This window comes from Phyllobates terribilis, unplaced genomic scaffold (genome assembly GCF_046119375.1).
Source record: "Phyllobates terribilis strain yellow unplaced genomic scaffold, ASM4611937v1 Scaffold_5__5_contigs__length_657084704, whole genome shotgun sequence".
In the NCBI taxonomy this organism is placed as follows: Eukaryota; Metazoa; Chordata; class Amphibia; order Anura; family Dendrobatidae; genus Phyllobates; species Phyllobates terribilis.
In genome coordinates this window covers 513,320,913-513,465,091 of record NW_027362765.1, presented here as the reverse complement: position 1 = coordinate 513,465,091, position 144,179 = coordinate 513,320,913, and the positions used below count along the sequence as shown (strand labels likewise).

General features: G+C 43.9%; 1 protein-coding gene across 1 annotated transcript; it reads left to right on the top strand.

Annotated features, from left to right (window-relative positions):
* Positions 1-38,824: 38,824 nt before the first annotated feature.
* MICU1 (mitochondrial calcium uptake 1) lies at positions 38,825-129,028 on the top strand. Its single transcript, XM_073681692.1, has 5 exons — positions 38,825-39,026; positions 64,179-64,340; positions 96,256-96,433; positions 115,325-115,487; positions 128,949-129,028. The coding sequence occupies exons 2-5, from the start codon at positions 64,180-64,182 to the stop codon at positions 129,026-129,028; spliced, it is 582 nt and encodes a 193-aa protein (XP_073537793.1). The 5' UTR covers positions 38,825-39,026; position 64,179.
* Positions 129,029-144,179: the final 15,151 nt, after the last annotated feature.

Here is a 144,179-nt window from a genome sequence, read left to right as displayed (position 1 = left end):
GGGAACAGCATGGGGAAGACCCCTGGAAACATTTCTGACTCCTAGGTCACAGCTATCAACAACGTTGTCAAAGGTATTAAGCTGACTTTTACAGACTCACAATAAAACATGCAAAAACAAAACCAAAATGGATTTTCCTGGGAAATATGTTAAGGAACATCCTTTCCAGGATAATGACTTGTATAATAAGGCAAAATAAAATCTACAAAAACAAAAATGTTCCTACACACATTGGGCTATGTTCACACGTAGCGTTTTTGATGCGTTTTTGCACTTTTGCATTGCTTTCAACCAAGACAAATGCCTTCACTGGGAAATGTAATTTTAACATTTTACAACCTTATCTGACCATGTGGTGCATGAAACATCAGACACATCCGGTTTCATTTATGAAGGAGGGATTGTGAAAGTCACAAACACTATTTTTAAAGCCTTACTATTCTTAAAGGGCCAGCAGTCGGCTATGCTTTGCTGTTCCCATCATTAACGAGTGGGTCTGCTATACTGTTATTGCGTATGCAGTGACTGCAAAGGCTGCCAAAAATTTGGACGCACCCCAATACCCCTTTGAAGAGACATAAAGGATCGTCTCAGTAAAAAAAGTTTCATTTATAAAGCAATGGGTCTTCTATAGTGGTAATGCCCATGCTGTGACTGCATGGGTTGTCAAAATTTGGGAAAAACCTTACTAACAATTTAAAGACACATAGAGCTGGGCCACAGTAATGACATGTTCCCATTAGAAAGGAGAGGGTCTGCTATCCAGTTATAGAGTATGCAGTGAGTCCAACAGCTGCCAAAATTTAGGAAAAACCCTACTAAATTTAAACACACATAGAGCTGGGCTACAGTAACGAGTTCGACATGTTCCCATTAAAAAGGAGTGGGTCTCCCATACTGTTTGCCTATGGAGTGAATGCAACGGCTGCCAAAAATGTTGAGAAACTCCAGTGTCCCTTGCAAGAGACGTAGAGGTCAGAGGTCATTATTAGGAAGTAGGTCTCCCATACTGTTTGCCTATGCAGTGAATGCAACGGCTGCCAAAAATTTGGAGGCACTCCAATGCCCCTTGCAAGAGATGTAGATATGGTGATATGGTAGATATGGTGGTGATATGGAGGAGGATGTTGAGGATGAGGAGAAGGAGGAGGACAAGAGCAAATAGACAAAATCAGGAAGCATATACCCATGTCTGGGTGTGAAGACAGAGGTGCATGAGAATAGAGTTAGACCCCCCCCCCCCAAAAAAAAAAACAACAACTGTATTTGAGTTTGTTACGCTGCTATCATTCGGTGTTGTTAAGAAGTCTGGCCCAATCCAGCCCTTGTTCATTTTTATAAGAGTCAGCCTGTCAACATTTTCAGTTGACAGGCGGATGCTCCTATCAGTTATAATTACACAGGCGGCACTAAAACCCACTCTGACAAAACGCTAACGGCAGGGCAGGCCAGGACCTCCTAGGCGTAGAGAGCCAGTTCAAGTCATGTGTCCAGCTTGGATACCCAATAATTATAAGGCACAGAAGAATCACGGAGGACGTTGGTACTGTTGGCAAGGTACTCCCTCACCATCTTCCGAAACTTTTCCCTCCTTGGGAGAGTACCCCGCGTCTCAGGGCCTGTGCGATGGGAGGGTCTGAGAAAACTGTCCCAGAACTTTGACAGTGTTCCCCTGCATTTATGGCTCTCCCTGTACTCCTTGGTTGTCCAACGAACTGTGACCTCTGCTGCCAGCGTTCTCAGATGGGAATTTTTTCAATAATTCCGCAACAAGGGCCTTCTCATACTTCCCCATTTTATTAGGCCTGTCCTGCGCAGGCGAAAGAGGCAAAGTTCTCCTTGTAGCGTGGGTCTAGAAGCGTCACCAACCAGTATTGACTATCACCCAAAATTTGGACAATTCGAGGGTCACGGAAAAGGCAGCGTAACATAAACTAAGCCATGTGTGCCAGACAGCAAAGAGGCAAGACTTCCGTGTCCTCACCAAGAGGAAAACTGACCATGCTCTCCTCCTCCTCCTCCCTGTCCTTAGGCCATCCACGCTGAACAGATGGTATGACAGTTGTGCAGGTAGTACCGTCTATAGTGCATGAAACTAGCTCCTGTCCTTCCTCCTCTTCCTCATTGTCACCCAATCCACGATGGGATGAGATGAGGCTGGGCTGTGCGGAATCACCCTGTATAGTTCCTTACTCCAACTCATTGTGCTTCACCTGCAATGCATCCTCTGTAACATCCCTGGCGGTGTGCTGGCATGGTTTACCACCTCCCACCATACAAGACCGCCATTTTACCTATCAATCCAGGCTGCACACTTTGCTCCAGTACCTGCTGTGTCTCTTGTCTGATTGCTTGGGGCGGCGGCACGGTTACTGCCTGATTCTTATAGTTACTGTGTGCGCACTCCTAATGCCTCCCCAGCCTATTTCTGTGAGTCACTGGATACTTAAACCCCCTCCACCCAGCAGGGGGTGCCTGAGCAACACTTTTCTTCGGTGTGTTCCTTGCATCTGAGTTGCCAGGTCCTGTCCTGTATCTTGTCTGTTCCGCCCCTGGGGGCTGTATACCCAGGCCTGGTACCTGTATCTGTGACTTCTAGTCTGTCTCCGCCACCCTGGGGGCTGAGTTCCCAGGCTCGTTCCTGGTATCTTGTTTCTGGTTCAGTTCCTGTCTGAACTGTGTCCTAGCCCGTTACCTGTTTGTCTCTATGTCCGAACATTCCTTTTTCCTGCAGTGTCTGAACCTGCGCCTAACTCCAGCTCGTTGTCTCTGAACTTCTGTTTGTGAGTTTTGTGTACACTCGCTACTTCATTGTAAGTACCTTGTGTGTATCTGGTTCTGCTTGTTCACTGCTTCTGCGGTTTTGCTCTGCTCTGCTTGTTCACCGCACCTGCGGTTTCGCTCTGCTTGTTCACCGCACCTGCGGTTTCGCTCTACTCTTCTTGTTCACCGCACCTGCCGTTTCGCTCTGCTCTGCTTGTTCACCGCACCTGCGGTTTTGCTTTGCTCTGCTTGTCCACCGCACCTGCGGTTTCGCTCCGCCCTGCTTGTCCACCGCACCGGCAGTTTCGCTCTGCTCTGCTTGTTCACCGCACCTGCGGTTTTGCTCTGCTCTGCTTGTGCACCGCACCTGCGGGTTTTGCTCTGCTCTGCTTGTTTACCACACCTGCGGGTTTTGCTCTGCTCTGCTTGTCTACCGCATCTTCGGGTTTTGCTCTACTCTGCTTGTTTACCACACCTGCAGGGTTTTGCTCTGCTCTGCTTGTCTACCGCACCTGCGGGTTTTGCTCTGCTCTGCTTGTCTACCGCATCTTCGGGTTTTGCTCTGCTTGTCTACCGCACCTGCGGGTTTTGCTCTGCTCTGCTTGTCTACCGCACCTGAGGGTTTTCCTCTTTTCTGCTTGTCTACCGCACCTGCGGGTTTTGCTCTGCTCTGCTTTTCTACCGCACCTGCGGGTTTTGCTCTGCTCTGCTTGTCTACCGCATCTGCGGGTTTTGCTCTGCTCTGCTTGTCTACCGCACCTGCGGCTCCGTTCCTGTTTCCCAGTCTGTACTGGTCCCTATCCTGCCTGCGTTCCTATCTGCGAATACCCGCCTGTCTGCATGCCAGTCGTGCCTGCCAGTGCCCACCTGTCTGCATGCCAGTCGTGCCTGCCAGTGCCCACCTGTCTGCATACCAGCTGTGCCTGCCAATGCCCACCTGTCTGCATACCAGCCGTGCCTGCCAGTACCCACCTGTCTATATGCCAGTCTAACCTGCCTGTTCCTGCATTCCCTGGTGCGGGTCAACAGCTGTAACCGGGGTCTGACCTGGAGTAGCACCTGGTCCCTCTGCTCGGTTCCTCCCTGGTTCACGGAGTCGACTGAGCTGCCGTGCGACCTTGGTCGGACCGGGTTGATACTTAGTCACGCCCCTCCAGGCACTCCTCCTCGGTCCATGGTCCAGTGGGATCACTAACCACGCTCACGCCAGTCAGTCCGGGCGCGAGCGTAACATCCTCTTTAATTGTGAGCAGAGAGCGTTACAGAAGACAGAGAAGCGGGATGGTGATGCTAATTATGGCATCATCGAAGCTCACCATCTTGGTGGAGTCCTCAAAGTTTTGGAGGATGGTACAGATGTCTGACATCCATGTGCACTCCTGAGGTCTTATGTGTGGAGTCTGAACTGAATACCGACGGCCTTGTTGATGCTGGTAGTCAACAACTACCCTCTTCTGCTCACAAATCCTTCCCAACATCTGCAATGTAGAGTTCCAATGTGTGGGGACATTGTATGCCAGTCGGTGAGCTGGAAGCTGCAAAAGCTGCTGAAGCACGGCAAGAGCAATGGAAGCTGTAGCTGACTTTCTAAAATGGGCACACATGTGGCGTACTTTTTAACAAGCAGATCGGACAGATCCGGGTAGATTTTGAGAAACTGCTGAACCACGAGGTTAAGCACATGGGCCAGGCATGGTACGATGGCTGAGGCAGTGCTGCAGTGCTTTCAGCTTGCGACTGATGTGGAGGAAGATAAGGAGGAGGGAGGAGCTGTAGAATGTGGGGGAAACCCTGATTGTCCCAGGGCCCGCAATCTTCGGCATCGGGAGGACGTGTTCAGGCACAAGGTCCGACTGGGTCCTGGCTTCCACTATATTAACCCAGTGTGCTGTCAGTGAGATGTACTGTCCCTGCCCACAAGCATTTGTCCATGTGTCCGTGGTTTGGTGGACTTTCCCAGTAACTGTGTTGTTGAGGGCACGTCTAATATTGTGGGACACGTGCTCGTGTAATGGGGGGGGGACGGTACCCGGGGAGAAATAGTGGTGGCTGGGGACCGAGTTCCGAGGGACGGCCGCAATTATCAGGTTGTGGAAAGCTTCCATCTCCACAAGCCTGAAAGTCAACATTTCGAGCGCAAGCAGTCGTGAAATGTGTGAATTTAGTTCTGTGGCCTGTGGGGCGTTGTCTGCGTACTTGCGCTTGCGTTCCAAGGACTGGGGTAAGGACAACTGAACGCTGCACTGGGACAAGGACGTGGACGTGCTTGCTGATGGTGCTAGCTGAGAGTGTGCAATGACACATGCAGGGCGGGAGGCATCTCGCCATGTACAGGGGATTGGCATGCACGCACAACAGCGGAAAAAGCAGTGGTGTAACCCACAGACACTGTTTCTGAACCCTGGGGTTTGGCCCACCTAGTTGTGTGCTTTGCTGCCATGTGCCTGATCATGCTGGTGGTGGTCAGGCTGCTAGTTTTGCTACCCTTGCTGATGCTGGCCTGGCAGGTGGTGCAAATGGCCTTTTTGGGGTTATCTGCAGAGTCTTTAAAAAACAGACTCAGGAAGACCTAACAATGGTACTGGCAACTTCCGTCGTGTTGGTGTTACGGGGAATGCTTTCCCACCTTGTGTCTTCGGCCACCACACTGCTTCTTCCTGCCTGTTGTGGTGCTACAACTCCCTCCCCCTGTGTGCTGCTATCTTCGCAAGGCATATCCCCCTGCCAGGTTGGGTCAGTTACTAAATCATCCACCACCTCGTCTTCCACTTCCGCTCCCTGGTCCTCGTCCTGACTTTCTGGCAATTGTGTCTCATCATCATCATCATCATCATCCACCTCTTGCGACAGTAATTGCACTTTCCCACCGTTGCCTTCATGTGACCATGGGTGCTCCACTATTTGCGCATCGCTACACATGTTCTCCTCTTTACTCGCTTGAAGCTGGCCGGGCGAGAGGCCCAAATCTACAAATGGAAAAGTGAACAGCTCTTCAGAGTGTCCAAGTGTGGGATCAATTGTCTCCGGGCACTCATCACGCATGCACCATCACATCCACTTCCCTGTCCCTTGCCACGCACCTTGCCCATTTTAAATGGAGGACAATATTTTCCACGTTCCCGAGAAATGACTGATTTTAGAACGCAGTTATATGTGATACGTCACAGAGAACCATGGTTTTAAATAGCAGACCTGTAATTTACTAATACTATTCTTCACAGACACCTAGTGTGAATAGCTTGACTGACACACTGCAACAGAATGGAAAAAGAGGCCAATATTTTCCACGTTCAGTTAAAATTTCTGGATTTTTAAAGCTGAAATATGGAACAGAACTGGCTGTATTCTGCAGTGCTAACAAGCAAATGGAGCAGAAAAATGGTGTACTCTGGCTTGCTTTTTAAGCAAATAAAAAAGGATCAAGATAAAAAAAAAAATTTCCCTGACCCCAGATATCTTCTGCTATGTCCACAAATATCTGTAATTATTGAAGCAGCAGACAGGACATTCAATGAACCCTCTTGCGCTATATGCACTGCAGTCTGTCACATACCCTTCCTGCCTGACTAACTGATTATGTGCAGCTGGATTAGTCCTCAGAAGGACTGTTAGTTCAGATGTATGTATAATATTATATTATATATATACCTATATATACCTATACTAACTCTAAACAAGGAAATCGCAGCACCTCTCCCTACTCCGGGGTAGACTGTGACGAGCATAACGGCACCAGGTCTTATATAGACCTGATGACGCTGTGCAGCCAACCAATCACTATAATGCCACAACCAACATGGCTATGGCATTACAGTGCATGGCAGGGAGGGGACCCGAGTTCCCGCCCGAGCAACCCGGAAATACTCGCTGAGCTTGTGGAGCACCGTGATGCTCGGGCGAGTACCGAGCACGTTCGCTCATCACTAGCCTTTGCACTTGTCTAGCTGTTATATTGGTATTATTCCTCTCACACAGACTGCTCCAGATATTCTCGGTATTTGCAACATACCTGTTAAATTGCTAAGTCACAATCAGAAATGTTTCCCATAATAAAGATGGTGATTACGGTATATAGATTGTAACCTTCGAGCAGGGCCCTCACTCCTCCTGCAACTGTTGAAATGTATTACATTGTATTGTTTTTATTGTCTCTACATGTCCCTACTTAATTGTAAAGTGCTGTAATATTATTATTATATTATTGATTGTATGTGAGGTATGCCTATCACGCATGTGCGAAGTCTTCACAGAACTCTGGACATTCCTATTGGCTGCTTGGTTATGACAGACCTGTTAGGTTTTCTTTAAAAGCCCTCCTACTCTGCACTCATTATCTGTATTAATTGCACCTCTTTTAACTTGTTACCTGTATAAAACACACCTGTCCATACACTCAATCAATCACACTTCAGCCTCTCCACCATAGCCAAGACCAAAGACCTGTCTAAGGACACCAGGGACAAAATTTTACACCTGCACAAGGCTGGGATGGGCTACAGGACAATAGGCAAGCAGCTTGGTGAGAAGGCAATAACTATTGGCACAATTATTAGAAGATGGAAGAAACACAAGATGACTGTCAATCTTCCTCAGTCTGGGGCTCCATGAAAGATCTTGCCTCGTGGGAGAAGAATGATTCTGAGAAAGGTCAGGAATCAGCCCAGAACTACAGGGGAGGACCTGGTCAATGACCTGCAGAGAGCTTGGACCACAGTCTCAACATTACCGTTAGTAACACACTACGCCGTCATGCATTAAAATCCTGCAGGGCACACAAGGACCCCCTGCTCATGCCAGCACATGTCCAGGACCGTTTGAAGTTTGCCATTGACCATCTCAATGATCCAGAGGAGGCATGGGAGAAGGTCATGTGATTAGATGAGGTAGAACTTTTTGGTATCCACCCAACTCGCCGTGTTTGGAGGAAGAAGAAGGATGAGTACAACCCCAAGAACGCCGTCCCAACCGTTAAGCATGGTGGGGGAAACATAATGCTTTGGGGGTGATTTTCTGCAAAGGGGACACGACCACCGCACCGTATTGAAGGGAGGATGGATGGGGTCATATATCGCCAACAACCACCTTCCCACAGTAAGCGCATTGAAGATGGTTCGTGGCTGCGTCTTCCAGCATGATGATGACCTGAACTACAGCCAGGGCAACTAAGGAGTGGCTCCATAAGAAGCATTTCAAGGTCTTGAAGTGGCCAAGCCTGTCTCCAGACCTGAACTTAATAGAAAATCTTTGGAGATAGCTGAAATTCAATGTTGCCCAGCAACAGCCACGAAACCTGAAAGATCTGGAGAAGATCTGAATGGAGGAGTGGGCCAAAATCTCTACTGCAGAGTGTGCAAACTTGGTCAAGAACTACAGGAAACGTCTTACCTCTGTAATAACAAACAAAGGTTTCTGTACCAAATATTAAGTTATGTTTTTCTAGTGTATCAAATATGTATTTCATGCAATAAAATGAAAATTAATTATGTAAAAATCATACAATGTGATTTTCTGGATTTTTTTTTAAGATTCTCTCTCTCACGGTTGAAGTGTACCTACGATAAAAAATACAGACCTCTCCATTCTTTGTAGGTGGCAAATGTTCAAAATTGGCATTGTATCAAATACCTATTTTCCCCAATGTATGTATGTATGTATGTATCTATCTATCTATCTATCTATCTATCCCATCTATTATACTATTTGGAGGGCTATGTGGGGGAAATTATACAGTTTGCAGTAATATGTGGGGTCCAGTATACTATTTGCAGGCTAAGCGGGGGTCATTATACTATTTGGAGGGCTATCTGGGGTGCCACTAATCTGCTTGCATGGCTACGTGTGGGCCATTGTACAGTTTCCATGGCTATGTGGGGGGCCACTGTTTGCAGGGGTATGTAGGGGGGCATTATACAGTTTGCAGGGTTATAGTTTACAGGGCTATGTGCGGGCTTTGGAGGGCTGTGTGGGGGGCCAATTATACTATTTGGAGTGCTATGTAGGAGCCATTATACTGTTTGGAGGGCTATGTGGGGGCCAATATCCTATTTGGAGGGCTATGTGAAAGCCATTATTCTGTTTGAAGGGTTAATTATGGGTCATTATACTGTTTGGAGGGCTAATGGGGTCCATTATACTGTGTACAGGCCATTATACAATGTGGAGGGTTGTGTTGGGGGGCTATCATACTGTATATGGTTGTGTAGGGCCCATCTGTATGTGTGTGTGTGTATGTAGCATATGTGCTATGCAGATGGACCCAGGAAGACTGGCACCAAACCAGCAAAGGCGCAGCCACAGATGCACTTGGCTATAGCTGCCCTGCTAGGCGAGCCCTTGAGGGCCGGGAATACTCTTCACTCAGCTCTCATAAAATGGAAGGGGGACTTTGGCAGAGCCCTTCCCAGGCTCACTGTTGCCGGACAGCTGGCATCTGGTGACACGGCTGGTGCATAGTCAAGAACCAGGTGAGTACCTGTGCAAGAACCCCAGGAAGTGAAACCAGAAGAGAAAATGAGAAAACCCCTGAAAAATAGCAGAACTAATGCTAGCACCACTCACCAAGCACATAGGGAAATGCAATAAATAGCAAAGGACTGAGCAGGGAGCAGGATTATATAGTCCACCTAATGATCAGGTGTTGAGTACCTCCCAATCATCCCAAGAAAGCCACTCCCTGCTAGCTTGAACAGCAGACCGGACAACATCCCACCATTGCGTCCTCATACATCCCACAACACCAGAACACAGCGCTCCACAAGAATGGGACATTTTGCCTACATTGGTAGTTACCCCACCTCCAGAGTCAGGACAATGGCGGTGTTTGCGACCTGAGTAGCGTAGCACAGGACCTGCTCCATTCCCAGGTGGGAGCACAGAATCACGATAAGTAACATCATCATACATACTGTGTGGAGGGATGTAAGGCCTGTTATACTGTATAGAGGACCATTATACTGTAAGTAGTGCTGTGTTGGGACCATAATACTGTATTGGGGGTGTTATAGCAGAAGATGAGGTCCCTCAAGTTTAAAGGCCCCATCTATGCTATATAAGTGTGACAGTTACTTTAGGTCAAAACAACAGTTAAATGTTCCTTCCTTGTATCAATAGAGACTAACATGTCCTTGCTAGTCATCAGAATGTATCCGATTAAATGTGTCTAATTAAATGTGTCCGATTAAATGTTTCAACACAAGCATAGACATCCCGAGAACAGAAACCAGTCTTTGTGTGCTAAATTGTATAATCGGACCATATATGGTAAATCCGTTTCCTGCCTTCAGGGTGTATATAAACCCTATGCTTTGTAATAAAGTTAGAGCTTGTTTGACACATACATCCTGTCCTGTGTCTCATTCTCTCCGATATCGTAATCCAAGGATAGAAGACCCAGAAAGCAGTGACATCAGCTGGCGCCCGAACAGGGACCTGAGTTAGTCTACCCAGGGGTGCTCGACCGGTCCGAGACGTGGGACGAGTGAAGCTCTCTGTTGGTGATATATACAGCACTGAGGTAAGAATAACTGTTATATTCTACCTAAATTATATCACTACATAGAAGAGACTCCCTCACCCCCGAGCGGTCGGCTCCCAGGTAATTCACAGATTGTTGTCTGGTTCAGGTCCCTTTGAACCAGTAGAATCCGCTCAGATAAATTGTCAGTCCTGCCTTCTATCCTTAAGAAAAACTTAAGAATGACAGCATGGATCCAATCATTGTGTTGTGGGTGTGTCTCGGGATCGGTGTTTTTGGTCTGTTTTTCCGGCTGGCGTATAAGTCCTGGAAGGCTAGTAGTGGTGTGGTTCAGAAACCTTTGTGGCCCATTGTCTAAGTGACTGAGGAGTCTACTCTAAGTGAGGAGAACCGAAAGAATGGGGAACCAAAATGCCAAAGAAGGCATTACTGCCAAAGACTTAGTAGTACGCAGAGAAGGGAAACAGGCACTGATTGGAATTGACAAAATATTGTGTAAAGCGGGAATGAATGAAAATGGAGAGATGAACGGAGAGAAATGGAAATCCTTCTTTAACTCCTATCATGGATGGCTGAAAGATAAGGGTCTGTTGAAGACAGTGGATGTATGGATGAATGCATGCGCTCATTTTGAAGGAAAGATTGAAGAACTAGGAGACGGATGTTACAGACTGACAAAAACCGGAATGACAGATTTTTCTCCCTATCTGCCCCCGACGTCACCCCCACCCCAGTACCAGAATTTCCAGGAACCCAATTGCTGGGTTTGCCCCAGATGTGGACAGCAGAACCCCTTGACTGTAGATATCTGTGTGACATGCGGAGGACCGAGACCCCGCCCAGCTAGTCTATTCCCAATGAGAACGGTAGTTGTGCCAGGAGCACCGGGAGCAGTAGCAGCAGCAGCAGCGGGGGGGGGGGGGGGGTGGGGGGGGGTGGGGGGACGCAGTTGTTCCAGGTCAAGAAGCCCGTACAATGTTAATGTATAGACCATGGAGTCCCTCAGAACAATTGGCGTTGATTTCCCAGTTGCCAGATCCGTCCCAGTTCCCGATGGGTTTTGCCAGAATGATAAGAACCATACAGGATACGTATAATGCAACTAGGTTGGATTTACAAGGGGTAATTAAGGGAAAATTGGCAGATGAAGCCCGCTATGATAGGTTAATAGATGAGACAAAAAAACAGTATGCCAATAGGACCGGACCCGTAGATGCAGAATCTAATGATGCAGCAGCCGGAGTCCTATTCGCAGCAGCGTTGGTAAAGGCATGTAAAGACAGACAGGCAGAGAGGCAGGTTACACTAGAAGACCGGGTTCAAGGTAAGGAAGAAGACCCCAAAGATTACTTTTGGGCATTAAGGAGAACTTGGTCAGAAATGGGATTTATTCCCGAAAATAAGACTAGTGAGAGGGTATTAGCAAGTGCTTTCATGAATGGACTAAAGAAGGAGATTGCAGAGAAGGTAAAAGCAAGTAGACCAGACTGGAGATCAGTGAAAGCAGAGGATTTGGCTAGAATAGCCCAGGGGGCACAGCATGACATAGCGCAGGCAAAGAGATCTGCCAGAGTACACATAGTAGAGACTACCCCTAGAAACAACAGAGAAAAAGGACGGACTGCAGGAGGGGGACAGAAACTGTGTTACGGATGTAAAAAGCCAGGACATTTTAGAAAGGACTGTAGGACCGACCCGTATCCAAATGCTCAGAGTACGGGTCCTCCAGCCGACCAAACAACACCCCCATAGGATAAGGGTAGCTTGCACATGAACCCCCTCATCTCCTTACCCCCCACTCCCAGTTGTATAGTGCAGGTGAACCTACCAGGGGGACATGAAATAGATTTCCAAGTAGATACGTGGGCCGACAATTCAGTAATTACGCAAGGTGTTTGGCCATACACTGACACTGATTTTTCACATCATGTCATTGCCACCCCCTTCAATTCCCCGTCTGTCCTGCTCCCTGTCACCAAGAGAATTCCCCTGCAAATTCAAGGAGCTACTGTACATAGCCAGCTCATGGTATCGCCCCGAGGCCAATGTAATCTTTTGGGAAATGATGTGTTGTCCCAATTACAAGCACATATTGAATATCATCCCGATGGCACTGTCACCATGACCCCAGGTTTATTGCAGGAATAGAAGAGAAAAATGAGTTTCCCCCGATATTGGAGCATGCTGTGCCACATGACTTTTGGGCCTCAGACAAAACAAATGTCGGTAGGTTAAGAGTTCAACCAGTAATGGTGAAATTAAAACCAGGAGCAATCTTACCTCATCAGAGGCAGTATCCCCTTAGCTCGGCTCAGGAGAATGCCATAGCCCAGCAAGTCCAAAAATTACTACACAGGGGAGTCCTAGTCAAAACCCAGTCCCCTTGCAACACTCCCCTGTTCCCAGTAAAGAAAAATAGCGTGCCATGACAACCAGCCGCAAATAGAATGGTCCATGACCTTCGGTTGGTTAACAAAGCCACAGAACTTCTAACACCAGTTGTGCCCAACCCGCATACTCTTCTGTCACAGATACCTTCCAACTCTCTTTGCTTTTCAGTGGTCGATTTGGCAAATGCATTTTTCAGTGTACCATTACATCCTGTCTGCCAGTACCTGTTTGCTTTCACGTTCCAGGGCAGTCAATATACATGGACAGTGTTGCCACAGGGTGCCCAGAACTCCCCCACCATGTACACTGCAAGTCTGCAGGAAATACTGGAAGGATGGTCTGAACCACATATCGTTGTTTTGCAATATGTCGATGACCTGCTCATTTGTGCCCCCTCCAGGAAACAATGTCATAATGCAACTATATCGCTTATGTTGTTTCTCTATCACGCTGGCTGCAAGGCTTCGAAAGATAAGCTTCAGTTTTGTTAATCTTCAGTCACCTTTTTGGGACATTGCATTACACCAGGAGCCCGTCATTTAACAAATGCACGCAAACAAGCAGTACAGACATTCACCGTTCCTAACAATGTTGCAGCCCTCAGAACTTTTCTTGGACTTGTTTCCTATTGCAGACAGTGGATTCATGCCGTCTGTTTTAATGCAGCCCCTCTATGACTGTCTTACCCCAACACCTTTTGTACTAACACCAGAGGCAATAGACTGTTTTTATTCTCTTAAAAAACGTATTTTGGCCGCTTCAGCTTTGGGTACCCCTAATTATGAGCTCCCATTTACTCTGTACCTTCATGAACAAGCTGGACATGCAGCAGGAGTTTTAACTCAAACACACGGTGATAATCAAAGACCTGTTGCCTACTTTAGTGGCAGATTAGATGCGGTAGCCAGAGGTGCACCATCCTGCGTACGTGCTCTGCATGCTGTTGGACTATTACTCCATAAATCCGCAGACATTGTTCTTGACCACCCGCTCACCGTTCTAACACCTCATGATGTCTACACTATATTGAACCAAGTGCAACCCGCTCACCTCTCAGCAGCACGTCATCTCAGGTTACAATGTGCACTGTTAATGCCTCCCAATGTTTCTTTACAGAGGTGTACTACTTTGAACCCAGCAACTTTGTTACCTCTCTCAGATCTAAATGAGGGGTCAGGTACTGTGCTATTTAAGGAAGATCCAAGAGAGGAAGTTCCTCATGACTGTGTACAAATGATGGCACAAGAAGCGGCAGGTTTACCTACTGTATTTGAACATGAATTAGCAAATGCAGATTTTGAATTTTTTGTAGATGGATCCCGTCATCAGGACGATTCGGGTACTTTCCATACTGGATATGCTGTTGTCTCCCTCAATGCAGTAATCAAGGCAGAACCAATGCTCCCACACCAATCGGCTCAAGAGGCCGAACTTAGGGTCCTAACCGAGGCCTGTAAACTAGCAGAAGGTAGTATTGTTAACATTTACACGGATTCTAGGTACGCATTCGGTATAGCGCATGATTTTGGTCCCATATGGAAGTCAAGAGGTTTCCTGACGGCAGCAGGACACCCCATAAAGAATGCTGATGCGGTCCAGCAGTTATTTGATGCACTACAACTACCCAAAAAAGTAGCTGTCATAAAGGTAAGAGCACATACCAGACGCACCGACCAGGTGAGTAGAGTAAACGCGATGGCAGATGCAGCAGCAAAAACAGCAGCCTGTAAGCCGCAACAAGGGCCAACAGTATGTCAGTTAAGTGCCCCAAAAAACCCCTTTGTGTCGGAGGACATCTTATCCCAAATGCAGGCTCAGGCTCAAAAGGAGGAGGTTGATAAGTGGTTAAAGGAAGGTGCATGCCTGAATGAAGCAAATGGGGTATGGGAGAAAGGGACACGACGATGCTTTCCAAGGGCACTGTACCCAGCGGCTGCTCAGATGCTACATGGGCCGACACACCAATCTAAAACGGCTGTGATGAATGTGATGCAGAAATATTGGGTGGCACCAGGATTCTCCACCTGTATTGAACGACTGATAAAAGGGTGCATAATATGTGCTACACATAATCAGGGTAGAGTAGTTAAAACACCACCCAAACACACCCCCCGGCCCCTCTATCCATTCCAGAGACTGCAAATTGATTATATTCAGCTGCCGAAGTCAGGATCATGGGAATATGTGTTGGTCTGCATTGATTTGTTCTCAGGATGGCCAGAGGCTTTCCCGATTGCCAAAGCCATGGCTGCGGCAACCGCAAAGAAACTGCTTGCGGAGGTGGTCTGCAGGTATGGGGTACCAGAGGTAATTGAGAGTGACAGAGGTACACACTTCACAGGTGAAATAAGGAATGAAGTCATGTCAGCTCTAGGAATTCAACAAGCATTCCACACCCCATATCACCCGCAAAGTAGTGGTAAAGTGAAAAGACTGAATGGGACATTGAAATTAAAAATTCAGAAAGCCATGGCTGAGACAGGAAAACCATGGCCGGATTGTTTACCGTTTGCTCTGTTTTCAGTAAGATATGCGCCCAATAAAAAGACTGGACTCTCTCCATATGAGATATTGTTTGGCAACGTACCCAGCCTAGGGTGTTTCTATCCGCAAGCATTAGAAGTGAACAACCATGTGCTAAGTTCCTACGTGAGGGCCTTACACAAAAAGATTAAGCAAATACATGATAATGTCTTCAGTTCTCTTCCAGATCCAGATCAAGACTCTAGCAGCCATACGCTGCAACCTAGAGACTGGGTGGTTATAAAAAGACACGTGAGGAAAAGCCTAGATCCACGGTTTGACGGACCCTTTCAAGTTCTGCTGACCACAAGCACAGCCGTTAAGCTAAAGGGAAAAGAGGCCTGGATCCACGCGTCTCATTGCAAAAAGATACTAGGAGAACCAGCGGACAAAGAATGAAGACATTGTTTATACTTACCTGCATCTTTGCGACCACAGGTGCATGGACTACGTTAGGCACCACAGATGGAGGTGACAATAGATTCATTAAACACCATCTTTCTCTAATCAATGGACTAAAGGAGCAAAACCAGACTATTGCTAATTGTTGGATATGTACACATGCCCCTGTAACATCCACTAGCATACCCTTTCTCGCTATTCCAGTCTCATGGGAAGAGATAAACTTTTGGGTGAACTGTTCAGATACTTGGGCCTATAATGCCACACAGAGATTGTGGGATACCACTTTTGGGATTCCCGTAGTAGGGTGGACAAAATTTCCCTGGTGGCAAGGGAACCTGACGGGTCAAATAATTCCCAGGTTGTATATAGCATTTAAAGGAGGGGAGTGGGTACCTCGTAACAAAACAAAAATTACTGATCTAGGGAAAATACCTGAACAAGGATTAAAAATAAGTTTTAATGCCACTTCAGGAAGCAGTGATGCCTTTAAACCTTCCCTGTTGGAAAGATATCTACACACTTCTAATTGGGTGAATAATGTCTATTTTAAAAACGGAACAAAGGATACCTGTACCAACGTACCTGGCAATCTACAGTGTCATGAAAGCTCAAGTTATCAGAAAGGTGCACCTACGTGTGGCAATCCTGATGCTGGCTATTGTTCCCCTATAGGTCAAGTGCCTGGGTGGTGTATGATGTCAAATGTTTCTAAGTTTGTTGATTTAGTTCACCGTTTAATACTGCAACATTCAGCATTATGGAATCTCCCCTCATCCATGTATTGGGTATGTGGAGACAAGGCTTTCAAGTGGCTCCCAGTAGGAGTAACAGGAACTTGTACTTTAGCCAGATTGACACCCGCAACTTACATTGTTACTCCAGACCAGCTAGATCCTTTGTCTATCCCAAAACATACACTGCATAAGAGATCAGCAGACAATAAAGAAAGACCAAGTGGGAGACCCCATATAGTTCAAACGGGAGGGGTAAACAAATTTTTCAGTGCATTGTTTATATACCCTATGTTGACACAAATGTGGGATAAATTAGTAGAAGCTACGGACTATCTTGATGACCAGATTTGGGATATTTTAGAAATAGTTAACGGATCTCTTGCAGTACAGAATCAATTGATTATTGTCACGAACCAACATACCCTTGTACTAGATTATTTAACAGCAGCACAAGGAGTAATGTGCCAGATAATAGGGCCCGCATGCTGCCATTATATAGACAATTCTAGTGTATTGACGCTGAAACATAAGTTAGAAGACGTGGTAAAATTAAGGAGACTTTATGATGAGGCCAACCTCAAGAATCAGGATTCCTGGTGGGCAAACACATTTTCCTTTCTAAATCCCGTTAATTGGTTTAAAGGTATCGGTGGGTGGTTGGCTGGTATAGTGCAAGCTATTTTTCAGGTTTTGCTAATGTGTCTTGCAGTTTATTTGGTTTTTAAGTTTTTTCTAATGTGTATTCAGCGTTGTACTAAAAGAAAATATAGAAATTCATATTGATAAATGAAGGAACAAAAGGACGGAATGTTATAGCAGAAGATGAGGTCCCTCAAGTTTAAAGGCCCCATCTATGCTATATAAGTGTGACAGTTACTTTAGGTCAAAACAACAGTTAAATGTTCCTTCCTTGTATCAATAGAGACTAACGTGTCCTTGCTAGTCATCAGAATGTATCCGATTAAATGTGTCTAATTAAATGTGTCCGATTAAATGTTTCAACACAAGCATAGACATCACGAGAACAGAAACCAGTCTTTGTGTGCTAAATTGTATAATCGGACCATATATGGTAAATCCGTTTCCTGCCTTCAGGGTGTATATAAACCCTATGCTTTGTAATAAAGTTAGAGCTTGTTTGACACATACATCCTGTCCTGTGTCTCATTCTCTCCGATATCGTAATCCAAGGATAGAAGACCCAGAAAGCAGTGACGTCAGGGGCACTGTGGGGTTATCATACTTTGAGGAGTTGGGGTAATGTAGGGTCATCAAACTGTGCGTATAGATAGTACCGTGTAGGAATTTACTGTGGTGGTAGCATACTGTGTTTGGGGACACTTTTGTTATCATCATACTTTAAGGGGGCCATAAAGGGGTATCTTAATATGTGGGACGACTAAGGAGCTTCAATAGAAGGCAAATTACTTTGTAAGGACTACAAAGTTGTGAGATATGCTCTTCTGTGATCCCATAAAATGGGAATGGCAGGGTTGTTAAATTAAAAAGAGCTATGGATTTTGAAGGGGATCCATTTAAAATCCTCAAAGGAAACTCCATTTGAACATACCCCAACACTGACGAAACATAATATTTTAAGCATGAATATTTACAGTATGAGACATCTTCTGCTGATACATAGACACTGTCATGGAACACTACAGAGTATGTCCTGCAGGAGCACAAAGGATGTGGCCCATTAATATTGGTATTAGTATTCACTGCAGGATTATCCCTCCATCTATCACAAAACGCAGAGGAATTAAATGGTGTGTGCGTACATGGCATACATGCTTGTACTGCTCTAAAATAATAAAAATAAGCTTTACTTACCTGTAGAAATCCAGACAATTCTGCCCTGCTTCTCTACTACTCACTAAGGTGTCTATTTACAGGGCAGCCATTGTGGCAATCCATCTTCAACACATGGCCACTGGCATCAGTGGTCATGACAATGCAGACACTAGAAGACCACTGAGGCCAATGATTGACTTCAATGATCACGTGTTGTAGATGGGATGTCACTGTGCTGCATCTTTGTAAAGAAAGGCCAGCCTCTAAGACAATTTGCTTGGTAAAAGATAACTTGTTTAACAAAAGGTGGGTCCAGAAGTAAACATATGTATATTAACGAGCTGCATCCTCCTTGAGGCAGGTATCCAACATTTAGTGGAAACTAATTTACAGGACTCCACCAAGAACCATGGAGATTGGTCATCCATCAAACGCGGTCCAAATATGTACCATATTGTACAGACTGATCTTCTGACTCGAACTCATCAGCATAATACATGCCTGTGAAGCCGTTGAGTTTGGGTCAGAAGGCCTGAGGTCAGTCTTTATGTCGCAGTCAATACTCATGTCAGTTTCACAGACATACAGTACAGACCAAAAGTTTGGACACACCTTCTCCTTTAAAAATTTTTCTGTATTTTAATGACTATGAAAATTGTACATTCACACTGAAGGCATCAAACTATGAATTAACACATGTGGAATTATATACATAATAAAAAAGTGTGAAATAACTGAAAATATTTCTTAAATTCTAGGTTCTTCAAAGTAGCCACCATTTGCTTTGATGACTACTTTGCACACTCTTGGCATTCTCTTGATGAGCTTCAAGAGGTAGTCACCGGAAATGGTCTTTCAACAATCTTGAAGGAGTTCCCAGAGATGTTTAGCACTTGTTGGCCCTTTTGCCTTCACTCTGCGGTCCAGCTCACCCCAAACCATCTCGATTGGGTTCAGGTCTGGAGACTGTGGAGGCCAGGACATCTGGCGTAGCTCCCCATCACTCACTTTCTTGGTCAAATAGCCCTTACACAGCCTGGAGGTGTGTTTGGGGTCATTGTCCTGTTGAAAAATAAATGATGGTCCAACTTAACGCAAACCGGATGGAATAGCATGCCGCTGCAAGATGCTGTGGTAGCCATGCTGGTTCAGTATGCCTTCAATTTTGAATAAATTCCCAATAGTGTCACCAGAAAAGCACTCCCACACCATCACACCTCCTCCTCCATGCTTCACGGTGGGAACCAGGCATGAAGAGTTCATCCGTTCACCTTTTCTGCGCCGCACAAAGACACGGTGATTGGAACCAAAGATCTCAAATTTGGACTCATTAGACCAAAGCACAGATTTCCACTGGTCTAATGTCCATTCCTTGTGTTCTTTAGCCCAAACAAGTCTCTTCTGCTTGTTGCCTGTCCTTAGAAGTGGTTTCCTAGCAGCTATTTTACCATGAAGGCCTGCTGCACAAAGTCTCCTCTTAACAGTTGTTGTAGAGATGTGTCTGCTGCTAGAACTCTGTGTGGCATTGACCTGGTCTTTAATCTGAGCTGCTGTTAACCTGCGATTTCTGAGGCTGGTGACTCGGATAAACTTATCCTCAGAAGCAGAGGTGACTCTTGGTCTTCCTTTCCAGGGGCGGTCCTCATGTGAGCCAGTTTCTTTGTAGCGCTTGATGGTTTTTGCAACTGCACTTGGGGACACTTTCAAAGTTTGCCCAATTTTTAGGACTGACTGACCTTCATTTCTTAAAGTAATGATGGCCACTCGTTTTTCTTTACTTAGCTGCTTTTTTCTTGCCATAATACAAATTCTAACAGTCTATTCAGTAGGACTATCAGCTGGTTTTCCACCTGACTTCTGCACAACACAACTGATGGTCCCAACCCCATTCATAAGGCAAGAAATCCCACTTATTAAACCTGATAGGGCACACCTGTGAAGTGAAAACCATTTCCGGTGACTACCTCTTGAAGCTCATCAAGAGAATGCCAAGAGTGTGCAAAGCAGTCATCAAAGCAAAAGGTGGCTACTTTGAAGAACCTAGAATATAAGACATATTTTCAATTGTTTCACACTTTTTTGTAAAGTATATAATTCCACATGTGTTAATTCATAGTTTTGATGCCTTCAGTGTAAATGAACAATTTTCAAAGTCAGAAAAATCTTTAAATGAGAAGGTGTGTCCAAACTTTTGGTCTGTACTGTATGAATTCTGCTTTAGACAAAACGGTGATAGGCTTCCTGGTCACAATACTAATATACTGCAGGAGGCAGATAGGCTCCCCCTACGAAAAAGCCGATAGAGTTCAGGGGAAAAATACTGATGATGAACAACAACTCACATACTAACTATTTACAATGAATTGGCTGCTTAGTATTATAAATGCACTCTGATAGGGTTTGTGTAGGCCTCCAGTCACACAGATACGTGTAATGCAGTATGCTGGATTACAGCCTATTCATGTCGCCATGCAATTAGATCAGATGGGCTGTCCAGCCCTAGTTAAGTGCGCCCCACAGAAACAAACATCTTATATCTCCCACCAACATTACATTATAGGGCTGCAGCCTGCAAAGATGAAAAAATACATGAGGTGTTAGTTGATATCTTGACTAAAATAGGCAAACTCGCAACCCATGTCAATGGCTCTCATTTTCTTGAGAGTCCCTACACTAAACTTAAAATTTGGGATTTGATGAATTTTTCAGTGAGTTACATAATAAAATATCTAAGATCATACTAAAACATTATTCTCAGTCCTATAGATCCATAGACTAAAATTCTGGTTTTGTAACTCTGATAAAGTATGTCAGTTGTGGACCAACTTCAAAATCCACATCAATAACAGCTTCAAATACTCTTTGATGTGTATTTTGAAGTGGATTCGCTTGAAAATCCAAGTAAAAAAAACTGTGTGAACACACCCTAAGTGCCTCTACAGAATTGACCTTTAATTTTTTTACCAGTAGATTGTATAAAAGTATTGATAGACGCTTGCTCAAATCTAAACGTCTACTTAACACAGAAAAGTATTCTTTATTTTACATGTACATACATTATGCTGAATACTTGTAACGGGTCTGGGAGGCGGAACCTCTGAGCAACTTATACAAGGGGGCGGTCCTTGTAAGGAAGCGGGTGGCGACCAGGGAAGACAGGCAGGTAGTCACAGCAGGTGACCGGGACAGTCTCTGGATAAACGGGCAGGAGGTCACGGCAAGTGACCGGGACAGTCTCTGGGTAAACGGGCAGGAGGTCACAGCCAGTGACCGGGGCAGTCTCTGGGTGAACGGGCAGGAGGTCACGGCAAGTGACCGGGACAGTCTCTGGGTAAACGGGCAGGAGGTCACGGCAAGTGACCGGGACAGTCTCTGGGTAAAGGGTAGGTACGACCTGTGACGGCTGAGCCTCCAGGTAGGCTAGCAGGCAGATGGCAGATGTGTGCTCCCAGGTGAGCAGGCGAGAGTCTCTGGATAAGCAGGTGGTCACAGCATGTGACGGCGGAGCCTCCAGGTAGGCTAACAGGCAGGTAGCAGATGAGCGCTCCCAGGTGAGCGGGCAAGAGTCTCTGGACTGGCAGGTGGTCACAGCACGTGACGGCGGAGCCTCCAGGTAGGCTAACAGGCAGGTAGCAGATGAGCGCTCCCAGGTGAGCGGGCAAGAGTCTCTGGACTGGCAGGTGGTCACAGCACGTGACGGCGGAGCCTCCAGGTAGGCTAGCAGACAGGTAGCAGATGAGCGCTCCCAGGTGAGCGAGCAAGAGTCTCTGGACTGGCAGGTGGTCACAGCACGTGACGGCGGAGCCTCCAGGTAGGCTAGCAGACAGGTAGCAGGTGAGCGCTCCCAGGTGAGCGGGCAAGCTGGTCCATAGACAGACTGACAGGTGTCGGAAGGCAGACCGTCGGACCTCAGGCTAGCAAGCAGGTAAGCGGATAACAGGGAGGAATCAGACAGCAAACTGGCAGGAAACTGGCAGGTAACTGGAAACGGGAGGAGAGGGCTGAAGCTGAGTAGTGAACAGTGCAACAACATTGCTCGGGCACCTCCATTTTGGAGGAGGTGCCTTAAATATGGTGAAGTCCTCCGGCCATTGGCCGGGGACTCCTTAGGACGGCGCGCGCGGCCCCTTTAAGAGGGGGGGAGCGCGCGCGCCCTACGCACCGTTGCCGGGAAGGAGCGCGCGCTGCCAGCAGAGCGGGAGGAGGACGCCGGGCTCGGAGCGGAGAGGTGAGGGGGACAGCGTCCCTGCCTAGCAGGAGGCAGGGATGCCGACGCTACAGTACCCCCCCTTTAGGCCCCCCTTTTTTAGGCCAGACAGAAATTTAGCAAGGATGAGAGGGGCATGGATGTTCTCCCGGGGCTCCCACGTTCTCTCCTCAGGACCAAACCCCCTCCAATCTACTAGAAAAAAGGTCTTTCCTCTTACCCTTTTTGTGGCCAGAATGTTCTCTACCTCAAACTCGTTTTCAGCGGAAACCGGAGCAGGAGGCGCACCTGTAGACTTGGAAAAAGAATTAAGTACCACAGGTTTGAGGAGAGATACATGGAAGGAGTTAGGGATCCGCAAGTTGGCCGGGAGTTTCAATTTATAGGCCACCGGGTTGATCTGACTGATGATCTCCAGAGGACCGATGAACCGAGGCCCTAACTTATAGGAAGGAATCTTGAGCCGGACATACTTGGACGAGAGCCAGACCTTATCCCCTGGACGGAATTGAGGAGGATCCAGACGTTTTTTGTCAGCATGTCTTTTCATACGCTCGGACGACTGAAGGAGTGCGGACCGGGTACTCTCCCACATGGAGGAAAATTTGTTAACAAATAATCCGCACCCGGATTGTCCACCGAGGTGGAGACGGGAAATGGGATTCAAGGATGCTGACCGAAGACTACAAAAAACGGGGATTTGGAGGAAGATTCGCTCTCGTGATTGTTGTAAGAGAATTCGGCCCATGGCAGGAGATCCACCCAGTCAGAATGGTGGACATTAACGAAGTGCCGGAGGTAACTGGTCAGGATCTGATTGATCCGCTCCACTTGACCATTAGACTGTGGATGGTAAGCGGAGAAGTCCAGGGTGATGTCTAGCAATTTACAAGTGGCTCTCCAGAAACGTGAGGTGAACTGTACCCCACGATCCGACACGATGTGGAGGGGCAGGCCATGAAGACGGAAGATGTGGCGGATAAAGTCTTTAGCCAGCTCGGGTGCAGACGGGAGGTCTGGCAGGGGAATAAAGTGAGCCATCTTGGAAAAGCGGTCAGCGACCACCCAAATGACCGTACAACCGGCAGAGACGGGGAGATCAGTTATGAAATCCATAGCTATATGCTGCCAGGGGGCAGCAGGTACAGGAAGCGGAAGGAGGCGACCGGCTGGCAGGTGTCTCGGGACTTTGTTGCGGGCGCAGGACACACAGGCAGAAACAAAGTCTATTACGTCCTTGTGCAGGGTAGGCCACCAGTAGTGCCGGGTAATAAGCTGGAGGGACTTTTTCTGACCAGCGTGGCCAGCTAGTTTAGACGAATGACCCCAGTGTAGGATCCTCTCCCGATCAGGTACCGATACGAACGTCTTACCGGGAGGGAGACGATTTAGACTCACGGGAGCCACCTGCATTACTCTGGCGGGATCGATGATATGTTTAGGTTCTTCCTCGAGGTCAGACACCAGAAAGGATCGGGACAAGGCGTCCGCTTTGATGTTTTTGTCAGCCGGGCGAAAATGAAGAACAAAATCAAAGCGAGCAAAAAACAAGGACCACCGGGCTTGGCGCGGGTTAAGTCTCTGGGCATGCTGGAGGTAAGCCAAGTTCTTGTGGTCAGTGTAAATTATTACCGGGTGAAGAGCCCCCTCGAGTAGGTAACGCCACTCCTCCAATGCCAGCTTGATGGCCAATAACTCTCGGTCTCCTATGGAATAGTTGCGCTCAGAAGAGGAGAAGAGTTTGGAGAAGAAGCCACAAGTTACCATTCTCCCGGAAGACGATTTTTGGGTAAGTACCGCACCGTCTCCAGAGGAGGAGGCGTCAACTTCCAGGAAGAACTGCTTGTTGCCGTCCGGGCGATGCAGCACCGGGGCGGAAGAGAAGGCCTGTTTTAAAGAAAGAAAGGCCTCCTCTGCTTCGGGCGGCCACTCTCTGGGATTAGTGCCCTTACGGGTGAGCGCGGAAATTGGGGCAGTCCGTGAAGAGTAGTGCGGTATGAAGAGGCGGTAGTAGTTGGCGAAGCCCAGGAACCGCTGAATAGCCTTCAACCCCTCCGGTCGAGGCCATTTCTCGATGGCAGACAGTTTCTCTGGATCCATTCGGAGGCCGGTCTGAGAAATAATGTAGCCCAAAAACGGAAGCGAGGTCTGCTCAAAGAGGCACTTCTCATATTTAGCGAAGAGGTGATTCTGCCTGAGCCTGAGCAGGACCTGACGAACATCCCTCCGGTGAGTCTGGAGATCCGGAGAGAAGACCAAGATGTCGTCCAGGTACACCACTACGCAGGAGTAGAGAAGGTCCCGGAAGATGTCATTGACCAACTCTTGAAAGACGGCAGGAGCGTTACAGAGACCAAAGGGCATTACCAGATATTCATAGTGGCCGTCCCGGGTGTTGAATGCCGTCTTCCATTCATCCCCCTGACGGATACAGACCAGGTTGTACGCCCCACGGAGGTCCAGTTTGGTGAAGATTCTAGCCCCCCTCAGATGATCAAATAATTCCGGAATGAGCGGAAGGGGGTACTTATTCTTCACCGTGATCTGGTTAAGGCCTCTATAGTCTATACAGGGACGGAGAGAGCCGTCCTTCTTTTTAACGAAAAAGAAGCCTGCTCCCGCCGGGGAGGTAGATTTCCGGATGAATCCCCGGGCCAGATTCTCCTCAATATATTTGGACATCGACCGGGTTTCAGCAGCGGACAATGGGTAAATACGCCCACGGGGAGGCGTAGTACCGGGTAACAGGTCAATAGGACAGTCGTATGGCCTATGAGGGGGTAATGTCTCTGCCTCCTTTTTATTAAAGACATCAGCAAATGACCAATAAGGAATCGGAAGTCCAGGTAGATTAGTTGGGGTAGGAGAAGGACGGACGGGATGAACGGGAACCAAACAAGTCTTATGGCAGTCCTGTCCCCAACGAAGGACTTCTCCGGTCTTCCAGTCAAGCACGGGTGCATGTTTCTGGAGTCAAGGTAGGCCTAGTAAGAGGGCGTGAGAGAGTCCAGGCAGAACATGAAAAGAGATGCTCTCAGAATGCAGCATTCCCACCTGCAGAGTAATGGATTCGGTGATGAGTTGGATGGGACGTGGTAAGAGGCCCCCATCCACGGCAGCGACAGATAAGGGTACAGCCAGAGGTTTGGTGGGAATGCGGTGTTTTTCTACCAGGGACTGTGAAATAAGATTCCCGGCTGCTCCAGAGTCAAGTTGGGCTAGTTCAAAATAACGGTTCTCCCCGCAGATAATTGAGACTGACAGCAGCAGAGATGGAGAGGATTTATTCTTGTCTAGGTCGACCTCTCTGAGCGAACCTAGACACAGGCGTTTCCCGACCTCTCCGGGCAGGTACGGATCCGGTGCTTCTTGCTGCCACAGTAGAAGCAGCTCCCCTCGGCACGGCGTAAGTCCTGACGGGTTTTGACCATCTTGGTCTGGTCGACCTGCATAGGCTCAGGAGAGTGTACCTGGGGAGAAACGGAGGGAGTGACGGGTTTCTGGAAGGTAGGAGCTAGACGTGGAAACCTCTCATGGGTGACCTCTTTGGCACGCTCCTGGAACCATAGGTCAATCCGGGTGGCAAGAGTTATTAAGTCATCGAGAGTGGTAGGAATGTCCCGACCGGCGAGTTCATCTTTAATACGGCCGGACAGACCCTCCCAGAAGACAGACACCAGAGCGTCGTTATCCCAGGCCAGCTCCGAGGCAAGGGTACGGAACCATATGGCATATTGGCCCACGGTGAGACTTCCCTGATGGAGGCGTAGCAGAGACGATGCGGATGAGGTCTTCCGTCCGGGTTCGTCGAAGACTTTCCGGAAAGCCGTGAGAAAGGCAGGCAAGTCGGACACCAGGGGGTCTCCTCTTTCCCATAGAGGATTTAGCCAAGCCAGTGCCTCCCCCGTGAGATGGGACATGGTGAAGGCTACTTTGGCCCGGTCGGAGTTAAACTGGTGGGACAGGAGTTCAAAGTGCAGGGTGCACTGGTTTATGAAGCCCCGAGCCTGAGCGGAGTCGCCTCCGAAGCGAGGAGGTGCAGAAAGCCGGGGTCCGGAGCAGGATACCATGGTATTGGTGGGCAGCGGAGCTGCCGGGTTGCGAGTCATGACACTAGCGGTGGTTGCTGGTGGAGCAGTCAGAGTGTCCAGGCGAGAATTGACATTCCGCAGGTGACCCAGGATGGACTCCTGTTGGGACCTCTGACGGGACAGTTCATGACAAAGGTCCGAGAGCGAGGGAGCTTGGGTGCCACCGGGTTCCATGGCCCGAGCAAGCTGTAACGGGTCTGGGAGGCGGAACCTCTGAGCAACTTATACAAGGGGGCGGTCCTTGTAAGGAAGCGGGTGGCGACCAGGGAAGACAGGCAGGTAGTCACAGCAGGTGACCGGGACAGTCTCTGGGTAAACGGGCAGGAGGTCACGGCAAGTGACCGGGACAGTCTCTGGGTAAACGGGCAGGAGGTCACAGCCAGTGACCGGGGCAGTCTCTGGGTGAACGGGCAGGAGGTCACGGCAAGTGACCGGGACAGTCTCTGGGTAAACGGGCAGGAGGTCACGGCAAGTGACCGGGACAGTCTCTGGGTAAAGGGTAGGTACGACCTGTGACGGCTGAGCCTCCAGGTAGGCTAGCAGGCAGATGGCAGATGTGTGCTCCCAGGTGAGCAGGTGAGAGTCTCTGGATAAGTAGGTGGTCACAGCATGTGACGGCGGAGCCTCCAGGTAGGCTAACAGGCAGGTAGCAGATGAGCGCTCCCAGGTGAGCGGGCAAGAGTCTCTGGACTGGCAGGTGGTCACAGCACGTGACGGCGGAGCCTCCAGGTAGGCTAACAGGCAGGTAGCAGATGAGCGCTCCCAGGTGAGCGGGCAAGAGTCTCTGGACTGGCAGGTGGTCACAGCACGTGACGGCGGAGCCTCCAGGTAGGCTAGCAGACAGGTAGCAGGTGAGCGCTCCCAGGTGAGCGGGCAAGCTGGTCCATAGACAGACTGACAGGTTTCGGAAGGCAGACCGTCGGACCTCAGGCTAGCAAGCAGGTAAGCGGATAACAGGCAGGAATCAGATAGCAAACTGGCAGGAAACTGGCAGGTAACTGGCAGGTAACTGGAAACGGGACCTGAGGGCTGAAGCAGAGTAGTGAACAGTGCAACAACATTGCTCGGGCACCTCCATTTTGGAGGAGGTGCCATATATATGGTGAAGTCCTACGGCCATTGGCCGGGGACTCCTTAGGACGGCGCGCGCGGCCCCTTTAAGAGGGGGGGAGCGCGCGCGCCCTAAGCACCGTGGCCGGGAAGGAGCGCGCGCTGCCAGCAGAGCGGGAGGAGGACGCCGGGCTCGGAGCGGAGAGGTGAGGGGAACAGCGTCCCTGCCTAGCAGGAGGCAGGGACGCCGACGCTACAATACTGAATACAAAGTGATTTCAGTTTATATTTTGTAACTAAATATATTACGTTCCAATAAACCTTCTTGTTCTATTGAATAGAAAAGTAATTGACAAGCGGGGTGTAGAATGCCACATTGATTGCAACGCTAACCTCGTCACTGTGTACCTTCCGATGTAACAGCAGCAAGTAGCAATTGCCATATAAATAGTTAGAAATTGCAATGTTATTGTTGACTATCAATTGTTACCATCTTGCAACAGTTTATTTGATAAATTCATCTGTAGAATGTAAAGCACACAAGTGATTTGATAACAGCACGACTCGGAGTACTGGCGCACATTACAGATGGGTGACATGATTGCTCCTTTAAATTGATAAGAATGTACTGTATGATAAATAGCATAGTACACATTAAATGAATGCTAAACAAGACTGGTTATACCAATCCAGAGTGAGAACAGGACGAATCAGACAGTCAAGGTTGTTTAGATTAGAATCACATGCCATAGCTGAGTAAGATATACATCAATGTCATAAACCCTACCCCGTTTATACAGGGACTGCAGCTAGGTTTGCAATATAAATGTATGGTCTTATAGCAGCACCAGCTCTTGGACTGGGAAAGAAAAATGTAAGAAAACCATGCAGGGTCTAGAATGCTGCAGTTTCAGAAAACCATGATGTGCGAGTGTCTTTTGCTGTGGCCACTGCAGTGCTATAGCGCTTCGGCATTGTGCCACTCGATAACATTTCTAGTTTATTGTTGGCCTACATCCTGTGGTTATTTTACATTCTGGTCAGATTGTCAGACGTTATTGCAGAGTAGCAGCTATTTAAAATGTTATTGATGACAACCAATGTTTTACTCATGAATATGGATGATGATTTGTCTTTTTATTAGCATCAGTGTATGGTAACAGCATGTTGCACAACCTTCACTGATTTAGTAATAGTCCTAAGATGACGACATGTTTCTCATCGTCTGCACTGTTCTTCTAAGATGCCGACCCATTATTGCCTTAACCCCTTTACCCCCAAAGGCTGTTTGCACCTTAATGACCAGACCAATTTTTACAATTTTGACCACTGTCACTTTATGAGGTAATAACTCTGGAACGCTACAACAGATCCCCCTGATTCTGAGATTTTTTTTCGTGACATATTGTACTTCATGATAGTGGTAAAATTTTGTCTATATGACTTGCGTTTATTTGCGAAAAAAAATGGAAATTTGGCGAAAAATTAGAAAATTTTGCAATTTTCAAATTTTTAATTCTTATGCCCTTAAATCTGAGAGATATGTCACACAAAATAGTTAATAAATAACATTTCTCACTTGTCTACTTTACATCAGCACAATTTTTTAAACACTTTTTTTTTGTTAGGAAGTTATAAGTGTTAAAAGTTGATCAGCAATTTCTAATTTTTCCCCCAAAAATTACAAAAACTTTTTTTTGAGGGACCACATCACATTTTAAGTAACTTTGAGGGGTCGATATGACAGGAAATACCTCAAAGTGACACCATTCTAAAAACTGCACCCCTCCTGGTGCTCAAGACCACATTCAAAAAGTTTATTAACCCTTCAGATGCTTCATATGAATTTTTTGAATGTGGAAGAAAAAAATGACCATTTAACTTTTTTTCACAAAAATGTTACTTTAGACCCAATTTTTTTTATTTTTACAAGGGTTCAAGGAAAAATGAACCCCAAAATTTGTTGTGCAATTTCTCCTGAGCATGCAGATACCCCATATGTGGAGGAAAACCACTGTTTGGGCGCACTGCAGGCCTCGGAAGGGAAGGAGAGCCATTTGAGTTTTTGAATGCAGACTTTGCTGGAATAATTAACGGATGTGCCCTTGATGTAGCTAAACAGTGGAGACCCCCACAAGTGAACCAATTTTGGAAACTAGACCCCTCAGGGAACTTATCTAGATGTGTGGTCAGCACCTTGAACCCACAGGTACTTCACAGAATTTTACTACCTTTGATCTGAGAAAATGAAAAAAAAAATTTTTTCCCACAAATATGTTGTTTTAGCCCCCAATTTTTTCATTTTCACAAGGATAGCAGGAGAAAATGGACCTCAAAATTTGTTGTGCAATTTCTCCTGAGTACGCAGATACCCCATATGTGGTGGTCGAAAACTACTTTTGAGGCACATGGGAAAGTTCAGAAGGGAAGGAGTGTCATAGTGGAGTTAATATTTTGCTGGACTGGTTTGACGGTGCCATGTCACATTGGCAGAGCCTCTAAGGTACCAGAACAGCAGAATCCCCCCATAAAAGACCCCATTTTACAAACTATACCTCTCAATGAATTCATTAAGGGGTGCAGTGAGCATGTTGACACCACATGTGCCTCTAAGAATTTTACAACATTGAGTGGTGAAGAAAGAATAATTACATTTTTACCACCAAATTTTGTTTTAGCCCCAGATTTTACATTTTTAACTGGGAAATGGGTAAAAATTACACCAAAATTGAATGTAGAAATGCACCATATGTGGCTGTGCAGTACTGCTTAGCCACACGGCAAGACTCCAGGGGAAATGAGCGCTATTTGCCTCCTGGAGTGCTTATTTTCCTAGAATAGTTTGCGGACTCCATATACAGAGACCCTAAATACTAGAAGTGCAGAATGCCCCCTCAAGTGACCCCACTTTGGAAATGATACCCCTTTGCATGATGCGACCATTCAGCCTGACATGCAGCAGTGTCACTGAGCTGCGTGCGTTAGCGCAGATCAGTGACTCGCAATGATGGGAATAAGATGAGAGGAGTACAGAGCCAATGAACTCCGTTCACTTCAGTGACATCACTGCGAGCGTGAGAAAATTCTCATGCTCACGGTGCCGTGAAAAATGTGAGCGGAGTTCATAGTGAATGAACTCCGTTCACCTCAATGACGTCAGCGCGAGCGCCGTGAGAACTTTCCCATGGTGCTAGCGCTAACATCAGTGAGGTGAACGGAGTTCATTCGCTATGAACTCCGCTCACCTTTTTCCCGTCACCCCGAGGCACTTATGTTGTGCAAGCACGTGCAGCTCAGTGTCTCTGCTGGATGGCAGTCTGAATGCTCGCATCATGCAAACATTCAGCCTGCCATCTAGATGTAGCAGAGCTAGACATGTCAAGGGAAAAATGGAATATCTACTCGTCGGACAGGTGAGGAATATGGTGGTTTATTATTTTTGTTTTTTTTAACAGGGGACATTGGCTTCAGTGGATTATCTTCAGGTGTGTATAAGTTTGCTTTTTTATTTTTCCTTTTTCCTAAATAAAGTGGCAAAAGAGGGACGGGGAGTGTTTTTTTCAATAAAGCAGTCTGTGTCATTATTTCAAATAAAGGACTTTATTCTGGGTGTATTTTTTTAAACATTTTGACTATGGGGTTAGTAATGGGGGCATCTTATAGACGCCTCTCCGTTACTAACCCCTGGGCTTGATGTCAGCTGCCAATACAAAGCTGACATTAACCCAGACCCTATTACCTCACTTGCCACCGCACCAGAGCAAGTGGGAAGAGCGGAGGCTAAGCACCAGATTAAGTGCATTTTATGGATGCACCATTTCTGGGGTGGCTGAGAGCTGATGTTTTTAGTCTAGGAGGTGGCCAATATCCATGGCCCCTTCCTAGCCTATTAATATCAGCCCGCAGCTGTCTGCCTAGCCTTTGCTGGTTGTTAAAATATGGGGGACCCAATGTAATTTTTCTTTGGGGTTCCCCATTTTAATAACCAGTAAAGGCTAAGTATACAGCTGTGAGCTGATATTAATAGCCTGTGAAGCTCCATGTGTATTACTCCCTTGCTCAGGCTATAAACATCATCTCCAGCTGTCCGCTTTCCCTCTGCTGGTTACTAAAATTTTGTAGGACCCCACACCATTTTTTTCTGATATTTAGTTATTTATTTATTACTAAAATACATGTACAGTAAGCTACAAACGCAAAGCACTGATTATATATCTCACTCACATATTTCTATCTATGTTTAGAAGAATATTTCCTTCGAAAACTATCTTTAAATGACATAGAAAATTACTCTATAAAAAAGCTAATGTTAAAATCACATTGTATTCGCATGCTGTTCGGATGCTAGGTGAGAAAAATCACTTTGTACTTGCAAGACACTCGTCCGACTTTTCAGAAACAATATCAGACGTTTCTTTTTCATGGTTATGGGTACGGGTATTGCATCCAGCCAGCATTTAAAGGGGCTATCTGGAACTTTTTTTCTATAGGGCTAAGCACTTATCGGCAGGTAGTTGCTAACTACCTGCCTGTTCTGCTGTGCTATGATCTCTACTGGCTCCAAGCTGTCACAGACTGCTCCTGTCGATGATTCTCCTGGTTCCTGTGATGTCACATGGATAGAGCAGCTCCATCTTTTCAGCTCTGTCTCTATCGATGGAGCGCCACTACGGACAGCCAGCTGTCAATCTACATGACTTCGCCGGTAATGTTCTGTAGACGGGAGCAGAGCGGAAGTGAAAGAGCTGCTCCGTCGATGGGATGTCACAGGAAGCAGAAGAATTGCAGTCAGGAGTGGTACATAACTGTTCTGAATCAGAAAAGATTGTTGTATGGCAGAAAAGGTAGATAATTAGTGACTATCTACTGATAAGTGCCCCATATGAAAAAAAAAACAGGATAGCACATTTAAAGGGAATCTGTCATTAGGTTTTTACTACCCCATATGAGAGCGGCATGATGTAGGGGAAGAGATCTTGGTTACAGCAAAGTAGTTTCTGGGCTGCTTGCTGTAGTTTTGATAAAATCAGTTTTATCTGCTGCAGATCTACCAGTTCTCTGATTGCTGAGCTCTATATGACCCTGTCCACAACACTGATTGGCAGCTTTCTGTGTACACTGTGCATAGGCAGAAAGCCGCCAATCAGTGGTGGGGAATGTTTACTGAGCTCATGAATATGGAGGGCAATTTACTAGTTCTCTAGTGATAATAACCACCTGTGCAACTTGTTTCAACCTATCAATGTGATTTTTAAGTGCTTTTATTATGCATATATAGTAAAACAAAAAATATATAAAGTTAAAGGGGCTGTAGAGAATCATAAAATGTCAATAACTTGATTTTCAAATGTAACTTAATAAAACTTTCATACAGTTTAATTATGAATACCAGTCTGTTACGATTTCTGTGCTGTCCTGAGGGACAAGATGCTTAACTAAGCCAGCCCCCTTTAATATGACACCAGCAGCCATGATGGTGAAGGAGACTGACTTAGCTGTTGGGCTAAGTGATACAGATATTGGTCTAAGTCATTCATACATGTAAGGGACACAGATACGGAGAGGAATGAACGCAGAACTGGAGCTTTCCTTACACTGGGACCAGCAAATAAATTGTGGCAATAGAGCAGTATTCATAATTAATCTTTAATAAATTATATTTTCAAATCAAAGAAAACTTTCCATGTCACAGGACAACCCCTTTAACATGTAGTCTATAGCTCAAAGTAAATATTAAAAATCAAAATCCACCCAATCCCCACAAAAAAAAACAACAGTGAAATTGCATTGATTTTTCAGGGAATCATATGTGCCCTAAAAATTGTGGTACTAAAAAATACAACTTGAAAAAAAAAGTGGGAACATAATTGGTGTTCATTGTACAACGTATCCGGCAAGACCACATGGCTTCCCTTTGAAAGAGAAACCATGCAGCAGATGTGAACAGAGCCTAACACAATGGAGAAATGTTTCCACTTATTGTCATGCTTCATTTCCTGCACCATTGCAATAGTTCCTTCTAAGATATACCCATGTCTACTTGTTATTTGTTCTGTCGATGAATCTTCAGTTCACTGTGTGAGCTGATCCATGCATTTTCCTCTACTGGATTTCTTAGGATATTAGTTTGACGGCAAGACTTCCAGTGAAATCGCTTCAAGGAAAAGACCGGCCGATACGCAGGCGCCTTAAAGACTTTCCCTAAGCCTTTATGCACACAGAGTTTTTGAAGAAGGCCCTATCACAAAATGTTCGAAAATTAGTTGAAAAAACACTGGAAAGACTCTACTATTGATTTCTATTGTAAAATCGCTAAGTTGTTCATTTCTAACTTTTTAGCGTTTTTTTTAATGATTCGTGTTTTGAAAAATGCCTGGTGGATAATTTTTTTTTTTTTAATGTCACTTCTTTGAAGCGTCTCCTGATGGAATCTGCTCCAAACTCGGCACTGATCAATCTGAAAGTTGTTCGTAGTATGTCAGGTAAAAAAAAAATTGTCCTAAAAACGATAAAAAAAAGAACTCTTTAAAACCACTTTTGGAAAAGAAAACTTCTCCAAAAATTCCCCAAAGTCTGACCATTTCCTGATGTGGTATCCACTAGTGATGAGCGAGTACGTTCTGTTAACCCTTTCGGCGAGCATGCTCGGGTGCTCGCCGAGTATCTTCAGCGTGCTCGGGTGTTTGACAACTTTAATACATGTGAGGAATGCCTAAGAAACAGACATTCCTCACATGTATTAAAGCTGTCAAACAGTCGCAAATCAAGAGCACAGAGTGACTAAAACATAACACGCGAGCAAGCTGAAGATACTCGGAAAACACCTGAGCATGCTCGTAAATCTCGAGTAACGAGCATGCTCGCTCATCACTAGTATTCACTAGAAATTTTGTCATTTTTGACTACCCAAAAAAACTATGTGCTCATAACATTTTACTGCAACTTTTCAGCTGTAACTGACGTAGATCTGTATGTGTATGAGCCCTAATTATTGGGGCTAAACCCATTTTTCTTTCATTGACCTCCAGGAGGCTTGTGTGTGCAGCACAAAAAACTAACATTTTTGCCCGAGATCATGTCTTCATTCGCTGCCACCCTACATGTACAACTAGATGCCAGGGCTCCATCTGAGAATGTAGCATCATGGTGTCACAACTTTCCAGAAGTGCTAGCTCATAGGAGATTCTGGTGAAACTCCAAAAATTTCCCAACTAATCAAGAATGTTTTAGTATTTTTTAACAGGAACCTCCAAAGAGAATTGGCAAATATTGCTAATCTATATGTTGCCACCTGAAAAATGCTATAATGTGGTTCACGAGCCATACAGATTGTCTCCCAGGAAGTTGTGCCTAGCAATGTTAAGCCTGGGTTGCAGAGGGAGACAGGGCTTGTGGAGTCTAAGTCCAGGATTCGCCACACTGAGCATGTCCGTGACCTGGCAGATCATGATTGGTGGTTTGGCAACCGCCTGATCCGGTGACCTGGCACCGTCTGATTGGTCCACAGGTGGCGTCACCAATGGCGCGTCGGTGGGCAGGGCTTAGTCTTTAAAAGGCCCGCCCACAAACATGGCGGCGCGCTCGGATCTTTGAGCATGATGCTGTTGTGTGGACGACTGTGTTCCACGTGTATTTTCGTCAGGCAGGTCTAGTGAAAGTAGGCAGGTAGCTTTGCCTTGCAGTCTGGCTCTGTCAGAGGGGGTCGCCTTACACCCCGAGCAGCCTGCAGACGTCCTACTCCCTGTAGACACCTGTGGACCACATGGAGAAATACTCCTCTGTCCGGTAGCACGCCGGCAGAGGGCACGTACCCATCGGCGTGAGTCACACACGCATCTTAGTGCCAACTCCTACTGCGTAGCGCCTGTATCGAAGACAGGGCTACTGCTTTTCCCCCGGTCGCACGTTTTCCTGCGGTTCTTGGAGATTGTGTGAACCGCTGAAACCCGCTCCGTGTGCTTTAACACGGAGTGGTTTATCAGTTAAGTAGGTGCTATCCCGGACGCTCTTCTCCCGTGCAGTTAACGGAGATAGAGCGAACCGCTATACCCATTCCTGTGTGCAGAAACACGGAAGGGTTTAACATTTAAGTTTGTCGCTTTCCTTTCCACCCGGGAAGTGTTCGGCAGCAGTCCACCAGTCTGCATTGCGGACCCCGGGGTCGGTTGCGTTCCTCCTAACAGGCACCTGCACTTAGATGACAAGCCGGAAGCACTTCAGCCCCAGCAGCTTAGGGATGTGCTCCCTACAAACACTGCATTCTGGATCTATGTGACGTTGCCAGTCAGCATTTCCATTATGGTTCTGAGTGTGATGCTGCTCACTTTTTACAGTGTGGCAGATGGCAGATTACATTTTTCAAATGCAGTAGCATCACACTCATCAGAAGTGTCCGAAAATGCCGGATGATGACGTCACATATATCCAATATGCCTGCTTGTCCTCTAAGTGCAGGTGCAGTACAGTGTCTCTTCTTGGAAGGAGAATTAATGGTTGGTGGTATTCTTGGCTGTGACGAGCAATGAGCTCCAGAGTGAAACCTTAAGCCACGGCTCCACTATCAGTATTTGGTCAGTGTGACGATACAGCCTATAATCTTAATAAACCAGACGTTTAGATTTTTTAATCCAAGAGAAATACACTATAATCTTTGTGTTGACTTGTAAATGTATGTGTATTTATGTGCCTGGTCAAGAAGAACAGACCAGTATTTGTATAACCCTGATTGTTGTTTCCTTTTGATTCTGGAACAATGAATGTTTGCTAATTATGTTGACTAACCTTTGTGGACCCTGTAGTTTATTGATTCACAAGACAAACTAAGCAAATTCATTGAATGCTGGAAAAATGAGACATGAGGCTGTCCTTTCCCCCCAACCTGTGGATGTATACTTAAAAAGGACATGTGCTTCTGTAGCAGGGGAGACTTAAAACAGAGAATTAAGGAGACGCAAGAGGACAGACAGACTCTCTGAGACCATCAGCTTGGAAGCATGGATTTAACCAAAGAGACACAGATTTGGATTCTACATGATTCTAGTCTAAGGGTATATAGCCCTGACTGGAAAGATGTGGATCTGATCCATTGACCATCAGAGAGCCCATGGATACATTTGGGGAGACCAGGTTGGGATGATGAAGTCACCTGGCCCCATGGCTATGTTGTTTGGGATTGCCAGGAGGGACTGTCTGGTCGCCTGGAACCCATGGAGACATTTGGAAAAGCCAGATTTGGACCAGCCGGTCATCTGGTCCCATGGAAACTCTCGGAGAGGCGAGGGTGGGACCCTCGGGTCTCCTGGCCTTTTATCTCGATGGACTGCTACCTTTCTAAGCTTGCCGCCTTCTCTTTGTGGGGACCCACCAAAATGTGGGGACCACAGCTTGAGGCAGTTGGCCTGGAGGTCCCAAAGTTGCAGCTGTTCTATCCCAGGTGGGAGGAGCGGAAGGGTGAGATTGTGTAATGTTGTACCACCTTGGGTATTTTGCTGGTGGTACAGACTGTTCTATCTGTTTATTGTTCACTTTGTGGTTCAATAAAGTATAGCCACACTGTTTTACTCTCACAGTGTTGTCTGAGTAGTATTACGCCCACAGAAGACCTGTGTCACTGTCTTCAAAGTCAGTATTTTTTCTCAGGAGTGGGAGCCAAAACTAGTGGGTGATCAATAGAGAATTGGTGACTTGTTTCTATTATACCTTTTCTCTGATTGTTCCTCACCTGGTTTTGTCTCCCACTCCTGAGAAAAAATACTGACCGAATGCTGATAGTGCGGCTGTGGCCTTACTTTGCAACAAGCACAAGAGTGGCTATGCTACTTTGCATGGGCGCAACTTAAAAATATAAATAACAAAATGAGGGGGATACCAATAATTTGTTGGGTACTAAAGGTGACAAAACATTTTTATAGACTCAAACATCGAGCTGGTGGGTGGTGGTCCAGCCCAAAATTTTATCTGGTCCCCTGCCTAAAAAAGGTCCATTACACAACCCTCACCTACAAACAGGCGTTTCCTGGCAGGACTGGGGCAGCCCTGGACATGAATCTTAGTTAGACTACACTCACACACGTGTGACACGTCCTAGTGCTGTTCCTTGTTTCCTTGGATAGCACACTGACCCATATACACACGTAAGTTTTAAAAACAGTTCCATGTGTTCGGTCCGGGAGACTCAGAGCGAGTCCTATTCTCACCAGTTTTACAGATCCTACTCGGCCATTAGAGTCTATGGGGATGGGCATGTCCAGACGACCGTAGTTTCGATCTGAGTGCAGTCCATGAAAACATCAGATCACACACGGACCAGTGTTATTCTATGGGGATATGCAAGTCGGATTTTTCCCTTGGACTGAGTCGCAGCATCCATGATGTGCCTCCGTAATTGGATGGTACTCGCTCATTCACATCTATGGGTCTGGGGAAAACATCAGATCACTCTCCCATGACATCAAAGCGTGGTGCGATTTTCACAGCCAGACTGAATGGAGAAACCATTTTTTTTTTAAAAATTTCTCCACATCCGAGAAAATCGGATCACAATGTGATCACACCCTGATGAGAGTGCGAGCAGCATAATCGGACAGGTATTCTCAGATGGAGAAGGTCTCGTCGTCTGCACCTGCCCCATCAGTGAGACTCCGAGGAAACAGACGTCAGTGTCCATCCGAGGTTCATCCCTTGGTAACTGATACATTGCTGGGAGCCAATACAATTACTTCACAGTGTATCTGCTTCAGGGGAAAAAGAGAATATGAGAGAAAAAACTGATGCAAAAGATGAAGACCCCTGAGAAAAAATATCATCCGTCTCTGGAATGGTAAGACAATGGTCACACGTTCAGTATTTTACCTCAGTATCTGTGAGCCAAAACCAGGAGTGGGTGATAAATACAGAAGTGGTGATGTGTTTCTATTATACTTTTCCTCTGATTGTCCCACTCCTGATTTTGGCTTACAAATACTGAGGTAAAATACTGACCATATACTGAACGTGTGAATGCGGCCTGACACTCACTGAAGTGTGACTCTAGTCTATGTGCCCTCGGCCTGATTTCCCATTGACAACCACAGGATGCGATTTCTGGACGTCTTTCTCAGTACAGACTCTACGATAAAATTTGCCAAAAATTCTGTGTGAAGTGGAACAAGCCTGTGACATCATCATGGCTGGGAAATACATGCAGGGCTCTCCAAAATAAATGTCGGCCAAACCTAAGCTGTCAGTGACAGGAGGTGGTTAGCAGCCCGTGCCCTAATGTGCCCTGCCGCCTCCATGCACAGACCTGCAGCCTCTATCGCTGCCCGCACACCGCTCTCATTATCAGCCAGTGAACACACTTTTCGCTGACGCTTTTGTTAGGTTTTAATAAAGTTTTTACTCTTAGCGTGAAGCATTGTGGGAGCTGTAGTCCGCTTCTCTTCCTGTCTGTGCGGCTCCTAGGTGCAGAGGTTGCGCTGTGTTGCAGGCAGTGTCTCCTGCTGCTGTGGGGGAACCGAGGATTGTTTGCGTAGTACCCGGAGCAATATTCGTGCTACACAGGAAGCAGGAGCAGCAGCCAGAGAGGGGCGCCACTGGTCGACTACAGGGGCCAGGTGGGTAGTTAGGAGCAGTGGACCGGGGAGGGGTGACAGCTCGCCTGTGCACTCTCCACTGACTGCTTGTCCATGATGTGACATTGCTGACAACTTGTACTGTAGTGAGCAGTTCTCAGGGTCTAGGACTCATTGGTAACTTTGCCTGCGGTGTCTCTTCAGTCCTCAGCAAACTCCCCAGTGTGAGGAGCCCTTGTGTCCTGGCGTGTGGCCCCTGCAGGGACATGTTGGGGGCCAGAGGTGCTCCACAGCCGAGAACGTAGATTTATGTTGTGGTGTAAACACTTTTTCACTTCGGCGTCCATGGTATTTTTGTAAAGTGGAGCATGAGCGAAGTTTTTTTTCCCTATTTTCTCCGTCATTTGTCACATTCACAACGCTCCGAGCACAGACCATCAATGGGGGTCTCCTGGGCCAAACATGACCACGTCACAGGCATACTGGAGTCCTTTGTGTCTGGGGCAGGAGACCCCCTTGGACAGTCCGTGCAGCTCAGTCCATACTGGCAGCGTGGCACACGGATGTATGAATGCGGCATTCGTTTACTATAGGGAGTAAAATCTGAAAGTGTGTAAATTCCATGTTTTTACAAGTCCCAAAAAACGTGTTTGGGAATTGTAGTAAAAAAAAATCCTCTGTTAAAGCTGCCATTTACCTCCGGACCATGCGCTTATTAACACAACTGCTGACATCTTTCTTTTAAGCGGATGACGGACTAGTTTTCAGCCACATTGCAGCTCTTGCACTTGAGCTGAAGGTTTATGGGACAATGTCAGTGATGACCTCTTGTAATACGTCATCACTGTCCGGTCAGTGGGGTCTGACACGCAGCTTCCTTATCGATCAGCTGGATGTAACAGCCGGCCACTTCCGCTCCATCACTCCCAGGTTCTGCAGATGGGTTCCTACTTATTTGACATGGAGTTGATCACCAATATACTACTTGTGGACAACGCCTTCCTACATCATGGTGGATGCAGATGCCGTGCTCGCTTGATCACCTGATGCAGATTGGCTGTGATTGACAGTCACTCTCCAGCACTAATGGTGGGAATGAAAGAAATCTCCAATCCCAGCTGTTTAACTCTTTCTGCATATGATATAGTATATGCTTTAGCAGAAACTAGGAGCGTGAAGAAATGTTAAACATATTTAAATACATTTTTACTATTGAAAGGTCTCTCCCAGAATAGGAAATAATCCCCTGTCCACAAGATAAGCAATAATTTACTGATTCTTGGGACTCTCAGTGATCACTTCCCAAGAATGGAACTCTCCAATCATCAGATCCCAGAACCATGTCTTGAAGAGAGAGGAGATTCAGATGCATAAAGTTGTCATGTTTTGGAAATAGCTCTTTAACCACTTTACCCATCCCATCCCATCCCATCCCATCCCATGCCATTCCCCAAGGCTGTTTCCACTTTAATGACCAAGTCAATTTTTACAAATCTGTCCACTGTCACTTTACGATTTAATAACTTTGGAACGCTTCAACGGATCCCACTGATTCTGAAATTTTTTTTGTGACATATTGTACTTCATGTTAGTGATAAAATTTCTTTGATCTGATTTGTGTTTATTTGTGAAAAAAATGAAAATTTGGCAAAAACTTTGAACATTTTGCAATTTTCAAACTTTGAATTAAATCAGAGAGCTATGTCACAAAAAATAGTTAATAACATTTCTCACATGTCTACTTTACATCAGCACAAATTTGGAAACATTTTTTTTTGCTAGGAAGTTATAAGGGTTAAAAGTTGATCAGCAATTTCTAATTTTTCCAACAAAATTTACAAAACCATATTTTTAGGGACCACATCACATTGGAAGTGACTTTGAGGGGCCTATGATAGAAAATACCCAAAAGTGACACCATTCTACAAACTGCACCCCTCAAGGTGTTCAAAACCACAATCAGGAAGTTTATTAACCCTTCAGGTGCTTCATGGGTATTTTTGGAATGTGAAAGAAAAAATTAACGTTTAACTTTTTTTCACAAAAATGTTACTTTAGACCCAAATTTTTTTTATTTTCGCAAGGGTACCTGGAAAAAATTAGATCCCAAAATTTGTTGTGCAATTTCTCTTGAGCATGCAGATACCCTATATGTGGGGAAAAATCACTGTTTGGGAGCACCCCATTTTGGAAACAAGACCCCTCAATGAATTTATCTAGGCATGCCATGAGCATGTTAACATCATGTGTGCCTCACAGAGTTTTATACCATTGGACGGTAAAGAAAGAATAATTACATTTTTACCACCAAAATTTTGTTTTAGCCCGAGATTTTACATTTTCACACTGGGAAATGGGTACAAATTGCACCAAAATATATCACACAATTTTTGCTGAATGTAGAAATTCCCCATAAGTGGCTGTACAGTACTGCTTAGCCACACTGCGAGACTAGGAAGGGACCGAGTGCTATTTGTCTCTTAAAGCGCAGATCTTTCTAGAATAGCTTGCGGACTCCATATACAGAGCCACTAAGTGCTAGAACAGCAGAATCCCCCCCTCAAGTGACCCCATTTTGGAAATTATACCACTTTGGGAATTTATCAACAAGTGTGGTGAGAATTTTAACTACATGGGTGTTTTCCAGAAACAAGCAGCAGTGGATGCGGCTGAGTGAAAATTGCAAACTGAAGTTTTAGTGACCAGTACGTTGTGCCCAGCTCGTGCTTCTGGAGACATGCACCTGTAAATTAGGTGGGCTCTCATCGCTAGAGAAATGCCAAACATGTGGACGCTAACTGCGGTTTATGCACACTGGCGCTCAGAAGGCAGGGGACATCTGGATTTGTGAGCACAGAATTTGCTGAATATCTTTTGGGGGGGCAAGGGCTTTTTCGCTTTTCCAGAACCTTTGTTCTACCAGTATGCACTCCTAAAAAGTCGGATCACAGGCCAGACTGCGTCCACGGTGCCTCCACCTGCCTCATTATAGGGAACCTTCCGCCGGGAGTTCCGTCTGAATCATATATGTCAGAGATTTACACGGAAACCCCGGTGTAAGCGCAAAGCGCATGATAAATGTGAGCCGAACCTTACTGCGATCTTTGGGAGGCCGAATGAACAAATCAACAGCAGGCGAAAAATTGGTTTGATTTATTTTTAAAACCGTTCCTCATGTGGTATAAGTGATTAGATTACTTTATTCTTCAGGTCAGTGCGATTAGAGCGATACCAGATTTATATCGGGTTTTTATGTTTAACTGCAAATTGCCTCTTCAGAGAAAAAGAGGACTTGAACTCTATAGCGCCACCTATTGGAAGCAGCAATCCTACAAGTCACAATCAACCCTTTAACAAGTCGTGCAATATGACTTGGGATAAAAGCCAAATCAGAAACTCAATTTGCAGACAGTGTTTTGGGCTGTTGGCCCTCATCTGTGCAAAGTATGAGAACTGATTTGGCTAGATGAGAGGCTCTGGACTGAGGTCTAAGGGGTAGCGTTTTTCCTTGTGGAGAATGACATACCGGCTCTGGCATGTCAAGGTAAGGAGGCTTATTCACTGTGCAATGCTCCTCTGGGAAATTTAATATGCAAATTGCCTCTTCAGAGGAAAAGAGGACTTGAACTTTATTGTGCCACCTATTGGAAGCTGCAATCCTACAAGTCACAATCAACCCTTTAAAGGGAATCTGTCACCCCCCTGGGACTTTACAGACCGCTACTATGGGCATACAGGTGCTAGAAATGTGAAGCTATACTTAACTGTATGGCCCATATTAGCGGTTTGGTTGCTGTGTAATAGCTTTATTATTAAATTTCTGCTGAGCTTCGCGTCCCCCGGACGTCAAGAGATGCCCGCCTACTAGTCCTATTTCCATACTCACCCCACCTCCCCTGCACAGGGCCCTGTGAGGTGCAGTTCCCGGCCGGATCCTGCGCCTGCGCTGTTTCCTCTGTAAGGACGGCGCTCTTCTCCCTGCCGTCAGTGTAGTGTTGTGCAGCAGGGAACTTGTGCGCAGGCGCTGGCAAGGCAGTGTGACTCACCGGCGCCTGCGCACAAGTTCCCTGCTGCACAACACTACACTGACGGCAGGGAGAAGAGCGCCGTCCGTACAGAGGAAACGGCGCAGGATCCGGCCGGGAACTGCACCTCACAGGGCCCTGTGCAGGGGAGGTGGGGTGAGTAAATAGGGCTAGTAGGCGGGCATCTCTTGACGTCCGGGGGACGCGAAGCTCAGCAGAAATGTAATAAAAAGGCTATTACACAGCAACCAAACCGCTAATATGGGCTATACAGGTAAGTATAGCTTCACATTTCTAGCACCTGTATGCCCATAGTAGCGGTCTGTAAAGTCCCAGGGGGTGACAGATTCCCTTTAACGAGTTATGTTTAACTGCTGTCACACACTAATAGACGCTGTTTTTGCCCAAAACTTTTTTTTTTGCATCGCCATATTTTGAGAGCTATACTTTTTCCATATTTCTGCTGACAGTCATGTGAGGTCTTGTTTTGTTTTTTGATCGCTTTCTATTCCGATTTTTGGGAGGCAGAATAAACAAAACCAAAAATTCAAGAATTGTTTTTTTTTTTTTTTTTAATGCTGTCCTGCATATGGTAAAATTGATAAGGCCGCGTTATTCTTTGGGTCAGTACGATTACAGCGATACCACATTTATATGTTTTTTTTAATTTTTTTTAATGTTTTGACGCTTTTAAACATCGCTTTATTCTGAGAGTTATAACTTTTTTTATTCTGCTAAAAGAGCTGTATGGCGGCTTAATTTTTGTGGGACAAGGTGACATTTTCAGCGGTGCCATTTTATTTACATTTTTTTTTTTTTATCGCGTTTTATTCCACTTTTTGTTCGGTGTTTATGATAAAGCATCATTTTTTTTTTAGCCTCCCTTTTTTTTTTTTTTTTTTTTTTTAAAATATGGTTTTTACTAAAGGGGTTAACTAATGGGACAGTTGTATAGGTCGGGTCATTCCGGATTAAGCGATTCTAAATATGTGTACTTTTTATTGTTTTTCTTTCATAATATTATTTATTTATGGGTACAATATATATATATATATATATATATATATATATATATATATATATATATATATATATAATATTTTTTAATTTATTTATTTTTTTTAACTTTGTCCCACTTTGTGACTTTCACTTTGTGCAGTCTGATCGCAGTTACAAGGCATAACAATGCAGGATCACTGCTATGTCTTGTAGCTGTCAGCCCTGCAGACACAAGTTAGTTAAATCATGCACTGCGCATGGGGTCAGCATTGGGCCCGCTTCTTTTTAACATATTTATTAATGACCTTGTAGGGGGCATACAGAGTAGTATTTCAATATTTGCAGATGACACTAAACTCTGCAGGGTAATTAATACAGAGGAGGACAATTTTATATTACAGGAGGACCTATTTAAACTAGAAGCTTGGGCTGATAAATGGCAAATGAGTTTTAATGGGGATAAATGTAAGGTAATGCACTTGGGCAGAGGAAATAAAATGTATAATTATATGCTTAATTATAAAACACTGGGCAAAACTGTAACTGAAAAAGACCTGGGTGTATTGGTGAACGACAAGCTCACGTTTAGTGGCCAGTGTCAGGCAGCTGCTGCAAAGGCAAATAAAATAATGGGATGCATTAAAAGAGGCATAGATGCTCATGAGGAGAACAGAATTTTACCTCTATACAAGTCATTAGTGCGACCACACTTAGAATACGGTGTACAGTTCTGGTCTCCGGTGTATAAGAGAGACATAGCTGAACTAGAGAGGGTGCAGAGAAGAGCGACCAAGGTTATTAGAGGACTGGGGGGTCTGCAATACCAAGACAGGTTATTTCACTTGGGGTTATTTACTGTGGAAAAACGAAGGCTGAGGGGTGATCTTATTACTATGTACAAGTATATGAGGGGACAGTACAAAGACCTTTCTACTGATCTTTTTACTCTGAGGCCTGAGACGGGGACAAGGGGGCATCTTCTACGTCTGTAGGAAAGAAGGTTTAATCATAATCACAGATGGGGATTCTTTACTGTAAGAGCAGTGAGACTGTGGAACTCTCTGCCGCATGATGTTGTAATGAGTGATTCACTACTAAAATTTAAGAAGGGCATGGATGCCTTTCTTGATAAGTATAATATTACAGGTTATATACACTAGATTCCTTGATAGGGCGTTGATCCAGGGAACTAGTCTGATTGTCGTATGGAGTCAGGAAGGAGTTCATAGACACCAAACATGTATAGGTTCTTTTATATTTAAGTGGTGAAAAAAAATTCCAAAATTTGGTAAAAAAAATAAATAAAAAAATAGCGCCATTTTCTAAGACCCGTAGCGTCTCCATTTTTCGTGATCTGGGGCTGACATTTTTATTGATAACATTTGGGGTAGATCCGATGTTTTGATCGCCCGTTATTGCATTTTATTGCAATTTTGCGGCGACCAAAAAACGTAATTCTGGTGTTTAGAATTTTTTTCTCGTTACGCCGTTTACCGATCGGATTAATTCTTTTTTTATATTGATAGATCGGGCGATACCAAATATGTGTATGTGGGGTTTTTATTATTTTATTTTGAATGGGGCAAAAGGGGGGTGATTTAAACTTTTATTTTTTTTTATATTTTTAAAAACTTTTTTGTTTTACTTTTTGCATGCTTCTATAGTCTCCATAGGAGACTAGAAGCAGCAACTATCCGATCGCCTCTGCTACATACAGGGGACGAGCAGGTCCCCTGCATGCAGCAGAAATGGTCCTGTGCTATGAGCGCCGACCACTAGGTGGCGCTCATAGCGACAAGATCATGACAACCACAGGCGTCTGCTGCAGACCCTGGGTTGTCATGCCCACCCATCGGCGACCCGCGATCACGTGACGGGGTCGCCGGTGGGCGGGGCTTATGACGCGCTACCCGGAAGCGCGCGTTAAATGCTGCTGTCAAAGATTGACAGCGGCATTTAACATGTTAACAGCCGCGGGTGGATCGCGATTCCACCTGCGGCTGTTGCGGGCACATGTCAGCTGTAAGAATCAGCTGACATGTGCTCCGTTCAGTGAGGGCTCAGCGCAGCAGCCCTCACTGAACGGGCGGTACGCAAATATGCGTACTAATACGTCCCCGGTAATTAAGGGGTTAAAATCCCAAGGCGTACTAATAGGTACCTGCGCCCTGGGCTTTAAGAGCCAGGTACGTATTAGTACGCCTTGTTGATTTCGCCTGTGCACAGGCTGTGTGGGCGCGATCGCCGCCGGATGTCAGCTGATTATCATAGCTGACACCCGGTGCTATGTGCTGGGAGGGGTCCCGCACCGCTCCCGGCACATTAACCCCCGCAATGATGCGATCGAAATCGATAGCAGCATTGCGGGGGCAAGGAGAGATGATCGTGATACTCTCTTCTCCTGCTGGTGTCCAACAATGTCTGTCGCGGCTTCCCGGATGTTGCCATGGTGACCCGATGTCGTCATGACAACATCCGGGTCACCAGACAGCAGGAAGATACTTTGGTCATGCGCAGTGATCTGTACAGCTGTCACGTGCCCGCAGCAGCTTCGGGTGGAATCGCGATCCACCCGCAGCTGTTAACTAGTTAAATGCCGCTGTCGATCTCTGACAGCGGCATTTAAGAGCGCACCGCTGGAAGCGCGTCACTGACCCCCGCCAATCGGTGACCTCGTCACATGATCGCGGGTCGCCGATCGGTCGGCATGACAACCCGGGGTCTTCAGCAGACCCCTGTTGTTGTCATGTCCAGATTGCTATGGACACCACCCATTGGTCAGCGCTCATAGCAAGTGAACAAATCTGCTACATACAGGTGATCTGATCATCGCCTGTATGTAGCATAGGGGATCAGACAACTGCAGCTTCTAGTCTCCGATGGAGACTATTAAAGCATGCAGAAAGTGTAAAAAAAAATGTTTTTTAAAATATTAAAGAAATAAAAGTTTAAATCACCCCCCTTTCGCCCCATTCAAAATAAAACAATAAAAAGAACACACATATACATATTTAGTATCGCCGCCTTCAGAATCACCCGAGCTATCAATATAAAAAAGCATTAATCCGATCGGTAAACGGTGTAATGAGAAAAAAATTCCAAAATCCAGAATTTTTTTTTTGTCTCCGCAACATTGCAATAAAATGCAATAACGGGAGATCAAAACATCGGATCTACACCAAAATGGTATCAATAAAAACGTCAGCTCGGCGCCAAAAAGATAAGCCCTAACCCGGCCCCAGATCACGAAAAATGGAAACACTACGGGTCTCGGAAAATGGCGCCATTTTTTTAAAGCAAACTTTGAATTTTTTTTTCACCACTTAAATAAAAAATAACCTATACATGTTTGGTGTCTACGTACTCGTAATGACCTGGAAAATAATAATGGAAGGTCAGTTTTAGCATTCAGTGAACATGGTAAAAAAAAACTGTGGAATTGCACTTTTTCTGCAATTTCACTGCACTTGGAATTTTTTTCCCATTTTCCAGTACGTGATATGGTAAAACCAATGATGTCGTTCAAAAGTACAACTCGTCCCGCAAAAAATAAGCCCTCACACAGCCATATTGACCGAAAAATAAAAAACTTCTGGCTCTGGGAAGAAGGGGAGCAAAAAGCAAAAAACGGAAAATGCCCTGGTCATTAAGGGGTTAATAGAAATCTCACACCTTGTACTTCTTTTTTACGCTGCGTAAACTCAGCTGCGGTGCATATTTCCAAGCCACATCATGTAAATTTCTCTTGCGGGAACTCTGTCTTCTGTGCGGAATTTTTCCATAGACTTACATTAGATGCGGAAAATCTTGAGTTAAAAATACCCACATGCATTCTAAGTGCTTTTATGTAGGTATTTTTAGCCTGGTTTAAATTAATAATTTTTTAAAATTTCTTTATGTGGTGTCCCCCCCTATTTTTGGTAACCAGCCAAGTTAAGGAAGACAGCTGTGGGTTTTTATTATCAGGCTGGGAAGGTTCCTGGTTATTGGGCCCTTCTCAGCCTCCAAATACAAACTTGCAGCCACCCTGGAATTGGCGCATCACATTAGATGCACCTATTCTGGCGCTTTGTCTCTTTCTTCCTGATTGCTCTGGTGCGGTGGCACTCGGGGTAATGGTAGTCAAAAATCACAGCTGCAGTCAAGCCCTGGGGTTAGTAATGGAGAGGTGTCTTATCAGACACTCCCATTACTGACCTGGTAATAAAACAAAAACACAAGCACAGAAAAAAATACTTTATTTGAATAAAGACTCCCCAACACTATCACTTGTTCACCAATTTATTGAAAAAAAAAATCCTATTCAGGTCTGCTGTAATCCATAGAATCCGTTGTAGTCCAGAAATGGATACCTAAAAAAACATAAGACAGAAATAAACATAAAAGACAGTCCTTCGTTCACCAACTTGTTACCAAAAATGTTCCCACGAAGGTCCGACGTAGTCCACGTTCTACGAATCTTGCTCTGGTGTCTGTGAATAGCAGTAAAGTTCCTGCTATTCACAGGCGCCGGGTAGTGATGTCAACTCTCATCATAGCGACTATGATGAGTGTTGACATCAGTAGCCGGTGCCTGTGAATAGCAGGAACTTTACTGCTATTCACAGTCTCCGAAGCAAGATTATTGGAACGTGGTCTACGTTGGATCTTTGTGGGAACATTTTTAAAAATGATTTTTTTTTTACAAATTTGTGAATGAGGGAGTATCTCTTGTGTCCCTACTAGTGATGAGCGAGTATGTTCTATTAACCCTTTCGCCGAGTATGCTCGGGCCGAGCTCCGAATATTTACAGCTGCTCGGTGATATGTTTGAATCGCTCCCGTGTGCAGGATTTGCAACTGTTTGGCAGCTTTATTACATGTGAGGAATGTGTAAGAAATAGACATTCCTCACATGTAGTAAAACTGTCAACCAGTTGCAAATCATGCACAGGGAGCGATTCATACATATCACCGATCAGCTATAGATACTCGGTGCTCTCCCGAGCATACTCGGCGAAAGGGTTAACAGAACATACTCGCTCATCACTAGTCCCTACATTGATATTGACTCTGAGAGCAACATAAAAACCTACTGACAGATTCCCTTTAAGCAGTCAAAACTTTGGCATATCAACTGCACAGTCGTGCTGATGAGATGACCTCTCCAATAAGCTCAGATGTCCCATTTTAAGGAAACCTGACAGATGACACATGCCTGGGCCTCATCTATCTGACTAGCCTCCTGTTGGGCTCAGTCCCTGGTGACTATAAAATTATGTTTTTTTCTCTGAAACGCCGCAGCCTTTCAGAATTGAACATATATAGCCAAGATCATACAGCCAGTGCCTGATGCATGTTGTCCATGGCTCGGGCAGCATGTATCAGCTGTCAGGTTCCCTTTTAAAGTATCTATAAGCAGTAACAGCAATGTTCTGAGTGCATTCATTTTTTTTTTATTCCTTTTACATAACTGCTGCTCTTTTGGAGAACCTGAAGCTTATCTGCATGTGTTAGCTGTTCCCCATTGGCTTTTTGCATTTCTTAACCGCTATTAGAGCGATGACTTTGGGATATTGCACTCTCAAGCGTGTCTTGTTGAGCTTGCTGTGAAAAGCAGTTCTCATTAAAATGCTGAAGTATCACTATTATAAACTGTCCTAGACCATAGTGTGCATAGGTGCCAACAGTAAAGCATATTATCTCTGCTGTACGAAGTCTGATAACTCCAAGTCTCATCCTTCACAGAGCCACTCCACTTAACTTATCCATTAGGGAAATCCCTCAAAACCTCCATTAACCTTTACAGCAAGAACAACCTTTCAAGAAGATGTCTTACCTGCTGTGAATGACAATATCTCAGGCTGCCTAAGCGAAGAGTAGCTGTTCTCAAATGTTTCCATGCAGTGCTTTTTTTGTTTTTTAAAATAATATATATTCTCTTTTCCCATAAATGTTATGACTGTATAGGGCTGGGTTAAAGGAATGTTAGGAAGCGACATAGCAAATTCATGCTGAAGAAGAATTCCAGCAATGATGAAAACATTGGATACGAGACCTCTGATATCACTAGATAGAAGTGCAATGCACTTGGTGCTAGTGATGAGGCAAGCACAAAAGCTTTTTGGGCTCGAATCACCAAGGTGTTTTAGGTAGAATTTGGGTATAAAACACCTTTTAATGTGGCAGCATTTTTGTGGAAATTGGAGTTGCACAATAATTTTCTGATTTTTTTTTGGGGGCATTTTTATGCCAGTTTAGCAAAATTGGACAAAGCTTGGATGGGGAGTGCCGAATCTCGCCTGGCCAATTCATATAAACTTGTCACTTGAAGGGGCTGTCCCACAAACAAAGTACATTTTAATCAATGGATCTTAGAAGAAGAATAATAATAATAATTATTTTCACAATTGGATGTGTGTTCCGTGCTGGAACATGGTCTGATCATACCACATCTCCTGGGCAGGGGAGGAAGAAAAAGAAAGTATATAGACATTACAGCTCCAGATCACAGCTGCTGGTTTCTGTTAGGAAAAACATTTCCCGGCCGGTTTAAAAACTTGTTTAACCTCACAGAAAGAATCAGCTGAGATCCCCTGCCGTCCCGTCTGTATCCTCTTTTCCTTCCCCCCCTGCCCAGGAGCTGAGGTATGATCAGACCATGTCCCTGCACGGTCATTACACAGTACACAGCAGGGACACATTTATAAGATTATCTCAGCACAGGAACATATTTTTTAAATACGTCCAATTTTGAAACTTATTCTAAGATGTATGAATTAAAATGAGTTGTCCCACAAACAAAGTACATGTAAGTGGCGTAAATTACACTGAAAATGTATGCCAATCCCTGACTGACGTAACATTCCTGTCAGAGGCGCATGGCAGTTGTAAGATGTGCCTAATTCATTAAGAGGCAGGCACCACTTAACTAATTAGATGCATTTTACTCCCTCTGGTACCTGGCTTGTAAAACTCCTGTTTTAATGAATCGGGCCCTTTGAGTTTGTTTACATCTGCTTTAACGGAATCTATTAGGATTAGTGATGAGCGAGTATGCTCGCCACTGCTTGTTACTCGATCGACCATCGGCGTCCTCGATCGAGTTTCGTAGGTGCTGAAGTGCTATGCTCGAGTCCCCGCCCTCCGTGTTTTACGGCTGGTAGACAGCCAATAAACAATCGGGGATTGTCTGCCATACATGGTAATTCCATAGCCATGTTGGCTACTGCCATTACGGTGATTGGCCTGCTGCATTCACGTCACCGGGTCTTGTACTCGATCTAGTATTTAGAGTACCCAAGCACCCCGATGCTCAATCAAGTATCGAGCAGTGGTAAGCACACTCGCTCATTACTAACCAGGATCAGTCCTCCTAAGCCATTTCCATGGGCATGTAAATCATAGAAAGCTGAATAAAATTATACCTTCATATCCGAGATCCGATGTCTTATTCCAGAGAAATCCACATTTTCCTTATATTAAAATGAGCTGTTAAAATCTACTGTAGCAACCAAAAGTTTTGCATTTTTTTTAAGTAGTGATTACTTCTGTCTGGTTGTTGTGATGCCATTTTCCTGGTGATGAATTGAAAGTGCATGAAGTTGTCATCATGCAAGACTTTAATTTTAACCAAAATGCTTTTGAATATAGGTATGGTCAATTAATTAAAGAAAACTGACTGCCAAAAAGTTTTGCATATACTATTTATTGATCTCAACATAGAGAGTAATTCTTTGTTTACAATGAGATAACTTAGTATTTTGTAGCATAACCTCTTGCTTTAATTACTGCACCACACCGACGGGACATTGAATCCACTAGGGTATTCAAGACCTCTTGAGGGATCTTGCTCCATTCCATTTGCAAATCTGCAAACAATCCATCTTTATTGCTATGGGTACAGGCCCCAACTCATCGCCCTGACTCATCCCAAAGGTGCTGTATAGGGTGTAAATCAGGTGATCAGCTTGGCCATTGCAACAGGTGAACATTTTTCTTTGCGAACTAATTTTTGACTAAATAGGATGTGTTAAAGGATCATTGTCTTATCACCTGCCTACTTTGGTTTTACCATGTGGTAGCATTTTATTTTCCAGTATATCCTTGTACATGGTAGCATTCATATTTCCATCAATTCTATGCAGAGGGCCAATGGCAGATGCAGATGCAGAAAAGCAGCCCCAAACCATGACATTGCCACCACCATGTTTCACTGTAGGTGTTTGGTACCTTACATCTTTACATTTTCCAATTGGGTGGAATATATAGTGCTTGCCATCACTACCAAACAGATTGAACTTGGATTCATCTGACCACAACACCTTAGACCATATGTGTCAAATGCTGGCCCTTGGGCCAAATCTGGCCTGCAGGGTGATTATATTTGCCCGCGACACAAGAACCACAACCGATATGTGGGGCCATTCTGTATGGAGGACTATGTGGGGCCCATTATACTGTATACTGGTTGGCCCAAAACTTTGTCCAAGTTTTTCATTTTGGCCCTCTGTGTGTTTGAGTTTGACATCCCTGCCTCAGAGCAAGCTGTGTTCTTTGGCAAAATCAAGTTGGACCTTCCAAATCTTTGTAGAGATGAAAGGCTTCTTGACTGGAACTCGTGCATTCAACCCTACTGCTCTTAGCTTTCACACCACAGTTTGGCAACTCACTTTGACCTCTTATTCTTCATTCATTTCATGCAAAATCTCTACAGCACTTTTATGGACATGAAATAGTGACTTTTTCTTAATAATGTGATCAACTCTGGAGGAAGTTTTCCGTGGTTGTCCACTTCTAGATTTGTCAGCTGTTCCATAACCTTCTTTTTCTTTTTTTAATATACGTGACACTTCACTCTGAGAACAGGTGAATTTGGCTTTCCCCTGACTTCACTCTCAGAATAATAAGCTTCCTGACATCTGGTGATAAATTGGGCTTTGCCTTTGCCATATTTTAACACGCACACGAATAACATTTTGTGCAAAATTCTACTACTTATGACAAAATATGCAAAACGTTTGGCCCAGCAAATGTTGAAAACTAACATATAAAGGGATAAAACAATGTAAAACACAATTTTCTTCCTTATAGCTGAAAACTAGTGATGAGCGAGTATGCCTTATTAACCCTCGCCGAGTATTTTGGCGTGTTCGGCTTTTAATTCATTGCCGCATGCGTCTGCAAATGTCACGGCTGTTAGACAGCTGTGACACATGCAGAGATAGCCTGGGGAACAGGCGCGGCGACAATGAATGAAATGCCGAACACCTGAGCTTTCTCGCCAAAAAGGGTTAATGAGGCATACTCAATCATCACTACTGACAACCATTTGCTTCCGGTTTACTAAAATCACCAGGAAATGGCATCACAACAACCAGACAGAAGTAATCACACTTTAAAAAAAAACAAAAAAAAAACTTTTGGTCACTACTGTATGCGTCGGACGCAGATCTGCATGATAATCTGTCTCCAGGGCTTATTTTAAATAAAAGGGCGTGTTACCAGTGTTAGACATGTAATGGCTGACAGTCTGCTCTCCTGATCTCACTGCAGAGCTGTGTGTGATTACAACTAGCACAGTATAGCACAGCTAAACAGTCTCATTACAAACACATTTTGCAGCTGCACCTCGCCTCCACTGCTTTCAACTCGGCCACATAGCAGTGCATGACTACAATTAGATTTTCTTTAGCTTTCTTCGTTCTCACACAGCCAGTGGTGGGGATGCAGTACAGCAGAGCTGACAGCTCTGAGCGCAGAACTACAACTGTAGATGAGTTTGTAATGAGAGAAAGTTCTGCTGTACTGCTCCTCTATCCACACTGACTGCCTCTGGGATGGACTCTGGAAGTGTTAGATGAAATCAGGCACAACACTCCATCAGAGCTGACTGTACTGTGAGAGGAGTGCTACAGCTGCAGATGTGTTTGTAATAAGACAAATATCAGTTCTGATTGTGATTATAACGGTCAGGCATTACACATCACACTGGTAACACCCCCTTTTATTTATAATAATCTCTGGGGGTAGATTCTCTTAAAGATCAGTTTCCGACCCATAAATCTTACCAGCTCATTTACATATAAGAAAAACATGGATTTCTCTGGAAAAAGACATGGGATCAGATATCAAGTGGTTATTTTATTCAGCTTTCTATAATCTACACCACATTTCAAATTATGCAAATGCTATTTTTCACTAATTTTCCAAAATGGTCGATGCAAATGAATCAGTATAATGGTTTAATCATCAACCGTTAGAGTATAAATCACATTTTATTGGACAAATCTCCCAATGATAATAGTAATTTTTCAAAACCCAAAAAAAACCTGAAAATCCACTGTTCCAAATTATTCTGCACAACAGAGTTTCCAAACATTTTATAGGTTGTAATGAACTGAAAATGGTCAGTTGTTGAATTTGCAGCATTAAGAGGTCACATTTACTGAGATCAAAAGCTTTTTCATTCAAAACATCTTAACAGGCCAAGTTACATGGTAACATGGGACCCGTTCTCTGATATCACCTTCACAATTCTTTCATCCATTGAACTTGTGAGTTTTTGAATGCTTTCCTCATGAATTTCTTTGCATTATGTCAGAAAAGACTTTCATAGCTGCTGTTCTCACGTGAACTGCCTCCCACCCTCAGATCTTTTGCTTGGGGACACTCCAAAGGTTCCCAATAGGGTTGAGGTCAGGGGAGGATGGTGGCAACCCCACAAGTTTCTCTCATTTTATGCCCATAGCAGCCAATGACTCAGAGGTATTAACTGGGTCTCCTAGAACTCCTCATCTCTTGCACCCACCCTACACCCAGTGATCCAATGATCACTAGGTCCAGGGGATGAAGCACTGAGCTAATCTGTATCCACAATCGCTGGTTCAGTTCTGTGTATACAGTGGTCGGGAAAGCAAACCTGATAATAAATCATGTCTGCTTTCTCTGTGGGGGAGTCTGACAGTGTGTGGCTTTGGCTTTCAAATACTGAATGTGTGAACATGGCCTTGTAGATCGATCAACCCATAAGAATAGGATGTGGCACTACTGGACCTATTGGGAGGAGTAACCGGTCCTGTGACTAGTGATGGAAGTACCTGTACTGCTTTCATGACTAGGGTTTGCCGTACAGCTATATTTTTTATCATTGATTGTTACGATAAATGCACAATGTAAATATATAAATATGTGACAAAATGATCAGTGGGGGTGTCTGGTGTCTGACCTCATGGGTCCTTAGGGTTTATGACCTATCCCAAGGATAGGGTATTAATATAATAGTAGTGAACATCCCCTTCAAGGCCCACAAAATGTCCCGAACAAGAATTTAGAAAATGTATACTATGCTTATCAGTTTACTAGAACAGCTAACACCCCAAATATTGATTCTTGCTGTTAAAGAGTGGAAGCAGTTGATGTGAATCTATTGGTATGTCCCATTCCATTGGCCGCAACAGTGGTCTGTGGACGTTGGACGGGAGCAGGAAAACCACCTGTTACCTGCCTTCATCCCGTCTCTTAGTTCGATTAGCCGGCCTGGTGCGACGTCACGTGTGTCATTCCACATCGATGACGTCACGTGTGTCATTCCACATCGATGACGTCACGTGTGTCATTCCACATCGATGACGTCACGTGTGTCATTCCACATCGATGACGTCACGTGTGTCATTCCACATCGATGACGTCACGTGCGTCATTCCACATCGATGACGTCACGTGCGTCATTCCACATCGATGACGTCACGTGCGTCATTCCACATCGATGACGTCACGTGCGTCATTCCACATTGATGACGTCACGTGCGTCATTCCACATTGATGACGTCACGTGCGTCATTCCACATCGATGACGTCACGTGCGTCATTCCACATCGATGACGTCACGTGCGTCATTCCACATCGATGACGTCACGTGCGTCATTCCACATCGATGACGTCACGTAAGAGGCGCTCCTCCCGCTTTCGTGCAGGGGCCACATGGGTGCAGCAGTCAATAAAATGGGACATGAGAATAGTTTCGCACCAACTCAAAGACTAGAATTTCAAAATCCTTTATTTTTTTGGGATGGTGAGGGGCTTCTTTCATTGTTATTTTACATTAGCAATAATAAAACAATGTTTTCAGCCACATCCTGTTTACTGTCTGTTACTAATGTATTATTTACTTTATGTAGATAAGATCATAAAATGCCCATAAATAAGAAATTAGGAAATTATTATTCAGTGAAGTATTAGATTTCCTAGCGATATATAAGACTGCCACTACATATACACTTAGGTTTTGTATCTTTAATAATGAATGATAATTTACATGCTTTTAACAAAGAAACAAGTGACAGTTAAAGGGGTCAATCACTTTGTTTTTATTTTAATAAATGTGTTGGGTACATGAGGACATGAACGTGTGGCACTAATATATCGGTATAACAGGACCTCCTCGTACACTTGTTAGTGCCGCTTTCTGCACAGTTCTCTCCTCACAATGACCATGACTCCTGATGGAGGAGCATGTGACCAGACCTGTCCAATGGGCCTTCTCCAATTGTAAATCTGATTTCCTATGTAAGGTGTTTTTCAATTGTAGGAGATCTGATCACATGCAGTCATTCTGAGAACAGGAGTCTGTGAGGCAGACGGGTGACGCTTCACAAAGGAGAACATGTATTACGCTGACGGCCATTCATCTAGAATGCTGTTATGTAATGCTACAGTGGATGGGCAGCTGTTATAGGGAGACTCTGAAAGGGATTGTCTGTGGCAAAATCACACTTGGTAGTCATCCGGCCTGTATTTGGATCATCTAGCCCGTATTGTTCTGATTTTGTTCAGTCAAAGCCAAATGCCTTCTAAGGGCCTGATGCTTCTCTTCTGCGCGGCTGCATGTAATATTTCTGGCACCTATATGGCATTCTTTCCCCTGTTTACTAAAATGGAGAAGAAGGCATCCGGTAAGCATTAGGCCATGTTCACACGTAGAGGAAATACTGCCTTTTTTCCCATTGCGTTTTTGGTGCAGAAAATCTGCTTTTTTTTTTTTTTAGCAGTCCATACAGAGTAGATGTACGGTAATTTCATGAACACTCATTCACACTGTGCGACGCTGTTGAACAGTGCGTTGTTTTTCTCTATAGCCTTCTCTTAGGAAACTGAAAAAACACACTTGTGTTCAGTGCAGAATCAGAGCTTTTCTGTGCTAAAAATGCATTGAAAACGCTGCTTCAAATCTGCACCAAAAATACAATAAATAAAGTGAAAAACGCGGAAAATAAAATGCAACACAAAGACTATAATTAGAAAAATGAATGCAGTTTTTTCTGTGTGGGTAAAAAGGCAGCAAAAAATAAATAAATTTTTGCACGGCTGTAGGCTATGTTGGTAAATTGATGTTTTTGCAGCATTTTTTGCTTAGCTTTTTTATGCAAGTTAAATCAAATTAAAATCCTATGCACGGACTTGTTTCATTTTTTCTTCCTGACTGAATTGGAAAACTGTAGTTTTTTTAAAAAAATCTGCAGCATGTCAATACTTTCCGTATTTTTACAGCATTTCTGCAGCGTTTTCTTGCAAATAGAAAGCAATGAGAATGTGAAAAAAATCTGCAAAAAAGGCAACGGCATTTTTCGTTGCATTTTTGGTGAATAAAGCTGACTTTATTAAACATGTGCTGTAGACAAAGCCCCCACAAAAAGCTGCAAAAAAATAAAAATGCAGCGTTTTTATTGCCAAGAGAGCAGTAGGTTTTGGCTTCAGAGAAAAAAAAAATGCAGTAAAAACGCCGAGTATGAACATAGCCTTACTTTATCTAACTTTTACTTTAGGAATTTTTCTACTTCTTTTGCACAACCAGTTTCAGAGCTGCATGCATGAAAGGTTACCTGTTACCACTTATGTCATGTCTTTTCTGATTATTCTGCCATGTAACATTCCTTTGTTGTTCCTCTTGGAAATAAATTAATATGTTGACACCTGACAATATGTTGACATTCTCTTATTTTTCCAGGTGAAAACAATTGTCTATTTATTCATAAGTTTCTAGGAGGAAAAACATAGGAACAGACCGGGTTAGAAGAAAAGATGTTTCAGAATGGCGAATACAAATAATTCCTAAAACAGACAAGTCTGGGGACCTGACCTGTCATCTCTAATGCATGCTCTGTGGTGTGGTAATGCATAGAGTTGTGTATTAACCCGATATACATATTATTACTCTACTCCATCGTACGAGTGCAGAGAGGTGATGGCTCCTTAACATGTCCTTCATTATAGTGGATCAGTGAACTTCAGATCCCTCATAAATGCGCTGTAGTTATCAGATGCCGTGGATCATATTGATGGGAAATGAGCCTGTTGTATGTAAAGATATCAAAGCATTCCTGTTACACACTCCTATTTTCTGCTCCGCTTTTGGCTTTGCTGTGGTCTTTACTGCATTGCAGAAATTGCTACCAACTAGCAGCTGCCAGCAAATAAATCTGCCAGCGTATTAAATTACTGGATGAGACTGAAAAGGAGATTCCAGGCGGGCGAGAATGACATTGACAAGTAAAGGGAGAGCTCTGGATGCGTTAATAAAAACAGAACGTCTACGGGTAAAAGAATGGGGGAATGTAGACACGGAAACCGCTGCAGCTTTCATATAAATCATAACCCTGAACGCTGCATTATCCATCGTACAGGAAATTTTAGCATTGAAATCACATACTGTGCACTGTATGGTCCTGTTTGTCAATTAACCTCCCTTTATTGTTTATATGACTAAAAAAATACTTGGGATTAATTTATATAACAATTCTATCAGTACAGATAGGAGGAGTGGATTTATCATGTAAACTGAATGATGCAGTATATAAAATGCCTAAATACAGCATGATATGATAAGGACATAAATCCTACAACCAAACAACCATAGATTTCACGGTTTTGTTGCCCTTATTACATCACCTGCTTCTGCGGATCCCTGTACTAAATCCATGTGATCACATTGACCTTTATACAGAAATATAAAATGTCCTGATTTTCTATTCAGAACAACAACGTATGGCCACATCAAGTCTGTTAGAAAGGGAACTTTTTGCGGGGTGAATTTAGGGCTTGAGGATAAGGTTAGTCCAGGTAGGGCAACTGTTCTTTAAAGCGCACCTGTCAGCAGGATTGTGCTCAATAAACTACATACACTGTCAGGTGGGCGACATTATACTGATAAAGATGATACCTTGGTTGATGAAATCCGTCCTATGGTTCTTGTGTTATCTTTAATTTCAGTTTGTAGATAATGATATGCTTGTGCTTCGGGGCGGCCTGTGGGGGGCGCTCTATCTTGTGCTCTGCTTACATATTCATCTGTATGCTCTTAAGACAGATCACTATGCCTTCACTGACCTGCCTCCTATTTTACATAATGAATCTAGTAGTGCGGGGCAAGGTAAAATAGGAGGAGGTCAGTGAAGGCACAGTGATCTGTCTTAAGAGCATACAGATGAATATGTAAGCAGAGCACAAGATAGAGCGCCCCCCACAGGCCGCCTTGAAGCACAAGCATTTCATTATCTCCAAACTGAAAGTAAAGATTACACAAGAACCACAGGACGAATTTCATCAACCATGGTATCATATTAGTCAGTGTAATGTCGCCCACCTGACAGTGTATGTAGTTCACTGAGCACAATCCTGCTGACAGGTGCGCTTTAAGGGGTCAAAATTGTAACTATATCTTAGCAATTGTTCCCCAACAAGGGGATACATTGCTGATGTAGTACTGCATCCCTTTCATTGTTTGGGCGCACTGGACAGCGACTGTGCGGTTTGGGTGCATTGGACGGCCGCGGTGTTGAGAACAACGCTAAATATCATAGAAAGGTGTAGAAACACTTGGGACAATATAACTTCCTGCATATAGGGCTGTATAATGACAGAACGGTCAGAGCGCCCTCGCTGACCGTCCGTCCACTGATGGACTATGTAGCAATGAAAGAAGGGGGGCCTGGTCCAGTGGAACTTGTTTTCTTTTATATTGTGTGGACTGCTGCCTGCTGTGGTGTATTGGTTACCTAGAAAGGGTAGCGCACCATAATGGAGTTAGGCAAGTAGTGGAGGCAATGTGATTCTCTGGACAATGTTCTGCTGGTAAACTATGGATTCTGGCCATCATGTGCATGTTATTTTAAGTTAGATTATTTGCATGGTTTAAGCATGACCGAGTTCAACCTGATCAGGCATCTGTGGGATTGGAAAAGAAGTCAGAACTTTTTCTGTCCCTCCACAATGTACAGGACTGCAGTGTCAGGATCCAACCCAAGAAGTGCCGCAGCAGCATACAGTCATGGCCAAAAGTTTTGAGAATGACACCAAAATTATATTTTCACATGATCTGCTGGCCTCTGGTTTTTATTAGTATTTGTCTGATGTTTATATCACATACAGAAATATAATTGCAATCATATTATGAGTACCAATAGGTTATATTGACAGTTAGAATGAGTTAATGCAGCAAGTCAATATTTGCAGTGTTGCCCCTTCTTCTTCAAGACCTCTGTAATTCTCCCTGGCATGCTCTCAATCAACTTTTGGACCAAATCCTGACTGATAGCAGTCCATTCTTGCATAATCAATGCTTGCATTTTGCCAGAATTTGTTGGTTTTTGTTTGTCCACCCGTCTCTTGATGATTGACCACAAGTTCTCAATGGGATTAAGATCTGGGGAGTTTCCAGGCCATGGACCCAAAATCTCTGTTTTGTTCCATGAGCCATTTTCTTATCACCTTTGCTTTATGGCAAGGTGCTCCATCATGCTGGAAAAGGCATTGTTGGGCGCCAAACTGCTCTTGGACGGTTGGGAGAAGTTGCTCTTGGAGGACATTCTGGTACCATTCTTTATTCATGGCTGTGTTTTTAGGCAAGACTGTGAGTGAGCCGATTCCCTTGGCTGAGAAGCAACCCCACACATGAATGGTTTCAGGATGCTTTACAGTTGGCATGAGACAAGACTGGTGGTAGCGCTCACCTCTTCTTCTCTTCTAATAAGCTGTTTTCCAGATGTCCCAAACAATCGAAAAGGGGATTCATCAGAGAAAATGACTTTGCCCCAGTCCTCAGCAGTCCACTCCCTGTACCTTTTGCAGAATATCAGTCGGTCCCTGATGTTTTTTCTGGAGAGAAGTGGCTTCTTTGCTGCCCTCCTTGAAACCAGCCCTTGCTCAAAGAGTCTCCGCCTCACAGTGCGTGCAGTAGCACTCACACCAGCCTGCTGCCATTCCTGAGCAAGCTCGGCACTGCTGGTAGTCCGATCCTGCAGCTGAAACAGTTTTAAGATACGGTCCTGGCGCTTGCTGGTCTTTCTTGGGCGCCCTGGAGCCTTTTTGACAACAATGGAAGCTCTCTCCTTGAAGTTCTTGATGATGCGATAGATTGTTGACTGAGGTGCAATCTTTGTAGCTGCGATACTCTTCCCTGTTAGGCCATTTTTGTGCTGTGCAATGATGGCTGCACGTGTTTCTTTAGAGATAACCATGGTTAACTGAAGAGAAACAATGATACCAAGAACCAGCCTCCTTTTAAAGTGTCCAGTGATGTCATTCTTACTTAATCATGAGTGATTGATCGCCAGCCCTGTCCTCATCAACACCCACACCTGTGTTAATGGATCAATCACTAAAACGATGTTAGCTGCTCCTTTTAAGGCAGGACTGCAATGATGTTGAAATGTGTTTTGGGGGTTAAAGTTCATTTTCTGGGCAAATATTGACTTTGCAAGTACAGTAATTGCTGTTAAGCTGATCACTCTTTGACATTCAGGAGTATATGCAAATTGCCATTACAAAAAATGAAGCAGTAAACTTTGGAAAAATTACTATTTGTCTCATTCTCAATACTTTTGGCCATGACTGTATATGTAGAGAAGATCATCACACTCCAGTAGAAAGTGAGATTAGCCATATAGACTCTTTACTTTTCAAACACATTGAGGACTGCGGTGATTATAAACCTTTTCTCTTTTGCATATTCCGCTCTATCTGACAGGCAGCAACGCTCATTTCCCTGCTAGACTGCAGAAGCTCTAAGCCTGCAACGTACATTTTACAATGGCTGAAGTTTAAGGCTGCGTGCCCACTATGCATTTTTCAAGCGTTTCTGCCGCAAAATTTCCGCAGCGAAAACGCTTGGTAATACGTGCCCCATGGTCCCCAATGATAATCCTCATGTGCTGTGCACATGCTGCGGAAATTTCCGCTGCGGATTATCATTGCGGAACAATCCGCAGCATGTCAATTAATTTTGCGGACACGCAGCGTAATCGCCGCCATTGACTTGCATTGGACCGCGTGACATCCGCATCACTGCATCTGCACATGTGGATATCACACGGTTCAATGTGTGGATGGTACCCAGGTCTGGAGAAGAGGAGACTCTCCTCCGGACCCGGGTACCGTAGTACCTGTAAAAAAAAGAATTTAAAATCAAAAATAAAGATTATACTTACCTTCCGATGTCCCCCGGCCTCCTCAGCGATGCGTGCGATGTGTTGGGTGGCTCGCGGTGGTGTGAAGGACCTGCCATGACGTCATTGAGTCATGTGACAGGTCACGTGACTGCTGATGTCGGCGGTTGTGTGACCTGCCACATGACTCAATGACGTCATCGCAGGTCCTTCACACTACTGCGAGACGCCGGGGAGACCGAACGGAGCGGAGAAGGAGACCGGGGGCCATCAGAAGGTAAGTATAATCTTTATTTTTTATTTTTTACCATTCTTATTCTTTTTTTTTAACTATTACTTGGTCACACTATATAAATCCATGCCTGTTGCATGGATTTATATAGTGTGAACAAGTTGTCAAGCACTTTTCCAAATGATGCTAAAATCGCTTGGAAAAGCGCTTGATAACCCGCATGCAAAAATGCAAGTGAAGAACGCTTCACATCCGCATGTCCCTGGCAGGAAAAACGCATGTACAATCCGCATGTACAATCCGCATGCGTTTTTCCTGCCAGGGAAAGGCGTAAAAAATATGCAGCATTTCTGCATCGTGGGCACATAGCCTAGAGCCTTGTACCTTAACATATATTTGGCTGAGACATACCAGTGTATGTGTGTGTGTATATACAGTACAGACCAAAAGTTTGGACACACCTTCTCATTCAAAGATTTTTCTGTATTTTCTTGACTATGAAAATTGTACATTCTCACTGAAGGCATCAAAACTATGAATTAACACATGTGGAATTATATACTTAACAAAAAAGTGTGAAACAACTGAAAATATGTCTTATATTCTAGGTTCATCAAAGTAGCCACCTTTTGCTTTGATGACTGCTTTGCACACTCTTGGCATTCTCTTGATGAGCTTCAAGAGGTAGTCACCGGAAATGGTCTTCCAACAATCTTGAAGGAGTTCCCAGAGATGCTTAGCACTTGTTGGCCCTTTTGCCTTCACTCTGCGGTCCAGCTCACCCCAAACCATCTCGATTGGGTTCAGGTCTGGTGATTGTGGAGGCCAGGTCATCTGGCGTAGCACCCCATCACTCTCCTTCTTGGTCAAATAGCCCTTACACAGCCTGGAGGTGTGTTTGGGGTCATTGTCCTGTTGAAAAATAAATGATGGTCCAACTAAACGCAAACCGGATGGAATAGCATGCCGCTGCAAGATGCTGTGGTAGCCATGCTGGTTCAGTATGCCTTCAATTTTGAATAAATCCCCAACAGTGTCACCAGCAAAGCAACCCCACACCATCACACCTCCTCCATGCTTCACGGTGGGAACCAGGCATATACCTCTTGAAGCTCATCAAGAGAATGCCAAGAGTGTGCAAAGCCGTCATCAAAGCAAAAGGTGGCTACTTTGAAGAACCTAGAATATAAGACATATTTTCAGTTGTTTCACACTTTTTTGTTAAGTATATAATTCCACATGTGTTAATTCATAGCTTTGATGCCTTCAGTGTGAATGTACAATTTTCATAGTCATGAAAATACAGAAAAATCTTTAAGAGAAGGTGTGTCCAAACTTTTGGTCTGTACTGTAATATATATATATATATATATATATATATATATATATATATATATAATTTCAAAATAAAGGCAGATGCTTAGTATTAATAAACGTATGAATTTGGTTAAAAGGTTCTATAACTTGTTACTTTTCCTGTGTTAATTCATAATGAAAATGTTTCTTTTTGTTTTAATAGGATGTTTCGTCTTCGATTCTTGCCTGCGGTGGCAGGATTGGCAACTGTGTCCCGTCGATACCACGGAGTAGCTAATCCAGTGCACAGCAGACGGAGATTAATGCTTGCTGCTTTTGTGGGAGCAACTGCAGTATCTGCCAGTGCCGGATTACTCTGGAAGAGGTGAGAGGATGCTTAAATATTTTGTCCTTATTGCTATGTGTCTGTCTTTTTATCTGGAATCTTCATTTGATATCAGAAATCATTGCCAGTAATCCAAATGCTCTGGCATTTTTGTTAATCAGACTTGAAAAATTTGCTGAACTTGTATTTTTGTTAATAATTTTGACCTACGTGGAAAGTTATGAAACTTTGCAAATCACTTTTATTAGGGTATTTTGACTTCATTCTTGTAGAAAATAATTAGATTTCAGTGGCAATAACCCCTGCTTTTTGCCAGTGTTTATACTTGCGTTTAGCTGCATTGGTGTAATGCTCAAAAAAATAAAGGAAACACTTAAACAACTGAATATAACTCCAAGTAAATCAAACTTCTGTGAAATCAAACTGTCCACTTAGGAAGCAACACTGATTGACAATCAATTTCACATGCAAATGGATGGAAATAGATGGAAATTATTGGCAATTATCAAGACACCCTCAATAATGGAGTGGTTCTGCAGGTGGGGACCACAGACCACATCTCAGTATCAATGCTTTCTGGCTGATGTTTTGGTCACTTTTGAATCTTGGTTGTGCTTTCACACTCGTGGTAACATGAGACGGACTCTACAACCCACAGAAGTTGCTCAGGTAGTGCAGCTCATCCAGGATGGCACATCAATGCGAGCTGTGGCAAGAAGGTTTGCTGTGTCTGTCAGCGTAGTGTCCAGAGGCTGGAGGCTTTACCAGGAGACAGGCCAGTACACCAGGAGACGTGGAGGGGGCCATAGGAGGGCAACAACCCAGCAGCAAGACGGCTACCTCCGCCTTTGTGCAAGGAGGAACAGGAGGAGCACTGCCAGAGCCCTGCAAAATTACCTCCAGCAGGCCACAAATGTGCATGTGTCTGAACAAACGGTTAGAAACCGACTCCATGAGGGTGGTATGAGGGCCCGACATCCACATATGTGGGTTGTGCTCACAGCCCAACACCGTGCAGGACGCTTGGCATTTGCCACAGAACAAGAGGATTGGCAAAGTCGCCACTGGCGCCCTGTGCTCTTCACAGATGAAAGCAGGTTCACACTGAGCACATGTGACAGACGTGACAGAGTCTGGAGACGCTGTGGAGGGCGATCTGCTGCCTGCAACATCTTTCAGCATGAGTGGTTTGGCAGTGGGTCAGTAATGGTGTGGGGTAGCATTTCTTTGGAGGGCCGCACAGCCCTCCATGTGCTCGCCAGAGGTAGCCTGGATGCTATTAGGTACCGAGATGAGATCCTCAGACCCCTTGTGATACCATATGCTGATGCGGTTGGCCCTGGGTTCCTCCTAATGCAGGACAATGCCAGACCTCATGTGGCTGGAGTGTGTCAGCAGTTCCTGTAAGATGAAGGCATTGAAGCTATGGACTGGCCCGCCCGTTCCCCAGACCTGAATCCGATTGAGCACATCTGGTCATCATGTCTCGCTCCATCCACCAACGTCACGTTGTACCACAGACTGTCCAGGAGTTGGCGGATGCTTTAGTCTAGGTCTGGGAGGAGATCCCACAGGAGACCATCCCCAACCTCATCAGGAGCATGCCCAGGCGTTGTAGGGAGGTCATACAGGCACGTGGAGGTCACACACAATACTGAGCCTCATTGTGACTTGTTTTAAGGACATTACATCAAAGTTGGATCAGCCTGTAGTGTGTTTTTCCACTTTAATTTTGGGGGTGACTCCAAATCCAGGCCTCCATTGGTTAATAAATTTGATTTCCATTGATGATTTTTGTGTGATTTTGTTGTCAGCACATTCAACTTTGTACAGAACAAAGTATTCAATGAGAATATTTCATTCATTCAGATCTAGGATGTGTTATTTGTGTTCCCTTTATTTTTTTGAGCAGTGTATATATAAACTATATATTATATATAAACAACTATTATGCAAGGGGATTAGTAACAAGAGTAATAATAAACAGCAACGTGTAATAACAATAAGAAATATCTTTCAGTGAATAACAGTAAAGTCCTTTGCAAAAGTGTGATGCACCCAGTCGTGGGAGTCACCACGTGAGCTCTCTTTATGTGGCCCTAGCGGGGGTCACCGGTTTTCTTCCCGCTTGGCCGCAAGTCTCTTCCAGATAACGTCTATCAGATCCCATTTAGCCTCGCACGCACCAACCTGCCCCCTCCCAACTTTCCTCAGTACCGTAGGTGAGAGTTGGAAGTGGCGGCCCTGTTCACTTGCACAGTTCCTCTGCGATTGCTAGCGCGTCTCTCCTGTCGCAGTCCTCTCAGCTCTTCTCGGCTTGACCGTCGACGGTAGTCTCATGCTTGCGGTAAGGGGATCCAGACCTCCGCTCTTGACAGGCGGCGTCAGGACCCTGGAACTTACTCAGTGTGGGTCGCAGGTCCTGACTCTGACCAAATTGCGCAGGGCTCAGAGTGCTTCAGTAAGGGGTCCGGGGCTTCTCAGGCAGTGTCCGGCTTTGGTGGACGCCGGCCTCTGGCTGAGGCCTGTCGCGCTGTACTCAGCGGTCCCTCTGGAGCATGTCTGCTCCACTCTGCAGCCTGGCGCCAAATCTCTCTGTGTCTTGGCGCGCTGGACTTCTACATCCAGGAAATGCCTGCTGGAGGACATCCGATCAGGTCCTGCATCTGAATTTGTTCCCCCTTCAACTCTTCAAGCATAACTTGGTTCCGCTTTGTTTCGCCTGTCCAGCAGATGGCAATCTTTCCTTATTTCTGGCACATCCTGCAAGAATCCTCCTGCTGGTTCGTTTCTCTGTACTACATTGGTATCAGAATGTTCTCAGAGTACAGATGGCAGTGAGAGGGTCCTTCAAGAGCACGACCTTTTGTGCTCAGTGAAGGAAATATATATCGTGCTGATCACACATTACACCTGCTGTGCCAAAGTGATCAACTACAGGAGAATGCTTCACCCCTCCCTTCTTATGTAAGAAGATGTGCACCAAATGTATATTTTGCATAAACACTAGAGATGCCAGTGGTGCTGATTAGTAAGAAGAGGCTGCTCACACTGCTATCTGATCTAATACTTGAGATACCAGGGATGCTGCGGTAAGTTGAGGTTGCTCACATTGCTGTCCACCCTGTCTCATCTAATACTGGAGGTACCCCGGGGGCTGAGATAAGAAGAGCTTGCTCACACTGCTGTCCACCCTGTGGTGTTAAAAAAATAAAATGAGCCAAGTCTTTATCTATGTGGCATTTCCCCCTTTGCCAGGAGGGGGGCACATTTTCAGCACTAGTCTATGAACGTGGCAGATATTTTCTGCAGCATGTGCATCAGATATGAAGAAAATCTAATGTGCAACATAGTTAGGTTTTGTTTACACACAGTTTTTTTCTGAATTGAAAACTGCAACTGAAGTTACACGCAAAAACGTACATTTAAAAAAAAAAAAAAAAAAAATGCTTGCATAAAGTAATGCGTGAAAAAAAGGAATGTGTGAATAAGCATTGTTATAAGTAGAGCAGATTTGCTTTTTTTTTTTTTTTCTAAACCACAAACCAGAAGACTGCTAGAAATTTTGTCTGTATGATTAGGAGAGCGAACCGATGGCTTTTGTTGTTTTTTTTGTGTTTATACACTTTGTTATTTTTGTAAACCCCTTTAGGCTCAGTATGACATTGGAATTTATCAAAGTATGGTAACGAGTATATAGAAAGTTGTCAGGTTCACATTGCAGACCTACTCAGACCCTGAGACATGGGGGGAACTTATTTTTCAGTGTCGCTCAAAAATAAAAGCAGCACTGATCTCTCTCCTCCCACCCACACATTCAGCTGTGTGTGACTCCTATCAACCTCCAATCTGCCCCCTGGTGGTGGCAGCACACGCCTACACTATTACTACCCTCACAACTTCAAAATAGATCCGTTCCAAGAAACTGGAACATCCCAGCCTTAGGCCTCATTCAGACGTCTGTGTTGCATGTACCTGTTCTGTCTGGGTTTTTTCACGTATAGAACACATACCCATTAAAATCAATGCTGCTATTCACATTTCTATAGTTTTTTTTCACAGACTGTTTGTGCAAAAATCAGAGACGTCAGTTTTTTTTTTTTTTTTTTTTTAGATGTATTGTCATTTTTCATCCGTACAAGTCTATGGACCTGTGAAAAACTCGTACAGCCCACGGATGTCTCCAGTATACAGTCAATGTGCTGTCCGAGATTAACATTGCAGTATAGGAGAAGCTTTGTCATTTATTTATCTATATCTGAAAAACACTAATGATAAAAACTGACAAATGTATGTGCACTGATGACACAGAGATGGTTAAAAACTGACACTGATCCAAAACACTGATGACATATTGTTTTACGTGAATAACCCTGATGTCTGAATGAGGCCTTATGCCTTGTACATGTGTTCTCTGTTGTTTTTATTACAGATGGCACTTGTACTTGTATTAGTCTAGCGGGTAGTTCACATGTCCAGGTTTTTTTTTTCCTTTTTCACAGACCAAGTGCTGTGTGCAAAATTGCTGAAACTTATCCGATATTGATCCAGAATGCAAGTCCGTTGGTCAGTGAAAAAATTAGGCCTCATTTAGATGCCATTCTTGTCAGACTGATAGGAGAAGATGGAGAAACTTTTTTTTTTTTTATTATTATTATTTATGTATGCCTTTACCCTATAATCCTTTACACTGGTTATTAAATATTGTACTTCTTTCTACACTGGTTACGTTGGACACACGTAATATACTTTGGTTAACAACTGTTAACAACTTATAAGTTAAGAACTTATAGAGCATCAAATGAATATGGACAACTCGTTTAAATGGAAAATAAACCTATAGATTCAAAAAAGAAGGCAAACACATAAAAACAATAGAACTAAAATTGGTTTGACACTTGAATTCCACCCCATCTATTGGAAAACCTGGTGGCTGACCAGGTTCCTTTATCAAACATTACAAGGACGTCTAAGGCGATTGTCCCCGATCTTTCCTGCCACATTCTATGCAAAGAAATCGTAGAAGCCAAACGTGGAATACAGGAAACAACTGACACAAGAGGTTGGAGGCCCCTGCTGACTACTTCTTGAGATGCCACAGTCATTATTGGCCTTGACAACTCTAGGGATAAGCTGACAGGATCAGATTTATTTCTGGTCCGACTGCTGCCTGTGGGTGGCGGCTATGTAAAAAAGTCATAACCCTTTAGGATGTGACCAATGACGGACATATCTCACTTGGCATTTAAAGGGTTATTCCAACTTTTCTCATTTCCATATGGGGATGCGAGCAGTGCCGGTGACTTCACTTCTACAGATACCTGCTGAGACGAGTGTGATGAGCAGTTATTGTACACCTTCTGTATTCCTATGAATAGGACAAGAGCACAATACCGGCCAGTGCTGCACGTGTCCCAGAAGTTATCTGTAGATGTAACATCTCCAGTGCTGCTCACTTCTGTGTCAGAATAATCCTTTAAGACTGACCTAAAATTGCGAATCTTGGAATAAAGTTAGATACACTTTTTTAAAGGATTTTTCCTACTCCACTCCCTTTTGTATAGAGAGGTGAGTGGTATCGGTCATGTCTACAGACACCTGCTGATGGCTCACGTGATGGCAGGTGTTCTCATGGCTTGTCACTTATCTCCTGATATTGAAATGGAGCCTAAGTAATACATTAGTGTTCAAAATAATAGTGTGTTCAAAAACATGACTTAAGCACAAAATCTTTATACTAGTTTTTATTTCCATGCATTGGGAACGTTGCACACTGTTTTCTAATTCAAAACATGAAGAGAAATGTATATAATTTTTAACTACTTTACAGCAAATAACAAAAAATGAACATTGGGCTGTTCTAAAAAATAGCAGTGTCTGCATTTGTCTTACAAACTCACAATATGTATTCTCTTTATTTTGAGGATTTAACATTCTTGTGAATCACTAACCTAATATGCTTCACATCTATGTTGCATAGAGTCAACCAACTTCTGGCACCTGTAAACTGTTATTCCAGGTCAGGATGCTTTGACTACATCCCACAATTTTTGGCATTTGTTGGCTTTGCCTCAGAAATGGCATTTTTGATGTCACCCCACAAGTGTTCTATCGGATAAAGGTCTGGGGATTGGGCTGTCCACTCCATAACCTCAAGTTTGTTGGACTGGAACCAAGATTTTGCTTGATTACTGGTGTGTTTAGGGTCATTGACTTGTTGAAACTTTCATTTCAAGGGCATATCCTCTTCAGTGTAAGGCAACATGACCTCTTCAAGTATTTTAATATATGCCAAGTGGTCCATGATCCCTAGCATGCGGTAAATAGGTCCGGCACCATAGTAAGAGAAACATGCCAATATCATGATGCTTGCACCACCATGCTTCGTTGTCTTCATAGTGTACTGTGGCTTGAATGCCGAGTTTGGGGGTCGTCTGATGAACTGTCTATGGCCCTTAAACCCAAAAAGAACAATTTTACTTTCATCAGTCCTCAAAATGTTTCTCCATTTCTCTTTAGGCCAGTTGATGTGTTCTTTGGCAAGTTGTATCCGCTTCAGTACATGTATTTTTTTTTTTTAACAGTGGGACTTTGCGGGACTTCTTGCTAAGAGATTTGCTTCACACAGGTGTCTTCTAACTGTCACAGTACTCACAGGTAACGAGACTGTCTTTGATCATCCTGGAGATGATCATTGGCTGAGCCTTTGCCATTCTGGCTATTCTTCGATCCATTCGAATGATAGTCTTCCGTTTTCTTCCACATCTCTCTGGTTTTGCTTTCCATTTTAAAGCATTGGGGATCATTTTAGCTGAACAGCCTATCATTGTCTGCACTTCTTTTATACTTTTTACCCTCTCCAATCAACTTTTAATCAAAGTATTCTGTTCTTCTGAACAATGTCTCGAACGACCCATATTATTCAGGCTTTCAAGGAGAAATGCATGTGCAACATGAGCTGGCTTCACCCTTATATAAGTGCCACCTAATTCACACCTGTTTCTTCACAGAATGATTGAAGTTACTAATTGAACTCCACACTGCTATTATTTTGAAAACACCTGTGACTATACCACTTAAAATCTTAATTAGCCAGATGATTAGATTTGTTAATCCAAGAGAAATACTTTATTGTGTTTAATTAGAGATTGCTGGCTGTGTTTTATTAATGTTCTGCTTGCTCGTCAGTTTATGTACACTAATTTAACTTGTAAAGTGTCCAGCATTCCACTAATCTCATTAATATCTCAGGAGCCTCTAACCATTGTTCAAAAATCACCTAGGCCAATTATGTAAGTGTTGAAAGAAGATCTGGCGGAGCCTTCACCACAGGGAGTCTCATATGTAGACCCAAGTGATGCTGTCGATCTGAGAAAGATACCTCCGCTAATGCACACTTAGTTTTGAGGGGGGGAGTGATAGCAGTTCTGCGATTCAGGGGGCTGAGCCCAGAGAAGCGGAAGGGACATGTGTTTTTGCAGCTGTCACACTTGAAATAGAGATTAGAAAAATACTTTACAAGGAGAATGAGAGACATCCTTCAGGACAGCAGATGGATTGCATGGCATTACCCAAAGAGACACAGATTTGTATTCTAAATGATTCTAGTCTAAGGGTATTGGTCCTGACTGGAAAAATACAGATCTGTTCTATTTGACCATTAGAGAGACCATGGATACATTTTGGGGAGACCAGGAGAGGATGAAGAAGTTACCTGGCCCCAAGGATATGTTGTTTGGGGTTGCCAGGAGGGACCCACCGGTTGCCGGCAACCCATGGAGACGTTCGGAGAAGCCAGATTGGGACCCGCCGGTCATCTCGCCCCATGGAAACTCTAGGAGAGGTTAGGTTGGGACCCTCAAGTCTCCTGGTCGTGTATCTCGATGGACTGCTAGCTTCCTAAGCTTGCTGCTACCTCCTCTCTGTGGGGGCCCGCCAGAAACGGCGGGGCCACTCATTGATGTAGTCGGCCCTGGAATCTCCAAAGTCGCAGCTGTTCTATAACAGGCGGGCGGAGAAGGAAGGGTGAGACTGTGTAATGTTGCACCATCTTGGGTATTTGCTGGGACGGTTCTATATGTTTTTTGTCAACTTTGTGGTTCAATAAAGTATTACCATGCTGTTTTACCCTCACGCTGTGTTGACTGAGTAGTGTTACACCAACGGAAGACCCCAATTCTTCATAACACCCCCTTTCAATTAATTATTTGAATACACAGACTCAAAAACATGCAACTGGTAATTTGTTTGACATGTAATATAATTTATACTAAAAACAGTTTTTAATCTGGTTAGTCAAATTGGACTGCTTTTATTTTTAAGTCTACTGTAAATATTAATGTTAAATGACCATTTTTATTTATACTAAAAAATCTTACTGGAGAAGTTTGTTAAAGAGGTCAGGTGTGGGGAACAATGGGGAGCCATAAATGTGCATACAGGTATCAGGACTAGTGGAGCAGGCAGCCTGGAAGTGGCCATTCAGTGCTGAGGAAGACTGCGGGGAGCAAGGTAGGAGGAGGTGGAGGCCGCTGCACCAGGTCATAAACAAGGAGGAGGCAGCAGCAGTGATGTTTGCTACAGACTTATTGCTGCTTCTTCTCCTCTACTTTGTCCTGACCATGGTTGTCTGCTATACCCAGTGTAAATGTGCAGTGCTAGCAGTTAGCCGTGAGCCATTGGTTGGGTAGCCATGGCCTAAGGCATTCTTGATGCAATGCCATTGTGCTACACAGGAGATTTGCTTTAAGTTGTTCCTTAATGTTTTGAGTTTTATCAGGTTGTGTGCATCCATAATATTTAATGGTCTGTCTTCCGGATAGACACTCAAAATATCAGATCAGTGGAGGTTTGATCCCAGCAACCACGGTGGTCAGCTGTCAGAAGCGGTGTGGGCTGCACTGCTTTCTACGTTATCGGGCACAGCTCCATACCTCTGGTAGTGTCTGACCCTGGTATTGCAGATTAGTCATATTCAGTTGAAGGGGAATAATTTGCAATCAGCTACAATAACAGTCACTACCAAAAGTATGGAGTTGCAACTGGTTAACAATGAAATGGTATAGGGGTGCCAATAAGTAGTCAGACCCCTATCCATTTGATATTGATGGCCTATCCCAGGAATGCAGTCTTTGTCCCAAAGAACCCCTGTAATTAAAGATGGGTCTTCATTTACTTAAATGTTGTAAGTTTATAGGTTTAGTAAAAGTCTTTATCCATGAGCTTATGAAGGTCACATTAATGCTTGCACAGGTTCCACTGTGTTTTGTTTAGAAAGTTGTGGAAAGGTCTCATTATTAGATGTACTACGAAGACTATTTACTCTATTGTTGGGCATTTTGGCAGCTCAGAGGGTAGCTTTCCAGCGCTGGTGTCCACATCTGACCAAAGACCACCTCGGCATGGCATTTGTATGTTCTCCCCGTGTTTGCGTGGGTTTCTTCCTGCTCCTCTGGTTTCCTCCCACACTTCATAGACATACTGATTGAGAATTTAGATTGTCATCACTCACATTCTCTGTTAAAGTGTAGGCCTATTTTGAGTGTTTCTCAACTCCAGACCTCAAGGCCACTCAACAGGTCATAACTAGTGTTGAGCATTCCGATACTGAAATATCGGGTATCGGCCGATATTCGCGGTATCGGAATTCCGATACTTAATTCCGATACTTTTACAATATCGAATACCGGAATCGGAAGTTCCCATAATGCCTGCGCTCTGCAGTGTCTCTGAAGGATGACAAGCTGGATGGCAGCGCTCAGCTGCGATCCAGCCTGTCATCAGAATGCCATCCCAGCGTGAGAGAATTCTCCTGATTGTTTAAAAGCCGGCGGGCAGTAAAAAGCCGCCGGCTTTTAAACAATCACACAGCCCCATACTGCTTCCCCGCAGCCTCCCACCCCGATCCTCCGCTCCCCCCATCCTGATCGTAAGTTAGGACCGGGCGGGGAGCACAGCACCAAGGAGCGGGGAGCGAAGGACCCGGGTGGGGAAGCCGGCAGTGAAAAGACTTCACCGCCGGCTTTCCCGTTCTGTGCTGCGCTTTCCCGCCAGTTATTTCAAATGAACAGCTGAGGTATCAGGTGATGCCGATCAGCTGTTCATTTGAAGTAGCGGCGGTGCCCTCAGAGGGTTCATGTGAGTTCATGCTTGACTGCATTGCATGAACTCACATGAACTTTCCCACGGCCACACAGGTCAGCCTCACCTCCCAGACCATCAGACCCATCATGATTGGTGTGTGCGCGGTGTCTGTGCGATGTCTGCGAGTGTGTACGGGGTGTCTGTGCGATGTCTGCAGGTGTGTGCGGGTGTGCGCGGTGTCAGTGCGATGTCTGCGGGTGTGTGCGTGCAGGCAGACATAGGCTGATGTGACACTACTACTCCCATCGGCCTATGTCTGTCCCCCGTCCACTCGTGCCAGCAGGATCAGCTCGATGGGAGCAGTAGTTCCCATCAGCCTGATCCTGCTATTTAAACTGCCCCATATGTTATTTTTGCCCCTATACATCTTTTATTCTTTTAGGCCCCCATATATATTTGTTTTTGGTCCCCAATAAATTTTAAATACATGTCATTGGTGGCCAGTGGCTACCTAAAATAAATTAGTTTATACATTACCTGTCCCCGCCGATCGCCACCTAAAATAAAGTAAAAAATAAAAAACTACACCTATACTCACCTAGACACCTAATTCCCCGAAGCCATCGATCTCCTGCAATAAAATATAAAATAATAAACCACAACCTTATCCTTACCCCTCCGTAGTAGTCCACGAGTGTCCCACGATGATCTCCAGTTTAGAGCAGCCACATAGAATGTGACCGCTCTGAACGTCAATTTTTTTTTTAAATTATTTCAGGAAATTCATGAAATAATTAAAAAAAAAATTATGTGGGGCTTCGCCCTATATTTGTGTCCAGCCAGGTACAGCAGACAGGAACGGGCTGCCCCCAACCACCAGCTGCCTATTTGTACCTGGCCGGACACAACAATATAGGGAAGCCCTTTTTTTCTTAATTATTTCATGAATTTCATGAAATAATTAAAAAAAAAAAATTACGTTGGGGTTCGCCCTATTTTTGTGTCCAGCCAGGTACAACTAGGCAGCTGGGGGCTGGAACCCCCCCCCCCCCGCTGCAAATTGCAGTCCGCAGCCATCCCGGAAAATGGCGCGCTCATAGATGCGCCATCTTCTGGCGCTGTACCCAACTCATCCAGGGCCCTGGGACGGTGGCTCACTGGGTAATAAAGGGGTTAGGGCCAGCTTGGCATTATCAGCTGGCCCTAAGCCCGAAATTCATGGGGTCACGCCAATATTAGACATGACCGCCATGAATTTCTAGTAAGGTATTTAAAAAAAAAACACAACACCCAGAATTAATTCCTTTAATTGAAATAAACACACAATTCTTTATTGTTCTAAATTAAACCATACTTACCATCACGCCCATTCCAGCTGAAGCCAACGATCTCCTGCATTAAAAGAAAAATAATAAAGCAACATCATCCTTACCTTTCCATGGTTCCCAGGACAGCTTCAGCTCTGCTACATCGAGATGACAGGCTGGACCGCAGCAGAAAGCTGCCATCCAGCCCGTCATCCTGCAGACACTGAGAAGCGCAGGCATGCTTGCGCTCCTCAGTGTCAGGCTGTGACGGCATCCAGATGAGCCGACAATGAACTCAGCTCACCTCATGCACGTCACTGACAGCGTGGGAGAATTCTCCTGCGCATGCGGTGAGCGTGAGACTCGGCTCATCGGGATGCCGTCACAGCCTGACACTGAGGAGCACAAGCATGCCTGCGCTTCTCAGTGTCTGCCGCATGGCAAGCTGGATGGCAGCGTTCTGCTGCGATCCAGCCTGTCATGTGAATGTAGCAGAGCTGGAGCCGTCCTGGGAACCATGGAAAGGTAAGGATGATGTTGCTTTATTATTTTTCTTTTATTGCAGGAGATCGTTGGCTTCAGTTGGAATGGGCGTGATGGTAAGTATGGTTTAATTTAGAACAATAAAGAATTGTGTGTTTATTTCAATTAAAGGACTTTATTCTGGGTGTTTGTGTTTTTTTTTAACTTTGACTATGGGGTTAGTAATGGGGGTGTCTTATAGACGCCTCTCCATTACTAACCTGGGCTTGATGTCAGCTGGCATTATAAGCTGACATCAACCCCAGCCCTATTACCCCACTGCCACCGCTACAGGGCAGTGGGAAGAGCGAGGCTAAGTGCCAGAATTGGCGCATCCTATGCATGCGCCATTTCTATGGGCGGCTGACGGCTGGTGTTTCTAGCCTGGGAGGGGGCCAATATTCATGGCACCCTTCCTGGGCTATTAATATCAGCCCCCAGCTGTCTGCCTAGCCTTTGCTAGCTATTAAAATAGGGGGGACCCCACGTCATTTTTTGGGGGGGGGGTCCCTCATTTTAATAGCTAGTAAAGGCTAGGTATTCAGCTGGGGGCTGATATTAGTAGCCTGGGAAGCTCCGTGGGTATTACCCCCTTCCCAGGTTTCAAACATCTGCCCCAGCCGTCTGCTTAACCTCCGCTAGAGACTAAAATTACGAGGAACCCCACGCCAATTTTTTTTTTTAATAAATCCTTTATTTTAAGACTAAATGAAAAGTATAGTAATCAACACTATCACTGTACTTCTTATATATGTGACTGACATGTTTCTATGTATCTAATCTATGTGTGATGCTCTATTCTTTCTGTTATAAATTGTCAGGTACCGCTGCTGAATTGCCAGCCGGCTTTTTTAAAGAGACGGTGCATGAAAACACTAATATTTTTTAAAATAAATCCTTTACACTAAATGACAAGTACAGTAAGCAACACTGTCACTGTACTTCTTATATATGTGACTGACATGTTTCTATCTATCTAATCTATGTGTGAAGCTCTATTCTTTCTGTTATAAATTGTCGGGTACCGGTGTATGCCGCTGCTGAATTGCCGGCTTTTCATGTTTCACTGTGAGCACTGTTCCCATCGATTTGGGCAACCACCTCCCCCAATACATTCTACATTATTGTTAGTTGTTTTCCTTCAGGTAGAATTAACCTACAAGGAAAGAAAGGGTTTATTTTCATTCCGATATTTATGTCCCATTGACTTGCATTGGTTTCCGGTATCTGAATCGGCGATATCCGATACCCAAAAAGTATCGGCCCGATCCAATCCGATCCGATATTTCCTGATATCGGAAGGTATCACTCAACACTAGTCATAACTTAAGGATTTCCTATAGAGATATTTCTGATGCCTTGCAAATTATTCCATCACCTGTGCAATTCTTAAGAAATCCTGAAAACATGATGTGTTATGGGGCCTTGGAGTTGAATCACGAGGCTAAATAAGCAGTAAAAATCAGTTATAATGATAAATAACTGAGAAGTCAGATACATACTTAGCACTTTTAAAACATGATTTATTGCTTTGCAAAGTTTTTTTTCCAGCTCTATAAAAGGTTAAGTTGTGACGTGCACAGGGATTTGCACAAAATGAGTACAACCAGCTTTGCAAGTCACTACTCTAATGATATTTTGAGGACTTGTTTGGCATGTGGATCTACTTATTTAGTCAATGACCTATGAACCAGTGTCTCCAAAAATTCTCATTTTCTAATTAAGGGATCACCTTTAGTTTGATGCTAAATGCGCTCCCATCAATAGCACAGTCATTATTCTCAACACTGGCCTTTGTTAATTATTCATGAGAGCTTTTGACATTAGCTTGATGACCATCCGGCAGATCTATGAAATCTGTTTTGGCCACCTTTCCAGCTGGTTACAGAGGTTCAATAGTTTAATTACATTAATAGAGAGTGTTCTGCCTATGTTATATAACGCCAAGATGGAAACGTCAACATTTGTATGTTCATCCAGTCAATGAAGCTGACAGGTATAGACTAAATTACAGTGTGGATGAGAATATTTACATGCTGCAAGGTCAATTCCCAATATTCTTGAATATATAAGTACCAGTAGTTGCACTGTCTGGTCTGAAGATCTATTATAGGATGCTACATCAGTACAATATGTAATGACCAAAAGGGGGAGAAGAAAGCAATTTAATATCGATGTGCACACCTGTGTATAATATGAAATATATTTTATTGAAAACTAAAAGATCAATACTCCATAAAAACAATTCTCATTTAAAAGAAAAAAAACCACAACACTGACTTTTCAGCATAAGTATGGATGTACAAGATCAATAAAAATAATAGATATATCCCATACACAGATATGGGTGACAATATATTCAAGACTATACAGTACAGACCAAAAGTTTGGACACACCTTCTCATTTAAAGATTTTTCTGTATTTTCAGGACTATGAAAATTGTACATTCACACTGAAGGCATCAAAACTATGAATTAACACATGTGGAATTATATACTTAACAAAAAAGTGTGAAACAACTGAAAATATGTCTTATATTCTAGGTTCTTCAAAGTAGCCACCTTTTGCTTTCATGACTGCTTTGCACACTCTGCTTTGAAGGCAAAAGGGACAACAAGTGCTACGCATCTCTGGGAACTCCTTCAAGATTGTTGGAAGACCATTTCCGGTGACTACCTCTTGAAGCTCATCAAGAGAATGCCAAGAGTGTGCAAAGCAGTCATCAAAGCAAAAGGTGGCTACTTTGAAGAACCTAGAATATAAGACATATTTTCAGTTGTTTCACACTTTTTTGTTAAGTATATAATTCCATATGTGTTAATTCATAGTTTTGATGCCTTCAGTGTGAATGTACAATTTTCATAGTCATGAAAATACAGAAAAATCTTTAAATGAGAAGGTGTGTCCAAACTATTAGTCTGTGCTGTGTGTGTGTGTGTGTGTGTGTATATATATATATATATATATATATATATATATATATATATATATATATATATATATATATATATATATATATATATATATATATATATATATATATATATATATATATATACAGTGCTTACAAGTAGTATTCAACCCCCTGCAGATTTAGCTGGTTGACACATGCGGAATTAACTTGGCATTGTGACATTTGTACTGTAGATCAGCCTGGAAGTGGGAAATGCACTGCAGCAACTTTTTTTTTTTTTTTTTTTTTTTTTTAAAAAAACGTTAAAAGTTAATTCAGAGTGTCATTTATTATTCAACCCCTCAAACCACAAGAATTCTGTTTGGTCCCCCTAAAGTATTAAGAAGTAGTTCAGGCACCAAGAATAATGAGCTTCACATGTGTGGATTAAAGATCTCTTTTGCCAGCCTTTTCTGACTATTTAAGACCCTCCCCAAACTTGTGAACAGCACTCAGACATGGTCAACATGGGAAAGACAAAGGAGCATTCCAAGGCCATCAGAGACAAGATCGTGGAGGGTCACAAGGCTGGCAAGGGGTACAAAACCCTTTCCAAGGAGTTGGGCCTACCTGTCTCCACTGTTGGGAGCATCATCCGTAAGTGGAAGGCTTATGGAACTACTGTTAGCCTTCCACGGCCTGGACAGCCTTTGAAAGTGTCCTCCCGTGCCGAGGCCAGGCTTGTCCGAAGAGTCAAGGCTAACCCAAGGACAACAAGGAAGGAGCTCCGGGAAGATCTCATGGCAGTGGGGACATTGGTTTCAGTCAATACCATAAGTAACGTACTCCACCGCAATGGTCTCCGTTCCAGACGAGCCCGTAAGGTACCTTTACTTTCAAAGCGTCATGTCAAGGCTCATCTACAGTTTGCTCATGATCACTTGGAGGACTCTGAGACAGACTGGTTCAAGGTTCTATGGTCTGATGAGACCAAGATCGAGATCTTTGGTGCCAACCACACACGTGACGTTTGGAGACTGGATGGCACTGCATACGACCCCAAGAATACCATCCCTACAGTCAAGCATGGTGGTGGCAGCATCATGCTGTGGGGCTGTTTCTCTGCCAAGGGGCCTGGCCATGTGGTCCGCATCCATGGGAAGATGGATAGCACGGCCTACCTGGAGATTTTGGCCAAGAACCTCCGCTCCTCCATCAAGGATCTTAAGATGGGTCGTAATTTCAACTTCCAACAAGACAACGACCCAAAGCACACAGCCAAGAAAACCAAGGCCTGGTTCAAGAGGGAAAAAGTCAAGGTGTTGGAGTGGCCTAGTCAGTCTCCTGACCTTAACCCAATTGAAAACTTGTGGAAGGAGCTCAAGAATAAAGTCCACATGAGACACCCAAAGAACCTAGATAACTTGGAGAAGATCTGCATGGAGGAATGGGCCAAGATAACTCCACAGACCTGTGCTGGCCTAATCAGGTCTTATAAAAGACGATTATTAGCTGTAATTGCAAACAAGGGTTATTCCACAAAATATTAAACATAGGGGTTGAATAATAATTGACCCACACTTTTATGTTTAAAATTTAATAAAATTCAACTGAGTAACATAACTTTTTGGTTTGTAAGATTTATGCTTCTGTTCATAAAACCTACTCTCATTTGCAGTTTGAAGGCTCTAACTTATTTGCATCTTATCAAACCAGCTAAATCTGCAGGGGGTTGAATACCACTTGTAGGCACTGTATATATATATATATATATATATATATATATATATATATATATATATATATATATATATATATATATATATATAATAGCGCTAAAATATTCCGCAGCGCTTTACATACATTATTATCACTGTCCACATTGGGACTCACAATCTGCATTCCCGATCAGTCTTTGGAGTGTGGGGGGGAAACCCACACAACCACGGGGAGAACATACAAACTCCTTGCAGATGTTGTCCTTGGTGGGATTTGAACCCAGGACCCCAGTGCTGCAAGGCTGCAGTGTTGACCAATGAGCCACCGTGCTGCCCTTACGATGGGAGTATGTGTATATGTATTGGGTGTGATTAGTGATATATTTAATATATCAAACATATAATATTAAATCCAAAGCAATTGGACTCCCTCCACGATCCTCCCTTCTATGGGAGAAAGTGTCTGTAACTCGACGGCACATGTGCAGAGGATCACGCAATACACTAGTCTGTGATCTTCTGCGCAGTCGCCATCGAGTCAAGGAGACTTTATCCCATAGAAGGAATGCTCATTAACGATAATGTGGCAGTCTAAGCCGATCAGTCTATGAAGGAGCAAATCGCTCTTTCGTTTTGTTAAATTATCTTTTGGTTTAGACAAAAGAACATTTTTGGCAGTGCATCGTCCTGTGTATGGAGGACCTATACTGCCAAAACAATTGCTGCCTATGTACACTGAAGGATCTGTTGCATATTGTTCAGTGCGTATCTGAAGTGCTGTCTACCTGTGTACACAGGCTATTAATGACCGCCAATCAGTAAATATTTACCAGTCATTTAACACTGCAAAATTGTCTTGTGTAAGCCGACTTTTACAGCCCCTTTGCATAGGCCGATAATGTGGAAACAAGCGATCCTCGGGATGCTCTTGATTATCAGCCTGTCTAGTCCGGCTGCCAATGACCTTTTGAAAAAAACAAAGCGTTCATTCATTGGCTGAAATGATTCATATTGTTTTCAGTAGCACGTCGTCCAGGTAGAGTGCTTACGAGAACAGTGTAAGGGCTCGCTCACCCGAATAAATCGGAAAAGTGCCCAATGTTATACCGTGGGGCAGCTCACATCTGTGATTCTTTTCTCATGCCGATTCGACTTGCTAAAGCAATCACAGAATGCTGCGAGAATTGGATCGCGTTAACCTATACAAGTCTGTGGGTGCGTGTGAAACATGGCACTGCACTCAGATGTTACCCGAGTGCAGTGTGATTACCGCGGACGCCAGCAGTAGAGAAGATGGAGAAATTAATTTCTCTGTCTCCTCCGCAGTTGTGCTGCCATTCTCTCATGCGAGAGGATCGGAGCACAGAGCACTGACACTCACACTCGCAGCAGAGCAGGATCCGAGTGTCATTAGCAGATTGCATCAGATGCTATACTCTAGTGTGACTCCGACCTTATTCCATGAACACAGAACTGTCATATTACTGATAATTCTATGCACATGAAAGTGTGATTGGTTTGGCTATACAGGCTATTTAAAGGGGTTGTCCACTACTTTAGATTACCCCCCCAATGTATCCCCCCCGGGGCCCCTAAGACTTTTTGTAAATACCTTTCGTTGCAGATAATGCCTGTGAGCGGCTCTATCACTGGCCGCTCACAGGCATCACCTGACCACTGGCTACAGCCGGCTCTGACATCCGCTGATGTCACGACAAGTGCTGGCAGCAGCCGGGGGTTTTTTTCTTCCGTGTTCCAGGTGGATGCCAGACTGTGGGTGGGGTTACCCCCCCGCGTCACACCCGGCATCCACCGCCCGCTCTGCCTCTCCCCATTCATTGGGAAAGCGTGCGGTGGATGCTGGGTGTGACGTGGGGGGTAACCCCGCCCACAACCCAGCAGCCACCGCGGGGACCCCAGCTCTGAGTCACGCCTCACTTGTCGTGACGTCAGCGCGAGGTCACGTGATGCCTGTGAGCGGCCAGTGATAGCGCCGCTCACAGGCATTAACTGTAACAGAAGGTATTTACAAAAAGTCTTAGGAGCCCCGGGAGATTACTTTTGGGGGGGTAATATAAAGTACTGCACAACTTCTTTAATTACTCCTGATAAGTTTGCATGTAGCCAATTGGCTTTCTTTTAAATGGCTGCGATCTGCCAGTGTAAATGCACCACTATACCTGAATGCAGGATACACTTGTATGACCAGACTGTCCAGTGTCTAAGAATAATCTCCAAGATGAAAGAGATCGGGTTGTTAAGTTAAAGACAAGTATTATTCTTCATTGACTTGTAGTAATTTATCTTATCGTATATATTTTAGGATTTATTATTAACTCCCATAAAAGGGGTAATTAAATTGCAATTACATGGGACATTTCATGTAAGAAATCTCAGCAATTAGAAATGAATACAGCAATTCTATGTGTTACATCTTACCCTTGTATTAATTAAAAAAAAAAGAAGTCATGCTTCCAATAATTTTAGCTGGTGTCAGTCAGTGGCAGTGGTGTGTGGGTGTGTGTTATGTTTCAATTACTCTAGGGCACCTCTGCAGATATATAATTTCCAAAGATTTCCGCACTTTACCAGCATTCATCTAAATTAGCTGGCCTTGAATGCTGTCTGAAATGACATTTATACAGCCGGAATCCGTTTTGCTTATAATGAGTAACATTTGCATAGCAGTTGAAGCAATCTTCTTAGCACCCGTTACCAAATATAATATTGAAACTTTAGGAATATGAGGTTAACAGAGTTAATATGAAGCATGGAATGAATACGGAGAGCTCATTTAAATGGAAAATAATTTTGCAGATTCTGAAATGGAGACAAACACTCACATTAAAAAAAAATGTAACCAATAGTGTTTGGTTGAGTTATGATACCTGCCCCCATCTGTTGGAGCACTTGTGCGCCGACCTAGTTCCTGCGTCAGAAATTACCAGTAAACTTAAGGCATATTTGTAATTGGCTGCAAATCCTTATACTTTACATGCAATGACATTGTGTAATGGAGGAGATTTGCATTCGGACAGACTTGTGGTGGATCCTATTGACTATACTGCTGTATCTTTGCTGTAGGACATTGGTGGGCGGCTGCTAGTTGCCCACCTGCTGGCTCTATCCGCTTTCACCAGGCTCGCCATGCTTCTGCCGCACAATCTTTTTCTTCTGTCTCTATTGTCTGTAGAGAGTGGAGAATACAGCTGTTTATTAAGGTAACAGGACTTGGAGATCGCACAACATGTTAAAATTTTCTTGGGAAAAATAAAATAACCCAGACCCAAAGTTATAATATTTCTAAAAATGTTGTTAAATTATCAAGTGAGATTCAAATTTTGTATGTTTGTGCCAAAAATGCTAAATTTCCACTTCATTTTTTATGTAGAGAAAGTAGGCACACATGCAAGGTCACTCCTAAGTATTAGTCTATACCTAAGTGGCCAACTAAGTGCACTCCTACCGTGTATTTTTGTTTTTCTTGTTCACCAGAATGAATGGTCTTAGGGCATAAATAGATAAAAAACAAAAAAAACACCTCTTTGAATATAAATATACTTTTGATATTTGGCACAGATTTACCCGAGTCTGTTGTTCATAGTCTTGTCATGTCACCACTTTGGCATCACTATGGACCACATCATCATGCAAGATTAGGTTGTGCCAGGGGACGCAAAACATGCTGCAGTAAAGGGAAAAATTAGTAAGTGCTGTGAATTGGATAGGATACTTTTTTTGCATTCAGGACTCTAACATTTCAAACACTTGAATTCCCCAAAAATCCCTTTAAAACCAACTGAGATGGTGTTAATGGCTAAGCCACGTAAAAGGGGTATGTAAACCTCCACTGCTAAAAAGTTACTAGAAAACTTTGTACATAGTGCCAATCAATTTAAAGGGACTCGGAACACCGAATGACTGTCTATACCAATGACATGCGCTCGGTGCACCCTTGATGTGGCCAAACATTTAAGTGCATCTCCCACCTACTTGATTTCCTTCTGTCTCCACCTCTCCCCAACTTTCTTTAATTGACAGAGAATGAATAGATGGAAAACAATTATGGGAGATTGACTTAAATGTTTGCCCACTCTAAGGATGCACTAAGCGGCTGTAATTTGTTTGAACAGTCATTCTGTGCAGACAGGCCTTTAAGGCTTCATTCACATGTCCGTGATATTTCACGTCCTCAAAAAAGCAAAACACACACAAAACAGTCCAACTTTCATGATTTGTTTTGGGATTCGATTTTCATCCGTATTGGTCAGTGTTATTTTTTTTTTACCATCAGTGTTTCATGTATGAAAAAATCACTGCAAAACTTCTCTTATCCATCAAATTGTTAATCACAGACACCAGACGGACTATACACTGATGGCATCCTTATGCTGCGTTATTTTCACTGACCCATAGACTTAGTATGAATAATTTTTATCTGTAGCTCTAATCGAAAACAGACATGTCGCCTTGATATTTTTTTTTTGACACACGGTCCGCCAAAAAACATGGACATGTGAACAGCGCCATAGACTATAATGGGTATGTGTTCTAGCCATGAAAATCGCAGCTAGGACACGTATGCCACCCACGGACATCTGAATGAGACCTAGTACTAAGCATGTTTTACTGCATTTTCTGTGGACCAAAATTGAGGTTCTTGTATTTTGCACATTTATTTTCCTTTGTCAATGTTTGAACTGCTTGGTTAAATGTCAGCTCGTAAAGGTCAGAGGAGCTGGGTTCATGCAGATTTATTTTTTCTACCTGTCCATAGAAAATACTCTGAAATGTTTAGTAGTGCCATTTGTTTAAATGTGAAATGGCCGAAATGATCCATGAGTTAGGTTAAAAGCTATCTGTGCACATATATATTATATACTATTTATTCACAAAATGATGTCCTGGTTGCGGTCAGTGGGGCTTGCTGATAGATTCAAAATATGGCATAAGCTGGCCATACCCATTAGAAGGCTGTAGGCCAAATGACACTTCGGCCTATTGGTATGGTCAACAGCCATCTCAGCTGAACCTCCCATACACAGGAGCACTCGCTTGTCTGAATGCTCCTGCGTTCTCTAATAAGAAATATGTTGGCTAAAGGGCTGGTCAGCAGCTTATCTCCAGGAGAACATTGCGATCAGCAGTTTTATATCGGGCATGCACGATTGACATCTCTCCACTCAAGACAATCAGTGGTCCAGCTCCCCTATAAACATTAGACTATCAACCGAACCCGTCGATATTGGCGGGTTTGGCCGGCATTAGTCTAATGCAGTGTTCCGCACCTCCAGTCCACCAACAGATCATGTTTCAGGATTTCCTTAGTATTGCCCATGTGTGGGTAACATTGGTCTCATGTGTATGGCAAGCCTTTAGGCATTGGAGCTATCTGCAGTGAAAACCAGCAGTTTCCCTTTTCGCTCCTTTCCCTGCTCCTACAAAACAGTTACGTGGAGATATTGGTTTGTTGTGACATTGGGAGGCGTAATTAATTATGACGCACAGATATGGCATTTTAGTACATCACTTTTGCCAAGTTAAAGCCCCTTGTCAGTATAGAGCAGGCACCTTATTGACTTGGAGAGGAGCCTTTAACTTGATTCAAGGGCATGGATATTCAACTTTTTTTCAAATGGGACTCATCAGACTGATTAAGATGTGTCTGGACCACTTAGGCTCTGTTCACATTTGTGTGTTAGAGCCTCCGTTTCAGATTCTTTCATGATTGATTGGATGAGTAGTGCAGCATGCAGAGCTATACTTGAGATGATGGAACCTGATGAACCATATAGTAACTTAATGGGGTTCGTCAGATCCCAGTGGTGTCCGCCTTTCAACATAATTAATTTTTTTCACCAATTTTAGTTTTTCTGCTCCTATGACAAATCAGAATATTTTTGTTGACTCAGCCTACATAGAAGCAGTGTGAAGAGTTACGATCCCTCAGTTGTAGGTTCTGAACATAGAAAGCCACTCTTCTGTCAGCTGTAGTCACTTCTGCTAGATCTTTTCCAAGTCTCTTAACCTTTAATGCCTCTCTGCCCATATGATTGTTCCCAGTGTATTTTGTTCTCCTGACTTTTATTGTAACTACTCTGCAGTGTTGGGTTAAAGCCCAAGTGCCCTAAATATGAAATAAATCCTGCTGTGTAATTATGATTGTTATCTAGTATTGTGAGCTGCGTTAGCATCATAACGTTTATTTGGCTGGGGCAACATGTGGAGAAATGGAAGTCATCATTGGATTTTACAGCCATTACAGTTAAATGAAAGTCATTGTGTAGTCTGAACTTTTCTTTTACACCGAGGCTGGCTTTACAGGTCCGCAATCAGACTTCAATTTCTGGACCGACCGCAGTCTTCTGATCCGAACTAATAGTCTATGAGGCTGTTAGCTTGGGTCAGCAGATCCATACTAGGTTCTTCAACGGACTGTGAAATGTGCATGTGTGAAGCTGGCTTTACTCATTAAATTATTGAAAACCATATTCATTAAAGGAAGAGTCCAGCATGTTATTTTTCTCTTTATTGCCCTCCTTATTAGCCATCAATAATGTATGTGTGGTGTGTTCCTTTCTATATGAGAACCACATTTTGAGCCTCATAGACTTTCATTAAGAAAGTGACTTCCGGTCCATACGGAGATGCTGTACAAGCTGAGTGGTCACAGTATGATACCGAAGGCTAATGGAGGAGAGAAAAAAATCAACCCTGGAGTAGTCTGTTAATTATTTCAGCAGTATGAAAGGGGATGTCTGACTTAAGAAGGGGTCTTTTCCCCAAAACCTGTGCCTACATTAACTGGCATTGCACCCCAGCCATGTTCATTCATTCACATCTTGGATGTATTCTTTTTTGTGGTGTATCTTCCTTTTTTCTAATACCCCCACTTTAATTATTTTTCTGTATGCCAATTTTGCTGGATTAGAATCTGAAGACGTACAATGCAAGGTGAACACTGGACTTGATCTGCTCTGCAGACAAAATTTTTAAATCAATAAGAGGCGAAGGGGGCTAAAAGGTCTGGTGGCCCTGCTCACATCAAGTTCTAAAGAGTACCTGTCACCAGTCTGGGGCTGCAATTTTTATTTATCAGAAAATGAAGATCCCCAGAATGAGTTTTCTAAATATCTTTTAACAAAAATGGTCGAAGTATCCCTAATGCCCCCTGAAAGGGTCTAACTTTCTAGAAAGAGTCCAGATGGTATCACGGTATGTAGAGTGAAGACAGTCTCCCACACTCCTCAGCCCCTCGCAACCTCTCTTGCAGTGAAAGAGCGATATCTCTCTCTTTGCACTGCACTGCCATATTCTTCACATCTCTAACATTGTTACCCTTCAGAATCCACTTATTAAAGTACTTGGCGCTGACACCTGACAGTTATACTTTACTGGCATCTTTTTCCTCCACTTTGACTAAATGCATTGGTCTGAACAATTGCCCATATTTTAATGGATTTTTCTAATAAAGAGATATTTCTAATTTTACCTTGCTGGAGCTGGATCTTCCTTTCAACCTGCAAACTGACACCTGACACCCCCACCAACCTAATTATAAGCCATCAATATCTTTATAGTTGTAAAACCGCTTAATATATTTTAAGACAAAAACAAAATGAATATATAACCTGCTGTAAGTAAAAGCAATAGTGCATATAAATAATGTTGGGGACTTGGTAAACACTGTTTTTGATCAAAAAAGCGTAAAAGCCATCCCACCAGTGTCAAGGTGTACTACAATTGGGATGGTCCTAACCTTTAGTATTAAAACCTTCCCATATGTCAAAGTGAAGTCTGTGTGAATAAGGGCCGAGCACGATCGGGCCCCGAACACCCAGCAAATGAGAAGCTATATAAATGTTATGTTCAGCTCAAACAATGGGAGGCCACTCCCTTACCTGAACTGAATGCAGAAACCTGAAACTTAACCAAAAAAGTTTAGGACCATCTCGACGGTGGTACACCTTGACACTGGTGGGATGACCTTTAAGCTTTTTTATATATATCAACTGTGCTAAGTACCCTACATTATTTATATGTATTATCAGGGTATATGTTCATTTTGTTTCTGTCTTGGGTTTTGCCTGTTTAATGGCCAGTGTGAACATTCTCCTATTTTGCATGCCTACCAACTTATACTCTAGTTTATTTTTTCCGGTTAAGTTTCTGCTTAATATATTTATCTCATTTTATTCTAGTGGAATTTTTTTTACAGAGGTGTTTCACTATAGTCATATGGATAACCTATCCCGGGGATACGTCATCATTATGAGATCAATGGGATTCTAACTCTCGGCACTGACATGGATTAGCTATTCTCAGGCTATGTTCATACGTTTTAGACTCACGTCAGTGGCTTCGTCAAGGCCTACGTCTGAAAGCCTGGAAAATGGGATTTGGGTATATGTGCTGATGGGGCTGTTATCGTTTAGGGTGCAACTGTAGTCAGCTTGCTTTCTCTGAGATCATTTTGGGCTGTATCTGCCTATTTGAAGCTGCCTCAAAGATGTGATCAACTGCCTCAAATAGGTGGATATGGCCAAAAATGATGTCTAACAGAGCACTTAGTGATGCCTTCTGCACCATTTAAGTCAATGACCCGGTCAGGGAAAAGCCTGAGTCCTTTCGTCGATGGCTTCAGATATAAGCCCCATTAGAGTCATGGACATGAAGGTAAAACATGATGTGAAGACAGATAGCCTGAGATGTAAACAGTGATACTGCAGATCAGCTCCTGTTCACATTAATTTACATCCGGCCACAGACAGCGTGGAGACCAGCTTTTATTGCTGGGAATGTTGGCTGTAGGACTCCCATGGATCATCCAGTTATGGCGTATATCATGAATAGGCCATCAATATCATAGTGATAAAACAATCCTTTAAGACAGGTATTTAAAAGTAAATTTCCCCTATGTATCTAGTGCACACATGTCAAACTCTGGCACGTGAGCCAAGTCTGGTCCGCAGGGTGGTTTTATTTGGCCCACGACACCAGAAACACCATCTCTATGTGGGCCCATTATTCTGCATATAGGACTATGTGGGGTTCATTATTCTGTATGGAGGACTATGTGGGGCCCATTATACTGTATGGAAAGCTATGTGGGGTTCATTATTCTGTATGGAGGACTATGTGGGGCTATTATTCTGTATGGAGGATTTTGTAGGGTCCATTATTCTGTATGGAGGACTATGTGGGGCCCATTATTCTGTATGGAAGACTATGCGGTGCCCATTATTCTGTATGGAAGACTATGTGGGGCCCATTATTCTGTATGGAGGACTATGTGGGGCCCATTATTCTGTATGGAGGACTATGTGGGGCCATTATTCTGTATGGAGGACTATGTAGGGCCCATTATTCTGTATGGAGTATTATGTCAGGCCCATTATTCTGTATGGAGAACTTTGTGGGGCCCATTATTCGTTATACTGGTTGGTCTGCGACTTTGTCCAAGTTTTTCATTTTGACCCTCTGTGTGCTTGAGTCCCTGATCTAGTGTGTCTTCTATTGTGCGTGCATATAGCTGGTATTAGAACCTTTGAATTCAGGAGGTGCAAGGGATTCCTGAACCCCTGGTACCAGATTTTGGGTTTTGTTTTGCTGCTTTTCAGTCGTTACATACAGCATTTAACTGTGATATAAATCTAGGCTGCAGATTTTCAGTTAAAACCAGACGTCCGCTAAAAAGATGATTTGTCATGAAAACAAATCCCTTCACAAATGTTCTGTTGGTGTTTTTCAGTATTTTGACGGCTGACAACATTTGGTTATAAAATAGATTTGTGATCCATAGCCATCAATCAGTCACTGCGCACACCTACGTGACTCGCTTCAGAGACTATAAATCTCACCCAGTAAAACATAAACCTACAAATCATTTCTTGGATTTCTTAGAGTAATGTGAAAAGAAACAATCTCTAGGAACGTTGCACAAGCTGGGATGCTAATGCGAAATAAGCTAGGAACTGTAAATGTCAACATTACGGATATAGAAGAGCCTAGTACACAGGGTGACTGCATAGAGAAGGAGACTTGTACTTAGAAATGCTGTTGACCACTCTGGGGGTATGCCCACAAGGGTCGGATGCTCGGTCTTACATAGACGCCTGGGAATTTTCTTGTATCTTAAAAAAAAAAAAAAAAAAAAAAACACGGACCTTTGTTCATCAGCGTTTTGGACCTGAGTTTCTTCACTTTTTGGTCAGTGTCAGTTTTTACCATCAGTGATATTCCCTGATGGGAAGAAGAAAAAATAACCAGCGAGGTCTGATTTTCATTAGTTGATAATCAATAAATTTAAATGGATAATTACTGTTGTCAGTTTCAGGTTATTTCAGTGACAACTGTGGGATTTTATCACATTAGCAGAAGGGTACCAACAATTTTGGCCATGTGTGAAATAGTGTAATGGACTACTCTTCTGTGCCCCACTATAAGTACACCCATGTAATGGAGATCCAAGTCCTCCTCTAGACTCTGATACATCAGAGTGTATGTCTGGTACCTGTTTTTTTGGGTGTAAAACGTAACATTCTTCCACCTTGCCCCCATAGTGCTCAGCACAGAGCGCTTTTCTAGTATGAACGTGGGGAAGGAAAGGCCAAAGGCCAAAAAAAGAGTTACATCCTATATATACAGTACAGACCAAAAGTTTGGACACACCTTCTCATTTAAAGATTTTTCTTTATTTTTTATGACTATGAAAATTGTACATTCACACTGAAGGCATCAAAACTATGAATTATCACATGTGGAATTATATACTTACAAAAAAGTGTGAAACAACTGAAAATATGTCTTATATTCTAGGTTCTTCAAAGTAGCCACCTTTTGCTTTGATGACTGCTTTGCACACTCTTGGCATTCTCTTGATGAGCTTCAAGAGGTAGTCACCGGAAATGGTCTTCCAACAATCTTGAAGGAGTTCCCAGAGATGCTTAGCACTTGTTGGCCCTTTTGCCTTCACTCTGCGGTCCAGCTCACCCCAAACTATCTCGATTGGGTTCAGGTCTGGTGACTGTGGAGGCCAGGTCATCTGGCGTAGCACCCCATCACTCTCCTTCTTGGTCAAATAGCCCTTACACAGCCTGGAGGTATGTTTGGGGCCATTGTCCTGTTGAAAAATAAATGATGGTCCAACTAAACGCAAACCGGATGGAATAGCATGCCGCTGCAAGATGCTGTGGTAGCCATGCTGGTTCAGTATGCCTTCAATTTTGAATAAATCCCCAACAGTGTCACCAGCAAAGCACCCCCACACCATCACACCTCCTCCTCCATGCTTCACTGTGGGAACCAGGCATGTAGAGTCCATCCGTTCACCTTTTCTGCGTCGCACAAAGACATGGTCTTTGGAACCAAAGATCTCAAATTTGGACTCATCAGACCAAAGCACAGATTTCCACTGGTCTAATGTCCATTCCTTGTGTTCTTTAGCCCAAACAAGTCTGTTCTGCTTGTTGCCTGTCCTTAGCAGTGGTTTCCTAGCAGCTATTTTACCATGAAGGCCTGCTGCACAAAGTCTCCTCTTAACAGTTGTTGTAGAGATGTGTCTGCTGCTAGAACTCTGTGTGGCATTGACCTGGTCTCTAATCTGAGCTGCTGTTAAACTGCGATTTCTGAGGCTGGTGACTCGGATAAACTTATCCTCAGAAGCAGAGGTGACTCTTGGTCTTCCTTTCCTGGGGCGATCATCAGCTGTGTATCCACCTGACTTCTGCACAACACAACTGATGGTCCCAACCCCATTTATAAGGCAAGAAATCCCACTTATTAAACCTGACAGGGCACACCTGTGAAGTGAAAACCATTTCCGGTGACTACCTCTTGAAGCTCATCAAGAGAATGCCAAGAGTGCGCAAAGCAGTCATCAAAGCAAAAGGTGGCTACTTTGAAGAACCTAGAATATAAGACATATTTTCAGTTGTTTCACACTTTTTTGTAAAGTATATAATTCCACATGTGTTAATTCATAGTTTTGATGCCTTCAGTGTGAATGTACAATTTTAAAAGTCATGAAAATACAGAAAAATCTTTAAATGAGAAGGTGTTCGCCAGAGGTAGCCTGAGTGCCATTAGGTACCGAGATGAGATCCTCAGACCCCTTGTGAGACCATATGCTGGTGCGGTTGACCCTGGGTTCCTCCTAATGCAGGATAATGCCAGACCTCATGTGGCTGGAGTGTGTCAGCAGTTCCTGCAAGATGAAGGCATTGAAGCTATGGACTGGCCCGCTCGTTCCCCAGACATGAATCCAATTGAGCACATCTGGGACATCATGTCTCGCTCCATCCACCAACGTCACGTTGCACCACAGACTGTCCAGGAGTTGGTGGTTGCTTTAGTCCAGGTCTGGGAGGAGATCCCACAGGAGACCACCCGCAACCTCATCAGGAGCATGCCCAGGCATTGTAGGGAGGTCATACAGGCACGTGGAGGCCACACACAATACTGAGCCTCATTTTGACTTGTTTTAAGGACATTACATCAAAGTTGGATCAGTCTGTAGTGTGTTTTTCCACTTTAATTTTGAGGGTGACTCCAAATCCAGGCCTCTATTGGTTAATAAGTTTGATTTCCATTGATGATTTTTGTGTGATTTTGTTGTCACCACATTCAACTTTGTAGAGAACAAAGTATTCAATGAGAATATTTCATTCATTCAGATCTAGGATGTGTTATTTGAGTGTTCCCTTTATTTTTTTGAGCAGTGTAAATATAGGCCATACGTATCATCACAATCAAAAATTATTATTATAGATAGCCTCTATAGACCCTAAACAATTTGTAGGAAACCCACAGAAGGAATACCCGAAAGAATATATATACACATAGTCTAGTCTAAGCATGCAGCAATTACCTAGTATGTTCAGGCACCTTATGTGGGGGGAAAAATGCTGGAGCTCCAACCCCAAATGGGTTACTAATATCCCTCTAATTATATTTAGTATACTGCTGTTCTCTGTAAGTTCCTCCCATCTAGTATGAACGTGCCTGAAATGTGTGATTTCTACTTTCTTCTAGTGCAGGGAAAGAAGCTCAGCTGCTGCATTACAGTTCTATCTATTTAGTGGTGGAGTATCATGGTGGTGTCAGTTTCTGGCCGCTTTAGTTACATATAACCCATACAGATGATTCTGCTGTGGGTAGCAGTGACTACCACAGGTGAACATTGTATGTGTCATGGTCCTGAGAACTAAAAAGGTCCTGGGGTGGACTAAATTACTGGCAGACGTGGCGCAGAACTTAGAGTAACCGTTGTTTTAAATTTTTTCTTTAAAAAAATCAGCAGTGCACCTGAAAATGAGATACTTTGTAATATATCTTATCAGAGAAGTCTGCTTGTCTCCCCCGGACTAAACTTTCACACTCAGTTCACGGGTAAAATCCGTGTTGAGTGAAGACAGATTTTCCCATTTCTGAGATAGCAGATGTTATTTGGTGCTTTTAAAATTCTATGGGGAAGGGAGGTAGACAGACATTCTCCTGCAAGTTCTCTCGAAACAACATGCACAGTTCTCCATAGAACTGTATGTGCACAACCGCCATCTCCTATCTCCGTAATGGAAAGCCTGTATTCACTGAAGACAATTTTACCCATGAATTGAGAATTTTGAGACTGACTGATCAATCTAAGAGAAGAAAGAAGCTGATTTCTCTAATGAGACGTATTACAAAGCTTCTTGTTTTCACGTATACTAATTTTATTAAAACAACGGTTACTCTTTAACCGTTTTGCTGTAGATGTTCCATTCTAGAAATGGCAATGTGCATAACTTTAGCCAAAGCTTGTGGAAAGCTATCAGCATGGTTGACATATTACCTTTATGCTGTCCCTCATGTTATTGGCTGGCTTCTTTTTTTTCCCTTCAGTTTCTTATAGTTCAGAAGAATGAAAAAAATATAATTGATCTTTGTGCAATGTAGCATAATCATGAGTTACGTCATACTACATTAATATAAAACCTTTTTAGAACTCTATTAATTCTCTCCAACCCTCATTCACGCAACACGAAAAGCAAGTGTATTAAAAGCTTGTTGAAATGCTTTCAGCCTTGCCAACTGTGACCTGAAAGATTTTTGAGTTATAACATTAATATAATTGTTTATGATGAACAGATTTCCTGAGATATTCCGGTTGGCTCCACTTAAAGGGAACCTGTCACCATTTTTTCCATATAACCTACGGCCACCACCTTTCAGCACCATGTGATAGCATTCTACATTGCTGTACATATTATTCCAATTCGCCCTGCAATACAAAACAATTACTTTTTATTCCACTCTCCTACGGGGCGTTCCAGTCCGATGGGCATCACTGGACTTGGTCGGGTGCTTCCTCTCTAATTGCGATGCCGTCCTACGTCATTCACACAATGTCTCCCTTTGCGCTTCTGCGCAGGCGCACTTCTCTGTCCTGCCGAGGGCACAGCAAAGTTTTGTTCTGTGCATGCGCCGGGAAAGGTCAAAAGAGCACATTAAGTGCGCCTGCTCAGGAGCACCAGGGGGGACACTGTGTGGATGACGTAGGACGCGTCATCCATACGAAGCACAGAAGGAGGACGACATCGCAAGAAGAAAGAAGTCACCGGACCAAGAACAGCGACGCCAACCGGACAGTCCCTTGGGTGAGTATAATAAAAGGTCTTTTTTTTGCCTTGCGTGGAGAATTGGAGTCATATGTACAGCATTATAGAATGCTGTCACATGGAGCTGAAAGGTTGTGACCGTAGGTTATATCGTAAAAAACTGGTGACAGGTTCCCAGAGTAACAGTTGTTATATTTATTTATTTTTTCTATCTAAATGAATAACACACGTGAAAATAATAAACTTTGTAATATCTTATCAGAGAAATCTGCTTCTTTCCCCTTACTTATGTTTCATTCTCTATATTTTCAATTCACAGATAAAATCTGTCCTCAGTGAATACAGACTTTCCCATGACTGATATAAGAGATGACAGTTGGTGCTCATAATGTCCCATGTAGGACTGCAGCTATTGTTTCAGGAGAACTTGCTGCAGAATGTCTGTATTAGCCTCCAGCTCCTCCCTCTCTGTAGAATTTTAAAAGCACCAACTGCCAACTCCTATCCCCTTAATGAGGAAAATGACAGATTTTACCCATGAATTGAGAATGAAAGCTAAATCCACAAGGCAAAAGAAGGAATTTTTCTGATAAAATTACATAGTTGCCTATTTTTAAGTGTACAATTGATTTATAAAGTAGAAATGAAAAAGTTGGTTACTCGTTAGTTTATCGTTTTATTGTTTTGGTGTCATGACTTCCATTTCTACTTTTGTTGCAACTTTAAAATGATTACACTGACTGTTCTGTCTTGTGTCTAATACAATGTGTTAAGGGAATATAAATTAATGAATATTTGTGTATCTTAAGAATATGATTTCTTCATCTCACCAGAGCCAATGCGGAAGCACAGTCTTCAGTGAAGCACAACTTGAGAGAGGAGAACAATGCCAAAGCCAAGGAGGCAGAGGACCAAGAGAACAGCGATGACCAGGCTGTGGAGTCAAGTGAAGAAGACCAGCAACCGGAAGGAAAAAAGAAGAAGCAACGTGTAGGATTTAGGGATCGGAAGGTATGTGGACTGATAGTAACTGACAAATGATGAGTGGTTGAAATATGTTTTCTAACATGAAGTACCCTTTCATTTACTAGGGTTATTATTTGATACAGTGTCTGTTTATTGACTTCTGCAAATACTTCTTCACTATAGTGAAGATCTGGTTCCTCCCATTCACTTGTTATCCTTTCCAGTTTGATTTCCTTTCCCTTTTGTAGCAGGGACTGAATCTTTGGTGGCTGTCATGCCTCTCAAGTGATGCTGATTATTTAGACTACCTTATGCACATAGCATTGTCTGCATTGGTAAGAGCCTCACAGCAAGTCTGTTGATGTCAGCAATGTGTATTAATTTAAGCAGTTCCTGACCGGATCAGAGGTTCTGCTGCAGAATACCTAAGTCTGTGTTTGAGACTATACTATGGAAGATTTTCTGATGTATACCTCCTATGGAAATCTTTTGATGTTTACCACTTTTTATACTTACATCGCCAATAATTTTTCAATGACCCTCTATATAAAAATTCTCAGTCTGCTGACAAAACCTCAGCATGCCACCGTGATGGAGGCCAAAAGGACATTCTTGTGGATTCTCTTTGGGAAATAGAGCTACATCAATATGTTGGACTTGTGCTCCAAGCGCTTTTCCCAGTGCAGGACTCAAGCACAACGAGTGCCTCATAGAGCCCACAACTCTTGTGAACCACCTTTTTATACCACAAGTCAATTCTGCTTCAGAAACTCCTAGCCGAAAGACAGAGCGTTCTGGGAACATTCTGACAGCTACATTAAAATGGATATTGGTGGCATGCATACATACACTGACACCTACTCATTCACTCACTCCTCCGCTTCCAACCCCAAGAGAACCCCTCTCAAATTTGTTTGAATATTTCTTGGATATAAAGTTCTTTCGTAGAAGGGAATGTATTTGTTAACTGCTTTAGGCCATTGATACATCAGAAGAATATCTGTCAACGTTCATATCATTATAACCACTTCCATGGCACAGAAAAGAAAAATGCAAAAGAAAAATAATTTGTAGGAATTTTGGATCAAATCATCCAAGACCCCCTTGCAGACAGACACACCCCAAATGGGTTTGGATTAAAAGAACTATCTGTAACCAGAATGACGAGAGCTTGAGACTGGACCAGCCAGTATGTATAAAAGTCCCTTGAGCTTTTTAACATGAAAAGCAAAGATCCAAATCAGAGATGTCCATTTTCTGAAGTCTAGTGGGGGTGTAGTAAACTCTGTGTAGGAATCTATATTGTCGAAGAATAACTTTTGAGCTCACCACTGAAGACAAAAAGTAGTCCACCTCTTATCCCCAATCGCCATCCTTAAGCTCCAGTATGTCACCCTTTCAGGTAATTTGACAGGAACCAGACTAAGAGGTAAAGGCGTGCCCGAGTTGAAGATAAGGGGACAAAAAGGGACAATTGGTCAGGTCATAGCGAGATTTCAGAGTGTCAAAGGTTTGGAAGCTAGATGAGTCAACAAATAGTTTGCCCAAATACAACAGGCCAACTCTTGCCCAGAATATACCAGAAGTTTTATCTAGCAGATGGGGCAGATAGCTGTTGTGCCACACTGGAGTAATGAAGTGAGATAAGTGATATCAGACTAAGGCTGTGTGCCCACGATGCGGATTTAATGCGTTTCTGCGGCGTTATTTCCGCCTCCGGAATGCATTAAAATCGCTTGTTAAGATGTCTGCCACGCTTCCCAATGATAATCCGAATGTGCTGTGCACATTCTGCGGAAATTTCTGCTGCGGATTATCAATGCGGAAAAATCCACAGCACAACCATTTATTGTGCGATTTTGCTTCAAAATCGCCGCCATTGACTTGCATTGAACTGCATAACATCCACATGTATACATACGGATGTTATGCGGTTCAATGCGCGGATGGTACCCGGGTCTGGAGAAGAGGAGACTCTCTTTCAACTTGGGTACTATGGTACCTGCAAGTTAAAAAAGAATTATAAAGTAAAAAAATGTAAAAATATATTTATAGTCACCTCTCCGGCGGTCCCCAGTCTGCTCCTTGCGGCGTCCTCTCTACTCGGCGGCCCGTGGTGTTCTGCCAGGACCTGCGGTGACGTCATTTAGTCAGTTGATGGTCACGCGACCGCTGACGTCAGCGGTCAGGTGATGGTCGCGTGACCCTCAGCTGACTAATTGACGTCACCGCAGGTCCTGGGAGAACACCGCGGGCCGCCGAGGAGAGAGGACGCCGCCAGGAGCTGACTGGGGACCGCCGGAGAGGTGACTATGAATATTTTTTTTATTTTTCTATTAATATTTTTTTTTTTTTTTTTTTTTTACTATAGGTGCAGTATTTTAAGCAGAAATCACACAATATAAATCCATGCCAGTTGCATAGATTTATATTGTGTGGCCAACTTGTCAAGCACTTTCCAAGTGATGCTAAAAATCGTTTAGAAAAGCACTTGAAAAAACGCATGCAGAAACGCATGTAAAAGCGCTTAAAAAACGCTTCTCCCTGGCAGAAAAAACGCATGTAAAATCTGCATGAGTTTTTTCTGGCAGGGAGAGGAAAAAACGCTCAGAAAATTTCTGCTTAAAATCTGCATTGTGGGCACATACTGTAAAGCATAGTACAAGCCACCTCTCATGCCAGATTCACTGCTTTAAGGGGACAAAGTTTCAGGTGACACAGGCTTTTATGTATGTAAATGAAATTAGATAAACTCTCTTAAGAGCCAAAGAGGATTCTACATAAAGCTGTGGCTGTGTTACTCATATCTAGGTGTAGCCACCAGTTTGCATACACAAACTGTGCTGCTAGATAACTACACATATGAGGAGCTGATACACCTCCAGAATCCATTGAGGCCTGCGATGTCCCAAGCTTGAGTCCAGGGGATCTTCTCTCCAAAAAATGAGCGTAAAATCTTATCAAGACCATGGAAGAATTCCAATGGGAGAAAAATGCTACAAGCGTGAAATAAATATAGGACTTTTGGTAAGATATATCATTTTAAAAATATTAATTCTACCTAACAGGAATAAAGAAAAATAAGACTTCACCTTTTAGTTTCTTCTCTGTAGCTTCTATCAAAGGGTCCAGGTTGCATGTACTGCTCTAGAATAGGGGGGATCGGTACCCCAACATATTTGCATTGAGAGACACAGACCAGCTCACCCCGGAGATTGCCTGTCTGAGGGGTGGTTGTGAGCCGGCATTGGAAAGAGGGCCAGTTTTGTCCAGTTAACAAACAAGAGAATATTTCAAATTCCTCCACAAGATCTAGCAAAGCAGTCTGGGAAGGTTGCAAATTGGTTAGGTATACTACTGTGTTGTCCGTGTGTAAAGATAACTTTTCAACTGCAACCCTCTGGACACCTACAGTAGAGCAATATTGACATATAGCAACCGCCAAGGGCTCAATTGCCAGTGCAAAAAGGAGAGGAGACAGGGACAGAGGGCAACCCTTTCTGATACCTCTATCAAGTGGAAATGTGCTAGCTGTGTCAAATTTAGTACAGATTCAAGCTAGCTGTGAGCCATATAATGGCTAAATCCAAGATATAAACTTGAGCCTGAGGAGCCCCGAAAAGTAAGACCACTCAACAGAATCAAAGGGCTTACAAGTATCAAGGGACAGGGCATAACCCAGGTTTTGGTCTAAATTAGCTGCAGCAATGTTTAAGAAAAAGCGGCTTATATATTGGTTTCCAACCTGGCCTCATCTAGGTGAATCGGATATAAGAACACTTCTGTTCGACTTGTGGACAGTATTTTGGCAAAATTTTAATATCAAAGCTCAACAACGAACCACTAACAAGGCCTTCCTCATTGAGGTTGGAAGAGCATCCAAATCCTGCATAGAGTTAAACGTTTTAAGAAGTAGTGGCAACAACTCTTCTATGTAGAGTTTCTGTAGGTCATTAGGCAGGCCAGCAAGCCCAGGACCCTGCTTGAAGGAAGGGACTTGGTAGCCTCCATTATCTCATTTTCAGTAATGGGGGAGTCAAGCAATGCCAAATGCTACTCGAGCAATCTCCAAAGGGACAGATCGTCTAAGAAAGTGGCTGTCTCACCTGAAGCAGTGTCACATCTGGAGCTATAGAAATGATCATAAGTCATTAAATACTTTATTATCCATTAACTGATCAAAACGGAACAAACCCTTTGTATTTAACACACCCGGGATAGAGAAAGAGGGACATTCTGAATCAGCTAGAAAGGTTAAAAACGCCCCATGTTTATCGCCTCATTTCAAATATTGCCGCATCCTTATGTAGTAAAGATTTCCTAGTCCTTTCCTTATTTAATACCAGCAATTTTTATCTTTGGGTGTCTAATCAAAGACTCCTATTTAAATCAGTAGGATTAGCAATATACAGGTGCATCTCACTAAATTAGAATATCATCAAAAAGTTAATTTATTTCAGTTCTTCAATACAGAAAGTGAAACTTGTATATTATATAGAGTCATTACAAACACAGTGATCTATTTCAAGTGCTTATTTCTGTTAATGTTGATGATAATGACTTTTGTGTTTTCATTGTAAGCCATAATCTCAGTGAATTAAAATAATTAACAAAAAAACACCTGCAAAGGCTTCCTACGCATTGAAAAAGGTCCCTTAGTCTGTTTCAGTAGGCTCTACAATCATGGGGAAGACTGCTGACTTGACAGATGTCCAGAAGGCAGTCACTGACACACACCACAAGGTCCCAGAGTTCCAATTTTCATTTGGAAATCAAGGTCCAGAGTCTGGAGGAAGAGTGGAGAGGCCACAATCCAAGCTGCTTGAGGTCTAGTGTGAAGTTTCCACAATCAGTGATGGTTTGGGGGGGCCATGTCATCTGCTCCCATCACAGGGAGCGCAGAGCGGGACGACACCGGCAACGCTGGAGTCCGGAGCAGCGGCAGCAGGTGAGGAGTGAGGTGAGTATTTGATTTTTTTTTTTTTTAATGTATAGAGGCATGGGGCATAATATGGGGGGGGGTGACATCCTTCATGGGGCATAATATGGGGGGTGACATCTTGCATGGGGCATTATAAAGAGGGGGGTGACATCCTGCATGGGGCATTATAAAGAGAGAGGGGTGACATCCTGCATGGGGCATTATAAAGAGAGGGGGGTGACATCCTGCATGGGGCATTATAAAGAGAGGGGGGTGACATCCTGCATGGGGCATTATAAAGAGAGGGGGGTGACATCCTGCATGGGGCATTATAAAGAGAGGGGGGTGACATCCTGTATGGGGCATTATAAAGAGAGGGGGGTGACATCCTGCATGGGGCATTATAAAGAGAGGGGGTGACATCCTGCATGGGGCATTATAAAGAGGGGGGGTGACATCCTGCATGGGGCCTTATAAAGAGGGGGGGTACATCCTGCATGGGGCATTATAAAGAGGAGGGGTGACAGCCTGTATGGGGCATTATAAGGTGGGGGAACAGCCTGCATGGGGCATTATAAGGGGGGGGGGAACAGCCTGCATAGTGCATTATGTGGGAGGGGGGGGACAGCCTGCATATGGAGCATTATAAGGGGGGGGACACCCTGTATGGGGCATTATGTGGGGGGTAACAGCCTGCATGGAGCATTATAAGGGGGGGGGACAGCCTGTATGGGGCATTATGTGGGGGCTAACAGCCTGCATGCAGCATTATATGGGGGCCAGTATCGTGTATGGAGCTTTATAAGGGGACCAGTATCCTGTATGGAGCGTTATATGGGGGCCAGTATTCTGTATGGAGCCTTATATGGCGGCCAGTATTCCGTATGGAGCCTTATATGGAGGCCAGTATTCTGTATGGAGCCTTATATTGGGGCTAAGTATTCCGTATGGAGCCTTATATGGGAGCCAGTATTCCGTATGGGGCCTTATATGGGGGCCAGTATTCCGTATGGGGCCTTATATGGGGGCCAGTATTCCGTATGGGGCCTTATATGGGGGCCAGTGTTCTGTATGGGGCCTTATATGGGGGCCATATTCCGTATGGAGCCTTATATGGAGGCCAGTATTCTGTATGGAGCCTTATATGGGGGCTAAGTATTCCTTATGGAGCCTTATATGGGAGCCAGTATTCCTTATGGGGCCTTATATGGGGGCCAGTATTCCGTATGGGGTCTTATATGGGGGCCAGTATTCCGTATGGGGCCTTATATGGGGGCCAGTATTCCGTATGGGGCCTTATATGGGGGCCAGTATTCTGTGTGGAGCGTTATATGGGGGCGAGTATTCCGTATGGGGCCTTATATGGGGGCCAGTATTCTGTGTGGAGCGTTATATGGGGGCCAGTATTCTGTATGGGGCCTTATATGGGGGCCAGTATTCTGTGTGGAGCGTTATATGGGGACCAGTATTCTGTATGGAGCGTTATATGGGGGCAAGTATTCTGTGTGGAGCGATTCGCCCGTTTCTGAGCTATTGTGGAATTTACAATAGACATCACTCATGTAATGTAAGAAGTGAAATCTTTGCATTGTACTATATATATATTTCTCTGTGGTATCTCTGCATCATGAATCGTGGTATGTATTAAAGGGGCCCACTAAGACTCTTTCGCCCGGGGCCCAGAAAAACCTGGAGCCGGCCCTGGCGTGCTCTATGTGATCGGCACTTTGCGCATGCCAGGAAGTTGGGGAGAACAGTGCACGTCACAGGGCCCTGTGACGTGCAGGGGAGAGGAGGAATATGGTAACTAAGCATATAGGTGGGAAATTCGGGGAATAATAAACAGTTAGGCAGGGATTATTGAGGTGATAAAAACACTTTTTTCTCTGCAGTCAAACCTCTACTATGGGCCATATAGGTATGTATAGATTTACTTTTCTATCACCTGTATGCCCATAGTAGAGATTTGAAATCTCCCAGGGGGTGACAGATTCCCTTTAACAGAAATAAACACTTGAAATAGATCACTCTGTTTGTAATGACTCTATATAATACATGAATATATGAGTTTCACTTTTTACATTGAACTGAAATAAATTAACTTTTTGATATTCTAATTTAGTGAGATGCACCTGTATGTGTGCTCAGCAGATTGCATTTGTTCGGTCAGATCAAGTTCCCACTGTATTAAATCTCTATGCAGAGCCACCCCATTAAAGTGGTTGTCGAGTCTTAGGGCTTGACTGCAGACTTGTGAATCCTCAGTGAGCACTGTCAGGTTTCTCCAGTGGCGGTAGTGGGCGAGCACATGACTGCAAGTATCTATGCTATGCTCAACACAAGTGAATTGAGAGAGGCCGGAGATATCTAGTCAGAATGTGCCCGGAAGTAAGCAAATCACATACTTGCAGTCACATGACTCGTCAAACTTTGCTCCGGAGAATTGTGACAGACCGGACTGTGAAGATTCACAAGTTTGTAGTCACACACAGTGACTGCAGGCTTGAGCCCCAAGCCTGGGCAACCCCTTTTAATAAAAAAGCTTTTAATAGTTGTTTTATAGGTATCATGTCCTACTAGAGGATCTGGATGTTTAAGACTTTAAAGTCCCAAAAATCGGAATGAACAGAATTAAATTTCTCTATCACCAAGGGCAACTGTACCCAAGCCGGGTGTAGTCTCCTTAAATTTCCCCCTGGGCCCACGCACACCAACTTTAACAGGAAGTTGTATAGCTGAGTGGTCAAAAATACCTTGTCTGGTATATTTGATATTATAATACCTGTAGAAGAAAGTCTATGAAGGCCAAATCTATACATGACAGATTTAAGGATCTGAAGAAGACTGTTTCAATTGGAAACCTTGATCTCCAAATATCTAAGCAGTTGTACACCAATTCTCCCTTGCAGACTTATCGACATCATAAGGTCTAGACTCTAGAGTAAGACCCAGTGCTGTGTTAAAGTCACCAAAAATCAAAGATGGGGTCGAAGTAAATCTCATAATTTTACTGCCACGTCAAAAGGAAGAGGCGACTGAAAAAAAAAGTATAAATAAAAGAAGCTATTGAGCAATGAATGATCACAAACCTACCACAATGGCCACAAACCACCAAGATTATTTCCAGAGGGAGAGATTTGGCCGCTAAAACTTATACACCCGTAGAATAATGGGAGTAAGTGGCGTGAAAATCTTGGATATCCAGGCAAGAGCAGGGACTTTCTTTCCCATCAAATGAGTTTCTTGTAGTCATATCAAATTATTGGTGTATGGTTTCATAAAGTCATATACAATGGGTCTTTTGAAGTTAGAATTTGCGTGTAAAGAAATAAGCTCTACAAGGTGTTGTCGTAATCATACTGACCTGGAATATCATGTTGCTGGGTCATTTTTATCTCAGAAGCCAAATGTTATAGTGGAATTGGTTATTTGGAGTTTTTTTTTTTTTCTTGGTACATTATATGGTAAAGTGAATGATGTTCAAAGCTAGAACTCGCCCCACAAAAAAACAAGCCCTTGTATGGCTGGGTTGATGAAAAAATGAATATTGTTTTGCAAAAAAACAAACGCACAAAAACTGGCTACGGCAGGAAGAGGTTAAAAATGTTTTTAAGTAGATAAAAATGCTGTGTGTTTTTGAGAGCAATCATACGTTTTAGTTCAATACATTGACATAGTGAGTATTCTATTGTACATCTAAATGTTTATGTGAATGATGGTGAATGGCAGGACGCCTCTTATTGCGGTATTATTCTGTTCTGAAGGGTCAGCTGTACAAGTATAAGATGTATAAATGGCGCCATACTCTTCCTTGCTGCATTACATAATCGTCGTATCTTCAGAATGGAGATTGGAGACGCAGGCATTCTTGTTTATGCTCACGAGTTACTTTACATTGTAAGGCTGTTGATAGAAACAGGAATATTCCAGATAAATCTTAGGCTGAAATTACATTTTCTGGAAAGTACCTGCAGGATTTTTATGTTCATTTGTTTCAAAGCCATTTCACTTGTTCCGTGTTTATTGCATTATACTTTCTGCATTGTATTTGCTACACCATGTATATGCCTTTTGTGTATTGATTTCAATGTGTGAATGTAATATGCATAACATAATAAAACACTAGCATGTGTCGTGCTGTGCGCATTGTACTGTATCCATTAAAATGACAATAGAACGCACCAGAGGAAAAATAAAAATAGTCTGTTTAGTTTGTTGCAAAATCCAGCAACTATTGCTGTTAGAGGGCACGCATACTCATGGAGCGCAGTCATACACCTCTTGTTTTGTTTAGTGTGTTTAGAAATGTAAGGCTCACAAATGTATATATTTTTACTGTGTATGATTTTTATGTTGCACTGTATAATTTTATTAGACATAAACAAAATGGACAAAGAAGTATTGGGACTCCTTCAGGAACTATTATGACATCTAATTCTAAATATGCATGAATATGTCGTTGGTCCCTCTTAGGAAGACTTTCTACGAGATTTTGGAGTGTGTCTGTAATTTTTGAACATCTATGCAGAAGAGCATTCGTGAGATCAGACACTGGTGTTGGATGAGACGGTCTGGTTTGCAATCTCTGTTCTAGTTCATCCCAAAGATATTATATGAGGTTGAGGATAGGGTTCTGTGTGGTTGGTTATGGATCTTGCTTTGTACCCTGGGGCACAATCATGCGGGAACAGAAAAGAACCTTTCCCAAACTGTTCCTACATAGCTGGAAGCTAGAATTATCCAAATTGTCTTGTTTGCATTAAGATTTAATTTTACTGGAACTAAGAGGCCTAAGCCAACACCTGAAAAACATCCCCTTAGCATTATCCCTCCTCCACCACTCTTTACAGTTGGGGCAATGCAGTCAGGCAGGTAATGTTCTTTTGGTATTCTCCAAACCCAGACTCCTTCATGAGACCCCAGATAGAGAAGCTTGGTTTGTAACTCCACAGAGCATGTTCTCTCTGCTCCATACTCTAGTTTTGGCAGGGTTTATACCACTCCATCCAACCCTTAACATTGTGCTTTCAGATGCATGGCATGTGATGCCATTGAATCCCATATCATGAAGATCCTGGTTCTCTTTTTTGTGCTTAGGATGATGCCAGAGGATCATTGGAGCCTGCTGAATTTGGGGACTTTTATACAATGTGCTCCTCGGCTCTTGATGACCCTGCTCTGCTACTTTACATGGTCTCCACTACATGGCCAAGTTGCTGTGGGTCCTAAATGCTTCCACTTTTCAATAATGGCATTTTCATCAGGTGGAACATGTAGGAGGGAAGACATTTCACAAACTGACTTTTTAAAATGGTGTCTTGTTATGGTGCCACGTTGGTATCAGTGACCCCTTTAGAACGAGCCATTCTTTCACAAACGTTAGCATATTCCGCCTGCATGGAAAAGAGCTGTGGTAACTGGACTGAATGTATACAGAGCTCGGCATTCAGAGAACTGGCAGATCTGCAGCAGATAGAACAGAGATTTTATCAAAACTGCAGCAGGCAGCCAAGTGATACATTGCTGGAATTGGGCTCTCTGCCCCTACATCATGCTGCTTTCTGGTCAAGCAGCAAAAACCTGCCGACTTATTCCCTTTAATAGGTAACAAGGGAAAGATTGTATGTCTTCTATGTTCACTAAAGAGGGAATTCATCAAACACTTTGCTTTAGGTTTCTGTGCAATACACACCTGTAGTAAAGCATTGTAACTTTTGCCATTTTTCCCGCAGCCCTGGTAATTTTCTTATATTCATAGGATGAGGGCCCAGTGCAGCCAAATAGATTACTATAATATATTTCAAACCATGTCGTACATTAAAGCAGATATGCCTTCCCTTTATGACTGGAGTAGATTTTTGATTCTAGTGCACTGGAAACCCAATTTATGCCCTACATTTATTGAGGCATGCTTTATCATAAATTTGGGCCATTATGCTCCAAAAGACTTTTGATCAAGACTGGGCATGATGAATTCCCCCCATAGTGTTTTATTTTACATACGTCCGAATGCATCACTGTTAGGGTAAGCGTGTCCTTTTTGAGCATGCTTGCACCCTTTTTTCAGCTGTACAGATCTGCAGTAGTGATGAGCGAGCACTAAAATTCTCGGGTGCTCGTTGCTCGGGTCGAGCAAATTGGAATACTCGGGTGCTCGACCCGAGCAACGAGCCCAATGTAAGTCTATGGGAAACTTGAGCATTTTTCAGGCAGCTCCCCCCGGCTGTCTGCAGAGAGCCTAAAAATTGCCCAAATTGATGGGAACAGTGCTCAAATGACATGGGAACAGCATGGGGAAGATCCCTGGAAGCATTTCTGACTCCCAGGTCACTGCTGTCAACAACGTTGTCAGAGGTATTACGCCACTTTTTCAGACTCACAATAAGACATACAAAAACTAAACCAAAATGGATTTTCCTGGGAAATATGTTAAGGAACATCCTTTCCAGAGTAATGACTTGTATATAAGGCAAAATAAATGACCAAAACCAAAAGTACTCTTCCACACCTTGGGCTATGTTCACACGTAACGTTTTTGATGCTTTTTTGCACTTTTGCATTGCTTTCAACCAAGACAAATGCATTCACTGGGAAATGTAATTTTAACATTTTACAGCCTTATCTGGCCATGTGGTGTGTGACACATCATCAGACACATGCATACAGTGCTGAAAAGACATGGGAACAGCATGGGGAAGACCTCTGGAAGCAACTCTGGCTCCCAGGTCACTGCCTAAAAGTGTGCCCATCATAAGTGATCCTTGGCGCATGCGAAGATGCCTCCCGCCATGCACCTGTCGTTACAGACTTGCAACAATCACCGTCCACGTCCTTGTCCCAGTGCAGCGTTCAGTTGTCCCTACCCCATTCCTTGGAATGCAAGCGCAAGTATGCAGGCAGCCAGCCAGCCACCCACCCACAGGCTGCAATACTATACTGCCAAATTTTTGACAGCTGCTTGCACTTGAAATGTGGCCTTTTAGGCTCGTGGAGATGGAAGCTGTCCACAATCTTATGGTGGCGGCGACCGGGTATCCATACTCTGTCCCCAGCCGCCACTATTTGTCCCGGTATCGTCTACGCCTTCCACAAGCACGGGTCCCACAACATTACCCGTGTCCTCCCCAGTGCACTTACTGGGAAGGACCGCCTAACCACAAACACGTGGACAGGTGAATGTGGCCAGGGACGGTAAGGAGCCAGTCCACAACTTTTTTTGCTGAGTTGTATTAGTATTTCTGTGAAAGGACTGGCATAGAGGGAAACCGTATCTACTCTGGGTGTCATTTCTCCCAGGAAGTACTCTAATGCAGCTTGTTGCAGAAGCAATGGCAACCCGTCCAACATCAACTTGCGCTTGTCGGTGGTGCTTTGACACACACATCTTTCTTTGTGCATTTAATTTTATGACTGCAGAGTTGGGCAATGGCCTGATCTGTAGTGCGGTTTGAGAAATAACATCCATTAACACGTCCGATCCACATTAAAAAAGCAGCCATTGAGTGTCTGGGAACCTTCCCCCACACTTTTCTTAGCCAGGACTGCTTCTCTGCAGTGTTGGATGGTCCCACCAGAGAATCCTCTGGTGTGCCTTGGCTTCTACCTCAGGAGAGTTCATGATAGCGCTAACTTTGCAGCTGCTATGGGGGCTCTTGATCGGGGGAGAAAAGTGATCCCTCAGAATCAAATCCTCTGGTGGGCACAATGTTTTTCAATCTGAAACAGCTTCTCAGTGGGAGTTGTATTTCACCACAGCCATATTCTTTAACTCGGTGAAAGGACTGGCATAGAGGGAAACCGTATCTACCCCGGCTGTCATTTCTCCATCACCAGGTTCCGCCCATTGTCACACACGACCATTCCTGGCTGTATGTTCAGCGGTGAGAGACACAGATCAGGCTGCTGTGTTACAGCTTTCAACAACTCTGCAGCGCTGGGCGGTTTGTCAATTAAGCATTAAGCATGTTATCTTCAGCACAGCCTGTTGCCGCTTGGCCAAGGCAGTGCTGCAATGCTGTTGGCTTGTGACTGATTTGGTCATTTCGGAGATGGAGGAGGAGGTGCAGGAGCTGAACAATGTGATTTACATTGAGGTTAAATTGGTGATGCTGTTTTTTATACTAAAGAGAGATCCTATTGTTTTGGTTTTTTTTACGTTATTTTTTAAGACAAATGCATTCACCGGGAAATGTCATTTTAACATTTTACAACCTTATCTGGCAATGTGGTCTGTGACACATCATCAGACACATCCTTTTTTAATTTATGATGGAGGGACTCTGAAAGTCATAAAGCCTATTTTTACAGGGACATCAGACGGCCCTTACTATTCTTAAAAAGCCAGCAGTCAGCCCTAGCTATTGTTAGAGAGCCATCAGCCGGCTATGCTTTGTTGTTCCCATTATTAACAACTGTTATTGCGTATGCAGTGACTGCAAGGGCTGCCAAAAATTTGAACACAACCCAGTACCCCTTTGAAGAGACATAGAGGAGAGTCTCAGTAAAAAAAAATGTTCCCATTATAATAGAGCGGGTCTCCTATAGTGGTAATGCCCATGCTGTGACTGGAAGGGCTGCCAAAATTTGGGAAAAACCCCACTAAGAATTTAAAGACACATACAGCAGGGCCACAGTAACGACAAATTCCCATTAGAATGGAGAGAGTCTGCTATACTGTTATAGGGTATGCAGTGAGTCCAACGGCTGAACAATTTTAGGAAAAACCCCACTAAGAATTTAAAGACACATAGAGCAGGGCCACAGTAACGACAAATTCTCATTAGAAAGGAGAGGATATCCCATAGTGTTGGCCTATGCAGTGAATGCAAGGGCTGCCAAAAATTGAGAGGTACTCAATGCCCCTTGGAAGAGACTTAGAGGGCCTCATAAAAAAATGTTCCCATTAGAAAGGAGCGGGTCTCCTATACTTGGAATGCCCATGCACTAAGTGTATAAGTTGACAAACATTTACCCCTGGGGGTATACATGAACATACTGTATGTGTGTGTATATATATATATATATATATATATATATATATATATATATATATATATATATATATATATATATATATAATATTTTTTTTTACGGGCATCATAAACACCCATAAAAAAAATTATGTGGGTGTTGCATCACGGACCACGGTCACCCTGGTGATATGGTGGTGGAGGAGGACAAGAGCAAATAGCCAAAATCAGGAAGCATATGTGAAGAAATGCATGGGAATACACCTCCCAAAAAAAGACACTGGATTTGAGTTTGTTACGCTGCTATCATTCGGTGGTGTTGAGAAGTCTGGCCCAATCCAGCCCTTGTTCATTTTTATAATTGTCAGCCTGTCAGCATTTTCAGTTGATAGGCGGATGCGCTTATCGGTTATAATTCCACCAGCGGCACTAAAAACCCGCTCTGATAAAACGCTAGCCACAGGGCAGCCCAGGACCTCCGAGGCATAGAGAGCCAGTTCATTCCACGTATCCAGCTTGGATACCCAAGAATTAAAAGGCACAGAGGAATCACGGAGGACGTTGGTACGGTCGGCAAGGTACTCTCTCAGCATCTTCCCAAACTTTGCACTTCTTGTGAGAGTACCCCGCACCTCAGGGCCTGTGCGATGGGAGGGTCTAAGAAAACTGTCCCAGAACTTTGACAGTGTTCCCCTGCCTCTGCTGGATTGAAGTGGTCTCTCTCGCCTGTACTCCTTGGTTGTCCAACGAAGTGTGCCCTCTGCCGCCAGCGTTTTCAGCTGGGACTTTTTTTATTCGTTCCGCAACAAGGGCCTTCTGGTACTGCCCCATTTTTGTAGACCTGTCCGCCTCAGGAATAAGAGATATAAAGTTCTCCTTGTAGCGTGGGTCTAGAAGTGTTACCAACCAGTAATGACTGTCACCCAAAATTTTGAGAATGCGAGGGTCATGGGAAAGGCAGCGTAACATAAACTCAGCCATGCGTGCCAGACTACTAACAGGCAAGACTTCCGTGTCCTCACCAAGAGGATGACTGACCATGCTCTCCTCCTCCTCTCTGTCCTCTGGCCATCCACGCTGAACAGACGGTATGACGGCTGTGCAGGTAGTACTGTCTATAGCGCATGAAACTAGCTCCTGTTCTTCCTCCTCCTCCTCTTCCTCATTGTCACCCAATCCACATTGGGATGAGATGAGGCTGGGCTGTGTGTAATCACCCTGTATGGTTCCTTGCTCCATCTCATCGTGCTTCGCCTGCCATGCATCCTCTTTGATTGTGAGCAGAGAGTGTTTCAGAAGACAGAGAAGCGGGATGGTGACGCTAATTATGGCGTCATCGCCGCTCACCATCTTGATGGAGTCCTCAAAGTTTTGGAGGATTGTACATATGTCTGACATCCATGTCCACTTTTGAGTCTTATTTGTGGAGTCTGAACTGATTACAGACGGCCTTGTTGATGCTGGTACTCAACAACTGCCCTCTTCTGCTCACAAATCCATCCCAACATATGCAGTGTAGAGTTCCAACGCGTGGGGACATCGCATACCAGTCTGTGAGCCAGAAGCTGCAAACGCTGCTGAAACACTGGAAGGGCGGTGGAAGCTGTAGGTGACTTTCTAAAAAGGGCACACAGGCGGCGTACTTTAACAAGCAGATCCGGCAGCTCCGGGTAGGGTTTGAGAACCACTGAACCACGAGGTTAAGCACATGGGCCAGGCATGGTACGTCTGTGAGCTCGCCTCAGAGCCGCCACCAGGTTCTGGCCATTGTAACACACGGCCATGCCTGGCGGTAGGTTCAGCGGTGTGAGCCACAGATCTGCCTGCTCTATTAGAGCTGTCCACAACTCTTCAGCATTGTGCGGTTTGTCGCCTAAGCATATTAGCTTCAGCACAGCCTGTTGTCGCTTGGCCGAGGCAGTGCTGCAGTGCTTCCGGCTTGTGACTGATGTGGTCATTTCGGAGATGGAGGATGAGGTGCAGGAGCTGTAGACTGTGGGGGCTACCCTGATTGACATAGGGCCCGCAATCCTCGGCGTTGGGAGGACGTGTTCCGTCCCAAGGTCCGACTGGGTCCCGCTTCCACTATGTTAACCCGTTAGCGAGATGTACCGTCCCTGCCCACAAACACTTGTCCACGTGTCCGTAGTTAGGTGGACTTTCCCGGTAACTGCGTTGTTGAGGACACGGCTAATGTTTTGGGACACATGCTTGTGTAATGCAGGGACGGCACATCGGGAGAAATAGTGGCGGCTGGGGACTGAGTACCAAGGGACGGCCGCCGCCATCAGGTTGCGGAATGCTTCCATCTCTGCGAGCCTAAAAGGCAACATTTTGAGCTCAAGCAGTCGTGAAATGTGGGAATTTAGTAGTGTGGCCTGTGGGGCGTTGGCTGCGTATTTGCGCTTGTTTTCCAAGGACTGGGGTATGGACAACTGAACTCTGCGCTGGGACAAGGACGTGGAAGGACGTGCTACCTGATGCTGCTACTTAAGAGTGCGCAACGACAGGTGCAGGGCTGGAGGCATCTTCGAATCACCATGGACAGGGGATTTGCTTGCATGCACAACAGCGGAAGAAGCAATGGTGCCACCCGCAGGCACTGTTCCTGGACCCTGGGGCTCGGCCCACAAAGTCGGGTGCTTTGCTACCATGTGCCTGATGATGCTGGTGGTGGTCAGGATGGTCTTTTTGCCACCCCTGCTGATGCTGGCCTGGCAGGTGATGCAAATGGCCTTTTTGTGGTTAGCAGCAGAGTCTTTAAAAAACAACCAGACTCGGGAAGACCTAACAGTTGTAGTGGCAACTTCCTTTCTTTTGGTGTTACGTGGAACTGTTGCCTGCCTTTTTTCTGCGGCCACCACACTGCTTCTTCCTGCCTGTTGGGGTGCTCTGCCTCCCTCCCCCTGTGTGCTGCTGTCCTCGCTCTGCATGTCCTCCTGCCAGGTTGGGTCAGTTACTATTTCATCCACCACCTTGCCTTCCACTTCCGCACTCTGGTCCTCCTCCTGACTTTCTGGCAATTGTGTCTCATCATCGTCCACCTCTTGTGACACTTTCCCACCGTCACCTTCGTGTGACCGTGTCTGCTCAAATATTTGGGCATCGCTACATGCGATCTCCTCTTGCCCCGATTCAAGTGGATCGGGCGAGAGGCCCGAATCTATAAATGGAAAAGTGAACAGATCTTTGGAGTGTCCAAGTGTGGGATCAGTTGTCTCTGGGCACTCGGCATGGTGGGAGGAAGGAGGATCAGGGTGAGGAATAAGCGGTCCAGACTCACGGCTACTGAGACCTGACCGTGTGGAAGACAAGGTGGTTGTGGCTAAGTGACTGGAAGCATTATCTGCTATCCAACCAATAACCCTTTGACACTGCTCTGTGTTCAATAGTGGTGTTCTGCGGTCCCCTATTAATTGGGACAGGAAGGTCGAGCGAGAAGATGTGGGTGTTTGTTGTGGCCCACACAATTTCAGTTAGCCCACGGCCTCGGCCTCTGCATGCACCATCATCACCATCACGTCCAGTTCCCCGTCCCTTGCAACGTGCCTTGCCCATTTTAAATGGAGGACAATATCTTCCACGCTCACAACAAATGACTGAATTTGGAGCGAACTTATATGTGATCTGTGTGACGGACAAACCACAGTTTTAAATACCTGGCCTGTAGGTGACTATTTTGGTGTCAATTGCTTCACTGACACACTGAAACAAAGTTTTAATGGAGGTCAGAAATGGTAGTATTTTCTGAAAACTTATATGTGATTCGTAATATGGAAAGGACCTGGCTGTATTCTGCAGTGCCAACAAGCAAATGGCGCAGAAAAATGGTGTTCTCTGGATTGCTTTTTAAGCAAATAATGAGGATTAAGATCCAAAAATAATTATTCCTGGCCCCTGAGACCTGGGCCTTTGTCTAGAAATATCTAACAGCTGCAGAAGGCAGTACTGGAATGGAGCCTCTTGTGCTATATGCACTACGGTCGACTATATACTCTACCTGCCTATATACTCTGCCTGCCTGATATCTCTGCAGATGGATTAGTCCTCAGAAGGACTGTTTGTTGAGATGGATATGTGTCTCTAATATAGTTTGGTACACCTACACTAACTAGAAACAAGCAAATCTCTCCCTACTACTTGATGATGCTGTGCGGCTAGCCAATCACTGTAATGCCACAACCAACATGGCTACGGCATTACAATGAGTGGCAGGCAATCCCTGCATGTTTATTGGCTCTCTAAAGAGCGCCAAACATGCAGGAAGGAGACCCGAGCTTCCGCTGAGCAACCCCGGAAATACTCGGCGAGCATCGAGCAGTGAGATGCTCGGGTGAGCACCAAGCAGTAGCGGACATGCTCGCTCATCACTAATCTGCAGTTTTTAGTGCGGCGCCATCCTACAATGAAACATAACAAGGGGACACTATAGGTGTGTGTCACAGTTAAAGAGATTTTCTGGTCACATCATATCGATGACCTATCCATGAGTCAACAATATTAAATCAGTGGTGGACTGAGATCCGGCACTCCCATATCAGCTGTTATTTGCTCCGTCAGCCATTGAAACAGAGCTTCAATGCACAGCTCTGTTCAGTATGTAGTGGTTACTGATGGCTACTGCAGAACAGCTCCTGTTCAAAAGAATAGAAGTTGTTCTGCAGCAGCTGCTATACATTAAACGGAGCTGTGCAGTGTAGCTACTGCAAAACGCCTATGATGTTTAGCTCCATTCAAAGCTATTTCATCAGGTGATGGTCAGATCAAATAATAGCTGGGCGAGCGGGATAACAGACCTGCCCGCTCTGATAGCGATGACCTATCATATGGATAGATCATCGATCTGATATAACCGGACAACTCCTTTATCTGTATGGCGCACAGTTGCATATTTGGGCTTTTACTTTCTGTACACAATTCTTCAAAGCTCCCAAAAGTAATAAATAATGCAATAAATAAATGGAGCTTTTTGTTATTAACTAAATAATATAGAAAAGCTAGAGATTGACTTCTGGGTTTCATTCGTCTTTTTCTTTTTTGTATCAGGTGATGGAATATGAAAATCGGATTCGAGCCTATTCAACTCCAGACAAGATTTTCCGGTATTTTGCAACTTTGAAAGTCATTCATGAATCTGGAGAAGCAGAAGTCTTTATGACGCCTCAAGATTTTGTGAGGTCCATAACACCCAATGAGAAACAACCAGAAAGTGAGTGCTAACCACTGATGAGTAGACTGTATCTAACCTTATTTATTATAATCTTGTTTAATATATTGGACACCGCCAACGCCGGTGAATATGCCATTTATTTTTATAACCTTTTCCCATACTCTGCAAAAAAATGACGCTAAAGCTAATCCCTAGGCAAATCTGTATGGCAGTCTACTGCAAAAATCCAAGGTTAATCCTTGGATTACTGTCACAGATTATCTTCAAAATCTGTGTTTGTTTTACCTAGTGCAAATCCTGACCCTAACAACCAGGATATAGAGGAAGGGAGGTAAGTCTGGTAGTGAGTTGTAAGGCGTGCAGCAGGGACCACCTTGATAAACGTGGCATACATTGCTGAAAAATCAATGGCTATTTCTTTATTTATTTTTTTATTTTTTTACGGCACTTCAGGTAAATGTGTTTTATAGAGAATTTAATAGGTGCTTTAATGAAAATGACAGATTTGCTTTAACTACTTCACGAAATTCGCCATACATGTATGGTTCAAGTCAGAAGCAGATGTAAGGAGTGGGCTTACTGGATGAGCCCGCCCCATGCCCGGCAGGTCATGGCTGTGTATAACAGCCAGAACCTACCTGTAACAATAGTGGGTGAAGCGGACTTTTAACAGCAGCGTTTAACACGCCCTGGCTTAGAGGACTGTCATTCCATGCAACAGTCAGCATGCCCGTGACGTGATGACCACTGGTCTGTGGCCGGGCTTCAAAGGAGACCATGATTTTTACTATATACAGCTATTCTGTGGCATCACTCTATATAGTCCTAGCGAGAACACTATTAAAAAAACAACATTTTAAATAATATTAAAAAAAATGTGAAAAAAAAACATAAGTTTCAAATCACTCCCCCCTTTTCCACCATTAGAAATTAAGATACTTAAAAAAGCATATAAGTGGTATCGACGAGTTCCGAAATGTCCAATCTATCAAAATATAAAAATAATTAACCCGATCGGTAAACACTGTAAACAAAAATAAGATTAAGAACGCCAAAATTACATTTTTTTAGCCTCTGCAATGCCACACAAAATGCTGTATCAAGCGATCAAAACGTCATATCTATCCCAAAATAGTATCAATAAAAACGTTGCCTTGCCCCACAACAAAACAAGCCACTACACAGCTCCATCAACCAAAAAATAAAAATGTTATGAGAATAACATAACAGAATATGGTGACACAACCTCAAAATTTTTTTTTTCCAAGCTTTTCATTTTTTTCACCAATAAAATATTTAAAAAAGCTGGACAAGTTAGGGATCGCCATAATCGTACAGATGAGTAGAATCATATTGCGGGATCATTTTTACCACAAAATATACACCATAAAAACAATTCCTAAAAAACAGGGTCACAATGACCTTTTTTCGCAATTACTCCCCACTTGGATTTTTTTTCCTGTTTTCCAGTACACTACGTGGTAAAATGAATGGGGTCATTTCAAAGTACAACTCGCCCCGCAAAAAACAAGCCCTCATGTTTATATGGACAGAAAAAGAAGAGAGTTCTGGCTTTCTGAAGAAGGGGAGAAAAGAGCGGAAATGCAAAGACGGAAATTGGCCCTGTCGAGAAGGGGTTAAAGACTGGGCTGTGGAGTCAGTAAGCCAAACCTCCGCCTCCTCAATATCCCTGACTCCACGACTCCGACTCCACAGCACGGCCTCACTACTGAGCGTGTACATAAAGTGCAGCACAGATTCATCTCAACTAAAAGCCAACATCCTTAGATCAGGAACAGAACAGACATTTATAGGACATTTCATAACTTTCCCAAATTCTTATGAAAACATTTTCATCACATCCTGCATTGTACTACTATACCCAATTTATTATATATTTTAGGAGTCGGTCCATTGTATACCGACTCCACCAAAATGGACACTGACTCCACAGCCTTAGTTAAGGAGATTGTTTGTTTCAAAATCTAAACGTATCAAATATCCTTTCGATGATTGAGGAGTTCCTGATTGTGGGTGGTATTAACCCTGCCCCCCAGTGATCACAAGAACAGTGGTCCCCTTAGTAAGTGGTGTGGCATTTAGGTCATACAGGTGTGCGGCTCCTTCATTTATTCTCCATGGGAGTGTCGGACATAGCTGAGTACAGAACAGGATTTTCCTTAGTTCAGCTACAAACTTCTGTTCACACCTCAAGATTGTACATTATATTTGTGTTTCATGTCTCAGAAACTGTTTTTATTAAGGCGGGTTGTCTCAAGTTCATAAATAGGTAAAATTGCATAGTGCTTGTGAAAACGACAAACTTTGCTCTTCACCCCTTAAGAACACAGTGTTTTTTTTTAAATTTTATAATGTACAGCTTATTGCTTAGTTTACCAGCCACCCTGAAGTCGCATCGTTGCCGGTTACATAGGCAAGGACTGTGCTTAGTGTCGGACTGGGGTGCCAAGGGCCCACCAGGGCCTCACTTTTCAGCTATTTGCAAATGTGACATTATCTTCAATCGCAGATTTATATAACAATGAACTGGGTAGATTATTAACCCCTTTACAGCCTGTGACGTATTAGTACGCACAGGCTGTAATCCCCCCGTTCAGTGAGGGCTCCGGCGGTGAGCCTGCACTGAACCGAGCACATGTCAGCTGATTATTATAGCTGACATGTGCCTGCAACAGTCGCTGGTGGAATCGCGATCCACCCGCGGCTGTTAACATGTTAAATGCCGCTGTCAATCTCCGACAGCGGCATTTAACGCGCGCTTCCAGGAAGCGCCTCCTAAGCCCCGCCCATCGGCGACCCCGTCACGTGATCGCGGGTCACCGATGGGTGGGCATGACAACCCTGGGTCTGCAGCAGACGCCTGCGGTTGTCATGAGCTGGTCACTATGAGCGCCACCTAGTTGTCGGCGCTCATAGCTCAGGACCACTTCTGCTGCATACAGGGGATCTGCTCGTCCCCTGTATGTAGCAGAGGCGATCGAACAGTTGCTGCTTCTAGTTTCCCATGGAGACTATAGAAGCATGCAAAAAATGAAAAAAAAAGTTTTTAAAAATATAAAAAATTAAAAAAATATAAAAGTTTAAATCACCCCCCTTTCGCCCCATTCAAAATAAAATAATAAAAAAAAACCCTACATAGACATATTTGGTATCGCTGCGTTCAGAATCGCCCGATCTATCAATATAAAAAAAGAATTAATCCGATCGGTAAACGGCGTAACGAGAAAAAAATTCTAAACGCCAGAATTACGTTTTTTGGTCTCCGCAATAAAATGCAATACCGGGCGATCAAAGCATCGGATCTACCCCAAAATGTTATCAATAAAAACGTCAGCTCGGCGCCCAAAAAATAAGCCCTCACCCAGCCCCAGATCCCGAAAAATGGAGACGCTACGGGCCTTAGAAAATGGCGCTATTTTTTTTTTTTTACCAAATTTTGGATTTTTTTTTCACCACTTAAATAAAAAAGAACCTATATATGTTTGATGTCTACGAACTCATAATGACCTGGAGAATAAAAATGGCAGGTCAGGTTTAGCATTCAGTGAACGTGGTAAAAAAAATAAAAAACAACTGTGGTATTGCACTTTTTTTGCAATTTCACTGCACTTGGAATTTTTTTCTCGTTTTCCCGTACAAGATATGGTAAAACTAGTAATGGCGTTGAAAAGTACAACTCGTCCCGCCCTCACATGTCCATATTGACCAAAAAATAAAAACGCTATGGCTCTGAGAAAAAGGGGAGCAAAAAACGAAAATGCAAAAATGAAAAATCCCAAGGTTGCGAAAGGGTTAAATAATAAATAAATTGAATAAAATGCCGCCTTTGTCTGTACATAGTGATTCAAGTATATTGTGCCAGGTACTGGTCATATAAGAGAGTGGTGGCCCGCCGGATGATTCTCCAGTGGGCCAGTCCAAGCCTGACCGTGCTGCATAAGCAGGCCGCATTGTTTCCACCCTGTGCGTGGCTCTGCAGCAGGCTGGATCCGGCTATGTTCAGTATCCCAGTGCTTCTCCCATGCTCTAAATGTAAAGCTGCCTCTGCTAGTAACCTGGAAGAGAGCACCTTACAGACCAGCGGTGCGACCATGCCACCGGTGCGAATTGTCAATGAGGAGCTGGGAGTGTTGAGCTCCTGAAGCTGCATCTTGAGACCAGCCCTTTAAATATTTTTGCATAGACCTTTTTTTCCCCACTTAATCTGAGATTGGTATTATTTATATGGAGAAACACAAAATGTTACAGATCTCCATCATATCCATTAGTAACTTGATAGAAGTTTATTTCGGCAGTTCTCACAGAGAAAATGAAGAAACATTTCTAAGGCAGTTGAGTATTTTCCTTGGAAGTGTGTAGCATCCCCAGGTAAGGAAACAAAGCGGACACAGCAGCTGCTTTATCATCAGGCAGAAAGTGACAGGTGAAACCCTTAAGATAGAGATGGGCACAGGGAAATATAACAATTATCTCCACTATCAGCATCGCAGAAGAGCAAACAGACAGTAATTTGTCAGCTTGTGTACATTCATCCATGCAGGCAGTGTTCCAGCAAACGGCCCAGCAGCTACATTTGTTACGGAAAGCCTAGCTCCCATACAATTTCTCCAGCTTCTAGGCTGCTCTATATCTGTCTGCATCAACTGCTGGCCTCTCAACTAGGTTATATTTACTTGGTACTGGATTCATTTATGTCATTACAGTGGAAAACCCAATAAATCTGTTATCCGTTGTCATAACTTTTTAATTAGGCCTATATACTGTATTTTTTAAACTATAAGACACACTTTTTCCCTCCAATATTTTGGAGAAAAGAGGGGGGGGGGTGCGTCTTATAGTCCGAACATATGTTCGGCTGTGGCTGGGGGGGAACGGCAGCAGGGGATGAGCGGGGCACATGAGGCGGCAGCCGCCTGCTGTGGCCTACACTGTGCCCGCTACTAAAGAAAATGAATATTCACTGCTTCCCACGCCCATGGGTGTGGTGAATATTCATGGACTTTAATAGCTGGCACGCTGACAGCCACGCGCTGCGGCTACAGTGTGTGCGCCATTGGGGAGAATGAATGGTCACTGCTCACCACGCACGCAGTCCCAGCGCGGGGGGAATTGACTTTTCCGGCACAAAAGGAACTTTTCCCCTAATATGGGGCTATTAGCATCTGCCTCGCGGTTTTTGTCTTCCTCTGGATCAACATGTCGGGTATAGGTTGAACACAATGGAATTGTGTCTACCTTCAACCTAAAGACTGTGATCACAAGGGAAATGTTGTGGAGACTTGGACAAATTTAGCAATATGTTTTGTATTTACATCTTTACTTTAGAGCTGTGCAAAATAAATTGAGTCTTTTTATTATCAATTAAAGAAGAATTCCAGTCAAAATATATTGTACATGTAAAAGTCATTCCAAGCATTTTGCAGTTGAAATTAATATTTTAATACTATACTTATGTCACCAGCACAGAGACTGTTGCATACCTTTCTGTCCCCCTTTAATCTACAGATTAGCGTGCTGTGTTGCCGTGACAACTGATGCGCGCGGGTGATGTCATCAATCAGGGTGCCAATTATCGCAGCAATTGAATACTAATTATACCCAGTGGCCTAGTCAAACCAGACAAGGGCCTCCTGACCCTGCCTGAGTATGTTGTCCTGCTCGAATCTCCTAGAATCTATCGCTTGCCTCTGTATTGGCCCGTCCTGGTTTTCCTGACCTTCCGTTTTGCTCCACTCCATGCATTACTAGTAACATATGTACGCTTGCTAGTTTTGACCTCCGGATTTGACGTTTGTCTTGCTGTTTATCTGATCATGGCCCTTGATTTTGTCTGACCACCCTGCTGTGTGTCTCATTGCTACTATGTCACACTCCCAGTCACTGACTAACCTGTGACTGGTTAAGTCTCTACTTCCTAGTGGAGGTTTAAAGATTAAAAAGGAACAGTGCTTTCATCAAACTTTGCGTAAATCAGCAGTCCTAGAAGGAATAGCAACGTGTTTCGAACGCTCCAACCGGCGTTCTTTATTAGAGCTCTGATTAAAGAACACAGGTTGGAGCATTCGAAGCGCGTTGCTATTCCTTCTATGACTATGGAAACTGATTTTATGGAATAAAGTTCTGTTTTCTGTATCTAAGAAGCTGGAATCCTCCTCTTTTTTTTTTTTTTACTTGAATTTACACAATGAATGTTTCCTCATCATTCCGTGCTTCAGAACGCCTGAGTCAGGGCGAGCTGGTGTTCTTTCTATATTTTATAAATCAGTAGTACAGGTGTTTGTCAGAAACTTTGCAATGTATTTTATAAGAGAAATCCACTTCTTTCCCAGTTTATCAGACACTTCTTCCCCTCCCCCTGCCTCCTAAACTCCACTATGAAAAACCATCTCAAGTCTTGTTCAGAGGAGAAAGACTGCAAGTATCATATGCCACCTTCTATTATGTTCTATGGATGGGGAAGGAGAAGTGAGCAGCAGGGAAGGCATCCCACAGAGGCAGACAAAAAAATATTTTGCAGGGCTCTGTAACAAGTGTTCTACCTCACATCAGAGCTTGATTCAGATCATGACAACTCAGCTGTATAATGTCCTCCATGTTGCCGTAGATTATGTCTGAGTTAAAAAGTGAATGAAGAGCAGGCACTCTCCTCTCTCTGCTGTTTTTGTGAGAAATCATTGCAGCTCATCATTCCCCCACTCAGCAAACTGGGGATTGCATTTACACATACAGTATGGAGAGGGGAAATCTGGTGAGAATACATGATACAAATTATATACTGGTTTGAAATGTTATTCCTCATGTTGACACACAGGATTTGTTACTTGAAAACAGTTATCCTTTAAGAATGAAGGACCCTTGAGAACTCCATACCTTCTATTAGTCATCACAAGATCTAGTGCTCAAGGTAGCACTCCTATATACACAATATAACAGACATTAGAGGGGCATATGTAATGTGAACATATCTGCCAATACATGCAGAATATATACCCACCAGTGTCCTTTTATGTTACATTTTTTTTATATTGTGACAATCAATGGAAAAGTCTTATATTTTCTCTGTAGAAATAATATTGCGAAATATATAAAAATCCCCAGCTGCATTATCACTGGTTAAACCACTCACCTTGTAAAACCATTATTTTTGAAAATAGCCCAGTAACTAAAAACAAGACTTCCAGCTCCTGAATGCCGTGTTCGGAAAAGGTCAGACATGTTACCCTTTATGAAATGACAAGGTCATTACCGTAGTTGTTTCTCTAAGCCCGATGCTTCTGTACTAGTACCGGTGACAAGTAAAATGCCGCGAAACTGAGATGAAATGGCCACGCCAGAATCCTTCGTATCATTTTATCAAGGAAGAAATGGCCACCTGTCAGGCTGATGGACTGAGCACGTGAAAGATTATTTTCATGGTTACACATAGATACTTGAAGGTTTTGTTTTGCAGGATAGTCTCACTACCCAGTGGGATTGATTAATGGTCTATTGCATAGTTCTTATGGCTATCCCATGACACAATGAAATCTTCTAGGACGCTTATAAACTTAAATGTAGACAAGGGTAGTTGTTTGCCAAAGTACTTTCACTTAAAATATATTGGTTACTACTGGTCACCATGGAATTTCTTTTGAAGAATAATAAAATCGCTGAATCCAAATTTTTAAGATTGGATTTGGATTTTAATTTTTTTGTTAGTGAAATAAAATTAGCAATGAAAAGCAGCTCTTCATGTAAGGACCATACGAAATAACTGGCAGATCCTCATGTTGTGCAACAAGTAGGTGATGGATATTGAGATGTATCCATGTTTTAGTAAATTTAGGCTGATAGCCCAGAATTATCATAGTCTTTATTCCAAAAGTGCTTTTATGTTTTCATTTTCTCAAAAATGCTATTGCATTTCCTTCATACAATAGTCTGTCATAGATATACATGTAGAAGTAAGCCATAACCAAAAAGCAGGTGTTCAGGCAACGTTTGATTGAGATTAGATTACCAAAACGATAAAAAATATAGATACTCTCGCCTCAATATTGACCACCAAGAAGAAAAATTTGTTAAATTATGGAAATCACAGGATTGATAGACATATGATAATGGTATGTAAATGATGAAAAGATGAAAGCAAAATTTTCAAAATGTCACAAAGTATTCAGTATATCGAATGAGTGCCACGTGCAGAAATCCCCGCACTTTCAGGTCTTAGCTGCTATCAGTGAGGTTATTAATGGTCATCTGAGAAATGTTTTGCCACACTGAATGTACTTGGGAACACAAATAATCTGCTGCTGGCAGCTCACTTTGCACTTTCTGACCAATGATGCCCCAGATGTGCTTGATGGGAGACAAGTTTGGAGATACTGCAAGCCACGGTAGCATGTTTAGACCATGCCGGTTGCTCATAAGTACTATAAGAAAAATATGGCCTGGCATTGTAGAGTTGAAAAACAGCTCCTGTAACACTCTCAAGTTCCCTCAGGAAGGGCTCTTCATGACTTTTGGCTTGGGATGTGATATCAATTTCACTTGTAATACAGAATGGATCACTAGGCGTCATTCTTCAGATTTGATGAAGGTTTGTGGGCAATGCCATGAAGAGGCACATCATGATCCTACTTCCGTAATTATATGGTATAATTTCAGGTTGACGGACCCCTCTAGTCTTCAGTCCAGCCTTGGTAGTAGTGGGATGGCTATTTCTCCAAAGAACCCATCTTTCAATATGACAATGCTAGGCCGCATGTTGACCATGCTACTTTGAATAGCCTGCATGGGCTGCAGCGTCTCCTAACTTCTCTCATCGAGCACATCCGGGACATCATTGATCGGCAGTTGCACAGAGAGCTGCCAGTAGTGGACTTCGGTGAATCATCAAGATCCGTTCAGTGTGGCAGAAAATTCCTAAGATAACTTTTAGGGATATTGCCATCTCTAAGATCCTATCCCAATATGTAGTAGCTGTAGTAATAAGGCTGTGTGCCCACGATGCAGAAATGCTCCGGATTTTTCCTGAGCATTTCTGCATCTCCCTGGCAGAAAAAACGCATTATGATTTTACTTGGGTTTTCTGCCAGGGACCAAGCGTAAGTGAAGCGTTTTTCGCATGCGGGTTGTCAAGCGCTTTCCAAGCGATTTTAGCATCACTTGGAAAGTGCTTGACAACTTGGTCACACTATATAAATCCATGCAACCGGCATGGACTTGTATAGTGTGACCAAGTTAATAGTTAAAAAGAATGGTAAAAAATAAACATTATACTTACGTTCTGATGGCCCCCTGTCTCCTTAGCGATGCGTCCTGGCTCCCCGACAGCTCGCAATGGTCTAAAAGGACCTTCTATGACTTTATTTAGTCATGTGACAGGCCATGCGACTGCCGACGTTTTTTAAGCGTTTCTGCGGTGGAATTGCCACTGCGGAAACGCTTAAACGCATAGTGGGCACACAGCCTTATAATATTAGCAAATACCTCCAATTAGAAATCTAGTATAGTTATTCTGATAAGCTATGTAACTTAACCCCATGTGCAGGGCATTGCAGTACCTTAGATATCAATGGTTACAACCACTAACCGCTATCACTATATGAGTGGGTGTAACCATGCATACCTAAGACACAAGGAGTAAGGAACATAGCTTATCAGATGAACTATGCTACATTGGAGGTGTTTTCTAAGATGATTATTATTACACATACTACATATTGGGATAGGATCTTGGAGATGGGAATATCCCTTTAATAACTTCATTGACAGCAGCCAAGGAGTAGAAGTGCATGTATTTCTGTGTGTGGTGCTCAGATACTGAATAACTCAAGATGTTTTGAAAACGTTTCTATGTTTTCCTCATTTGCCTATCAATAACATGTCTATCCGTCCCATGATTTCCACAAGTTCACTGCTTTTCCTTGTTGGTGTTGTAATTTCGGTGTTTAGGAGGGTATATACACTGTACAAAAAAATAAAGGGAACACTCAAATAACACATCCTAGATCTGAATGAATGAAATATTCCCATTGAATACTTTGTTCTGTACAAAGTTGAATGTGCTGACAACAAAATCACACACAAATCATCAATGGAAATCAAATTTATTAACCAATAGAGGCCTGGATTTGGAGTCACCCCCAAAATTAAAGTGGAAAAACACACTACAGGATAATCCAACTTTGATGTAATGTCCTTAAAACAAGTCAAAATGAGGCTCAGTATTGTGTGTAGCCTCCACGTGCCTGTATGACCTCCTTACAATGCCTGGGCATGCTCCTGATGAGGTTGCAGATGGTCTCTTGTGGGATCTCCTCCCAGACCAGGACTAAAGCATCCGCCAACAGTCTGTGGTGCAACGTGATGTTGGTGGATGGAGCGAGACATGATGTCCCAGATGTGCTCAATCGGATTCAGGTCTGGGGAACAGGCGGGCCAGTCCATAGCTTCAATGCCTTCATCTTGCAGGAACTGCTGACACACTCCAGCCACATGTGGTCTGGCATTGTCCGCATTAGGAGGAACCCAGGGCCAACCGCACCAACATATGGTCTCACAAGGGGTCTGAGGATCTCATCTCGGTACCTAATGGCAGTCAGCCTACCTCTGGTGAGCACATGGAGGGCTGTGCGGCCCTCCAAAGAAATGCCACCCCACACCATTACTGACCCACTGCCAAACCGGTCATGCTGAAGGATGTTGCAGGCAGCAGATCGCTCTCCACGGCGTCTCCAGACTCTGTCACATCTGTCACATGTGCTCAGTGTGAACCTGCTTTCTTCTATGAAGAGCACAAGGCGCCAGTGGTGACTTTGCCAATCCTGGTGTTCTGTGGCAAAGGCCAAGCGTCCTGCATGGTGTTGAGCTGTGAGCACAACCCCTATCTGTGGACGTCAGGCCCTCATTCCACCCTCATGGAGTCGGTTTCTAACAGTTTGTGCAGACATATGCACATTTGTGGCCTGCTGGAGGTCATTTTGCAGGGCTCTGGCAGTGCTCCTCCTGTTCCTCCTTGCACAAAGGCGGAGGTAGCGGTCCTGCTGCTGTGTTGTTGCCCTCCTATTGCCCCCTCCACGTCTCCTGGTGTACTGGCCTGTCTCCTGGTAACGCCTCCAGCCTCTGGACACTACGCTGACAGACACAGCAAACTTTCTTGCCACAGCTCGCACTGATGTGCCATCCGGGATGAGCTTCACTACCTGAGCAACTTCTGTGGGTTGTAGAGTCAGTCTCCTGCTACCACGAGTGCGAAAGCACAACCAACATTCAAAAGTGACCAAAACATCAGCCAGAAAGCATTGGTACTGAGATGTGGTCTGTGGTCCCCACCTGCAGAGCCACTCCTTTATTGAGGGTATCTTGATAATTGCCAATAATTTCTATTCCATTTGCACAACAGTATGTGAAATTGATTGTCAATCAGTGTTGCTTCCTAAGTGGACAGTTCGATTTCACAGAAGTTTGATTTACTTGGAGTTATATTCTGTTGTTTAAGTGTTCCCTTTATTTTTTTGAGCAGTGTGGTTGCTGATGGATAGATTTCTGAGATTGTCAGAGAGAGATGAATATAATATTACAATAGTGTAATATATATGTGTTAAATCACCAAAACATCTGGTTAAAAACCCCAAAGCTGCCACATGTGATCTGGAACATAACGTGAAATCATCGAAAAAGATCTCTGAATTTGTGACAGATGGATTAGCTTGTAATGAGGGGAATTATTGCATCATTTGGCTAATATTTCAGTGTGATAAGTGTGATGATAACTCGCCAGATGTTGTTTGAAATTGCGCACCTTATTCCCAACAGTTATTTATGGAAACTGAATATTTGTTTTACAGACATATGTGAATCCCAGTAAACAAACAGAAGAAAAAATACTTTTTATACAAAGCAGCTTTGTTTTTTTTTTCTTCCACTGATTAGCAATACTGCCAGGGACTTTAAGGCTTAGCAATTTGATCGTGGTGTTTGATGCTTAGTAATCTGGCCAGGGCCTCTTAGGCCTCTTTCACACCTCCATGTTTAAACACATACGTGAAAAATTGTACCGTTGTCATCCGTGTGTTCGTTTTTACCATCAGTGCGGTCATCAGTGTTTTTCATGGATGGATAAAGAAAGCCATTCCAAATCTTCTCCTATACTTTGCAGTGTTAAACTTGGATGGCACATGGATACTATCCTAGTTAATTAAGGAACCCATAGACTTGTATTGGCCTAGTCATCCGTGCTGATGGAAAAAAAATGGACATGTCTCCAGCTGTTTTGCACGGACACACGCTCCGTGTAAAAAAATAAATAAATAAAATGGACACGTGAATAGCACCATAGGATATAGTGGGCACGTGTGGTATCCGTGAAAATGATGGATACCACACATAAGTGCCACACGGACGTCTGAATGAGGCTTTAGCGATTTGGCTGGGGTGCCTGCTGCTTAATATTTTACCTGGAGTCTGCGCCTCTTGAGTCTCCTCACTGCTTGGCTTTTCACCCAGTGGACGACTGCAGGCAGTAAAAACATTGAAATTCATTTGCTTAACAAAATTCTCCAAATTTCTGGCAGACATGATACATCATACATGGGGCATCAGAATAATGTATTTTTTATTATTTTTTACGCAAATTTCAGCAGTTTTGAAAACTATTTTAAAAGAGGGGTGACTTAGGATAAACACGAATATTTTACCTATTTCCTTGCTATTCAGCACTCTTTTTTGCTTCAGATCAGATTTCAGGTTTTATTTGCTGAGAAATAATTTGTGATGCCAATCCCATGATGCCCAAGCACAGCATCACATGAGCAGGTGGAATAAGTACCATATCTGTCTGCAAATTCTACTGCAGCAGGACAATGTAATTATCCCTCGTTAATGTCTGTAATAAAATTATAGTAAGAGGCTGAACAGTCTTCATTTTTACAATACAAATCTAGAGAAATAGTCGGCACTCCGTAGTCCTCGTTAGTAATAGTGGTGCACGTGGAGAGATTACAAGCAGAATGAAGAAATCCCGGCACTCACGTGTATTCGATCAGTTCATTTATTCCACAAGTAGGAAAACTACAACAAGATGTTTCAGCCCCTCACAGGCTTTTTACAATTGAAAAAAGCCTGTGAGGGGCTGAAACGTCTTGTTGTAGTTTTCCTACTTGTGGAATAAATGAACTGATCGAATACACGTGAGTGCCAGGATTTCTTCATTTTTACAATAATCTTTGTAAAGACCATTAAAATGTGTAGTTTTACGTTACTTGGTAAAAAAACAACATGGAGCGCCATATATTCTGTATATGGGATTTAGATCCATCAATTCAGTTTTATTGCTTTATTTCTTTACCAGATGTCAGCAGAAAACAAGTCAATACTTAATGTCAAGAGTCTATATTGTCCCATAAAATATATAACCCTAGCACAATTATGTACTCCAGTTTTTACTTTAAAGTATATTGCATTTTTCTAAATACATTTTTTGTATTCTTTTGACAGATTTGGGCCTGGATCAGTTTATTGTAAAACGATATGATGGAAAGGTGGGTAAAATCTGCGTACTTTACCAATTCATATGATTACGGATTACTGATCACTTATAACAATGCTGAATGTAATGACTGGGTTCATGTAGAATATTAAGGATGTCCTTCTCCCTTACAGGAGAGTTTATCAAATATACATATACTCCAAAAAGGCTTCTACTCTGGTTACAGTGGGGCCAGGTAGAGAAAGTCCCTTGCCCCACCACTTTCTTCATGGTTGATGGGAACCTCCAAAGTGTTACAGTCTAATCATGCAAGGTTTTGGGAATGAAGGCCTTTTTATCTGTAATGCAATAGACGAGCAGAGGAGACGAAGAAATCCCCAGCCTTCCTACTCCAGGATGGGGGGGGGGTGATGGCATAAGTTTGTTTTATAGTAGGATCCTCGTTTAACCTTTACTGTTCGTACAGTATAGTTTATTAGTATGTACAATATTATACAAAAAAATATTTATAAATGTTTATTTTTATACCCTAAGCACTTTTACCCCCTATCCTTCTACTCCTTGAATGTGTTTTTTTTTTGTTTTTTTTTATTCACAGGAGGTTGGGGCTGCACTCACTCCCCTGCAGCGTCTTATCGCATTCCTGAAAAAGAACATCATCAGAGGGGGCTATGCTGCAGTCACCATTATGTTCTTTCATTGCCGCTCTTTGAAGATGTCCTGAAACCATGAAGAAGCTGTGGGAGAAATGACCAAAGCACCAGCACTCTGCTTCTGCCCCCACCGGCTGAAATGTCTTAATGTGGAAGGAGACGTCATCATGGGGCAAAGATAGAAGTAGGGTTAGTGACACCAACATTGCCCCACAGCTTCTATGACTGCCCTCAAATATGATGTCATCAGGGGGCAGTGATAAAAGACGTGTGAGTGACACCAGCCCCGTCCCCTGATGACAATTCATTTGAGAGCATGATAAAAGGGATGTGGTGGCACTAGAGTCACTCACCCTGCTTCTATCTCTGCCCCCTGATGACGTCTCCTATCACAGTAAGACACTGAATGCCGGTGCTTCCGTCACTTCTCACAACAGCTTCTATCAGTCCCATGGATTCAGGACACCTTCAGACGGCGGTGATGAAAGAAATGGTGGTAAGTGGCCGCAGCACTGCTCCCTGATGGCGTCCTGTTACAGAGCTGGTGATAGACGCTGAGGGCAAGTGAGTGCAGCCCCAGCCTCCTGTGATGTCCTATTTGAGACTCCTTTCAAGCAAAACAACACAGGAAGTGAAGTAAAAAGAGCATATAAGGATTAGCAGGATAAGGAGAAGCGTAGTGTATTTCATAATAAAGCTAATTACAAAAGTGCTTGTGGTCTAAAAATAGATATTAATAAATAACATTTTAGGTATTGGACCACTCCTTTAATATAGTTCTATATATTTGCATATACAATTAGTCTGTGTTATAATCGTACAAGTGTTAACTCCAGTCTATTAAAGGGATTCCATACTTTGTATAATATGGTGTTCACACCAGACATGTGTACATTTCACCCATGGTGCTGCTTTGTAGACAGACTATGTACATAGATCTTTATGAACTATGCAAAAATTGTTAATTCTCTATTATGGGAATCGGGCAAAACTATCTTCTCATCTGTTAGTTGCATTGGTCGCAGGGTGACATATTGTATTCCAGCCTTTTATATACTATCCAGATTTTGTTTCTTTTCCTAGTTATGTTTTATTGCTCTATGTGGCAGAGTAGGATTTCACTTGAGCGCCTTCAGCTGTCATCAGAGTAAATGTGGTGGCTAGTGGATGATTAAACTCCACATATCCTGCAGATGATTTGTCCCTGTGGTGTGTTACACGGAATCCTATTAATCTACTAACATGGCTACAGTGTAAATAAAAGCTGATGACATAATGTTGAAAGCTGTTTATTAATTTGGAAAAGATGGATTAGCTTCTCAATTAAATAATAATATGGAGTCTCTGAATTAAAGGAGCAGCATTAGCGATGGAAGTATGAGTTGTTGTAGGATTATACACATTCACATATTAAGAGACGTTGTCCTGGTTTAAAAAAAATGGACAAACAGCCAGAAATGTGTTGAAATAACAAAACTATTCCAGTGCAGTGATCACATGCTGTACTTAACTCACGTGACTGTTGCAACCAACTGCTGACCCTAGCCGCCATGTGCCATACTTGCTCACCGCTGAGGATAATTATTACTTCATTGTGGTGATTATGGTTACATGAATGATGGAGGTGATGTGGTCTCTACAGAACAAGAGAGGCTCATTGGTGAGGGATTCAATACGGAATTACATTTTTTTTTCTTATTTTAACACATTCTATAATATTCATTTTTTTAAATCCCAGAGAATCACTGATTTAATTTGTCTATCAGATCAAAATTTTTTAAATGAGCTGTAATAAAATTCCTATCAACACGGAGCCACTTCATGCTGCCCATTATCTGACCCATTACCTGACCGTACTGTGGCTGTTTAGCACTACATGTTAGTCATTTTTATGAATGACTGACTATTAGAGATGAGCGAATAAACATGAGTGGAATTGAATTGTACTTAAATTTTACAAAAATCCGCGTTTGCCAAAATGTGGATTATTTTAATTTGCTTCCACTGGCTGCCATTTTTATGAACCGCAAAAGGCCATCAAAATATAAAAAAAAAAATCCTTGTACTCTCCATACCGCTCACCTCTCTGGCACTTCCATGTCACCCATCTGGTCCTCGCCGTGTCTTCATATCTCTGCAACTTGTGATATAACCCCTGAGCCTCTTACTCCCTGCTGGAACTTCTGCGCAACCACACGATAGGTCACATCATCATTGCTTCATGGCATGCACTGTGACCTTGCGCGCACATGCACAAAACCCTCTCAGTCCTTATCAAAGTCCTGGCCTGGCGTGATAGCAGTTGGCGATGTGAAGATGGGGCGAGAACCAGACAAGTGAAATGGAGGTGCTGGAGAGGTGAGTACAATAATTTCTTTTCATTTTTTACATCTTGTGTTTATTGTTCTCTAGGGTCATTAAATTCTGGGAGAATATCTTCCTAGGAAAATCCACTTGAACAGGCATATTTGGATTTTGCCTGATCCGCCCATCTCTACTGACCATGTAAACATTGGAGGGTCTTGGGCCATGAGAGTGACAGTCATAGTCCATAGAAATTCATTGAGGTGCTAAATTTACATAGGACTGCATATCTGATACTTTTCTGCATGCACCTAGATTTTCAGTCAGCTTTTTTGCACATGCTCCTTTCCCATCATTTACGCATAATAAGTGCTCATTTATTATGTAGAAATAAAGGAAGCCATGAATGTTCGAGACTTGTATGTCCACAACTAAGAGCACACTAACTTTTAGATCTCTAGCTCACAATTGCTCTCATGGCTGATTTAGAAAAAATCACACATTATGGAAGTGAAATTTTTATTAAAGCTTAAAAAAAAATCAGTGGTGGTCCATGAGCTTGGGACCCCCATTGGGGGTCGCTGACATTTTTTCCAATTAATTCTATTGATGTGAGAGTGTCAGTAAGACACATGACTATATAAATGAAAAGCTTCATGCTAACTAAACAGTGACACTTCACAGGTAAAAAACAAATGCACCTCCAACTCTAAATGTATTTTTCACTAGATCTTTAGCTCATTTATTGATAACTTTTTAACATTAAATAATAGAATAAAAATATTTTTAATGAAATATCTTTTAGCATCTATTGGCAGTTTTCACATAACCAGCTTAACCCCCTATGTTATGTTCACTCAAAGTTTTTATTCATGTATTTTGATGCAGATCTGTTTCAAAATCCATATCCAAATCGGCTTCAATTAGTCTTTGAATATTCTTTAATTTGGTTTTTGAAGGTGATCCATTTAAAAACTGTGTGAACATAGCCTTTCTATGTAATAATGAGTTGAGCTTTCTCACCCATCCCATAGATACAACTTCTCATAACAGCAGCCTATCCTTGTTTCATAGTCAATGTATCAGGCTACAGTTGCCCACGTTTACATGGTGTAAATATCATACGTCATCATTTAGTCACTAGCACAGATAAAACTATACAGAGTCTGAGCTCCCGGACTCCCTAGTCCATTCTAGCTGCTGTCAAGGGCTTCTATTTAATTTTGTATATAAATATATGTATTTGCTGTTTGGTAACTTTCCAAAGTTTGGACATACTTGCTCATGCAATGGTTTTCCTTATTCATGTAACGTGTACTTTGTAGATTCAGACTGAAGACAGAAAAAACAAAGTATCACATATAGAAAAAAGGAGTAAAGAAATACATTCAAAACAAAACATGATATGTCTTAATCCTCAGATATCCCCTTATACTTTCATGACCGCTTTATACACCCTTGGCATGCTCTCAAGTAGCATCAGGAAGTCACCAGAAAAGGCTTCCATTGAACAGGTATGCCTTGTCAAGAGTTCATCAGATGTGATTTGGTACACATCAGATATGATTTTGTATGCATTTCCAGTGCTAGACCTATTCCACAAGTTTTCTAAGCCACAATATGGCAAGGAACCCTCAACTATGTAAAGAGAAAATAGCATCCAATCAATACTTTAGGACATGAAGGTCAGTCGATGTGGAAATTGCTAGTACCCTGAAGGTATCCTCAATTGCAGTCACTAAAACCATCAATCACTATTATGAAACTGGCTCTAATGAGGACCACCCAAAGAAAGGAAGACCAAGAATTACCTTTGCTGCAGAAGATAAGTTCATTGGTTACCAGCATGAGAAACTGGAAAATGTTAGCACTTCAGTTATAGCCCTCATAAATGATGCACAGATATCAAGTAGCAGACAATATCTCAACATCAACTGCCCATAGGAGACTGCAAGAAGCACGTCTTTATGGTCTAATTGCTGCAAAGAAGCCACCACTGAGTACTGTTCGCTAGAAGAAGAGACCTGTTTGATGCAAGCAACATTTGGGCTAAGTATTAGATCAGTGAAAATCTGTCCTGCGATATGATGAGTCCTAATTTGAGATTATTTATACCAACTGGCATGTAGTTTTGAGACACACAAAAGGTGAGTGGATGGTTTCTACATGTGTGGTGCCCTCCATGTAGCATGGAGTGGGAGTTGTGACGGTGTGGGTGTGTTTTGCTGGTGACTTTGCCATGCGGGGTAAGTGCGCCTTGGTTTTGGAATAAATAACCAACAACCACAGCGTTCTGCAACTGCATGCCATCCCATCTCCTTTGTACTTTGTGGGATCATTATTTGTGTTTCAACCAGACAATGACCCAAAACAAACTTTTGGGCAGTGTGACCAAGAAAGAGATGGACATGTTGTTGTGTCTGATAACGTGGTCTCAACAATCATCAGACCTCAACTCGGTTAAAATGGTTTGGGATGAGTTGCACTGCAGAGCAACAAGTGCTCAGCAGTTCTAGGAATGCCTTCACGACTTTTACGCTGTGTGCCCACGATGCATTTTTTAAGCGTTTCCGCAGCGGCAATTCCGCTGCAGAAACGCTTAAAAAACGCTTGGTAGAAGGTCTGCCATGTTCCCCAATGATAATCCGCATGTGCTGTGCACATGCTGCGGAAATTTCCGCTGCGGATTATCATTGCGGAAAAATACACAGCACTACCAATTATTTTGCTGAAGCGCTGCGTTTTTGCCGCCATTGACTTGCATTGAAACGCATGGAATCCGCATCACTGCATCTGTACATGAGGAATCCATGCGTTCAATGTGTGGTTTGAAGAAGAGGAGACTCTCCTCCGGACCCGGGTACCATAGTACCTGTAAAAAAAAAAGAATAAAATAAAAAATAAATATTATACTTACCTTCTGATGGCCCCCGCCAGTGTCTTTGTCTTGGCTTGCTGGCAGATCGCGGTGGACTCAAGGACCTGCCATGACGTTATTTAGTCATGTGACGGGTCATGCGACCGCTGACGTCGGCAGGTCCTTTAGTGTACCACGAGCTGCCTGCAAGCCGAGACGCATCGAATAAAGACTCCGGGGGCCATCAGAAGGTAAGTATGATATTTATTTTTTACCATTCTTTCGGTCACAGTCTATAAATCCATGCCGGTTGCATGGATTTATATAGTGTGACCAAGTTGACAAGCACTTTCCAAGTGATGCTAAAATCGCTTGGAAAGCGCTTGATAACCCGCATGCGAAAATGTATGTGAAGAACGCTTCACTTCCGCATGTACCTGGCAGGAAAAACGCATCTACAGTCCGCATGTACAATCCGCATGTACAATCTGCATGTACAATCCGCATGCGATTTTTTCTGCCAGGGAGATGCAGAAACGCTCAGGAAAAAATCTGTAGCATTTCCGCATAGTGGGCACATAGCCTTAGAAAGCGTTTCATCTGACAACCTGAAGCTGCTTGAGAGAATGTCAAGATTGTTTATAGCTGTCATCCGAGTAAAGGGGGTTACTTTGAGGAATTTAAGGTCTTACACACATTCTGGTTTGTTTCATAAGTGTTTCTTTACACCTTATTTCTAAATCCTTCTCCGTGGTTTTGATGCCTTTAGTCTGAATCTACAAGGTGAACATTCCAATAAGAGCAAGGAAACCATTACATGAACCGGTGTATCCAAACTTTTGACTGATGCTGTAAGTGAGATAATAGCACCACCAAATCCAAATCCAAAGCCTCAGTTTCTCTTAAAAAATGTCTAGTCTGTGCAAGTCCATAAATACCATTTTGTTCAAGATTTCCCATAGACCATAGGTGGAAATGGATTCCATTGTAAACATTGATTGATCTTTTTTTCCCTACTAAAGACTTTGAGGCTACTTGAGCTGCTAAATCTCTAACCCACATTTTCACTGCGATGCCATGCAGTGTCCTTGAACTAATGCTGTTTCTTGTGCAGTCCTCATTCACATGGTCAGGCATCTATTCCCTTGAGATAGAGGGAGACCTCAGGTTTCTTATTAGAAATTTACACTGCATCCTCTTTATCGGAGTATATTACAGGCTAATTACTCGCTGTCTGCTCTGCACTTATTTTTCAGTTTTTTTTAATTTTTTTACTGTGTTTTTTAAACCTGGCACAAAGGAGGATCAAAAAAACCCCCCATAACATTGGTATTCAAATAACTTATGTAGAGAGTAGATGAATGACGAAGCCCAAGACTTGCAAATTATTCAGTGCAATCCTCTTTTCCTCTCGCAAAAGAAATTTTACATTTAGATTATAGCTGGATATGTGCAGTCATACACACAAGTGAATGAGTAGGCAGCCCGCCATATATTGGTATATTATAAAGCACATTGTGGTCTCTTGCAATATAGAAACATTTGTATGCAATGCAGATATTTTCTACCTATTTTGATTCATGTTTCCCTCATAGTATTACAGCAGTTAGTTTTTGTCTAGTAGAAAGTTTGAAGTTAGCCAGACCAGTTGTGAAAGTTTACACTCCTAATACTAAAATTAGTATGTCCTCTTTAAAATGCAAATTTTCATAAGACTTTTTAAAAAATCACTGTACGGCCATTTTGACTGGGTGTTTGCAAAGTAAGTACACCAGCCTTAGCAGGTCTAAGAGTTTCACTTAATTATGTATGTAGCTTGAATTTTGAAAATAGGTGGGAAATCCGCATGAAGGTTGATAATATTGCCGGCACCCCAGGACGAGGCTATAGAGAGTGATTTGGGCACGGCCACTTAAATCTTGTAACCTAATCTATTCCTCATGATAATTTAAAGTGGTTACTTCTTTATAGTGTGAACCTTTGAAAATCCCATAAGAAATTTTCAATTATTGCATGGTAAAGTCTGCTAATTTCTTAAGGGAAAAACTGAATTAATTACAGTATGTATTTATTTTCCAAGATTTAAATAGGTTAACTACCTCTTCCTCTGAGTGTGAACCTGCTATATACTGAGGAAGTATTAAAAGTTAATATATGCAATTACCTTTGTCCCAAATCTTATTACTATTCCTCTAAGTCTCCGGCTGCTGGTAATTATTCCTTGATTATACACTTTACTTTTGGACCTATCTGACATATTAATTTGAATAATTTCCTTATTATACTCTCACTGTCCTAGCTCGGACTACATCAACGCGTGAGAGCAGCGATTCCGGAGTGAAGTATTGGTAATGGCACATAATATAGCACATGGACAATGCAATCAAAGATATCATATGCAAGTCTTCTACTGCTATGTACCAGCCAAGATCACAGAAACTTATGCACAAACAGAATGCACAATAAAGGTGGAGGTAACACAGGTGCAAAATACTGATGTAACAACCACTCACAACCATGGAGGAAATGATTGTCCAGTTTTAGATTTGCATAAGGATAAATCTTGTATAGGGCGCCAGTCACACACATGTGATGCACAGTGGCTAGCTCACAGCCTATTACACGCCCATGCTATTAGATCTGGAGGTCTGCCCAGCACTATCCAAGTGCCCCACAGTGGTACAGGCAACCTAGTTTACAAGTTCACCATAATAAGAATCTTTTTATTTATATAGCGCCAATATATTCCGCAGCGCTTAACAATTCAGACAATTTACAAGCACTGTCGGCACTGTCCCCATTGGGGCTCACAATGTACATTCCCTATCAGTATGTCTTTGGAGTGTGGGAGGAGACCGGAGAACCCGGAGGAAACCCACGCAAACACGGGGAGAACATACAAACTCCTTGCAGATGCTGTCCTTGGTGGGATTAATAATCTTCTACTTATGACAGATAATAGCTCGTTATCCCTAGCGAAGCATTGCCCTAACCTTCTTGTTTATAAAGGGGGTTTCAGAAATTTTAGCAAATAGTGGGAAAATTAGGCATGACTTCCCTTTTTAACCACCAACGACAACTGTCTAATGCAGCCGGAAGTGCAGCGAGCGGCATCAGAAGAAAGGAGGCCGGGAGGAGGACACGTGCTGCTGCAGGCACGCTAGCAGTATTCAGACAGTGCTTGCTCTGAGAAGTGAGCACAGTCAATCAGAAGCAGGTGAATGGCCCCAATATGCAAATAGGAGGGCATAATGGTGCACCAAACTCTTGGTCACACCAAGGGTGCACGAAGCCTCTTCATCTGCATAGAAATTATTTTCTCAGGAATTGTACCAGTAACAGGTACAGTGGTAGTAGGGCTGTTATAGGGACTAAGTTCTCTACAACACTATATAGCCCATTTAAAATTTAATTTGGGGGTGACAGACTCCTATAAAGTTTTGTTAATTGTGAAGAAAATAAAAAATGTTGCAATTCTCACAGTGGCCACTAGGCCTAATATTAGACTTCTACTGACTGTTGTTTTCAGCAGCCACATGGACATTAACATCAGCAGACTAGCTCTCCCCCTGTTGATTTGTATAGTTATTTTTTTTTCATGGTCTGATTAAAAAAAAATTAATTGTGGAAACGGTTAGCAGCGACCATCAACCACTGTGAATAGTGTTAGCGTTTTATTGTAATCCTGTCAGTAATGATAATGAGTCTGATGAAAAGTCTTGTGTGCAGCACAGTAAGTGTGAGCCTAGTATAAGGCCTGGTCTCCGCTGACCTTGGTGACAGGCGCTCTTTTAAGGTGTTAATCAATGTGGTGTTTTCTGGTTATACATTACCTAACGCTGTCATCTGTAAGTAAACAAGAAATATATCAAAACAGAAATCGGTTATATTTTATCTCCGTTTATCTGTCATAGAAAAAAGCCAGGCACATTTCACAGTGCACCCGGGGGAGATCCACCAGCATTAATATGTCTAATGCAAACATTTCGGTCCCCCCGATGATGGGCAGCGCACACATCCAATGCCTACATAAACAAAGGCCACATGTAAATAATTTAGTACATCCAAATACAAGAACGCCAGCAAACCACATAGTTTTTTTTCTGCCCATTGTCCTAGGGCAAGTAAATATTATTGAATTTCAATCTAAGCATCCCCAAGGGGCAGTACTATGCACATGAAGTGTAATAATCCTGAGTGTTTTCTCCAGCCTTTTATTACACTGTATTTCCATTGGCACACACCCAGAGAACAGCTGTGTGCATAATCAATGGTTTATCAGCTAATTGTTTTCCCGATAAACTGTTCCTTCAGCATGATTAGGTCTTCCCATTGGCTGGAGAGGCCGAGCTCTAGACAACCAGCTATCCATCTTCTTCTAGCTGCAGGGAAGTTGAAATGTTATTGATTCTGTCTGTGGCCCATTACCCATCTTTAATCTGCTCTGACATTGTACTTCTGCAGCCTGCTTCAGCTGCTGTGTGCCCACGCACCGAAAGGGCACAGAGATAGAGTGGAAGAGCTACGCTTTTTTTTCCCCTGATATTCTCTGCCAAGTATTTTTAATAGCCTCCTCTTTGGGCTTTGACAGAAATTAAACAGGATTATTACCGTGTAGGAAATTAGATTTTGTTTAAAGGCTTTGCACTTAAATATATTGTGTCTATTCTTCCAAGAACTCTCAGGCAATTAAAGGCTAGTTTGCTGGAAGACATTCATAGTTTTCATGAATGCTACTATAATTCTCATATGGATAAGAGGTACCTCCATGACCCCATCTCCCTTTTCTCTAATCCTATTAATTTTAATAAGCTCCAAGTTTACAAAAATATAAAAACTACAGGTATAAACGTATTAAAATGTAAAGAATCGTTTTATAATGTAGTTTTATTGAACCAATTGCGATAATTTTTGTCAGTATTAATTGGGTTTCTTCATTATTAGGGATGAGCAGACCCGTTGAAGTTTCGGTTCATCGGGATTGACATAGCTTAAGTCCAAAGTTTGGTTCGGGTACCAGAACTCTACCCAAACTTGAACCTGAACCCGAAACCCATAGAAATCAATAGGGACCCGAACTTTGGTGCTGGAAAATATCTCTCCTCTCTCCCTTGTGTGTGTGTCTCTCTCTCTCTCTCCCTTGTCTCTCTCTCTCTCTCCCTTGTCTCTCTCTCTCTCTCTCTCTCCCTTGTCTCTCTCTCTCTCCCTTGTCTCTCTCTCTCTCTCCCTTGGCTCTCTCTCTCTCCCTTGGCTCTCTCTCCCTCCCTTGGCTCTCTCTCCCTCCCTTGGCTCTCTCTCCCTCCCTTGGCTCTCTCTCCCTCCCTTGGCTCTCTCTCCCTCCCTTGGCTCTCTCTCCCTCCCTTGGCTCTCTCTCCCTCCCTTGGCTCTCTCTCCCTCCCTTGGCTCTCTCTCCCTCCCTTGGCTCTCTCTCCCTCCCTTGGCTCTCTCTCCCTCCCTTGGCTCTCTCTCGCTCCCTTGGCTCTCTCTCGCTCCCTTGTCTCTCTCTCGCTCCCTTGTCTCTCTCTCGCTCCCTTGGCTCTCTCTCGCTCCCTTGTCTCTCTCTCGCTCCCTTGTCTCTCTCTCGCTCCCTTGTCTCTCTCTCGCTCCCTTGTCTCTCTCTCGCTCCCTTGTCTCTCTCTCGCTCCCTTGTGTCTCGCTCCCTTGTGTCTCTCTCTCTCCCTTGTCTCTCTCTCTCCCTTGTCTCTCTCTCTCCCCCTTCTCTCTCTCTCTCCCCCTTCTCTCTCTCCCTTGTCTCTCTCCCCCTTCTCTCTCTCTCTCCCCCTTGTCTCTCTCCCCCTTGTCTCTCTCCCCCTTGTCTCTCTCCCCCTTGTCTCTCTCCCCCTTGTCTCTCTCCCCCTTGTCTCTCTCCCCCTTGTCTCTCTCCCCCTTGTCTCTCTCCCCCTTGTCTCTCTCCCCCTTGTCTCTCTCCCCCTTGTCTCTCTCCCCCTTGTCTCTCTCCCCCTTGTCTCTCTCCCCCTTGTCTCTCTCCCCCTTGTCTCTCTCCCCCTTGTCTCTCTCCCCCTTGTCTCTCTCCCCCTTGTCTCTCTCCCCCTTGTCTCTCTCCCCCTTGTCTCTCTCCCCCTTGTCTCTCTCCCCCTTGTCTCTCTCCCCCTTGTCTCTCTCTCTCGCTCCCTTGTCTCTCTCTCTCGCTCCCTTGTCTCTCTCTCTCGCTCCCTTGTCTCTCTCTCTCGCTCCCTTGTCTCTCTCTCTCGCTCCCTTGTCTCTCTCTCTCGCTCCCTTGTCTCTCTCTCTCGCTCCCTTGTCTCTCTCGCTCCCTTGTCTCTCTCTCTCGCTCCCTTGTCTCTCTCTCGCTCCCTTGTCTCTCTCTCGCTCCCTTGTCTCTCTCTCGCTCCCTTGTCTCTCTCTCTCGCTCCCTTGTCTCTCTCTCTCGCTCCCTTGTCTCTCTCTCTCGCTCCCTTGTCTCTCTCTCTCGCTCCCTTGTCTCTCTCTCTCTCTCGCTCCCTTGTCTCTCTCTCTCTCTCGCTCCCTTGTCTCTCTCTCTCTCTCGCTCCCTTGTCTCTCTCTCTCTCTCGCTCCCTTGTCTCTCTCTCTCGCTCCCTTGTCTCTCTCTCTCTCTCGCTCCCTTGTCTCTCTCTCTCTCTCGCTCCCTTGTCTCTCTCTCTCTCTCGCTCCCTTGTCTCTCTCTCTCTCTCGCTCCCTTGTCTCTCTCTCTCTCTCGCTCCCTTGTCTCTCTCTCTCGCTCCCTTGTCTCTCTCTCTCGCTCCCTTGTCTCTCTCTCCCTTGTCTCTCTCTCTCTCTCCCTTGTCTCTCTCTCTCTCTCTCTCCCTTGTCTCTCTCTCTCTCTCCCTTGTCTCTCTCTCTCTCCCTTGTCTCTCTCTCTCTCTCTCCCTTGTCTCTCTCTCTCTCTCTCTCTCCCTTGTCTCTCTCTCTCTCTCTCCCTTGTCTCTCTTTCTCTCTCTCCCTTGGCTCTCTCTCTCTCTCCCTTGGCTCTCTCTCTCTCTCCCTTGGCTCTCTCTCTCCCTTGTCTCTCTCTCTCTCTCTCTCCCTTGTCTCTCTCTCTCTCTCTCCCTTGTCTCTCTCTCTCTCTCTCCCTTGTCTCTCTCTCTCTCCCCCTTGTCTCTCTCTCTCTCTCCCCCTTGTCTCTCTCTCTCCCCCTTGTCTCTCTCGCTCCCCCTTGTCTCTCTCTCTCGCTCCCCCTTGTCTCTCTCTCTCGCTCCCCCTTGTCTCTCTCTCTCGCTCCCCCTTGTCTCTCTCTCTCGCTCCCCCTTGTCTCTCTCTCTCGCTCCCCCTTGTCTCTCTCTCTCGCTCCCCCTTGTCTCTCTCTCTCGCTCCCCCTTGTCTCTCTCTCTCGCTCCCCCTTGTCTCTCTCTCTCGCTCCCCCTTGTCTCTCTCTCTCGCTCCCTTGTCTCTCTCTCGCTCCCTTGTCTCTCTCGCTCCCTTGTCTCTCTCTCGCTCCCTTGTCTCTCTCTCGCTCCCTTGTCTCTCTCTCGCTCCCTTGTCTCTCTCTCTCCCCCTTGTCTCTCTCTCTCCCCCTTGTCTCTCTCTCTCCCCCTTGTCTCTCTCTCTCCCCCTTGTCTCTCTCTCGCTCCCTTGTCTCTCTCTCGCTCCCTTGTCTCTCTCTCTCCCCCTTGTCTCTCTCTCTCCCCCTTGTCTCTCTCTCTCCCCCTGGTCTCTCTCTCTCCCCCTTGTCTCTCTCTCTCCCCCTTGTCTCTCTCTCTCCCCCTTGTCTCTCTCTCTCCCCCTTGTCTCTCTCTCTCCCCCTTGTCTCTCTCTCTCCCCCTTGTCTCTCTCTCTCCCCCTTGTCTCTCTCTCTCCCCCTTGTCTCTCTCTCTCCCCCTTGTCTCTCTCTCTCCCCCTTGTCTCTCTCTCTCCCCCTTGTCTCTCTCTCTCCCCCTTGTCTCTCTCTCTCCCCCTTGTCTCTCTCTCTCCCCCTTGTCTCTCTCTCTCCCCCTTGTCTCTCTCTCTCGCTCCCTTGTCCCTCTCTCGCTCCCTTGTCCCTCTCTCTCTCCCTTGTCCCTCTCTCTCTCTCCCTTGTCCCTCTCTCTCTCTCCCTTGTCTCTCTCTCTCGCTCCCTTGTCCCTCTCTCTCGCTCCCTTGTCCCTCTCTCTCGCTCCCTTGTCCCTCTCTCTCTCTCCCTTGTCCCTCTCTCTCTCTCCCTTGTCCCTCTCTCTCTCTCCCTTGTCCCTCTCTCTCTCCCTTGTCCCTCTCTCTCTCTCCCTTGTCCCTCTCTCTCTCTCCCTTGTCTCTCTCTCTCCCTTGTCTCTCTCTCTCTCTCCCTTGTCTCTCTCTCTCTCTCCCTTGTCTCTCTCTCTCGCTCCCTTGTCTCTCTCTCTCGCTCCCTTGTCTCTCTCTCTCGCTTCCTTGTCTCTCTCTCTCGCTCCCTTGTCTCTCTCTCTCGCTCCCTTGTCTCTCTCTCTCGCTCCCTTGTCTCTCTCTCTCGCTCCCTTGTCTCTCTCTCTCGCTCCCTTGTCTCTCTCTCTCGCTCCCTTGTCTCTCTCTCTCGCTCCCTTGTCTCTCTCTCTCCCCCTTGTCTCTCTCTCTCCCCCTTGTCTCTCTCCCCCTTGTCTCTCTCTCTCCCCCTTGTCTCTCTCTCTCCCCCTTGTCTCTCTCTCTCCCCCTTGTCCCTCTCTCTCGCTCCCTTGTCCCTCTCTCTCGCTCCCTTGTCCCTCTCTCTCGCTCCCTTGTCCCTCTCTCTCGCTCCCTTGTCCCTCTCTCTCGCTCCCTTGTCCCTCTCTCTCGCTCCCTTGTCCCTCTCTCTCGCTCCCTTGTCCCTCTCTCTCTCTCTCCCTTGTCCCTCTCTCTCTCTCTCCCTTGTCCCTCTCTCTCTCTCTCCCTTGTCCCTCTCTCTCTCTCTCCCTTGTCCCTCTCTCTCTCTCTCCCTTGTCCCTCTCTCTCTCTCCCTTGTCCCTCTCTCTCTCTCTCCCTTGTCCCTCTCTCTCTCTCCCTTGTCCCTCTCTCTCTCTCTCCCTTGTCCCTCTCTCTCTCTCTCCCTTGTCCCTCTCTCTCTCTCTCCCTTGTCCCTCTCTCTCTCTCTCCCTTGTCCCTCTCTCTCTCTCTCTCTCGCTCCCTTGTTTCTCTCTCTCTCGCTCCCTTGTCTCTCTCTCTCTCGCTCCCTTGTCTCTCTCTCTCTCGCTCCCTTGTCTCTCTCTCGCTCCCTTGTCTCTCTCTCCCTTGTCTCTCTCTCCCCCTTGTCTCTCTCTCTCGCTCCCTTGTCCCTCTCTCTCGCTCCCTTGTCCCTCTCTCTCGCTCCCTTGTCTCTCTCTCTCGCTCCCTTGTCTCTCTCTCCCCCTTGTCTCTCTCCCTTGTCTCTCTCTCCCCCTTATCTCTCTCTCCCCCTTGTGTCTCTCTCTCCCCCTTGTCTCTCTCTCTCCCCCTTGTCTCTCTCTCTCCCCCTTGTCTCTCTCTCTCCCCCTTGTCTCTCTCTCTCCCCCTTGTCTCTCTCTCTCCCCCTTGTCTCTCTCTCT

Excerpts from the sequence above, each read along its gene's own strand:
- MICU1 (XM_073681692.1), top strand. The coding sequence starts at position 64,180 with ATGTTTCGTCTTCGATTCTTGCCTGCGGTGGCAGGATTGGCAACTGTG. Across the intron at positions 96,434-115,324 it reads TAGGATTTAGGGATCGGAAG|GTGATGGAATATGAAAATCG; the intron begins GTATGTGGACTG and ends TTTTTGTATCAG. Across the intron at positions 115,488-128,948 it reads CAATGAGAAACAACCAGAAA|ATTTGGGCCTGGATCAGTTT; the intron begins GTGAGTGCTAAC and ends TTCTTTTGACAG.